Raw genomic sequence first — 119846 nt, 5'->3', positions numbered from 1 at the left:
AGTTTACATAAAAAAAAGCCCCTACTCTATGGAGGCCAGTCCTGGATGCTATCAGAGTTTAGGCTAACGTTAGCAGCTCCATGCTGTTCTTTATTGCATTCGGGGATACAGTTTGAAAATACTAACAAGTGTGTACTTTTTTCCATTTTTCCTTATTATACTTAGAACTAAGTAGCTTTATGCTGCAATACAAGAAAAAGACTGTTTCTTTATTTCCATGTCTTCTAAATGGATCATCAACTGGTGATGGTGATGACTTTTTGCTTGGGACCTGTTAGCTCCAGGCCACTGTAAGTATGGCCACCCACTAGAAATGAGAAGCCTGTTCAAGGAGCCATAGTTTCAAAAATTACAAAGACATTTGTGTGGTAAATCTGCTCCCGCTATCATTGTATATGGTATGCATATACTGTGCGTGAACGGAAAGCTTGACAGGCGTAGCAGTAGTAACTAAGGTGTCAGGGCTTAGCAAATGGCCAATTCCCAATGGAGCAGCTCATCGTGCATTTTGATGCAAGTGCCTACCAAGCAGGAACAGCGTTGTGTGCATGAGTGTGTGTGTTGAGGCAGGATAAGTTTGGGAGGTAAGGTTACACCATGGGAAAGGGAACAGAGGAGATAATGGTACCAGATAGTGAGGACTTCAGAAGAGGAGCTAAGAGCCTGTGCTTAGTGCTTTAATGGATGATTTGAAAGAACACTCATACTGTTTGGCTGGGAGCAGACCTCCCCAAAACTGTAAAACTGTTGTGATTGACAAGGTAGAGGTGAGGTCAGCTGTGTGTGTGTGTGTGTGTGTGTGTGTGTGTGTGTGTGTGTATTCAGAGCTCAAAATATCTCTACAAACAGACTTGCCAAGATTATTTCACAAAGGATGAAACATCCACAGAAAAACATTTATCTGTAAAGTATCTGTTTACTGTACGTAAAGATAGTATATGATTGCATGTATGGCTGCAGGACTCAAGTAGTCCTGATTCTTCCCTAGATGCATGATATTAGTCTTGATTATATGATGTACCATACAATCACATTTCATCTGTTTTATGTTAGAATCTTATAAAGATATTATCTTACATTAATGACTTTTAGCTATTCTGTAATTATTACTAGTTGCATATTAAATTATTAGACACACAGTGCTCTGAGGGACTTTAAAGTTTTACTTCCTGTTATTTTTGATATTTGATTGATTGTTTTAATTAGTGTCTGTGTGTGTGATGGTTGTTTTGTGTAACTGAGTCACACAATTTGTTCTCAGGCCTCTGTTGAAAAAAGAGATGTTGATCTTGTTGAGCTTGAATTGAGAAATATGATTTTTTTTTATGATTGCATAATTAACTGCACAGCCTTTAATTCATAATGTAGACTAAGATTCAGAATAATAATAATGTTCGAATTTTTGGATTTGAAGTAATACGTTTACTTATTTAGGGTTATTTAGGGTTGCACTTAATACTCTTACCGATGATAAAATGGTTATGTTTCAGCTCATAAACACTGTTGAGGAAAACGTTTAAATATATTGCTCAGAAAATCCACTGTTACTTGGGTCTCCCCCGGGGAACAGGAAGTGATGTGTTTTTGTTTCTGGCAGAGGCTACAGTGGTTTTGCTGGGAATCAATCAAAGAAGAGCTGCTTAGTTAGCATATTGCAACAATAGATAGCGCAAAAGAGAGGATTTACAGTGAACCCTCTGGAAAGTGCAGAGATGAGTAGAGCTGATGCAGAGCTCAATACCAAAGATGGCAACAAATTTGAAACAATGCAATCTCAGATTACCACTTAAATCAACAAGTCCTCACAGTGTGTGCATATGCATGCACAGTTTAATTATTATGTGTGTGGAGGACATCACATGTATACTCTAAAGACTATAATCACATTTTGATGCAAATTTCTCTTTAAAGTTGTCGGATCAACCGGAGAGCAGTTAGTGAATAGACATGGATGAATGGCGAGCCGGTTTAATAAGACAGACAGACTGACGCTGACAGACCCGTGGCGTCTTCAGGTTGTGACTCACAGACCAGGAACCCAGATTGAAGGGGGGAGAGGGTGTAAGGAGGGAGTCCTGGGGGAGGGAAAGAGAGGGACGAAGAGCGTAAGAGCCAAAGGAGGAGAAGCTATGGGGAATCCTTGTTTTATAGATCTGTGTTTGTAATGTCTGTGCTTGTCTACTGTGCTTAGGAAGAAAGAATTGAGTAAAATATCAAAAACCAGGAAAGAAGAGGTAAAGAAAATGAAAGGCAGGATGAAGGAGAACCAGACAAAGAGACTGTGGGAGCGAGGGCGGTAGAGATCAAGAGAAAGATGGAGGTAAGAAAGGAGGATAGGGTTTATGGTGATTCTCTGTTTGTGATGGCTGTCTGCTGTATGAAAACAGGGCCTCTTTAACTCCTCGCGGGTTAATGGAACTTTTATGAGTTTGTCCTGCAATCATGTAACCCCTGGCGTCTCCTTTCCTCCCTGTTTCTCTCTCTCTCTCTCTCTGTCTCTCTGTCCTCTCTCTGTGTCTTTTCTTTTTCCCCTATCGCAAGGCAGATCAGAGGTGAGCCGCTCCTGTGTTTCTGTAAACACTGCTCTCTCTGTGTACTGGGTTTATGAGGACAGGACCAGTTAGGAGGGGGTCTAAAATGGTGGATGACTCACTGGTCTGGCTTAGTTTACATTAGGTAAAGACTTGTTTAGGCAGTGGTTAGTATAGTCAGGTGGACAATATGGACAGCAGCAGTCTAATGGTCTTTTTTTTGTCCAACCATTGCCTTCGCCAGTGTGAGAAATAATTGGTCCAAAGTTCCAGAGAGTGGCAAAGGGTGTTTTAATTAAATAAAGAAAAAGTAGTAGCTCATTTGGTTTATTACAAGAACCACATTTGCAACCCCAGACACCAAGACTTCTCTGACACCACTCGCCTAAACCCCACAACTAAAAAACTCTCCCACCACTTGGATAAAAGTGGTTAGATGTCTGACAACACAAGGTGCATTAAGGATAGGGGAGGTGGGGGGTGTCTGTAGGTGTGGTGGATTGATGGAGATTGGCGCAGAAAGGCGATGGGAACCCGACCAGGTCTCCCCCATCATAAAGCATGGCTGAGGGATGAGCGGCTGCGGGCCAGACGCAACTTTTAATGCCCGGCCATGACTCACACTGACTGTCAGTAATGAGTTTTATTCACTTCCATCATTTGAGTGTCGATTGCGATCATGGGGCTATCTGAGAGGCATGATTGACGGGATTGAGTCAGGTGTGTGGGGTGGGAGAGTGGGATAAAGGAGGACATGAGGGAGCTGGACACTGATGCTGATGCTGATATGTACTTGCCTTTGGTGGCAAAAGTGTGCAGCAACCGGCTCCTAACCACAGACATAGCGATTCAAGGCTAATTTTACAAAGCAAAAAACGAACCTACAAGACTGACTTTACCCCTTATACCCACATCCTGCCATCTCCCTAAGATTCTTCTCTTAATTTCTTGTGCTCCATTTGCACTTCCGCTTTGAGTCACAAAATCCCAAAATAATAAGCCCACAACAAAAGTCATCACAGCCTTTTATTGTTACCTCAAACACCTTTTTTTATGGTTTAGCAGCTCCTGAAGCACATGGTCAAAGACAGGCAGTTTAAAGATGATTATCAATATTGATCCCAGTTATAGAGTGAGTGTGGGGTGATGTGAGGAGGAGGAGAAGGAGGATGTTGATAGGATCAATGAGCTTTAGAGGATCGAGAATGGATGGGTCCTTGTGTGTAGGCTCAGTGGTGGCGACAATGCCAGAGAGATTATACTACCCAGGCTCTACATCTCTCTCATCATCTCTCTACTTCTCCTCTATTTGCCAATAATCATTTTACATTTGAACACTATAATGAACATGCATGTGAAAACGTACGCATTAACAGTGTCTGTGAGGGTATGTGTGCAGGACAGATGCTGAGGTGACTTGAGATGAAATGAACCTTATTTTTCAGCCACTCGAAGGTATTGATTTGGAGGCAATAAGGAGGTAATCAGTTGGGCAGTTACATTAGGAAGACATGACATACACACACCTTCTCCTTTTTTATAGACCAAGAACATTAGTAGTAAATTACAGATGGTGCACACTCATGTACACACGCCAAACCACAGATACTTTATTTTTAAACTGGGAAATAATTAAAACCGGAGGAAACATGGCCTTAGAGACATTTGTTCTTTTAAGAATTGTACAAAAAAAAGACACCCCGAGGTGTTGAGGCTTCTCTGAATAGCTGAGGACGACTATTGGACTCTGGGCGTGGAGGTAAAGATCAGTCCCGATCGGTCATGCTTACCTGTGACAGTAACAGAGCTTTTTCTATTCTAATAAAGCCTGTCCTCGCTATATTTATCTGCTTAGCACAGTCCAGTGCTCTGGGGCCACTGTGACCTGCCTGCCCCTTCCTCTGTCTGTCTGTCCGTGTGTGTGTGTTGGAGAGAGACATAATGGTGACTTAGCACCTGGACACGTCAACGATATGTAGATTCAGCGATGGTGATACAGCATCTGAATTGGCAGTGAATGCAAATTTATTTGTGGCTCAGAGTTTGGGGAGATTCAGAGTGTGTGTATGTGTGTGTGTGTGTGTGTGTGTGTGTGTGTGTGTGTGTGTGTGTGTGTGTGTGTGTGAGAGCTGGCATACGTTGCACAGCATGAGAGAGAGAGAGAGATGAAGATTCAGCGGTGTGGGTGAGTGTCGGATTAGAGATGACAGCCAAGACCGAGGAATCCCATCATTCCACGTCCAGGGAGCGCTCCGTTCAGCCACTGTCACGGCCCTCTGGGGTGGGGCAGGAGGGAAGGGGTGCCAGTTACTCCCTGTCAGGGGGTCTTATGACCTGATGGATGTGACGCTACGGGACACAGGGAACACCCTGAATATTTCCTCTCACACACACACTGTCATCCAAGAACAGAGATGGGCTCCCTGACATCAGTGATGCAGGATGCACAGCTCGTTCAGCTGTCTAATCTTCTTATAGTGCCTTTTTGCTTTATCACATTCGTGTTTTATTGCATGTTCCCACACACAGACGGAACTGCAAAAATGCATAGATGAACACACTTTGCAGGATCCCACATGACAGCGCTGAGCAGCTCTCCACAACTATCATTGAACTGCAAACCCCCAAAGTTGCATCTTCTTTTAATAGAATAGCACAATAACTATCCATCAACTCAGCCGGCCAACCGTATCTCTCCCTCCTGACGCCCACAGCCAATCGCCTACCTCGATATTTGAGAGCTAATTTGTCACAGTCAGCAGCGTCCCTCCCATTTCTTCCTCTCCCTGAAGTGAGCGTTATTGTCACTCCAAGTCTCTGAGGATGGTTTTATCATTCCTGCTTAGTACAGCACTGGGACATAGGACACATACCCACATACACACATGTTCATGGGCATCTTTCCACCCACACCAACCGCTCTGCAAGCTATTTTATCAGCTTTTAATTTTACTCCTGTTTTCTCTCTATATATATTCCTTGCACACATACAGACAATGATGTGCTGTATGTGTGTGTGCTGTTTCCCTCCACTCTGCTCTAAACGAACCAATTATGGGTGTTTATGTAGCTTTAATGCGTGTAAGCGTCAGGAGAGAAACATTGCACCGCTCACCACCTAATCAATGAGGCCTTGCATGCTACACCACCCCTCGCTTCTCTCCTCTCACTCGTCCTCTATCACATCGCTCCTTCCTCCTCAGTCCCCCTCTTTTTCTCCCTCTCCCTCTCCCTGTGCCTCTCCCTTGTTCCTTCTCTGTTCAATTAGCAGGAGACAGGAGTGAGGTATCAGGTCAATTGGCCATGAAGAGAGCTTTAAACAGAGCAAGATGAGGCTATTACAGAGTTGCTATGCTCAGGACAACTCAAGGCTGGAGTTTGGTATATTTAGAGTCCTGAGATTTCAGATTAGCGTTTTAAATGGTGCTGCAGTGGTTCTAAACAACTTCTGAATCAGAAATATTGTGTAAGGGAAGCGTTGTAAACCTGTACTCCAGATAGATTCTGTTTGCTGGTGCCAACATTTTTACAGTCACATGTTTGTCGATCAATGAGCAACAATAATATATATAATATATATATATATATATATATATATTAATATGGGCACTGTATTTAACTTTGAGTCAACACCATTCTGATACTGTAAATATTCACAAGCGCAGCAAATCTGCAGCTAAAACTAGTCCCCAACAAACACCCAACTGACTTGTGTTTGAGTAATGTTTGTTGAAAACTACCGTGCCCAGCTGCTTTAGGAAAGTATTCAGCCTTATTTAGATTTACGTCCTGAGTAGCAATAAATGGGCTTGGAACGGAGAGCCATGGCCAGGCTGGGGAAGATGGAAAGTGTTGAGAATGGCACTGATTCAATTTTGGTTTTTATGTTTTTTCATGGGGCTTGTTGACAACAACAAAAAATATAGAAAAGTCTTTAAAATAAAAGGCATGTGAACTTAATGTTATAGTAGCCTAAAAACATCACACAATTTTGGAGTCAAAAAGGTGATTCCAGTCCCTCTAGCAAAAAAAAAACGTTGTCTTCACTCTATCCTGTAATTTAATGTAATTCAGTTTCATTGTTTATACCAGTTACTGTATCAACGGGTGAAGAAATAGCTGAGCATCAATCAAGATTATGGTTTGACCTTTAATTCATTTTGTTTTGCTCCTCTTTAAAGACAATACAATAACTGCTGAGTAACTGCAAGCTATCAAAAGTCCACCTACATCAATAAACGCTTGCTTTCTGGGGTCATTTCTTGCAGTTGGTCCAAATTATACTCACTAAAAATATCTTTTCAGCTTCTTCATCCGTGTCTTTATAACATTCTGTGCTTCTGTTATCATTTACATTAATTCTGTCATGGCCAGCCACTGACCCAGTTTTTATTGCCACAGCAGTCCCTGGCCTCATGTTACCTTACATCAAAATGATTCCAATAAGGTGTGTAGATTTTAAATTTGGGAAGAGCACTGGTATTGGATCAGCACTCTGTATCAACAGATACTCTGACTTGAGGTGTAGGACTCTGTATCGGAGTTGGATGTCAGTATCAGATGGGTGCATCAATAATATTCAGGCAGTCTTGCCGCATTGTCTTGGTGTGCACCTGAACTTCAGTGGCATTGTTTTCACCAGTCAAAAAACTGAAATCAAAGAGTTAACATTCCACAGTTTGATGAACCACACTAAGCATGCTTGGTGTCAACTCGACTCTGTGGTCTCCCTCATGGTCCTGTGGTGGATTCAGTTTATGAATTAGTTTGGACTCCAGATCTCATTTTTCATTTGAAACCATATTACCTCACAGAACCTCATACACCTTTCCAGAGGTTGTTGTAAAACAGAATGTGTTATTCCCCCCTGACTGCTGAGCCGGGCTCAGACTACCTTTACCCTGCTCTCACCCACCCCCACCCATTACAGGTCTGAAGCAGCACCGGCAGCCTCTGGAACCGGCCTTACAGCTACCTTCTCCACTGGCAGAGATGAATGTGGCTCAGCGGGAGCTGCACCCTCTTGGGTATTTAGGGCCCACCCTGGTGGGCCCGACGGGACTGCCGGGGCCGGAGCCCTGTTACCGACACCGGTGATTATTTACCGGGCCTGGGTCTCTGTGGGAACCGCGCGGTGATGGATTCTGACGGGGTTGATGATCACTCTTCCAATGAGAGTAATTAATATAATGAAGAGCTACTGAGCATGTGCAGTAGTATGTGATGAATAGAGTGCGCATGTTGTCGTTATTCACAGGTGACAGAGGGTGTGTGGGGGGTAATGTGAAGAGGGAAGTATAGTATAAAAGAGGAGGAAAGGGCAGTAAGAGAAAGCCGGGCAGAATAGGAAAGTATGAATGAATCAGTATAACGTTGGGTGATAGCAGGGATCTTCACGTCTTAGAAATCACAACCATGAACACTTCATGTCCAGCTTGGAGAAAGTAACAAAGGCAGGAAAAGTGAGTAAAAACAGGATAGCATGAAAAGACCAGCAGGGGCAGATTATATGGGGTCCTTTCTCCCTCAGATGTTTACTCATATTGTTGAGATGCAACCTTTGAACCAGGCAGTATCCCTGTGTTTCACAACAACTCACTACACCCCCATAGATATTCTAATGAGGACTTCATATTAGCTGCTGTTACGTGCCTCGCTGTCATTGTGACATGTTATGCGCTGACCCGCTGTCTGCAATAGAATTATCTTCACTAATGAACCTAAGCGGAGTCAATGACTCAGGATGGGGGAATGTTGTCTACAAAACAGGAAGAAGACTTGTGTGGGTGTTGTGCTGATGTGCAGACGCTGTGGGTGTGGATATGGGCTAGGACTAAATGGCCTGACTATTATTGGTGGGTTCATGTAAAAGATATCAAGGCCACATTACTACACAGTGAGACAGTGGCTCGTTACGCACTGCCGGGCGAGCTATTATACCTGCTAGATTCCAGCCACTAATTTAGCCACATGCCACTTAACATACGTTTGATATGAATCACGGGGTGCTTAGAGGAGCCTCGCCCCCCTCCCTGCGCTGTGACCCCACCGCTCTTACTTCCTTAAAAAGCGAGTCGTTAAACAGCCGAGGATCCACCAGCAGTTATAATGGGGAAATAATGAACGCTGTTGCCTCAGGTATTTATCACAGCAGCAACTCTCACAGCCGAGACTGTTTTATTTTCTAAATGGGGGGGGGGGGTTACCAGGTGGGCAATTAACTTCAAAGTCTGACACACCAGCAGAAATATGAAAGATACAAAACTTGATCATCTGTGTATAACATACATAAATTTAATTTCAAGACTAATTGAGCTCAGGTTTATGTGGGTTTCCCGATAGTAGTATCTATGATCAGGAGAAGGGTTGTTGATGCTTGAAAAAGTAATAATGCTATATATCTCTCAGCTCAGTGTTGTCAGACTAAACTATAGTTTGAATCCCATAAAACAAACACAAGTTTTGCATCAAACAGTGAACTCGTGCTGACACATCAGACTGGTGTTGTACCATGGTGTGGACACAGTTCAGTGTGGTGTGTCTGGTGTCCCGCCACTGGCTGCCTGACTGAGAGGGTGAGGCCCTCCAGCTCAGACCGGCTGGCTCGGGACTCTGTCGGTCCTTCGGTCGCTTGCGTCCCCTTCAGACGTCAGCGCAGACCGGTCTCACCAACGCTCCTTTACGGCCTTCTTTCATGTGTCCTTTAATGAGGAAACCGCCGGCTCAGCAGCCTGCTATTAAACACAGGCAAATGAAAACACCCAAATATGAATCAGCTACGCTGCCTAATTCTGCAGGCCAGGACAGAGGCGTAGCTCCTCTTTAGCGAGACCTCAGGAAGACCACAGCCTATTGTCTGCAAAGGCCAAGATGGTGTCAGAGGCTAAAGGATACCAAATCCTGCCTGACAAGTGACCCCAGCTTTTTCATGGGAAAAGTTGTGTGATATCAGCAGCTTCTTCATCTAAACCTAGAAGTACTTCTCTTTTACAATCAGATAAAGAGAATCTTCAAAGCACACAGCCGGGGCAAGTGCATACTTCCCAAAGAACAATAACAGAGTGAGTCACAAGCCCACGACACAACTCCTGCCACCAACGGCTCACCGCAGTCTGCTACAACTGTGGCTGCCACTTAGACGATAGCAGCTCCATAAAATGTCGCGAAGAAACACCAGCCCTCAGGAAAAAAAGACAGTAAAATAAAACAAAACCGCATTTGTTTTTTTCCTCTCATTTCATTGTAATGATGGAAATAAGGGCATCATTCTGAGATTAGTGCTGCTATTTCTCCCCAACTGACGTTAAGCGTTATATGAGCGCCTGCTGAAGAACTTTGGAGAAACAATGGAACAACTGAAGAGCAGGATGGCTGGATCATAGCAAACAACAAGTTAAATAAGACTGGTGTAACAACCTCTGAAACATGCAGCCAGAAGACAGTGGTGTGTACACACATGGCCAGACAGATACAGTTGAAAAACCAAAGGACTGCACAGTGTTTAGTGTTTTTGTCCATTCAAAACTTCAAGGACAGCAACCATGTAGAGTTCCTCTTACAGGATGGATGTAATGGGCACATTAGATAACAAATGTGAACTTTTCTATGTTTCTATGTCCAATAACAGTAGATGGCTTGTATGATCTCAAAAGTAAGAAAATAAGAAATGTCGGCAAGTGTAAGTGCTAAGTGTATGATTAAAAATCTGTTGGTCCACCGACTGACTGAAATATCTCAACAACTATTGGATAGATTGCAATGAAATGTGGTAGAGAGTACAGACATTCATGTCCCCCTCAGGATGAATTGTCATCATTTTGTTGTTCCTGTGACTTTTTATCAGCAAAATCTCAATTTGTTTGTTATCCAATGCTTATGTCTAAATACCTGCAAAACGTATGACATTCCCATTAGCCTTAGTTGTACTTTGTAAACTAAGATGGTGAATATGGTAAACATTATACCTGCTAAACATCAGCATGTTAGCATTGTCATTGTTAGCATTCAGCTCAAAGCATCGCAGTCCCTAATTACAGCCTCACAGAACCGCTAGCTAGTCTTGTTCCAATTTAATCGTGATTGGTCACAGACGTTACTTCTACAGAATATAGTGGGTGCACAAACATGTTTGGTATTTTAAGTATAATAGGACTATGAACAATTTGGGTGTCTGTGTTCTCATTAACAGGTAAGATGGCCACTGAGACACTCTCCCAAAACTAGTACTTAATTCAGTACTTGCTGAATGAATCACTACCAAATGATTTAGTTATTTCTAAGCTCTATTTTCACAATGTCAATAACTTCAATGCTAAGAGATAAATACATGAGCTATAATGAATTATACCCTGAATGACAAGTGCTACATCTTTAGCAACACGGGACAAACCAAACCAGACAAACACCAAATACACAGAACATCTTTTATTTCAGGTAGACGCTATTCATGAATTTTACTAAAAAAAAGTGACGGTTCATTTAGATTCCTCTTCAATACTACACAACAATATGAAATATACATTATGTACATTTGCTCAGAGCAGGGAGGAACCGTTCCTCGCTTACACTTTACACAGATGTTGTACAAGCTGAGAGAGACAAAGACAGAGAGAGAGAGAGAGAGAGGAGAATTATATGAGGATAGATAAACGGGCAAGGGAAAGTGCTAGACAGTGAGAACAACATTTTGTAGTGATCAGTATAAAATTTAAACAGTGTTGGTCACAAAATAATACTCCAGTGGCTCGATAAGCAGATGTAGACAGTAGAGAAGAGAGGTAAGTTCAAAGAGAGTCTGTAACCGTATCAAAATGGCCTGGCACATCGCACTGCGATGCACACAGTGCAAAAATAACCAGATATATATCACAGTATTTAAACAAGCAGAACTGGTTGATCCAGTGAGTGGCAACTTAAATGCTGTTAAATGTACCGAAGAAACGAAACTACTGTAACTAGTGTATTCACAAGGTAAAAAATAAACTGGATGAAATCAACAAATGAAAGTATGTGTGCTGACAGGATGATTCAGGTGATGCGTACGTGACTGAATGACACCAACTTCCTGCCAGAAACAGACAAATGTAACAAAACAAGTAAACTTTGAGCCCACAGGGTGGCTAGTTTTGGTTACCTTACATATATATATGCTGTGAATATGGGATTTTTCCAGTTACGGTAGAGAAAGGGTAACCTAAACTCTGCACTCTCTTGCAATGTCTCTTCAATCAAATTTCCAGCACTATGTGAATCCTTACTGTAGTGTGTATTTTTTCAGGTCAGAGTCATTTGGGTAACAGGCAAAAAGCACAAAAACAAACCTTAACTTTTAACAATCATGCAGTTATTACTTATCAATCATCCTGAAAAACCACATTTTATTTGCATTGTTACATATGAACCTGCACTGCCTCATCCTACCTCTCATTTTCCCCTCTGGCCTCTCAGCCTTAGACTGGCAAGGGAGTTGATTTGTCTCTAGATACTGATCTAAGGTCAGTTTTAGCATTTCCCCCCTTGCAGAGAGAGAGCCGTGAATTGGAAATATGATTCAGCTAATGCAATGAGGAGACATGTGTCGACATACAGTATGTTAATTGGATCGCAGAACTGTGCCTGAGGGCAAGGCCTTAGTCTCTCCTGAGCATAGTGGGATAAGGGGCACTGGGGTGTGTGGATGTGGTGTGTGTGTGTGTGTGTGTGTGTGTGTGTGTGTGTGTGTGTGTGTGTGTGTGTGTGTGTATGGTAACATCCCCCTCCATTCACTGTCCTTCCTCTTCGCGTAGGAATTGGAAGACGGATGAGAAGTCCTTGTTAGCGTAGCCGCGGGAGCACATGACTCTGTAGATCTGGTGGGCGAGGGAACCCAGAGGGATGGGTGTCTTAGTGTTGGTGGCAGTGTTCTGAGCCAAACCAAGATCCTAGAAACAGAAACAAAGGGAGAAAGAGACGCTGAGTGTCAGATAGGTGGAGTAAAATAATAATATCTTTTTGTTTATCTAATGGATGATATAAGTGACTGTAAGAAAGTAAGTGTTTATCCTAATTCTATCAGGTTTCTTGAGTTTGGTGTGTGTGATGGAATAGATAGATACCCAGGCCGACATATGCAGAGCACACATTGCAAGTGTATTAATAGACACCCAGATGCACTAGATAATACACAGACACAGACTGACCCATACAGAAGAGCTAATGCAGTGACAGTAAAATGAAGTGGCACACAGTAAGTCACAGATGGGATGGTGAAGAGGAGAGCAGGAGTATTACACAGAGACAAAAGAACAGTTAGAAGTGAGACAAAGCAAATTACAGGGTTGAGAGGGACAAAAAAAGAGACTAAAAGAAAAGAAAAAGAGGACTCCGAGTAGCTGAAACAATGATTCGATTATTCCATTAGTCAGTCAGCACACAATGGCAACAATTTAGATGAATGATTAGTCATTTAAGTCATCCTGGGAAAAATAGCAAACATTTGCTGCTTCCAGCTTCTCCAATGTGGGGATTTGCTGTTTTTCTATGTTTTATTTCATTGAATATTTTTAGATTTTGGAATGTTGGATGGACATTTTTCACTATTTTCTGACACTTGATTAACTAAACAGAAAGAAAAAAACTTGCTAATCAATTAAGCTAAAACAAGAAATCGAGAGATTACTCAATAATGAAAATAATTATTAGTTACTGCCCCAAGAGAGAGTTACAGGTTATCGTGAAGATAAAAACAAATGACACAGACAGGGAGCAGGTTGTACCTTGGCCATTAGTGTGGTTCCAAAGCCGCCCTGGTAGTTGTTGGCAGAGGGGACTCCCTCCATGACGCCAGGGACAGGATTGTACGTGTCACTGGACCAGCAACGACCTGAGGACATGTTGAGGATCTTTGCCAGCAGCTTGGGGTCCAAACCCAGTCTGGTAAAAAGGAGAAGACAGAGGTCAGTATCTCCGTCATGGGTCAATCATTTGTGTAAAACGGTCATAATGGGTACATAAACTCTGCATCATTCTGTGGTTGAGACCTGAGTCTTTAATATTAGCCACTGAAAGCCCCAAGAACTTTCTTGTCTTGTCTATTCCTTGATGAAAAGATGACTCAGTATGAGGTGGTGAGATAAAGGTGAAAATTACTGGTAGCGACAGAAAAGGAAAGAGGAATTATGTTAGAAGTAGTAAGGAAACAGGAAAGAAGGGACGGGAGGGACAGGAGCGCCGATTATGGAATTAATTTTCAAAACAGGGCGAAAGAGGAACATGGAAAAAGATGGGTGTGGGGCGGCTGGTGATTGTAGTGACCCCCATTGAACTTTATGCTAGGCTGTGACCATTCCTCAGTGTTAATGGCTGAAGGCTTTGTAATGCTGGCTAATGCAGTATTGATGTTTACCAGCACATCTATCCTTCATCATCCCTCTTTCATGAAAAAAAGAAAGTGGAGGAGGAGGAGGAGGAGAAGTGGTTAAGCAGCACAGGGGAGCCATAAACCTCCGCTGTCACGTATAGAAGTACGATCTTACTTCTGCTGCCCCATTTAGCAGCAACCCACTTTCAGATGCAAGAGGACAAATCTCCAGGCTATGATGAGAAGAAGCAGAAAGCAAAATGAGACAAAGAGAGCGCAGACAAGACACAAGCAGGGAGAGAAACAAAGTGCCAACCATTACAGTAGGGAGGGTGTAACTCTAGCGTCTGTGTCGGTCGTTCAATCTGCCTGTGTAGTGCAGCTTTTGTATATTAACGGTTTAAAGGCCAGTGTAAAGCTGACCACATCAAGCCCTGGCTGCCTCAGTTCACTGTTACTTACAGGCCTGTAACTCTATTCTGCTCTCAATATGACTATTAAACCATCATAGGTCCTTAAGGCCAGCAGCCTCCCTCCCTCCCTCCTTCCACCTGGCTCTCATTCTGCCATTACTACCACAGTTTTTATTAGCTGTCTACTAACTAATTAAGAAAGGGAATTGCATTTACACTCTCTCCATGATTCTCCCCCCTCCCTTACCCTTCGTCTCTTTTGTGTCTGTTCAGCCCTCTCGTGTTTTTTTTTTTAACAAACTGTTTTGGAAATGTGGCATAAGTGACGCTGCCTGCGTGCATGTGTGTGCGTAAACATGTGTTTTAGCTTGCAATTTTTTTTAATGGCAGTCTCTCTCATGATGGCTTTTTTAGTTTATGTCTGTAAAGCATCCCTCGCCGTCCTGCTTCTCCTCTCCTCCGCCTCCACTCGCTCTCCTCTTCCTCCCCCTCGTCTTCCCTGCTGACACCTCCCTGTCTGAGGACTCTGGGGGACATATGTTTGACATCGCGCACAAACCCCCCATCTCTGCGCATACACACTCTCTCTCTCTCTCTCTCTCACACACACACACACAAGCAGGCAGCCCCTCCCTGCGTTCTGGGTCAGCAGCTGAAAAGGTTACTGGCTGAGCTACAATAAAGCGCGTCCGAGCGCGCAGATCGTTTGTTATAGCGACCAGAGACGCTGACGGGGAGCTGTTGTCCTCTGTTAACGATAAATCAATGAAGTTCCCCTCCTGCTCCTATCACACACACATACACACGTAACCACTCACACACACACGGCCGTGGTTATTAGCTGACGCAGTGGTGTTGTTCCTCGCCTGTGGTAATTTGCGTGGAGAAGAGGACATGTCACGCTTTAACAAGATTGACATGGATAAACACACAAAGACACCAACAGTGAAACGAACGTGTTGCTGTGCGATGCCGCTGCAGATTAAAGAAATGTGAGAGTGAGAGGTATGGAGATGAAAAATAAGAAGGGAGGGTGTTTATGTGTTTATGAGTCGGGGAGCTCTGGCAGGTGGAGTTCATTTGCAGCACTGATATTAACTGTCTGTTTCATTGCGATTAGCTTCTCGTCCTCGCCTGATGCCACAGGAGAGGACGCCCAACCCGTTCCCCATTTATTATTACATTAAAGAGCTAACGAGCACATATACACACACAAGCATTTACTATCCCATTTATTGAGGCAACAAGCGCGTTTATCGCCCGACTTTAATCTTCATCGGAACATATGTTCGCAATTAATTTAAGGAGAAGAGATGCATGTCTGTGTTCATGTGTGTTGTGGCAAACCTGTTTCTGTCTCTCAACACAAATGGGTTGTGTCTTGTTATATCCTTTCGATTCTCCCCATAAAATGAATAAGGAGGAGCAAATACGTGTGTTCCTACTTGTGCATCAGTGACTGCATATTCTTATGCATGAATGAGCGCTGGTACACAGGCGTGCAAGGTGAGCCGTAAGCTGTAAAAGCCACATGTCCCTTCCTGGGCCAGTCACCCCTCTCCTCTTCTTCCTCACCTTTCATCTTCATCATTAAAATCACTGCTGCCTCTCCACGCTACTCTCTGCAGCTTCTCATCCCTCTTTTTCACTGACAGGATGGCTGCATGCAGAAATTACAGCAGGCAGAGAAGAAGGGATTAAAATAAAAAAATTAAATGAGGAGGTAAAGCAAACAGGGATGGGGAAGAAAAAAGACGAAAGAGAGGGAAAGAAAGGACAGCAGAAAGGCAGGGTGTGTGTGTGTGTGTGTGTGCTCATAATTGTCATGCGTGGCCATTCCTAGCACTAAGAGAACGTCACGCTCTGTTGGAGACGGCCCGAGCTTCCATCTGAGATCAACAAATTAGCTCTGCGAACAGAACTGTGTGTGTGAGTGTGTGTGTTTGTGTGTCTGTCTGCATGTACAGGTAAGGAGAAACACACACACACACACACACACACACACACACACACACACACACACACACACACACACACACACACACACACTTGAAGAAAAGGGCAGCTCTATCAGGCCCAAGTCCAGCATGATAAAATGTTATTGTCGTTTTCCTGTAAATTGCCCGTGAGCGCTCAGTCTCCTTTGTGTCGGACTGTGCTGTGTGTGTGTGTGTGTGTGTGTGTGTGTGTGTGTGTGTGTCTGTCTATCTATACACATACGCCTAAGAGAGCGTCCTCTCTGCATAAGAGGCTGGGCCGCAATGCAGCATGGGAGATTTACGGGTGTGGGCTCTCTCTAAACGATGACAGTCTTTGTCAAACCCTATAATAAAGCCCCAGAGATTGGCTAGTAAGAAGGGGGGGAAACATGGAATCACACACACACACACACACACACACACACACACACACACACACACACACACACACACACACACACACACACACACACACACACACACACACACACAATCGAGACTGAATATGGGTCAGTTTTGCAAAGATGTAAAAAATAATTCACATTCAATGTGAAGGGATGCAGTAGTTAGTATTCTTTTTTTTCATACATTATAATGACGTGCACAGTGAGTAGAAGCTGTTGTAGTTTGGTATAAAACTGCTGTCTTCAGTGTCTGTGGATGTAAATCTGTGTGTCTAAGTGTGTGTGCATCAGGGACAGTGTGGCAATGTGTAAATCTGTGTTGCTCCCTTAATGCCTCCATATTTCAGAGGCCTAGTAGGGGGATTTATGTGCGACTGCTCATGCCAATTTTCCTCCTCCGTCTCAGCACAGATAAATCAGCTGCACTAACACAGCTGCACTGTGAGAAGAGCAATTCACATACATGCACGCACACACACGCACACGCACGCGTGCACGCACACATGCACACACACACGCACACACACACACACACACAAAACTGGGGGCACACACCTTTTAAGTTGCAAAACCCATAAAAACACATAATAGTAACTCGGTGAACAGAGGAAACAGTCTATTATTGACAGGGGACATGTATAAATAGATAATAAATTCACACTTCTAAGGTGAAAAACGGATCTGATGGCTCAGGTAAATTAACTTCATGTGAGGAATAACTGATGTGTAGGCCTAGCGTAGGAAACCTATTTTCTTAACAACAACTTCCAGAAAAGGGAGATTCTGAAGGGGATCTGTACAATGACGAGACTTGTTTCACAATCATCCAGCATTTTCGTATTTTTTAAATCCTTGGGTGAGCCTGATATTTCAGGTCATAACAAAATGGTTTGGTTTAGCTCAGAAGACTTCATATCCCATCATTCTCAGCCTTCTGGCCAAAGAGGCTTTGTGCCAGGACGGAGCCTGATGAATGATGGGATTTCTAGGCAGTGTTCAGTGACAGGGTTGTGACAGGATGCTGGTGAGAGCTCAATCAGCAGATGTAAATCAGAGTCTGTGGCTCCACCCCCTCATCCATCTCTCTCCAGCAGAGGCGGCTCTGACTCGGGGCTGGGCTGACCCCTTTAGCACTTTCATAAACTACACACACACATGCACGCACACATTTTCAAAGCTGTATTGAAGTAGTAAATTACTGCCAGTTACGGCCATATCACTGGTATAGTAATTGCTTTTATAGTGACGGCTGTATCTGAGGGCTAGGTCAAAAGTGAATTCATGCGTGGCTAAAATGTGGAAGCCTCAAACTTGCCACCTTTAGCTCATGGTGCTTGTGCTTCTTATAACCAAACATCTGAAAACTTCAACATTTTGTTGACTCAGGAGGAAAAGTCAGCATCTCCAAAAGGAACCCTACTGGATCTACTGAATCCCTGGTTTTCACATGTAGTAGCCTCACAGGGTTACATCTGCATGTGAACAACATTGTGTTGTCCATTTAAAGGCTTAGTTTGTATAAGTTAGGTATATAAACTTTTAATAGCCCACTCACAAGTTTCCCTGTGTCAGAATGTAAATCTAGTGTTTCTTTAGGATAACAGGTAGATGGCAGCTAAGTAACAATACCTGATGCCAAGGTTCATGGTCTCTGCGGTCCCAATCATCCCGATAGCCAGCAGCATGTTGTTGCAGATCTTCGCTGCCTAGAGAGGGTTGGCCAGAAAGCGGAAAAGGCACTTTTTACTTTGTGTATATGAGGAGGTTTGCAAGACAACATATAATACAGAATATAAATACATTTAATGGTACATCAGACATAATCATAATCATGAGATGATCTAGCTTTGGACAGACTTGTGAATATACCTAAACAGTGGCTGTGTAGAAAGACATCTAACTGCATAGACGTTCCTGAATTCCTGATTTATTTATTTTCCAGTTTAACCATTAGCTATAGAAATATGTGGGTTTAATGGTCTGAAGAGAAAACGCTTTATTTTTTATGTGATTTGGACAAAATCCATTTCATGTTTTACATTTTTTAGTAAAATCTCAAATGTAGACTTGCAGTTAAAAAATACAAATACAAATAAGTGAGAAATATATTAACAACTCATCAGAAATGATTCTGGTGAGTTCCTCTGGATGGATGATTATAAAAAAACTTGAATTGTGTTTTTCTTTCAATTAAACTAATTATAGATGTGCATATGAGTAAGTGTATGTGTGGGTATTTAAGTCACTGAAATTAGTGAAATTTTGTCTATGTGAGTAAAGATGTTTAAAAAGTTAAAAAATGTAGGCATGCATGGGTCTTTACCTGTCCAGTGCCAACCTGTCCACAGTAGACAACATTGGCTCCCATGCAGGTGAGCAGCTCCTGCGCAGCGTTGTATTCCTCCTCCACTCCACCTACCATGAAGGTCAGCTTGGCCAGGCTGGCAGCCCCAACACCTACACACACAACACATGTTCAAACACAGTGTTGAGGTTAACTGAGGTGAAAACATACTGTACTTGATAGTTCGACATATCGATCCCAAGTCCGACCCAGACCTGCGGACCTGCAACACACTGCAAACTTTATGCAAGGTCAAATAGTGAGTAAAACTTTACAAAACTCATCATCATACTGTAACTGAACAGGTGCATCCAACTAAAATATATGGGTTTGCCATACAAAAGAACACAATACAACAACCACTTGACTGTTTCAACACTACCAACTGTGTCTAAAAGGTCAGCTGTGTACTTGTGTGTGTGTGTGTGTGTGTATGTGTGTGTTAGCCTCATAGTAGGACAGGCGTGTTAAGTAGCGATGCACCAGAGGGACAGAGGTATCTTTAAAAGCCGATTGTTGCCATCATCCACTGCACAACCCTCGTGGGAGCCCTTGCCTTTTGTCCTGTCACCCTTACTCTCTCTGTCTCACACACACACACATACACACCAACAGCTGCGCCTGAGGCCGGCCCCCTCGTGGGGGTATCAGTGACAGGCGTGAGGGGTAATTAACTTTACACTTTATCATGTTCAATTAGGTGTCCCTCCCCATGCCTGATGGCTTAAGGAGCGTGCCATGTTGTAGGAGGCAACCTCACCCCCCCCCCCCCCCACACACACACACTCCGCAGGATCCTTAAAGCAGAAATAACCCCTTTTCAGAGTGGGTTGGACCCAGCCGGCCTGAGTCTCCTCTGCAATGGCAGTGTCCATAAAAGGCTTCATTGAATGGCCCCGAACATAAATAGAATAAAATCTGGTAGACACATACTGTATACACACACTCACACAAGAGAAAACAAAATATAATGCTCAAAAATACTGTAGAAATAAAAAGGCTGTGATTATGTACACAAAATGATTTACTTTACGGTTCTCCGACAGAAGGAAAGAACACCCTAAAGAGAAATTTGAAGTGTCCTCTAACTCTAATGAAAGGCCTCTTAATAGTGAAAGCCTAATAATGTCAGTGTTAATAATTAAAAGGGAATTGCTGGGGACAAAACAACTGACTTCACATTATCAGACTTGACTACAAAGGAGAGGAGAGGTACTGTATACTTATATGATCCATAAACATAAATATACATTTCTTTCTCCCCTCCCCCTTCTTTAATTGGCTGTGCTGTTGTCAAGTGTATGATGATGCCACTACGCTGTAAGTGTGTGTGTTGTGTGTGTGTCAGTGTTGAGCTGTCAGCAGGTCATTAGGGCCACATAATGAAGCCCAAAGCCCACGCTGCGGCAGCTGCCTATGGACCACGGCAAACACACGCTCAACATAAGGCCGCCACACACACCAATCATACACACATATGGTCCACAGACCATAGACATGATAGATTTACTTCCTTTCTTGTTACTTTTTGTTGTCTTTATTTCATGTATATGTCTGACTTCATCTATTTGAGTTTAATATAATATAGTTTTTATTAGCTCGGATATTGTTGACATTGTACCGGCTGTTTGACCAAACAGCTTTAGTTATATATCATACAGCTATGTACTGTGTAATGTACAGTGCTGAAGTAGTCATAGAACTTTTCTTGACAATGTTATCATTATAATTTTGAAAAAAGAATAAAGAAATAATAACTCAAGTAGAGTTTTCTTTAATTAATTATAGTATCACTTCTTATTTTGTTTTACATTTTATTTACTAGTTTTCAAGCTTCAGGATGAGCTTCTCCCTCTCAGACAAATACAAATACACACACACACACACACACACACACACACATAGAAAGAGCAGTGTGACAACTGTGCTGGTTCATTAGTGGAGATCACTGTTCGCGGACGACTAAAGAGGAGATTATTGATAACACAGTCAAAGTGTTGATCAATATATCTCACTAAGGAGAGAAAGAAGGAGAGTGAGACAAAAGAGAGCAAGAGAGAGAGAGAGAGAGAGAGAGAGAGAGAGAGAGAGAGAGAGAGAGAGAGAGAAGTAGAGAGAGAGAGAAGTAGAGAGAGATGTAGTAGAGACGGCAGCAGAGAAGGAAAACGATCTTTCTCTTCCTACCTCCCAGCATCCCTCCCAACTCTCCCTCCCTCAAATTAACTAATCACCCATAATAAGCTCTTATGATCTGTAGTGGATTTCTATAGGCAGTGACACCGGGATGATGGAAGATCTTTGTTGGCGGAAGACTAACACATCATTAGCATAACAATGTGTGTGTGTTGGGGGTATCAGTGAGTCTGTTCATTGTGCATGGGAAAAAGTGAATTTGTGTTTGTGTGTGTGACGTGTAATTCTGTGATAGTGTCTATGTGTTGTGTATGTGTCTACCGCGCGTGCGTGCGTGCGTGTGTGTGTGTGTGTGAGGGGACATCCCGTTCTCGGACTGGTCCTGTCAGAGACGGATTAAAGAGGAATCCTAATGAGGCTTCCTGAGCGCCAGGTCCGCTGGCTCATCCATCCCAGCGGGAGTGACAGTCCTGGATCGTTAGCACTGCACAACTACACAACGCCCCCTGGGGGGGGGGGGGGGCAAGGTGTGTATGTGTGTGTGTGTAAGGGGTGGGGGGCACCTATGATATAAGATATAGGGGTGAGCGATAGAGAGGAAAGAGTAGAGGAGGGATGAAAATACTCAGAAGACATCCACTAGAGAAAAAGTTATATATATAATGCCATGCCAAGTACTACTTAATAAATTGAGCAAAATATAATTACACCAGAGTGCTACTGCCACGTCTTTCTGGAGATAAAAAAAACAGTAGATTCAGAATAAAGTGCCACTCTAATGTCTAGCAGGCGATCCTTTCTTGGGAAATAATTCCCTTGGGAAAGAACCACCTCTCTCCTCGGTCACTTTCTCTCATCCAGCTCCAGGGTACAAGTTTTGGTTGGCTGAGTAGTGGGCGCCCACCTCCTCACACCAAAATCACCCAACGCAAATATTCTTGCAGGCATGCAGAAGCTGGCTGGACTATTAATGAGCTACTCCGTGGCTTTTACTGCGTAGAGTGCAAGGGTTAGGAGGGGGAGAGGAGAATGAAAGTGGCTCCTACAGGATGTTGTATGGCATATGGAGAGGCACCACACAGTGTGTATATCTGTGCCTGTGAGTGTGTGTGCATATGTAGTTGTGTGTGGCCCTTGCAAGTCTGACACACATAGACATCTCCTTCATCTGATCTCCTATATTAACAAGATTTAAGTTAATAAGCAGGCAATGAAGTACTATTAGGACAGATGCTTAACAGCAGGCTTCGACAACAGGCATTAACCATGAACAGAGGAGGGTGAAGCTGGTTGTGTGAAGGCGAAGGAAGATCAGAGGAGCAACTCTGGTTTGGCCTGTTTGTAGTGAACACAAAGTTCATTAGCACTTCTTTCATTACACACAAAAGAATCCACCAAAGTGATTCATGACAGTCTTAAAACCTTTTAAACTTGGGCTCTTTTTGAAGTGGTGTGTATGTATAATGTAAGTGAGAATGTCTGTGTACATGTGAAGGCAGTATCTGTGTGTGTGTGTGTGTGTGTGTGTGTGTGTGTGTGTGTGTGTGTGTGTGTGTGTGTGTGTACCAGGGACAGGTGCAGATCCCAGAGCCGGCCGCCAATAAGACGTCAGTTAGAGCTTCTGAGGCTGTGTCTCGGAGTTACGAGCCGCATGTAAACCAGTAGGCACTTTTTATTGGTGGTGAGTTTAAATTAAACTACATTTGTGAATATGAGGCTACACAAACAACACACACACACACACACACACACACACACACACACACACACACACAAAAAAGGGATGTTCCTGGAGTTTGGTAATGAATGACGCATTTGACAGCACGCCACAACCCTGCTTTTATATGGAGTATACGGAAAAACACTTCGAGCAAAACAACACCTATAATATCATTAGAGCTCCTCCAAACACCTAATTTCCTAAAATGATAATGTAACTGCTTTCACTTTGAGAACGCCAGGAGAGATTTAGGGATATGCCAGATTTCATGTCACACCAAATGTAGTTGGTGTAAACAAACTCTGGCTTTGGCAATACACTTGACTGTTTGCAACTAAGTTTTTAACTATATGCACATGTAAGTTAAAAGTTTTGGCTCGGCTGCAGTCATCTATAATTCAGACTGAAAAGAGCCTTCACACTTAATAGTGTGAGTCAATGGGCGATGACTGCTTACAGTGTAAGCCAGTGGGGGTAGGATGTTTACAGGCCAGCAGCGCAGCCTCATGTGGTCTACCATTATAATTACACCCAAGGGCAGATCTTTTTCTCAAACAAATTAAAAACCCAAACAGGCCCTGTAAAAAGCATAACGGATATCGAGTAAATAAGTGAAACGGTACGAGGGTGTGCATTCACCAAAATTGCTCACACACGTAAAAAAAATCAGCACTTTCAACAGTTTATCTGCCAACTTTGCTAATGCTCCTATGTTATGTTAAAAACAGACTCTTTATCTGCTCCAGTTAACGAGCGCAGAGCCATGAGAACTGACTCCTGCACACAAATGCTCCATGAGAACCTCGAGTGAGTAGGCGACTGGAGAAAGTTCGGTTTTGTCAAAGAAAACAAAAACAAAGGAAGAGTTAATTCAGTTAAAGAGCGTTTCTTGTATATAAATGTGTCTACAGCCTTAAGGGTTTGGTCTGCAATGCCTGCCCAGTGACCACCAGGCCGGCCCTCATCATCACCATCATTATCATCATTATCATCATCAGTAACTGCTCTATTCTGTAGGGTAGAGGCTGGTCAATGGTAGGTGACAGAGGCTTGAGAGATCCACAATCAATCCTTTCCCTGGCCCGATGAGACTCATCCAGGATAGAGCAAGTTAATAATGATGCCCAATTAGGCTGTTAGCAGGCAGGGACACAAACACACACACACAAACATACACACTCACGTGGTCGAGGTGCACAAACTGTCCTTCATACAGACAGAACGCTAATTCGCTTTTAGGTGAGTGACATGCAGTGTGACATTTGGGCTACATTTGACGGACAGAGATTTTCTGTATGACTCATACACCAGCTGACTATTTGTCTGTACACACACACACATAGCAGATGCAATAGGGGCAGAGATGTGAGAGCCAGTCCCCAGCTGCTGTGGGTCTACCTCCATCTGGAGCATAGGCTAGAGCCCCCCGTCACCACCCCTCCATCATCGCCATCCCTGGTCACTTTACCGCCCTACACCCTCCCACCCTCTAGCCCTCCCCCTCATTCCCCCTCTATGTCACCAGGACCCGCTTGTTATGCTAATCTAATCTTTGGACCACTGACGCTCTCTAGTACTGGTAAGCCATCAACATGACAGACTGCAACAGCACCACCCCCTGCCCCTCCGACCTGATTCCTTAACTCAGTGTCAGAGAATCATCACTAACCTTCACTAAACGGCCTTCAGGCTCCCAGACTCGTCTTCTCAATTAATCCCATTCTCAGACTGGATTAAGTTGGCCTGAGTGCTCTCCTGCTCCTTTCCCTGACCAGGCGAATCAGTGTCCAGTTTTACAAAGAGTAGTTTGACTGGTCTTTGGATTTATGCAAATCTTAGGCATCCAAAATCACTCCCTATTTGCTAGTAAAATCCACTATATTTTCCTTCTAACATTTTATTTAAGACTACGAATTAACAGTATCAAACTTGTGCACTAATAGTGCCCTCAAAAATTCCTATGATGGAATGAAAAAGTATCCATAGCATGTACACTGCTTTTAGCTGAAGGTCCCACAATGAAATGCAGCGATTTTGATGGATAAATTACAGTCATGAGGCACAACACCTGTCAGTAACCTTCCAAAACCTCAATTTACTGCTCGCTATAGAGTAAACAAACATAAATGTTTGTTATGTAGGGAATAGTGAATGAGTGAGCAAGGGGGTGACTTTAAGAGAGACACAAAGGAAATACTAAAGCTGCGACGAGCTGATGAATTGATCGACAGAAAATTAATTGGCAACCATTTTGATAATCAATTAATTGTTTCAGTATTTTTTCAAGCAAAAATGATAAACATTTTTCTTCCAGCTTCTCAAATATTAGAATTTGCTGATTTTCTTCGTCTTCTGTGATAATTAATTGGACAGTTGGTTGGATCACCATTTTTTTACTATTTTCAGACTAAATGATAAATAAATAATTGACAATATAATCGTTAGATTAATCGATAATGAAAATGATCCTTAGTAGCAGCCCTACTGTAGTTAATACTTTGTGATTTTATTTTTGTATCGCAAGCAAGGAGACTTTTTAGGGACCACAATAATCCCTAGGAAAAACTTTCTTCCAGACATGCTATATAAAAATACTTATTATAATTTACGTCTGATAAGGGTTTTTCACAAAAAGGTAAATTACCTCGTTAATAAACTCCACATCTTAAACGTTTAGATCTAAGGTAATAGAGAAACTTGAGTGCAGTGTGAAAACAGCCTTCTAGTGTCAAACTCTGCACATACATCATTCTGCACAGTGAAGGTCAAACATCAAAGTGAAGTAACAATAATAACAAATTTCTGAGTGGTGGGGGACTTTAAACATCAGAATCCATGCTTTATCTAAGAAACAGTAGGTGGAAGACCTTGTGATGTGGTTGAAAGCTCCAGAAAAGGGCTTTTTTTTGTCAAACTCTAATTTCCAAGGTCAAGAACTATCCCTTTAATGCTTATCTCAAGTCTGATTATATGTTGTGTAAGCGATCATCAAGTTGATCTTTGCGGAAGAAGCCCCAGGTCCTGTGGGCCTGGAGGGAGAAATAGAGCCTATATCAGTCAGCTAAGGAGTGGATTGGCAGCGTTGACTGATGAACCAACTGGTGCCAGCCTTGGCTTGAACAAGCTCCTACATGCTGGAGGATGACGTTCAAACTGTCGGCAAATGACACACTGCAACACTAAGGCTTCAGTTTATGTGGTATGGATATGATTAGAGTGGGGTTGAGACTCAGCCTAAATAGGTAGTTAGCTGAGGATTATAAGAGCTCGCAAACAAGCAACATTAGCCCGAGTGCCCATGGTCCCACAACAGCTCAGCTCCCTCTTGCTTTCATTTGCACCGATAGCTGACTTTCCCAGCGCTGGGAAAAACACAATGAAAGGTTTTTTAGGGGCTTTTTAAAGCCATCGTCCGTTAGCAATGTGGCAGCCCACCATGGGCCCACAGACACAAACACAGGCATTCTGGGTAATTACTGCTAACGACCCCGTCGCTTGTTAGCCAGACCTCCTATTTTTGCCATTGCTGTGCCAACACCCTGAGCCTGTGACATCAGAGCGTGTTTTGTTGTGGGTCCACTTTGCATGCGGACACTTTTAATGACACCAGACAGTGGTAGAAGTGTGTGTGTGCAAGCAAATGTTAGCATGCCTGAAGAACCAGTGTCTAAGTTAATAACTGTGTCTATGCAGGAAAGTGTTTGCACAGAGATTACAACTCTGCATGGATATGTGTGTGTATGTGTGTCTACCAGGACACAGCTGGGTCATGCAGGGCTAAAGCCAAGACACTGGTCAATGTGCAAGAGTGAAAGCCAGCAGGATGCCCATGAGAAGAAAGTGAAAGGTTTTTTTTTGTTTTTGATTGCTCTTTTTAAAAAGGGTTATGACTCCGCTATTCAGATCCCACAGTTGGCTGCCAAACCTCGAGTGACGCACACAACATACACACACACACACATTTCTGTGTAAACTATGCCACCTCACACACACCGCACATGCACAAAAGGATTCAGTTTATATCAAAAGAAAAATCTAAATTAAAAATAAAAACAAATACAGAAACCACAAAAAGAACAGACTGTGTCTGCAAAAGTTTAAGAGTATGGGAGATCACAGCAAGTCTGTGCTGAGTGTATTCTTGTCCTCAGTGAGCAAAATACATTTTGATTGGACAATGCGTTCCTTTAAATCAATTCAATCAAGTGCATCCAAAATATATAATAAATTACATAAATAAAATATAATACAAATATAATGTTATTATATTATTATATTATTGAGTGTCTCTGGAGTCTGTTTTTAACTAAAAAGTATTTTGTATTTTACCTTTATGCTATAAAGTGTTTCATCTGTGGACATATTAATACGATAACTAATAATAGTACTATTGGTCATAGAGATGAGATGATGTCACCCATACTTTTCTCTCTCGCACACGCATACACAGACACCTCATGAGTAAGACAATGCCCTATTTGGGTAGGGTGCCATCTCCTGGCTGGAACATAGCATTTAACTTCATATCCCACCCAGGGACGTGGAAAGTGGGGTGAGGGGGTGAGGAAGGAGGGGATACAGGTCTCTGCTATTTCCCATGAAGTTGCCAAACGCTGAGACACTCTTTCATGACCTTTTTGTCTCTACAGGTTTAGCCTGGTTTATCAAGGTCACACCATCACCACCAACTTCCACTCCCTAGCTCAGAGTGGGGCTGAATGTCTCAGTGTGTGCACTTGAGGGCTACAACTAACCACTTCTTTTCTTGTCAATCAATCGGAAGATTCTTTTTTAGATTCAGATTAAATTTGATTTAGATTAATTGTTTTGTCTATAAAATGTTCCCAAAGCCCTAGGTGACATCTCTAAATTACTTGTTTTGTCCAACCAACAGCACAAACCCCAAAGATTTTCCATTTACAACACTATAAAACAGAGAAAATCCTTTCAGTGCAGAGGCTGGAGCAAGTGAATGCTTGGTATTTTGAGTAATTTTCTGCTGCTATTGTGCACTAAACAAGTTGTATGCACTTATGGATATGACTTATGGTGGTCTCAAGGTGACACTGGGTGGGCGCATGCAGCATGTGTGCATGTGTGTGTGAAAGAAGAGTGTCTGCAGAGCTAGTTGCAGGTAAATCATTGCTCATCTCAGGCTAGTAAAAGAGGCTTAGTTAAGAGACAGGAGAGGAAGAACCTTCACAGAGGACTGCACACACAAACTGTGCACTGTCTATAGTATGTAAACAGAGTGTGTTAAGGGAGAGTAACAGGCTTAAGGCTCTGATCTCGCTGACTGCAGTTGGTCTGTTCTGCAGACGCCAGCTGGTAAACATGCCAGTGTGGGCCAAGTCTGTGTTTGTATGGGATAGGGCGGGAGCATTGTACATGAATTGCAATAAAAAGCAAATAAAGAGTATGATTAGTCAGAGTTAGTAGTCAGATGGGCAAGAGTGTCAAGATGTAGCATACCTGAATGAAAAGAATTGAGTGTGTGTGTGTGAGAGAAAGAGAGAGAGATGGACAGTTTTACTGCGACGTCTCTCCTTCATGTCTTATCTCCTCTCCTCTCCTCTCCTCTCCTGCACTCCATGTGAGGGCAGTTTCTCTCCTCTTTATGACTCTTTATCTGACATGAAAGGAACTAACATGGGATACCCGCCATTACGGCTCCATCAACATGAGAAGCTCTGACACGGGATTCTCCACCGCGGCTCAGCCCATTAAGGACGACTGGTGATCCTGTGCTCTGTCAAGAAGCCGTCACGAGCAGACAGCACCAACATAATGAGGACTTAAAACCTTAACCTTGCCTTTAAGACCCCTGGTCAAAAGCAGCAATAAAACCTCAAGAGGGCACCTACTGGCTGGCCCGCTCAGTAATTACAACCCATGTCCTAGCACTAACCCAAAAGGTCCCATAGTTTAGATATACAAAAGAGTCTAAGACAGTTCAGAAGTAAGGCTGAGGGGTCATAGGCCTAACACTATGATTGGTATTCTCAAATGAACAAACTAGCAGTCTGATTCTGCTTTTGATTGTGCCACCTTCACCTACTCTCGATCCCTCTATATACTGTCTGATGGTCTTAAAAATGAAATAAAGCCTGTGACACCAATTGCAAAAATGCAATATGCTCTCTTCAAACACAGCTTGCATGAGCAACATCATCTTGCACTTTTGTTGATCTTTAGTGTTAGTGATTTTTAATATTTGCCATTATAACAAAGCAAAAAGAGCTAATTACAATAGTCAAGCTGCAACAACCACAAAATCAAACAAGCAGAGATGGACTTTGCAGATGTGAAGTGCTTGAAGACAAAGACAGCAAATCAAGAAGGTGCAACATTGCTTACTAATTCTTTGGGTGACACATTACCTCCTGACACTGGAGCATCCATGAACACGGCACCCATCTTCTCTGCAGCAGCTGCCATCTCTTTTGAGACAGCGGGGTCAATGGTGGAGGAGTCAATCAACAGTGTTCCCTTCTTCACCTTCCTAAAGAGAACAAGACAAAAAACACTTTATGTAGAGTGCATGAAATACGTTTTTGTTTGGCCAGGCCTCTCCGTTTGTACATTAAACACCTTGCAATTGTGCTGTTTCTTTTTAAAGAGGTAGGGTGGGGTTGTGTGAATGTCACAAAGGTCACAAATGGAGCCTGTGATAGTAACGTTTGCTTACTTGAGGATGCCATTTGGGCCTGTGTAGACTTCTATGACGTTGGGACTGGAAGGCAGCATTGTGATGATGCGGTCCGCTTTCTCCGCCACCTCTGCTGGAGAGTCTACTACCTGAATATGGAGTAATCATTGCATGAATAAATGAAATGTATTATAGCTGTTTATTTATATATTTATACATATTCTTATTTATATAATACAACCAGTTGGCCCAGATGCACATATTTACTTTACCATTCTAAAGAAACTGCAGTGAATTTCAATTAATTGGTGGTAAAAGCTTGAAAATACTTGTCAATAAGGAGTGTATAATTTTATGTGTCACATATATATGTGATGTGCTACTGACGTGAGTGTTACCTGGGCACCAGTGTCCTGCAGCTCCTTGCAAGACTCCGGAAAGACATCAGTGGCTATGACGGGATAACCGTTTTTTAACAGGTTTCTGGCCATGGGAGTGCCCATGTTTCCCAGACCAATAAACCCCACTGGTGTTTTTGAGGCCATTGATCGTGATGACACTGAGGGAGGATAACAAAGACACCATTAGAGGTGTGTGAGAAAAAAACAGGAGACATTTTGTTTAGCTGAAGTCCAAAGCAATACAGATACATTACAATCCTCAAGATCTTGACCAACAGTTCAGAGAGGCTATAGACACAATTTGTGCAATCACATAGTGTAATAACGTCATTTTTACTGACAGTGCAGTTTACCCAATAAAGGTAAAGCAAGGCAAGTTTATTTGTATAGCAGAGGAAGTTCAAAGGGGTTTACTTAAAATGAAGACTTTCCACCATGAGTAGTGCTATGAAAAACTAAAAACTGCAACTGCCAGAAGGACACGCTCTTATTAGAATCAATGACAACAGTGCAAATCTTAATGCTGTAACTCACAACCAGCTTTTGGGCAGTCTGGCCAGGCTGTTAAACACTGCTGGCTCAGCCAAGGTCCAGCCAGGTTAACGGATACTAAACAGAGTCAACCAACCAGACTACAACAACAGGATTAGGCCTGGCTGATGAAGTCCAAACAGAGAACCTTACCTTAAATTCAGACAACCCTTCAACATATAAAGTAGATACATTACAAACTACTTTGCTCACGTGTTACTTCCTTTGCATGGAATATGTTTTGTATTAATGACACGCTAATGTCTATTAAGATGAGTATCTACTATAATACTGTGATCTATTAAATAAAAACAACTTGGTGCTCTGTCTGTCATTATACCTATTTTTCCTAAATTGAGTTTCAAGTCATCCTTACAAAATATACACACCTTCCAAGAACTACAGCATATCTGATCTAATACTTCTTCCTTCAAAGTTGAAAAAAATTACACTGCTACTACCACAACTACTGACCACATGTTTCAGAAATGCAAGCAAGAGAAAAAAGAGCAGATCTTTTGAATAGTGGGAATGGGAATATTGTTCCCACAGTTAAGGCTGGTGATGACACATTTCAGTTGTCTAGAACACATTTGTTTTCCAATCTTCACTTTATTTTCTAGCCTGTTCTTTGCATGAACCAAATCTATATCTATTTTAGTACTCAGTAACAATATGGTGCAACAATATGGTTTATCGCACTGAATTGCACATGGTGACTTAAACTAAACAAATTAACCACTGTTTCATTCTGCAGTGTCAGATATCATAAACAAGAGTGGTATAACAAACTTTAAATGAAAGGCACGTTCTCAGACACTCCTTATTTTCGAATACATTTTTTTCTGCATGTTACACTGCTTCCTCAGGTTGTATACTGTGTGTAAAGTGTAAAACAAGTGTAAAACAGTATAATCACTTTAACTGGGACTGCAACTCGTATTTATTTCCATTACCAATTAGTATGTTGATTATTTTTTCCCATTAATCATTTCTACAATTTCTCCCAGCCCAAGGTGACTGTTCAGATATTGTGTTTTCTATTCTCTATTCTAAATTGTATTCAGTTTATATGAAATAAAACAGACAAAAGCAGAAAATCACATTTCATAAGCTGAAACCAGGAACATTTTTGCATTAAATTATTGATTAACTCTTTGTTAATTCTATTCAGATTAATAAATTAATTTATCGTTTCAGCACTAATTCTAATCTTAGCATGTGATATAAGCGTACCTATTCACCTCCACAGATTAATTTACTTTAATTCTAAGATTTGAAGTGTAAGGCTACCGGATGCATAAGTAGTCAGGTAATTTGTCCGTTTCTGCTCTAAAGTCGTTACTCAGTCCATTACTGCATACTTGGCTACTAGAGCTTTATCTATGTACCATCGATCTAAATAGCTATTTATTTTGATATAATAATAATATATCTGAATGTGTTCACAGAAGTATGACAACCCATTTGATGCAGTTGTTGGCAACTTCACAATGGACTTTGAAACTGGCTGTACAGGCCTGGGCCGTGTCTGCTTTGTACAGGCATTACAAGGGGGAAAGGGGAAGCACTGTATTGGGACTTTTAGAGGAAGGACCTTCACAGAAATGACTACTGTAGCCAAAGTGAACCATTACAATTCAATGCCAGGATACATTAAAGAAAGATATAATAATAGTTCACAGCACAACAGACTATTTAAACACCAGATAGTTACTTGCAGTAAAGAAAGGGCCAGTGTAACTATAACATCATGTCAGTGGTCCCTGGATTTCAAGTAGCATCTTAACTAGGATCATTCAAAGTTGCTGATTCAGAAAACAATGTTGTGCCTGGCATTGTAGGGTGGGCAGGGAGGAGTGGATAGAGCAGGCGTTGTGGCAGTGATGCAATAAGGTTACTCCATGAACGTGTGTAGATTACATTGCTGTATTAAGAATAGCAACACCTAGAGCAGACTAATATATTCAGAATGTTCATATACAGCTCTTACACAGAACCTACCACAGGTCTATAAAGACATCATTGTCAGATAAAGTTAGCTGTTACTGGCCATTGCTTCACATTTCACTATGCTCGTGTCCATTAACCACATTGTCCTGACATACTGCATGAATGAACACCACACAGCAGGACAACTCAGGGACATTGTGTCCAAACTGTAACACTGTAACTAGCACGGGCAGTGAGTATTCATACTTTCTTCAGAGTGCTAACAAGCTAGCTAACAGGCTGGAGCAGAGAATGTTCCGCTTGCCTTTTCCCCTGAACACGCACTCATAAACGGAGAAAAAGGGCACAAGGAAACTGACAACATAAGCGAATACGTTACCGAAGGCAAGGTCGACATGCTTATTCCACCTTAACAATAAATTACGCGACCCTCTAAACAACGCAGCCATGCTTCTTTCCCCTTGACCTCGGCGTACAGTGACAGCTGTCAAGCCAGGAAAGCCTAACTGAACTGTTATGACTGACTGCGATTTCCGCCAATCGCAGCCCTCGGTGAGTTTCCGCAGCCAATGGGAACGAGGCACAGGCGGGATATCCTGTGCTTTTTCCTAATACCCTTTAGCCGCTTTTGTGAGTACATTATTCACTCTAAATGAACAGAAACGTTAAATCAGTAAATTTAACAACAATAGAATGAGCTTTACAGTATATATTTTGCTTTGCAATATATGGCACATAGTTAGAGACTGCAGATGATCTCCATAGTTATCCTGTGGTGTTGTTTGCAGACAGAAGGGGTATAAATCTATGAAGCGAGGGGAGATAATTTGCAGACTGATTTAAGTAACTTAAGTATTTAATAGAGTTTTCTCCAGTCGTAGAGACATCTGCTTCCTCCCCCCTTATCATCCTCAGCATCCTTGGTACTGCTCAGCATCCCGGAAGTTCAGCATCATTTGCTCTTTCAGGAAGAGACGCATCATCGTCAGAGCTTTGACAACAACGGGGGCAGAGGCAAAAACATCGGCCTGTCCGGCAGAAATTCCATCTTTTTCGCAAGTGGAATTCATATGAAAAGGGTACTTTTTCAATTTCGAGCCAAATTAACGCCTGTAATCTTCGTGTCTTTTGTCAAGCTAGCTGACCGACTAGGATCATGTTTAGCTAGCCAGTGACTTGACACGACATGGCCTGTTCACAAGCTAATGTTAGCTGCCTAGCCATCGTAAATAAGATTATCCTCTGGCTAATGGAGGCAGTTTAATATGGCATAGCTGTAGCGTTACGTTAGCTGTTTCGTGAAACATTTACTAAGCGTTGGTCGCTGTGGCTCAGTGTAAAGGCGATGTTGTGTTAGCCTGTTAGCTGAATTGAGCATCAGTTATGTCTTAGTCACTTTCACGTTCGTTTATCTTACTGAGGAGTCCAGCGTTGGGTTACATGGAAATGTAGGGCAGGAGGGTGTGTTGTTTTAGCTTTATTCTCATCCAGGAAAAGATCAGTGGATGACAGTGATGCAAAGCGATTACATCACTTGCAAGCAGCCACACACACACACACCTGCTCTTCCTCTGCTCCTGACCACCTCCTCTTTTAACTGATGGCATTTGTTGTAACTATTTAAATGTTTTGGCTCGTATTTACTTTTATTATTTGTTTTTATTGTAAAGCACTTTGTGACTTTGTTTTTGAACGGTGCATATATAAATAAAGTTATATTATCATTAGAAGTTGGTGAATGAAGTTTCTTTTACTGAAAGGGGTACTCCAGCAATTCAGTTTTGCATTTTTGTGAAGTTGGGGGACGAATTTAAAAAAGAATGCATGTTGTCAGAGCCACAGAAGACGCATTAAACCACTGTTTTCACTGGCTGAGTAGGTCTTTCTCACCATGTCATAATTAGTCAATTGACTTTGACAAGTAAAATCATGGAGTTCCCTTTTAAGTAAAAGTACAATACCACACTATGAAAAATACACCATTAGAAGTAAAAGACTTGAAGTCAGAATTCTACATTTACTCTCACCTACTTTTATATCCCTTCACAAAGCTCATGAGTTATGGAAGATAAGTGCACCAGTTGCTTGGCTGACAGCACTATCTGAAAGGCTGAAGTTTGCTTTGTTCAGTAAACGTCACAGATTACAAGAAATATTGTAACATGATTGGCTGCAGGTTTTGATATGGACCTGTGACTATTTTAAGTCAATTTTATTTATACAGATCAAAATCAACAGAGTTGCCTCAGAGGGATTTACAATGTGCACAGCACGTAACACCCTCTATTGGTAAATCCTTGTTTTTAGATAGGAATATGGTAAATACCTCTGCCCATTGCATACATATATGCTTAGCTACACCTCTGCTTGGTCTTTTACTTAATCCATCTGGGAACCTGCTTTTTTACTGCATTTTTACTTTACTTCACTCTAATGTTTGTGATGCTCAACTTGTCTGTCCTCTGCTCTTTTTGTCTTTTACAGACAAATGAAGTGACCAACAGGACACAATGTCATCGTTCCAGGTGGTGGACTCATCGCCGGGCAGCAGCGTCAGCGTCATGGAAACGTCCAACTTTGCCCACGTCATCTTCCAGAATGTGGGGAAGAGTTTCCTGCCCCAGGCGCCCTTGGAGTGTCGCTACACCCTGACCCCTTATATCGCTCCCCACCCCAAAGACTGGGTGGGCATCTTCAAGGTACATCACACACACCCCACAGCTGCTTTTACTCTTACCATGCTTCAAAGACATCGTCAAGCATAATCAATTAAGGACCAGGCTTTTATTAATCTGAATCATTTATGTTACAAAGACGTATTTAGAGATCTCAGCCCATTACACAAGTGTTTGTTACATGGATTATGTGTTAGGGTTTTATTAATTGGCCATAGGTTTGCAGTTGGCACGTTAACACATACATCCGCCCTGACGCTAATGGTTCAGCTCTTCACTACATGCCTAAAACCTCACCACAAGCTTTGGTGTGGTTGCCCTGCTTGCAGAAAGAGGAAGAGTGTACATGGTGGGCTGGTTGCAGTAGGTCTTGCTGGGGGGGAAACATTTGGTGGTCTTTATGAACCACTCTGATTCTTATTAGGACCCCCCCACTTCACGTGTTCGTTCCCCTCTGTCTTTCCATCAGTCTTGTCTCTGCTTCCTGCTAACCAACCTCCGCTCCGCTCTTTTATCAAGGCCATCAAATCTCACACGTAATTAACAGGAAATGTGAACTAGGAAACTTAATGTCTCGTAAAGTCAAAAGACAAACATTTTATTGTTGTTTAAGAACTGACTTCAAATCCACCAGCTCAATTAAAAAGGAATAAAGACGCTGGGTTTATATGGAAAAAAGCCAATTGGAAAATGTAATTGTTGTAATCCACGCTAATGAAACCTGTTTGATGGTTGGTGCTTCATGTCAGGGAAAAAGCAAACCACACTTCTTTAATCCTTTTGACGTACATTTCTGTCTTTCTGAGATATTTATGTCTTTAATTCTGTCAAAAATCTTGGCAACAGATGTATACATATTGTTCAACTGATGATGAGCTGACGATTTATGTGCACTTTTGTAAATGATAATCATCCCCTTTGGTCATAATAGGAGAAGAACTTATGCAACCGTAGAAATGCTAATGAATCATTTGTTTTGGCTTGAAGTTTGACAGGTTGTTTTGGGACACTGATATAAAAATCAACAAGTTGGTGGATTATTAAAAATTATTGATTAGATTTGGCTTTTCCACTGAGCAACAATGATCAACATTGATGAAAATATTAGTCTTCTGTCACTTGAGCTGTTTTGCCCCCAAGAGAGATGACTCAGGGAGAGACCATCTTCCCGCTCGTACCTTTCACATCTATAGGCGTTACCTGCTTCAGAGAAGAGAGACTGAGTAATAAACCTGACTTGCTATGAAGATGACTCAGACTGCACAGGCAGACACTGTTCATTTCAGCTGTGCACAGACACCCCCTAGTGGCTGAAAGTGTCCATAGTACAATAATAAAGATCCTGTTATAACAAACTTACTCCTAGATGGTGGTGCAGTGCTCACATGCAGTGTATACACAATAAACAATAAATAAATAATAAATAGTAATATACTCTAATCAAGCTAGGCAAGTTTTCTTTCGTTTTCCAGCATGGTGACTCATTTTTCTGTACATCACTGATAAATTGCACTCACTTGTTTGCCTTTGTTTGTCCAGTGAAAGTTTGGTTTAGTTTAATTTAAGTTGTTTGACACACGCATACATACACACCTCCCTAAAAAGCCCCGTGGAGGTTTTTGGTTGTGGCATGTTTGTTGGGTCGGCAGGGAGAAACCCGTTGTATAAGTGTATAATTAACGTGTCATCGTGCTGTTCCCTCACACCTTGAATGAATGATTGATAGCTGCTTTGCCTGTGATTATTTTATAACATCACTCCCGTGTTGGAATGCCACACCATACCTAACCAAATGTCAGTCAACTTCACTCTACAATTAGCAAAATTATTTATGTCTGTTCTCTCCTAAGCAAACACACGTGAGCACACAAGCAAACCTGGCAGGAGTCCATCGCAGCCTAGCCTCTCACTGAGATACTGTTGGACGTGGAAAGAATGTTCTTGGCCCAGCTCTTCACGCTGACAATTACCATTTGTTTGGAATAGCATTATACTCAGTGTAATGGGTTGATAAGGCAGGCACTACAATTAGGTGTCATGCTACAGCAATATCAAACCTGAAATTTTGACAAACGTTTTGAGTAGCCCAGTTGATTTACTGTTGCCACTTCAAGCTTCCCAATGCTATGTCAGGTATTGGCCTACTCTTGTTTTTTCCTTTTTGTTCTTTTTTTGGATTTATTTCCTGGATTCATTGTTTTCTAACTTCAATTAATTTCATTGTTAATTTGATTGTTGTTTATTTAAATATTTAACTGCAGAAATGTTTTTTATGTGAACATTAATCTTTGAAAATTATGGCTCATTTAAAATTCAACAAAAGCAAGAAAACCCTCTCGGTGTTTTGGGCATCCTATAATTTCCAGTATAGCGTAGTCAACCAACTGTCTAAACTGTAATATTATGATTGCTATGTGGCAGCTGTCCAAAAGAGAGACTTTCTCTTGCGCCACTTTTTCTTCCATTTTTAAAAATGTAAACAAGCCCCGCAGTACTACAGGTGGTTGAGTTATCCACAGCTGAAGTGCAGTTATGTAATACCACAAACATGTGAGTTGAAACGAGGTGTGTGTGTATGTATGTGTGTGAGTGGCCCAGACGGGGAGAGTGTGCGGTTCTGCGTGTCAGCTTTACGAAGCAGGACCTAAGTTATGATGTTCTCATCATCGGTCACATGAAATCCATGGAATTACATCTCCCTTGCCATTGTGTGTAAAATGTTCACCTTTTCTTCCTTTGTTCTTACCCCCCCCCCTCATTTCCACGTGGGTCATTCTCTGCCGTTCTCATGAGTCTGCGCTTGTGTCTCTGTACACCCCTGTCCTCCCACCCCATTCTCACACCTTCACTGCCCCTCTTTTGTGTGAGCCCAAAAGGGGCAGGAACTGAGGGGAAGGAGAGAGGAGGAAGAGGATGTGTGTGAAGGAATGAGGGGGCACGTTTTTAAATGTTTCCATTCTTGCCTTGAACATTGGATCCTCCCGCTTTCTTTATTCAGTGTATTTTTGAAAATCTAATGATAAAATGTCATCTGGCTATTAACAATTTATGTTAATGTAACATAACATAACATCTTGCTCTACGCTGTCCAGTCAGGCACTATTTCTTGTGGTGGATCAACATTTTCCTTGTGGTTTACGTAATCAGGTGGGTTGGAACACAGCCAGAGATTACTACACCTTCCTTTGGTCTCCTATGCCTGAAAACTATGAACCAGGAAGTACTGTGCACAGGACTGTGGTGTTTCAAGGTACACATACTCTCTCTCTCTCTCTCTCTCTCTCTCTCTCTCTCACTCACTCACTCACTCACTCACTCACTCACACACACACACACACACACACACACACACACACACACACACACTATGTAAACCACTATACAGAGCCAGGGTATTCCAAAGTAACTCCTCCATTTTACGGTGCATATAAAAACCAGCACTTTTATTTAATAAGGGAACACAACCGCAAACGGCGGCCTGGGACCTGAGCACCTCTCAAACCACACACACACACAGGTTGAGGGCCTGCAAACTGGTTTTACTGGGCCTGGAACGGTCAGATATTACACAGTGAAAATATGCGAGTGTGCTGTGGTGTGTCAGTAGTCAGTAAAACTGGTTGGCTGCCGGATGTTCTGTACTTACTCCTCGGTCCCAGAGAACCTTGTCTAATGTGAATGATGTGCTCCAGTGAGATCTGGCAGTGTAGCTATGGGCTTTGAAACATTAGTATATATAAATGATGTGTCATCTATGGCAATATTGAATGTTTTTTTATCCATTTAAGTGTGCTACTTTTCTCCATTTTGAAGCAGAACAGTCATAGATGTAGAAATGTTTTGGCCAGGCTGACTTCAAATTCTACCTGATTAAATGAATATTAAATCAAATGTAAAACAAAAGGAGAATTTAACACAAAGTCACACTCTTATCTCTTTGTAGGTTATTATGTTCCTAAATCTGACGGAGAGTTCTACCAGTTTTGTTATGTCACACATGCTGGTGACATCAGAGGAGCCAGCACGCCATTCCAGTTCAGGGCAGCCACGCCCACAGAAGAGCTGCTGACTGTTACAGAGGATGACAGCAACTCAGACATACTGGTCGTCACCACCAAGACTGGCCTGCTAGAGGTACGCCACGCGAGATAGCCCCCATTAAAGGGTCCTATAGCAAGGTACTAGATCGCTACCAGATCCAGATGTTTTGTTCTGGACCAGATGGCTTACCTCACTGAGTGAGCCCTAGATATAACACACAAAATATCATACAACACAAATAGAATTATATATAAAACTCTATGAAAACAAAAGTGACTTGAACCACAAAATCTTCAACGAGCAGGCACCATTCTCACCATCTTTCTCTTTCCCCTTAACTCACCTCCTGCCTGGCAGCATGTGGAGGAGGCACAGCAGGAGCGCAGGGAGCTGCTGAAGGCCATGCGTCTCCTCCAGGAGGAGAAACAGCAGCTGCAGGAGGAGCAGAAACGACTGTCCAGGGAGAGGGAGCAGGAGAGGGACACGTGCTGCCTGCTGCGGACACATAACCAGGTTAGAGAGAGAGAGACGGCAGGAACTGATGCTCTGAGAGGGAAGTTATAACGCACATGAGTATAGAGTATAGTATAGGTGCATTTATATCATTCAATAAAGGTTGTTACTAATCAGGTATTTGTGCAACATTGAGATTAATAAGTGTAGTGGACTGTACATTTCTTTTAAACTCCACCACCTTTGTTTCCTTCATTTTAGCTGATTTACAAACAAAAAACATGGCAACATGTCTAACGAGTCTAACGAGAAAAAATACATTATTTCAATAATTCAGTAAATTTGGAAAAAATATACTTTGCAACTAACACAAAAAGGCTCTAACAACAACATTAAGACTTAAGGTGAGTTTCAGTGTGTGTGTATACATAAACAGACTCTATTTGCTCAAGTGTGTGTGGAGCCAGTTCCTCACCAGTGATCACAGGTCTGAAAACTTCAAAGGCCCAAATTTATGAATAATCAGTGTCCTCGTTTGAGAGACACACAAAGAGCCGCCGCGTGCATGTGTGTGTGTGTGTGCGTGTGTGCGCGCCAGTCTTTCTCTCCCTCTTTAACGACCTGACTCAGTGGGCCAGAACGGAATTGGGACGCAGTTTTTCTCGGGCATCTGGCGTCAGGGACGATGCCATCGCAACCACAGAGTGAACAAACATGACGTCAAACACACAAACACACATGCGCGCTCATTCGCACACACAAACTGCACCCCCTTCACTCTCGCATTCAGGTTCCACACCACAGGGCCCCTCTAATGTGCATTCACACGTGCACAAGCGTGCACGCACACACAAACACAAACACACTCATTATGCCACCCGCTTGCAAACCCTTTTAGTCTGTGTGTGGAATGAGAGGAGGGTAGTCCGCAAAACCGCCTGCCTGAGAAAAGAGCCCTGCCCAGCCTCAGGGACAAACACCACTCAGTCACGCGATTCAGTGGCCACTGCTTTCTCACTGTCTATTTTCTCCCCGTCTGTCTGCCTGGCCCCGTCTTTCTCTCTCCTTTCTCACTGTTTTCATTTCGGAAGTTGATTTATTGGCATTAAACAATCTGAATAATTTAGCTAAAGCAAGGTAAACAAAAATACATTTGTGAACAGTAATACATTTTTTAGACATTAACAAATATTTAAAGAGAAAATGGTAAACTTCTACCTCTATTTCTACTACTTTTACTTTTTTTGCCCTCACTCACTCACTCACCAGGATGAGTCAGATTTCATATTTTAGTATTTTATGAGCAGCTCATTTGATAAGCAGTAACTTGGCACACGGCCAAAAAACAGTCAACTCAAGGAAACTCAATTAAAGCGGGGGGGGGGGGGGGGGGCAGCAGGAGGGAGAGGTGACGCACTGAAACTTGCCAAGAGATTTGTGAGCTTGAATCTAGTCTCTTATCGCCCCCTAGTGCAGTTCTCCGGCCTAGGCTCAGAGTGAGAGCAGGCTGCTTTGAGTTAGTCCGCTGCTCTTTTTACGAAGGACAAAATCGCCATAAATTACGTGGTCATACACACACACACACACTGTTATTACCGTGCTGTTTTTCATTCAACAGGCATGTCCATCTGTAGATATACGACTTGTGTGAGTAGGTGTGTGTCTCTTTTGTAGAGCATTTACAGTAGGTGCGTTACGCCACACTGATGAAAATATCCTGAGTTTAACATGAAAACATAAGTACATATTTTGTGGCTGCTAATTTTACGACTACACTTTTTATAAGGTCTTTATGCACTGCTAAAGTGCTTCCCAAACGCCAGCCGTAAAAATCATACAGTAATCTACGCAGAGCCAAGCCCAGAGGGAGACGGAGACAGGCCTGAGAATGTATTGGTGTGTGCATGTGCACTCTGTCTCTTTTGGAGTGATGGCTGTACTCTGTGCTATCTGTCTGTCTCCATATGTCCTTGATTGTGTAGCTGTGTGTCTTTCTGTAGGTTTGTGGGTGTATGGGTGTGGGAGTGAGTATGTGTGTGCACACCTACAACTAGAAAGGAGGGTGTGTGCAGAGGTATGTTGTTCTGTCACAACCAATATTAGCTATGGGTGATTTAATGTCCTTGACTGCTGATTAGCAGCAAGTTCAAACAAGGCATTTCCTCAGCAGGCCCATCGTATGGAGAAAACAGACCTTATGTGATCTGCTGTGTGCCACCAGTAATTTGTATTAAGGAGTCCACTCATGCTCGACAGGTTATTCCTGCATGTATTCACCACATACTGTTAGTGTTTGTCCTACTTAGGCTACTGATCATTTCAATAACTTCAGTTGTTTTTGCGTAACTGGTGATTTGTGATTGATAAGATGAGACTTGACTGATCGCCAGAGGGGAAATTCATATGTTACAACTGCACTACAAACAGACTATAAAGGTAGGAAACAGAAAAAAGAACAATTTAAAACAAACAAAAAAACCCAGAAAGAAACAATATTTACAAGCTACATATAATATATGCATTACAATATCTTAGGCTATATACAAGAATTTCTGAATTTTTGAAAATATACATGCAAATATACGTGTGAAAAAATAATCAGTCCAGTTGTGCAAATCTAAAATGGTTTCAACAAACTGAAGATTTTTTTTTTTTATTATTACAGACCTCATATAACCTTATATCTACCATATGTAACCATATCTTATTGTCAGTTTTCTATTTTATATTTATGCTTCTTGACTTACAGGACTTGTTTTATCATTCTGTATCTACTTGCTATGTTTATTGTTATGCACCAATATACCAAATACCTTGTATGTATGTATAAACCTGGTTCTGATTCTGTGTACCTAATAGTGGCAACTGAGTATAGGTTCAAAAGATAAATACAATGTGCATGAAAACAAATACACAGCAGTGGGACATATACAATTACTATATAAAATGAAACATTACCATCTGTGATTAATCACGAGTATTGCACAAGCTCCTGACTGTCCAGCACTCTCTCTCTTCTGCCAAGTTCAGCCTGCTGATTCAGCTGCTGTGATTGGCTGTAGCTCCTGTCACTGTGATCCACAGCTGCCTCTCTGTCCCGTAGGAGCTGCTGCGCTCATCGCAGGGCCTGTCGGAGGAGAGGGAGGAGGTGAGGAGGAGGCTAACGGAGGCCACTGACCGGGTCCGCCAGCTGGAGGAGGACCTGCTGGGAGTCACCCAGAGAGGCCTGCAAAAGGAGACGGAGCTCGACCGGTGAGTGGAGAGTGCGAACACGTGACCGTCAATCATCCAAACTCATCCAAACTCATCCTTGACTGTTTAAATAACTGTGTTTGAGGAAGATTTCTTGCCTGCCTTCTGCTTCCTCAACATCTTCATCATTCCACTTGTCTACATTGGATCCATTACATCGACAAAATAATGCAATAATGCATATCAAAAATAATGATTAAATCGAATCAACACCTCCCTGACGCAGTAAAATGTAACTCTTAACAAGGGTGGTATTTATTCCACAGATACTGCAGTGCGTTGCATTAAATGCTTGTCTCTCCCTCTTTCTTCCTCAACCCCCTTAGATGATGGATGGGGTGGGGGTGACCATGCAACCTAGCCTTTTGGCAAAAACAGAGTTTGCTGACATTCAGTGGGTCGCGGTTAATAATTTGGGAATCTGTACACACAAATTACCTTTAGAAAGGTCTTCTTACTAAGCAATAGCATGAGGATTGGTTTGAAGCTGTACAAAAGTTAAGTTTTATGTCACAGTCTGCGTGACCGCCTGAAGAAGCTGACGGCCGAGAGAGACAGCCTGGAGAGCCAGCTGAAGAACGAGAAGGACGAAAGAGACCTATACAAGGTGGGAGAAAGCTCTTCATAGCTAAAAGGCATGGATAAATGAAAAGGTGCATTTTGACTAACAAAGCCTGCGAGATTCTGTCTTCATTCTGACCTTTGCATTTTTCTCTCTCTCTCTATGTAGAACCACCTACGCAGCACCGAGCTTGAGAACACTAAGCTGAGTGCAGAGCTGCAGATGCTGAAGGCGGTGGAGCTGAATCGGGAGGTGACCATTGCCCAGTTCCAGGAGGAGCTAGACAGGCTCAGGGCCTGCGTTGCCCAGCGGGACAGCCTGGAGAAAGAGCTGCTGGCACACAAGGCTGACAAGGTAGTAGTGGTTGTTTGAAATGTTACTGCCTGGATCCACAAAACTAACTAGATAGCCACAATATAAACACAAGTGATGAATTTTTTGTCTATTATCTTGTGTGTGAGCAACGACATGCAGTGCACGCATGTGTGGTAAATCAGTTAATCTATACATGTCATTTCCCTCTACATGTTTTTAGGCAGAGCTGTCCCGTGTGCGTGAGCACCTCCGTCAGGCAGAGGAGCAGCTTCAGGCGTGCAGGCAGCAGGCCTCCCTGCTCGCCTCGGAGCTCCGGGATTCAGCCAGCGCCCGTGACCACACGATGACCGAGCTGTACCGCGCCCGCTTGGAAGCCGACAAGCTCCGTGCCAGTCTAGCTGATGCTCAGGCCGAGTGCCAACGCATGGAGAGCCAGCTAGACCGCATGAGGAGCACTGCACAGAAGGAAGTGGTCAGTGTCCCACTTCCTTATTCTTTACCTCTGTATCACTTTCTGTGACTTCTATTCTGAAGCTAAAAGGTGTTTCCTTTTCAAATGTCCTCTTAATTTCCTTCTCTCTCAGGGTGTTGGAACAAGTGGGGAGATGACACCCAGCATGATGGTGGTGTCAGAGGCAGAGGCTGAGCTGCAGAGAGAGGTGGAGGAGCTGAAGCTGCGTCTTCACATGGCTGCTGAGCACTACAAGGAGAAGTACCGGGAGTGCCAGCGCCTCCGCAGGCAGGTGGCCAAACTGAACACAACTGAGTCACAGGGGGTGAGTACAGCAAAACTCACAGGAAGAAATATTACACGCAGGTTGATTTATGCCTCAACCAGCAGCAGTTACATTGTGTTGATACATTGTTGTTGTTGTGTTTATTTTTGCAGGAGCCAAAGAGAAATGCATCCACTGAGACAACACAGGAGCCACTGACCCCGAGTCCAGAGTCACCGACAGCAGGTACACACACACACACACATATATTCAAGTGCAAAACAATATATGCATGTTATTGTATTGTGAATTTCTCTTAATGAACCCTGAAACACTTAAACTAGTTTAAAAAACTGTTACATGGTGATATACATCGCATTTCCATTTTCTTGTTTGTACTGTACATGTCATCTACCCAAACATACACAGGTTGGTACCATGCCAACAGACATAGTTTTGTATGTCTGATGAAGTGCTTGAACTTGTTAATCTGCATCAATGTTCAAATATCAAACAGAGAAATTCATTGTAGACGAGGTACTCATCTGTTTGTTTTCTGTCTTTAAAAAAAATGAAAAGGTAGAAATACAAGATTTAACACTAACATCATCTTCAGTCGACAGTAATGCATTGCAATCTCATGACACACTGACCAGTAAGTGGTGTGACTCACTTTTACTTGACTTGACAAAACTTACTATGCAGTTACTATCACATACTATCATGCTCATCTTAAAACAACAAGTTGATGCAGATTCTCTGGACATTTTCCAAAACCTTTCTTGGAAGTGTTGGAAGTAAATAAGGGTAGATGAGCCTGAGCGACGGAGAGTGATTACCCCACAAATTTTACCTACAACACTATGAAAAATAGTTTTATGAAAAAAAAGAAAGGAAAGTATATTGAAACATCCATAATTAACATCTGTTTTAAATGTTAATACCTGAATCAGAGACTGTCCTGCTGACTTCCATGTTCTACTCTTACTTTGTGTTTAAGGGAATATTGCTCTTGCAGTCCTACAAGAAGCCGCTGAGATGACAATCACTGCAGAACTTCACAACAGGGAATCCACACATACTGATGCATACATCAGCACAGAGAAGGAGGAAAGGCAGAGAGAGAAAATGCCAAAGGAGAGGGCCGAGATGGAGGCTGAGGGAGAAGCAAACCAAGGAGAGGACGGAGAGAAAGAAGAGAAAGAAAAAGAGGAGAAGAAGGACAGCCTGCCGGAGGAGAGCCTGAGGATGACGAGCTGGGTGGAGGTGGAGAACGAGAGGCAGAGTGCCGAGAACAGCCAGGTGGAGATGCCAGGGAAGGCAGAGGAAGTGAGGTTTGCTGCAGAGGAGCAGGTGCTTGCGGAGGTGGAGAGGAGGAGCATGGGGGAGGCAGAGAAGGAACAGACTCGCTCGGTGGAGGAGGAGCTGGCGATGATGGAGGAGAAGTGGAGGGAGCAGTGTGCCATCAACGAGACACTCAAACAGCGGCTGGCCAACGAGGAGGAGCGATTCAGAGTAAGACACAAACATATACACCCTATATCTCAAAGCTCAGAGAGGTGTGAGGATGTTGGTTGAGATCCTCAGTGTGGCTAGAAATACGAGGGATCAATGCTGTACAAGCCCTTAATGCCCCCAATGCACACTCAGCAAAACATTTCCTTTGTAGATAAAGATTTAAACAACATGCGTGCTGCAGTGTAGTTTTGCAAATGTGAAAGAAAGCCACTCACACAAACCTGTTCTGTTTCTCATTATCCTCATTGCACACTCAGTAACTCCAGTTTTAGTGCATCAGATTGCTCTGTAATCTCTATAAAGTCAATTTTCCAGTGCATTTAATTTGGATATTTTCTATCAATGCATGTAGTTACATACACAAAGACATCCAGTCTTTTGAATTCATGTGTGATGTGTTGTAATCCAATAATGGATAAAGTTTGTTTTACTCTTTCTTAAAACAGGATATTTTGTGCATTCAACTAATCCTTTAACATATTTCTGACTCATTTTATTTAAAAGAACAGTAGCAGTCACTGTCAGCTCAGATGTTTTTCTCAAAGTGGTGGTGGTAAAATATGTGAACCCTAAATTCCCAAGAGGACATCTTCAAATATATTATGTCCAAACAACAAGATATGACATTTACAATCATATAAAACAGAGAAAAGCAGCAAATCCTCACATTTGACAGGCTGGAACCAGCGAATGTTTGGCATTTTTTTGCTCCATTTTTCTCAGTTAATTACTTAATTAATTATCAAAATAGATTAGAATAAAAAAAATAATTTTCTATTTGATTAATAGGGTGATTATTGCAGCACTGTACAATATATTCTAATAAAGCAGTCAAACTATGAGACAAATCTTTTAAGAAGCGTCTTGCCATAGCTGACTCCAGCAGAGAGGGTTAGTGGCAGCACTTGGATAGATGAGCCAGTTGTTGTTGCAGGACTCTTGTGTTGATTAGTTTATAAATGGCAACAATTACACTTAATCACAGCGTGCATTAACCAGAGTAACCGTGTTACTCCATGCATTACTTACATGGCCTCTGCATCTGTGCCGCACATGATCCGATGTGTGTGGTATGTGTATGTGTGTGTGTGTGTGTGTGTGTGTCTGCGAGTCAATACGAGTACTTGAGCTTGTTGCATTTTGCGTGCGAATGTCCGCCAAAGTACCTCCTGGCATTTAATCTCCATGAGTGAGTGTGTGTTTATCGGCGCTGTAAATAAGGCTCTCCCCTGTCTTCGATAGAGTCTCCTGTCTGAGGCGAGTGCCAGGGGCCCCGAGCCGCTCTTAATGGCCCCGGAGACTGACAAGAGAGGCAGCCGCAGAGCGCCATGCTTTACGGCTGTTTACATCAGCCACCCAGAGGATGGAGCGAGGGAGAGGAATAGACAGGGAGAGAGGAGAGGAGTTGGGTGGGGTGTGTGTGTGTGCTGCAGAATCCCTTCACCTGAACTTAACCCTCTAATGCTGCGCCGTAAATTTCTGGAAGAGGGGGAGAGCGAGAGGACAAAGGGAGATGAAAGAGAACGAGGGGGAAAGCAAAAGAAGCAAACAGAATTTAAGAGTGAAAAAAGTAGGATAGGCAGACAGACATGAAGCAGAAAGAGAAACCGCAGGAGAGGAGGGGATTCGGAACCTTTGTAATGGGATGAAATGAGAGGAGAGCAGGCAACTCACCATGTAAACTATCCCACAGGGTCAGTCCTGCTAGAAAGTAAGAGATTTACTACGATCTCCCGGGCTGCTCCAGTCCACAGTGCTCCTCCAGTCTGCCCTGGACATGGACCCTGTTTCTGTTAGCCTTGTGTTTTACAGTAAGCACAGTTGACGGCGCTCCAGATTAAATAAAACTCAACTGACCAAATATTATGTTCACTTGCTCGCCTGTGTGTATACCTACTGATGTCCCTCTTCGTCAGTCGACACAAACGGAGTGGAAATCCTAACTGAAAGCAGGGGAAGGGGAAAGAGGGGAAGAGTGAGTCTATAATAAGTTAGTTTAGTTAGTTAGACAATTAATTAATGATTAAATTAATTTTGATAATTGATTAATTGTAAAAGTAATTGTTCAAGCAAAAACATCCCCAAGCTCAATTGTGAGTATTTGCAGCATTTCTTTTATGTTTATGTCTTTCTTTCTTTATGTGATAGTAAATTAAATGTCTTTAGGTTCTGGACATTTGAAGAAGTTACTTTGGACTCTGCAAAATGTGTGATGGCATTTTTCGTAAAGGAGTAAAGGATTTATCAGTTAATCAGGAAAATAAGAGAGTAAGTTAGATGAATCAGTAATGAAAATAATTGTTAGTTGCAGCTCTAGCTATTTTATTATTCAACCTATGCATTATCTTGTCTATTATTTTGGAGCAGCAGGGAGCTACAGTAATTAGTTGTGTAGTTTTAATAGTCAAGCATTTGCTAGTCAAAAAGTACACTGTTAAGGACGGAGAGCAGAGACAAACTCATTGTGTCAGAATAAATGGAAACCTCATGTTTCTTCAGCAGAAAGGCAGAATAACTACTAAAACACTAGTGTTAATGCATAAGTTTAGTTTTATTTGGTTTAGAGTGACATGATTAGTTGAATAATCGTCGAGTCAATGGACAGAAAATGAATCAACAATATTGATATTGATTAATTGTAAGTCATTTATGAATCAAAAACACTAATAATCTCTGGTTCCAGTTTCTTTTGTGTGAGGATTTGGTTCTTTTCTCTGTTTTAAATCAGTGTAAAGTGAATATCTTTGCGTTTTGGATGTTGACATTTTGAGATTAATTCACTATTTCTTTCACAATTTTATAGACTAAACAAATACATTTTTCACAAACATGATTGATAGATGAATCGATAGTCAAAGTGAAGTTCGTTGCAGCTCTAGTTTGGTTTCACCCCATAATGTTCTCAAGACTCCAAGAAATCTGATTGGTTATTGAATGTCATTTGTTGTACAGATACAGTAATTCCACTGTGCTTTGTTATGAACTCTGCCCTGATGTTACTGTGTGTTTTATTTCCTCTTCCTTGTGTGCTTGTAGGTGCAGATGGCGGAGCGAGCCAGCGAGGTGACGGAGCTGAAACGCAACCTGGCCCAGGCCCTCAGAGACAAGGAGCAACTCCAGGAGGTGAAGCAGCACACTGTTTATATACATGGCTGGTTGCTTCCCATTACAACATTGTTACTTCTTAGCAGGTATCAGCTCTGTATAAATGAGCCATCACTGGATCGGTTCTTCAGAAATGTGCATCTCAGCATGTAGCTTCTGACAGTAGAAATGTAGTTAATGTAGGTTTTCAAATGAACTCCAAAGCAATATCATCACATTCAGTTTTGAGCGCTTTAGTGCAGTGTATGAAGCCATTCCTTCCCTTCTCCATACTCCCCACTAATTAATACATCTATACCTGCTTCTTTCGGCCATCGGTACAGTGCCATTAGACAGTGCAAATGCCACGCGACGTGTCTGTTTCACCTTCCCAACCCTGGTTTAAATGTTAAACCTGATAGCAGCGCACTAATGAAGTCATCAAGAGAGGAGGTCAGGGGGGAATAGCGAGAGGAAGGAGGGAGCTAGAAGAGGGAGAGGGCGAGTGCCTCTATCAGCAAAGGCAGAGCAGAGGGAGCCAGAGTCTGACACCCATTACAGTAATGAGTAGGGTACTAATGCTCTTGCTTCAGATATAATCACAAAGGGCAGAAACAATGTAGAAGGAAACTTAACTCTGAGCTGAGGATACCAACAGTGAAAATGTGCTATGGAAACATTGATTGAATTACTTTCCTCTCTCTTCAGACAGACAATGTTGGCTTGTGCTGATGGTGTTTACACATTTAGCATGTGCACACAACAAAGGCGTGAAAGGAAAACATATGAAAATACATTTGTTACAGCACACAGAGAGGGTAAAAACACAGCTAGTCATCGTACTGGAATACAGAAAATAATGAAAAATAGGAACTGTGACACTCAGTGCTGGATCTTCTCTCCCCTCCAGGAGCTGCAGCGCTGCGTGTCCAGGCAGAGGGAGCAGGAAGCTGGTGTTCAGGGTGCTGAGATGAGGCAGCCGATGGTACTGCGCTACCCCCTGCCATACCCTCAGGACCCCTCTCCTCCACCACTGGTGCCACAGAGGCCCGCTGAGTTGCAGTACGGCAATCCCTACTCCACTGACACCACAAGAGGTGGGAGGAATCAAAACTGTTCTCCTTAAGTCATATTTTACTGCTGCTCAGGACAGTAACAGTTACACCATGTTTTTCTAGACCGAGTGGATGTTGCGCTGTCTCCTGAGCACATGTCCCGTCCTCCACCTGAGGCCCCATCCTGCGCCCCTCCCTGTGCACCCCCAATCACACCCCCGAGTCCGGGCCCCGGGGTGCCAGGCTGGGACAGAGAGGTGGTCTGCATCCAGCCCACCCGCACTACGACCCCCCCTGAGAGCCTAGAGCATCCACCCGAGGAGCCACGAAATGTAAGTGCACACAAACTCACTGCTCAATTGAGGTTTCTTATGCGTAGATGAAAGAAATAAAATGAAACCAGTGTTAGTTAGACATGTTTCACTCAAAGATAGATTTCATGATGAAAACATTTTGAATTGCAGTACTGTGATTGATCACAGCACCAATTTGATGTCCAGATATCCTTTTAGCAGAACTTATTTACAGAACGTATTTTAAAGCAACATAAACGCCTGACAAACTAACAGTGATCCCAGCCTCTGCCTTCCTGCCCCCGCTTTATGTTTTCAGCATCCAAAGAATCTCTTTCACTGTAACCCCCCCCCCCCCTCTGTCTCCATCTCTGGAGTACTCCTCCTCGCTGAATGAAGGGAACAGTAGCTTGCCCTTAAAAGACAAAGCTTTGAACTAATTTGCATAAAGCTCTAATTAACGTCACTCCCTCAGAGCTCAAGAGAGACGACTATAACAAGGGCTTGGAGAGTAATTAGGGGAGATTTAGCAAAGGGACAGACCCAAGATCAGTTAGCGTCTGCTGGATTGTATCTTTGGTTGTTTGGGAGCAAACTGAATAGAGACAGCTGAGGAAGGTTTTGTGTGTGTTCTTTAAATAGAAACTAAGACAAAACTACACAACCTTTCAACCCATTTTCTCCTTTTTTAGTAAACATCTTTGAAGGGTGCGTTCGTGTGTGCATACAGCTCTACGAGTGATTAGATGACCATCATTTTCTAAGCTTTTGTGTTGTGTTTCACAGGCTGCTGATGGGGCTCAGCCGTCCTGTGATCATCAGTCCAGTAGACGTAGTGAAACCAGGAGCAGCTTCTGCTTTGACTCCAGGTAGTGTGCCTACCCACACACATCAAATATGACTGTAGAATAGACTTTTTAAAATCAAGCCGTTTCACTGAAAGACACACGATGAAGAAATTAGATTACCCATGCAAAGACTAGGGCAAGCAATAAAAACAGATAGCAGAGAGAGGTTAGGGAGGGATTTCTGTCAATCCCTGTGCCAGAGGTGAGCCAAACAACACCAATATGGAAAAATAATAATGAAAACCCCTCGCTGTTTGGCCAGACCTGTAGGGTAGCTAGCAGACTTCAGAGTAAAGAGGTGGTAGTTTTCATGGTCATGGGTTGAATCTAAATACATTACATTACTGTAAATACATACATTTAGGGATTTATGACTTCCAAACTCAGAGGATGACTTGAAGACATCATTATGTTTGCATGTTTTACCCCAGGAAGTTTTGTTCTCAGTTTGGGGAAAATGTGTTCATTTTCTTGTCGAATGTTACCGCTGAAGCCCCGTAAAAACTTGTCATCTTTACATTCATGTTTGTCTATGGAATAAACAAACAAGACACAACAGGGTTTTTTTGGGTGTGGGGGGGGGGGGGGGGTGACACAAATAATGTAACGGCAACAAAAGTTCTGGATCGACAGACAAAAACAAACAAAAACTGCAACAACTGCAACAGAGGGAAATTATATATACATACAATATATATACAAATATATGCACACAGTTTACTTTTAACTGAATATAACATACGGAGTAAGTCAGTGTACACATTCCCACCACATGATCCGAACCACACTGACGCGTCTCCTGTCACCTGTCCCCTGTCCTTTTCTTTCTCCAGGAGTGATGTTCACAAGCGCTGCCCGTTGTGTGAGGTGATCTTCCCGCCCCACTTTGAGCAGCGCAGCTTCGAGCAACACGTGGAGAGCCACTGGAAGGTCTGCCCCGTCTGCTCCGAGCAGTTCCCCCTCAACTGCCAGCAGCAGCTCTTCGAGAGGCACGTCCTCACGCACTTTGACGGCCACGTGCTCAACTTTGAGCAGATCGAGTGAAGGACACGGAGGGCAGAGCTAGAAATATTCTGACATACTGTATGGGTAAATGTGTGTTAGTTCATTTTGATCGGGGTTCGGTTAAGTTGTCTCGTTAATATACAATCATTAGCACTTTTTTGCAATCTTAACAAAGGTTAGAAAGAATGTAGTCCACTTCTGAGAGGGAGCAGAGTTTGTCCTTTGGCGGCTACTCCACCAAGGTGTTTGTTAAGTAGGGTAGCTTTCACCTTAATACACAGTGGGGAAAGGATCATTAACACTCGGGAATAGTGCCATGGTCCTTTTACTTTTTTATCATTTCTATGCTCATTTTTCTGCTTCAAGGGACTAAAGCACCATCAATAGTGCATGCATTTATTATGTGTTCAAAACTACAAACTTACAGCTGTTTAAGCTAATAGAGTGAATTGTAGCAGGAGCTTGAACCAGGGCTTTGGGAAAAGAAAAAACCTTTTAGTATGTTAACGTCCCTGAACATTCCTTTACGATGAGGAGGATTCACTTGTGATAAAGCAACCAAGACATCCTCATCTTTTAATTGTCCACATGACTCAAAGCTCGGAAAGGCAGAGGAGATAAGAAAATGTTGTTTTTTTTAAGTGTAAATGCAGAGCGAGGTCTGAATATGTGTGATAAGAGTCATCCGAGTGTGTATATTTCATTGAAGAACGGTGTGGTGGAGGATTTTCTTGACTTGAATGGGAAGTGATCTTTGATTCCTTTCAAACTAGAGTACTTCTGTACGTATGATAGTGTTTTGCAAAGAAAGACATCAGATGGTTTAAACAAAAACAGCACTACGTTTTCATGTATCTGCACTAAATAAGGCTTTATTCTGAATGTACTGTACATATGAAAATAAGTATAAGTTGTGGAGGGACCTGTGAATTACTGTCGTGACCCTGCCCTCCCCTCATTGTTACTTCCCTCATGTTTTAGTGGTGAAAGAATGACAGACCAATGATGTTTTACTTTGGTCAGTGGGCTGGTCTCTTTATTGGAGACACTGTAACATGCTTTAGGCAAATGGACTGCAGGACACTTTTATTGTTACGTACTTCCACGTTTTAAAGTTAGAACTGTGAAGAAAAAGTAATTGCTTTGTGTGCAGGTCCACATCATGAGTGAGTGTCATTTATATGTCTGTCTCCACAGGTCTCCATAGGTCTCCATACCACTGCTTGTCTATTTTCTGTCACAAAGTGACCCCTGACAGTGTCGTATTCAGGCTTTTTGCACATGCCCAGTAATCACAAGGCAAATGTGTGTGTGTGTATGTCATGTGTCCAATGCAGCCCATTTTCATGTGAGAATGTCAGGGCGGTGGTTTACATGTGTACTGCAAAGATCTTTATGAATAAAGTCAGCTTGTCTAAATGTTCAACTGTTAATGTCGTCGTTTATTTGGGATGAAGGGGAAGAAATAACATGACATCAGTCTGAGCTACAGAGCTTTTTACTTTATTTTGCAGTTTTTTTTCAGTCATTTCCTGTTTACATTTAAGCAGCTTCTCTTTTATATAGAAAGACAGTTTGACATCATTTACAAGTTACTCTGCTCAGAACCTGTTGTCCCCCCATACAAAAAGGAAACATTGGTCTCCACGTTGCATACGAAAATATAATTTAAAAGCACTTGACAACAGACACGTTACAATACATTCACTGTACACAGTATATTGAACCCCCCTCCCTCATCTCCTCCTTCTGCACACAGCCTCCGCTCCTCCTCTCCCATATGTGTAATACTGCAATTGGCCCCTGTGTAAAGCTGAAACTATTGCCATGGCGATGGCGGTGTCCGTGAAGCGGGGATGGTTTTACGAGTGTTTGACAGAGCTCCGACGGGAGACTCTCAGTCTCCGTCCATCCCTGCTCTGATCCCAGCCACGGAAACTCTTCCCCTACACTGAAAGGCAGGAATGAAGCTTTTCTATCACGCAAACCATTATCTCAGGGTTACTTTCAGGTCCACAGACGTACTTTGAAAATGATACCAAGATTTTAGAGATCTTAGTTCACTTACTGGTGGACATCTTTCAGGCCACATTTGTGCTTATTGGTTAGGTAGCACACTACTTAAAGGCATTGTAAGTACAGTACTGTTGCATGGTAATTACTACTACCAGAAAAAGGATATAAAAAAGAAATTAAGGGGTTAAATAAGTAAATAAGCTATGTTTATTTAACCCTCTAAATAAATTAGGGGGTTAAATAAACAAATACCAGAAGAAAAAAAAATCTGGTATCTGCCTTGTTCAGACAATGTGGAAAATGAAATGTTATCAAAAAGTCTATTTAGAAAAAGGTCTCTAGCCATGCTAACCCAGTGGTTTCCATGGCAACAGCAGCTTGGAGGACAGGAGGGTGTGTGCATATCAGAGGTCACTGTACCCATCAAACGAACAAAAGAGAAAAAGCTCATGCTCCGAGCCTTCAGCAGAATGAAAACGTTGTGCACGATGAGGGAAATTATGTCATGGATCAGTGTGTCTTGGCACGCGGCGCTGCACAGCACCGCTCTTGTTTTTCTAGAGGCAATGATATGAGTGATGAAATCCCAGTCAGGGGGCAACAAGTTGGCTGCCGCTACACTACATGACGCAACGCCGCTGGCCAGCCAGCCAGCCAGCCAATCCTGCTCCACAGGAGTCGAACCAGTGGCCGGGCACAGAGAACATGACAGATCTGAACACTGAAACACAGAATACAATAACACTCTACAGCCTGATGACTTGGATACTGCTGAAAAAACACACACATACGGTGCTCATACACATCACACACACACATACATACATACAGTACATACAATGAACTGGAATGCTCTTCTCTACAACACACATAAATGACAGGTTGTAGTTGGTAAACTCTTTCAAATACAAAGCCGCCCTCTCCTGTCACACACAGTTTCTCTTGTTACGACACAGAAAGCATGCGTGAAAACATTCCGTCGATGTACATCCACTCATCCGCACATTTTGAAGGCGCGGTGGAGAAGAAAATCATTGCCACACGTTTGGCGACCTCCAGGGTGAAACCATTACAACCCCCCGCCCCCCCCCCCCCCCCCCCCCCATCAGGCACATGGTATGGTCAATGTTTGGCAGTGGAGAGCTGTTGGCAACAATCATGGAAAAACAAAACAACAACAAAGATCTTGGCAACTGGAATACAGTATGATGCTTAACCTGCTTTCACGGCTAAGTCTCTGGAACGCAGCTCTGGCACTCTGAATGAGGAAACACTGAAGATATGAAATACATGGATGGCTTCCCGTGGGGATGAAGTGTTTAAGGTATGAATTACTGGCCTGGGCCGTGCTCCAATACGCTCAGCGTCCCTTCCTGATCAACAGTAAAACATTGCACACGATTCAGAGCGTGTTGTACTGTGTGTCGTACCGAAAAGGCGTATTAGCTCCTAATCTCTAGGATGTGGCGAGAGAAAACCTGACTCTCCGAACCTAAAGTCCGCCAGCTGTTTCACCTCAAACCTCTGAGGTGACAAAACTGGCCGTCTCAGCAAATAAGGAATAAAAGGAACACTTATCGATACGTAGAAAAAAAAAACTAAAAACACTGACAAAAATATATAAAATAAAGCTTGAAAGTTGAAGCTTAAAAATAAAGTGTAACTATTTATGTATATGCTCATGAATACTTTTATATATTTTTATGTACACATACATATCTGTCTATTGTTTATATATCAATATATCTATTTAAAGTATAACTTAACTCTCGCGCTTAAACCCCCAGAAGTTACTGTAAAGGCACAGATCTAAGCTCAGCCAACTCTCTGCAACTAACAGAAAGGGAGTGTATCAACGGCAGAACTTAGATCAGACCTAAAGTCAACTTCATCCCACTCGAAGACGAGCAGGAAAAAGGGGCAGGGCTTGGTTGCACTTCCTGTTTCACATCTTCTTTAACGTTTCCCCTCTCTTCTTTCATATTGTTTGTTTTTTTGTCTTTTCTTTCTGTTGTTTTTTACAGTTAGCACCTTATGTAAGTCAAACAATATCATAAAAAATAACGTGATAGCATATACGAATGTGCAAATTTACAACAATAAAAATACTACAAAGATACTTTTTTTCAAAAATACAAGTAATATAACATGGATAGAAAAGAATAATATAACACAAATAAACAAAAAGATGAAAACAACTTAAAGCATGCACTTGATCCTTTAGTGTGGGGGGTGGGTATAAAAGGGGCAGGTGAGGAAAGTCAGGACAGGGCTATGTTTGGGGTAGTTGAGTGGCGTGACCACGGGCTCTAGCCTTGAATTTTGCGCAGGATCTCAGTGGAGACGGGTGGGTGGAAGTTGATGGTGTGGTGCCTCAGGCCCTGCGAGGTCTTGTAGCTCTTGCCGCAGCGACACTTAAAGGGTTTCCTCACACGGATCTGTGTGCGGTGGCCATTCTTGGCGTGGTATTTGATACCGTTCACATTCTGAAGAGGCGGGGAAGAGGAGATACATTATGGAAGGGGAGAAGGGTTGCAGGGTACCCTTTTTACACACAAACCCCATGTTTGACACGCAGTATTGACCATGCAATACAACCAGTGTATGACCCTTTCATACTAGTAGTGCTGGTAGGCAGATTTTGTTACCTTTAGACAGAACCAGGGTTGCGGTTTTCCCCGTTTCCAGCCTTTACGCTAAATCAAGATTAGTTAATACAGATTAGGATCCCGAATCTGAACCTCAATTGAGTTTGGGAAATCCCAATTTGCTTTATTATTATTTGATAAATTATTTCAAAATGGTCACAATATGAAAAATAAATTCAACAAATCACAATAATGCTCAAGAACGTCAGAGATGAGAGGAGAAGAATTTATGATTTGCAGAGCTAGAAACCACCGACAACATTTTTTAATGTTTTATTTTTACCCTAATCCCATTAGCTTTTGCCGTGGGGTCCACTACTAAATTACTACTGATGACTGATACTACTGATTATAATCATTCTACAGCAGCTTTTAAAGTGAAGTTATTACAGAAAACCCTCTTCACCATTTTATATCAAAGCTGAACGATGTCAGACCTGCATCAAACCCTGGTCGGACACTGGGTGGAGAAGTCAGGTTGGATAACACACACACAAGAATAGACACTTCAATAGTCATAACCACAGGTTGAGTGAACTACATTACAAGAGGCACTGAGACAGTGAAGATGCTGCATAGAGGTGGTAATAGGGACCGAATCATTCTCCAAATGGAGGCGTATTGGATTCACTTCCTTGATACCTTCATTTCCAATGGGATGAATGAGGAGATTTCATTTGCTTGTTTCTCATGAGGTGAATATAATTAGTGTCGTGTTTCTTTGGTTTTTCATGTTTTAGTATCCTGCATCATGAGACTCCTGGAAAGGTTGCCGCTCCCCCTGTTGGGATGTACTTGTTGTGGTCACCTATAATTAACCCCACCTGTGTGTATTGATTGTGAAATTGCCAGAATAAACCCTGAAGAAGGGTGTCTTGCCCGAAGCGTCCGTGTGGTTTTTTCCTTATTTACTACATTAAGGATCCAGAACTCAGTCTTTAAGGTCTAATCGTGAGTTGAGCGCACTGTGTCTTACTTTTCATAACACATGAGGACCCATTCAGATCATCCACAAATGTGACTTTATCCCACGTCACTATTTTGGTCTGAAAAGGGTATAAGAGAGTAATGTTCCCACAATGTCCATTTGTCAAAGAGCAGGGACTGAAAGCTGAACAAGCTTTTTGTTAGCAGCTGTAATAAAATCTAACCAAAGCAAATATACCATGATATATTTATCACTGCTTCCAATCACGACATTCTGAATTTATAATGTGCTTTTTCAAACACTAAGTCCAGACATGTGATACTCAGACAAAAGCTTCAGTGTGGACTGGTATTCTAGCCTTACCTTGTATCTCTTCTTGCAGCCGGGAACTGGGCAGGCGAACGGCTTCTCCTCTCCCCCGTTCATGCACATGGAGCTGAGGATGGACTCAGAGCTGATGGCGCTTTCTGTGGTCCACGACTCATCGCTGTCCGACTCCTCGTAGTCTACCTCCTCCTCATCATACTCACTGCCTGGAGGCACAATGGAGTCACGCAGAACAAAAAAAACCTTAGTCAGCCCAGATGAAATATGGATGGGGACATACCGAAAAGGACATCATGCCTTGGGGATTTACCAAACAGAGATGATATGTGACTCTTTATTAATACTTTTCTCTATATTCTGCTCCTACTTTGATTCATTAGCAGCCCACATGTCACTGAAAGCTGCTCAGACAAAACAGCAGTGGTGTGCATGTGTATGAGAGTGTGCGTGTATGTGCTTCTGTGTGCGCCTGTGAGTCAAAAAACAGGGGTTGGCACTGAGAAAGAGATCATTAAGTGGGAGTGATCCCCATTGCTCAGCCTGGAAAAAGTGCCTTGCTAAGTGCAGAACATTTTCCACTCACATGCATGCACATACTCTCTCACACACACACACACACACACACACACACACACACACACACACACACACACACACACACACACACACACACACAGACATCCACATACCACATTACTGAAATGTTCAGGCACACACACACACACACATAAAGGCCCACTGACCCCCCACCATCTCACAGGAAATGCTGCACCTCAGCATGAGGAAATGGATGGCACCCTGGCACATGTCGAAAGAGGGCGTGTGCATGTGTGTGAGTGTGTGTGTGTGTGTGTGTGTGTGTGTGTAGCCATGCTGGTGTATAAGCCCAGACCTAACACTACGTTTGGAACCATTTGGGCTGGAATTGGACATCTGCTTCTGGGCTGTGCAACACACGGCCCCATGCGAACACACAGCGTGACAGCTGCTATGTAATTAGCAGAGTGTTGACTGGTCTGCTCACTGCTGGGGCCACCAAACCCAACACACAAACAACACACAAACAACACACACATGGCAGTAGACAGTGGTTGGGGTTTTAGCCTCTTCCACTTTCCAGCCTGGAAGCAGATTCATGATTCAAAAATGTTCGGACATATTTGTATTTAAAATTATCCAACTTATTACGAAATCTCTTTTTGGTTAAAAGTGAATCATTTACAGCTCAGTTGCAGTACAGATAAAAGGTGAGCTGGCTCGTGCTCTCTTGGCAGATATTTTGAAGTTCTGTTTTGAATTTTTCTACTCAGTCACCAGATATGAAATGAGCTGCATTCCATTCACATTACAAATATTTTCATTTGCTCATCAGTACGCTGTCTGAATTTGATGAATAGGCGCCTGATGGCGCAACTGCAACTGTAAGCTTTTTCTGTTGCCGCTTTCTGTTACCGCCAGTAGGGTTAATTTGCATTAGTCAGTTTCAACACCTCCAGTCACTCAACAAGTATAAGCAATCCGTCTTTCCGCGTCTCAAACACATATTTCACACACACACACACACACACACACACACACACACACACACACACACACACACACACACACACACCTGTCGTACCTGTGGGTGTGCTGCTGCGGAAGGAGGAGGAGGGGGTGATTGGGGGCGTGACGGGAGGCGTCAGGTTACCGCTGGTGTGGCGAGGAGGTGTGGCCGTGCTGTTCCTGGACACTCCGCCAGTGATGGACAGGGACAGTTTGGGCGTGGCCTTCTTCTTCATGGTCTCCTGCTCACGGCGCGCCGCATCCGTCATGAACCTGATGGCACGCAAAGGTGCGTCATAAGTAAATCCAATGACAAGGCAAAGTCCCTGAATCTAACATTTACCAACAAACCTCCCATCTGAGAAACACGTCAACTTGAGCACCTTATAAATGGAGGCAATGCTGGTGAACCAACTGAAATGCCAAACTAATTCATCCAAAAGTTTCCCTTTTATAATCATTTACAACTTCAAGGATAATCCCGGTTTAATACAAGTTGGACCATCGTTTCTGTGAGTTATGATAACACTATACTGACCACAGTAAATGTTCAGATCTTGGAAAACACGGACATTGCAACAAAGTCTGATGGGGCAATAAACAAGTAGTGAGATAATCCGGGAGGTCTGTAAACATGCCTCAAAGCCACATTATTTAGAGGTAAAACCAAAAGTGAGTGCACCTGAGAAGTCGATAATAATCACTAACAGCTACAGCAAGTGGAGTATTATATACTGTAGTATTCTTTCTATTCTGCTTTTGTTTGTGCATTCTAACTTTCTCTAGTGTGATTTGTTGCTATAACAGGAGCCTTTAAGGGTTTCATCTCATCTAATTATGCTTGTTCCGAACACTGGTGCTATGAGAGGGAGGTCTGAGGTTTGACAAGACATAATTGAGCTGCTGAATGAACTGCCCCTTTAAATATGCAGTCATCACAACATTGTACAGTAAATACGAATGACATTTACAACCTCGCCGCTTGAACAATTACCACAAAAAACAAACCTCACCCTCTCTTTCTCCCTCTGTTTTACCGTTATCTTTCCTAACGTTGGGTCTTGGGAGTGATTTAACGGGGCATTAAGTGGGACGTGACACGTCGGTTCACCACACAAAAACACACACATGCTGTAATCCTGAAACTGCGCCTTTGGCTGTGCCGTTCGCAGCGCAGGGAGTCGGGAGTGATTGTCTTGTGTGGTTTTCTGTGCTGGTCTGTGGATGAGTCACTGCTATGTCTATGGGAAGACATCAGTCATTTGAGCCTCTCTCCGCAAGCCACATGTACACACACACACACACACACATCTATAAACACAGACTCCCACTGGTGGAGCAATGCTGCCCTCTATAGATGGACACCTTTGGTGGTGTGTGAGTGAATGTGTGTGTACCTGTTGATGTAGCTTAGGGCCAGATAAGTGGGCTGCTGTTGCTCCTGCTTCTCCAGGACCCGTGGATCTGTGTCTGAGAAAGAGAGAGAGAGACATTCAGATTAATCACCGCTCTCTGTGGAGGGAAAATGTTGTGTGAATACTCTCAGTAAGGACCTGACTCATACATCTATTCTTCCTGCCAGACTGGCTGATAGATTGCTGGATGTTTCTCACACTGCGTTCTCTGTGTTAGTCCAAAATATGTAAGAGCCTGCAGATACATTTCGGATACTTTCATAAGCGGTGCATTATTACGCCAGCGCCAAGCTGTGATTTACTAGCAATGCCTTTCCCAAAGTGACCCAAGGCTGCTTAATCATCGCCAGAGTCTGAATGTGGCAAAGAAGAAATTTGTCCGAGAGTGAAAGAGCGACATGGAGGCTGTGATGAATGTACACAGTGTATTACTTGAAACACACACACACACACGCTTTTTCCAGTTGACTTGCTAAGTCAGTAACACTACAGTAGGCAACTTCCACTGCCTGAGGGAAGCAGTCTTAACTTCAAAGCCCCACTTCCCACCCCCTGGAAAACAGGAGCAAGTGTGCATGAAAACACTGCGGGTGGGTGCATCTGTGAAGTACCAGTGCCATCAAGCGTTCAACGGGGGAACATTCAGAGGGACCCAAACTAAAAAACTAGTGGGGTTTATGCCATGGCGTGCATGGCTATGTCTGTGTGAATGTGTGTGTGCATGAAGGCATAATTGCAGCTTTATATGTAATGGCTAGCAGATGTATCGCAATTCAGATCCAAGAACAGGATCATCTCTGCGCAACAATTAACAACACACTCCCGGACGCTCCTTCCAACTAATCCCAAGTGTGTGTGTGTTTGCGTGTTAGCCTTCTTAGCCCTTCGGTTTTCAGGCTTTCACACCTCATAATTAAAAAAGAATGCAGGCTTCCCACAGTGCAGGAGAACTCCAAGGAGACCAGCAAACAAGAAAACAACCTAGAAGAAAATGCATGCTGCTGCTGCTGTTGCTGCTGTGTAGACCATAGTCTGATACATGTGAGTGTATGTAAAAACAGTGAAAGGCTAGGTGAGGAAAAAAGATAGACACACACACACACAGGCTCACACACAAACATACAGATCTGAGGTGGTCCACAAAGGTGGTCTTTGACAGTCTTTTATAGCCGAGCCTTAATAATCCTACCTGCTGCTCAGATGTAGAGACCAGATCTCTCTGCACATGCACGAGCACACGCACACAGGAGCACATGCACACATCAACACTCCTCGACCTACATCACTGAGAAGGCTGAGTCACGAGACATGACAAGAGCCAGAAGCATCTGCATAAAACTGAGTTTTAATGTTTTTGTTGGTTGTCCAATTTTTTTCTCTGTCAATATATACTATATATATGGTGTTATATGGATGACTACTGAGGCATTTAAAGACAAGAAAACTGATAAAGTAAATGTGTATAATGTGACCACCTGACTGTAATGTAGCCCTTAAGCCTTTTGGCTATAAAATGTCAGAAAATAGTGAAAAATGCCTATCTTTTTCTATGAGCCCAAAATCGTCATATTGCTTGTTTCATCCAACCAACAGTTAGAAACCCAAAGATATTCATTTCCTTGCAAATGTTAAGCTTTTGTGCAAGAAGAAATGATTTAAAAAAACGAATCAATTATCAAAACAGTTGCTGATTAACATTCTGTTGATTGATAGAATGATCGTTTCAGCCCTATTTGCTACGTCTATAAAACATCAGTAAATAATTTAAAAAAATGAAGGCCAAAGCCCAAAGTGGCATCTTCAAATTGCTCGTATTCTCTGACTAACAGTCCATATTACAAAGATAATTAATTTACTATCATGTAACTCAGAGGAAAGCAAGAAATCCTCACAGTTGAGAAGCTGGAGCCACTGAGTGCTTGGCATTTTTCTTTGATAAGTCACTTCAACAATCGTTATCAAAACTGTTGTTGACAAATGTTCTGTAGAGAGACTGATTAAGCAATGTAATCATTATGTTACCAAGCTCTCACTTGTAAAATCTCTGCAATGATGAACCAGAAGTCCAACTTTTATATGGTAGGATATATTCAGAAGTACCATGAACAATGTAACAGTGGCAGTCAGCTGAAGGCAGCTAAATGCCATTTACGCAAATGTTTGTCAGGTATTAAAGAACAAGTACCAGGAGAAAAAATGCCAGAGTTAATAACTTGGGATGTACAAGGAGGCTCAGGGTTTTGCTTTAAGATGAGGTAAGTGTGTGCATGTGTGTGTAGAGAAGGGGGGAGGTGGGGTGTTGGTGGAAATGGAGTAAGCCAGGTGCAGAGAGAGAGCTGTAGTAAATGTTCACCGGCTTTACAACTTCCGCTCACCTAGCAGGACAGGAAGCTAACACACTGCTGATCCTGCTGCTGGAGCAGGAGGGGTCATGCACACACACACCCATTCAGACACAGACACACAGTAAGCTACGTGAATATCAATCTTCACTGAATGAATTAAAACATTTTACATTTACCCTACAAAGTGCACTGCCAGCAGCCTACTCTGTGTGTTTACCATCTGCGTGTGTGTGTGTGTGTGTGTGTGTGTGTGTGTGTGTGTGTGTGTCTGCATGTTGCTGTATGTTTGAGACATTTCAGTCTCGCGGGTCTATAAATATCTCCCTAATTAGCATTCCTGTCATTAAAAGTAGCAACCAATCAACAGCTGCACCACTCATTTCAACACAGACATCCATCCCTCACCGGCAGTACACTGCTGCCCCCTGCTGAATACACACGGTGTGCATGTGTCCACATGTATGTGCACGTGTGTATAGCTCTGAGTGTGTGTTGAAACCAGGCCAAGAATGCATGGCTTGTTTTGCAGACTGCTAATTAAGCCACAGAGAGCATTTTAACGTGTTTCTAGAGCAGCAGGCAACCGGATGGAGGGAGAGGAGAGGAGGAGGAGGAGCAGGGGGGATATGGGTGGGGGAAAAGGCAAACCTCTCTGTAATTACACTTCCCAGTGCTTGGTGGGGCGCACGGGCCCTGTGACTTCCGAAAGGCAAACTGTGTGACTGTGTGTATGTGGATGTATGTGCAGCGTCAAAAGAGAGTGTCTGCAGTTTCCAGTTTGGGATGCCAGTCCACTAATTGCCCCGCTACACCCTGACAGGTCATTTGGGAAGTATGGAGAACACACTCTCTCACATGCACAAGCACACGCCCCTTCCCGTGTCACACCTCTGAAAGTGGGATGGGAAACAATCTGGCAGCTAGGCCTGGGCTGTATGGTTTAAATCATTATCATGATATTACTACAGGTATTTGCTAATAGTGATTACAATATGGCAAATGTATGACAAGTTATATATAAATAAAGCTGAAACCATTAGTCGACTATAGATAATAGATAATATATCAGCAAATACTTTGATTATCAATTAATAATTTAAGTAATTTTTCAAGTAAAAACACTGAAGATTCCACCGTTTCAGCTCCTCAGTTATGTGGATTTGCTGTCAGACAAAGTGACATGACATTTTACAGACCAAACAATTGATTAATCAAGAAAATAATCATCAGATCAATAATCACGTGCTCCACTGTCATGCATTATATGAGACCAAACTCTCCTTATGTTAAAGGTAAAAATTTCAATTACTTTCATTATCGATTAATCTAAATTAATCTTTCTGTCTATGAAAAGTCTGAAAGTAGTGAAAAATACCAATCACAGTTTCCCAGAGTCAAAGGTGACAGCTTTAAGTGCCAAATCGTCCAAAACTCAAAGATATTCATTTCACCATCATGCAAAACGAAACAAAAAAAGCAGCTAATCCTCAGATCTAAGCAGTTGGAACCAGTGGAACTTTTGCATTTTGTCTTGATAAATTAGTTAAATAATTAAATAATACTCAAAGATTCATTTTCTGACAATCAACTCATCCATTAATTGACTAATCATTTCAGCTCTGAAGATCATATCACCACGAAATGACTTCACCTGGAAGTCATTAAACAATAATGTTCAATTATCGCTCAGCCCTACTGGCAACATCAAAGAAACTATTGCAAAGACAAATTCTGGTATTCACCCAAAATCCTCCTTAGCTGTGCAATTATGTCTTTGTTCAAAAACAAAGCAGCAGGGAAGGGGTTTTCCTGCCTGTTAATGACAGACTGGTAGAAACTGCTTCACCATATTGTTTTTGCATTTGTCTTCTCTTCGAGCCAGGGCAGATAAAGGAATACAGCCACACTTGGCCTGTGGGCTGAATGATGATGTCTTTAAAAGTTACTGAAGGTTAATTATCAGCATGCTTCAGCAGAGCCTACGTTATTACAACACAATGCTGACTCCTCGTGTCAAGTCACAGTTCAGCCTTTGATTCCAGCTGGAAAACCAAATACAAACGGAAAAAAAACAATCAAGCTAAATTCCGTCCAAACAAAGCTAAGATGTTTGGGATTTCCTTGAGCTCTCCTTTGTATCTTTCCTTTCTTAACCTTCTCTTTCAAATCTCTTCCCCACTTTTAATCTCTATCTGCCTCTTCCCCTCCCTCCCGGCTCCTCTTTGTTGAGGTAAGAGGCAGGTATGTGCTTGTGCAGGTGAGAACACAGCACAACGCTGCCGTTCACACAGGCGGACGAGCCTGACATCATTACATTCCTTAGACCTTACCTGGAGTCGCTGCACAAAGCCTTCGACAACAGCCAAACAGCACGATAAACACAGTTCACCTAAACCCATTTCCTGTTGCATTCAGCTGTAATCTAAACAGTATGGGTATGTTATTGGAAGGCTGCTATCCTTTCTTCTAGGATGAGGTCAGCACTGAAGACCCACATTAATACCCACTTCTCACGGAAAGGATTGCGACAGGCTCGTCTGGTCTGTTTGTCAGAGGAGGCGGGTGTCCAAATGAGACACAAGTTGAGATAACTGAGATACACACGGGACCAAACCAGAGGCTAAACAAAAACTAGTTGTTTTTATTCACTATGCGGCACATAAGGTGTCCTACCACAAGAGGGCAGCACAGTCTACGGTAACAATAATGTTTCTAGCACAGGCCTACACTGATTTCTGCACCCTGATCTGAGACCTACTGACTCACTTTTTACCGCTATTTACGTCTGATAGCACCAGGCTGTTGTCACCTCTGGATTATCAGATTTATTGTTAGTGCCTGCTTTATAACCTGTTTGCACACAGCAGGACAGACCACAATCACGGCAATCTGTTATCTACAAAAGCCTCAAACAGCTTATCTGACGTCTCACGCGAAGGAGCTCAGAGGTTCAAATTAGCTTATCTTTTGATTGATTGTTGATCACACACTGCTGCACCATTTCAAAATGAAAAGGGGATCTAAATGCCCCCCCTGCCATTCCTTTCCCCCACTCTCACCTCAATCCCCTCCATCTGTCACACTTATCCCTGTGGTAACTGATTCTCAGAGTGGTATTGATTAGACTGTGTGATCTTGACGTGGCTGATGACCAACAGAAGCGAGCACAGGGGCAACTCATTAATCCAAGTGATGTGACTGGTAAACCGCCATTCGCCTCAGCTGACGGTTGGGGTCAAAGGTCAAGCTAAGAGCCAGATGGGGAATATATCAGTGTCTGTGGGGTTTTGGCTGTGTGACTGAAAAGACAATATCTATTCTTGCATTTCTGTCAGTTTATATCCTTTCATTTGTTTAGTGGTTGGTTGTTTAATGTGGTCTACATAGCCACAGGTAAAAATAAAATGACCATTCACAGCATTGATTTTAACCCCTGTTTGGTTCGTTTTCAAGTGATCCATGGAGTATATGGTAGGATAAAGAGTGGTCCACAACACCACCACCAACACCGCTCCACTCTCCTCACCCACAAACACAGTCCCACAAAACTTAACCTCCATTTATTTTAAACATCAGCACACCAGTTCTGCCACACATCATGTGTGACACATCATGTCGGGTGTCCCCACCGCAGCTGGCTGCTCGGGAGCGCTCTTGGTGAGACAGCAGGTGTGCAATAACTCAGCCAATACACTGCCCCCAACCCCTTTAGAGACAGCCAGTTGCCATGGAGACTGGCTCAATGAAGCATCCATTCTACCCCCTCACCCCACCGCATCACTCGCTCCAAACAGCCTCCTGAGGATGGATACATGCCACTAATAATGATTAGCCCACAACTTTGTTACAGATTATTGAGTGTTTTGCTGGTTCACAACTCCCTAGATTCTTCTATAGTGTGATTCTCTACGGTGGATTATAGGCTAAGATACCTGATTTGCACTGTGCTTCAAGAAGTGTTAAATATTTAACAAGCATTACACTGCAGGGTACTAATTAGACTACATCTGAATGTTTTTCCCCGTTATATCAGGGCAATAGCAAACGCTCCCTCATTAAAAACTATGCAATGCTAATGGCTTTTACTTTAAGAGCAGCATTTCTGCAGGTACAGTTGGTTATATGTTCAATTAAAACACAATATACGTTATTATGTAACATATGAATTTAGTGTTTCTTGAGAGGCCACATGCATTGATGATGAAAAATATAAGTTAATAAATGTATCAATCACCACCAGCACAGACGACATACTTTTTGTAAAGCATTACTTGTGTCTTTCTTACTTAGAAATAAGTTAAATAACGCATTCATTTCATGCTATTCCAAACTATGGTGTTTACTCAGTAGCTATTTTTGTCTGTCTCATGTCAAATGGTGGCTGAACTGATTATCAGAGGGTTTACTGTGAGAATAAAATCTAATAAATGGTGCAACAAGTTGAAGCTTGTGCATGTGGAAGATAATCTAATAATAACATTTCATGTCTGCCACAACTTGGTTCTCCTGATAATCAATAGTAATTAAGTGACACCGACATTATCGGTAAGCATTGCAAAAAGGTGATGTCTCGATGCGTCGAGACACCTGAGGTGACAAAAGCGAGTTCAATACACAAACGGTGCGAGAGGAGCCCCGGCTGCTCCGCATCAGGCCTGGCAACGTAAACACACGGACTCCTCTGCAATGTTAGCCGTGAAACCGCTGCCTGGTCGGAATGCTAGTTACACCTATGAGACCTACGCGGCCCTCGTAGTCGAGTTACCGCTGCAAAAGGTAACTCTCGTGGCTAATGCAATATAAAACAAGCCGGTCACTCGTTTCACAGAAAAGCAGTGTTTCTCAAAATAATTAAAGTCCCGGGTTCTTGAATAAGTCGCACTCCGACGAGCCTCGACGAGAGCGAGCAGCGGGAATAGCGGAATGCAAAGCCGAGCCTATATGCGTTCTGCTAACTAGCTAGGACGCTAGCTAACACCAGCTAGCTGCCTAGCTCCGTCTCCCCCTCTGGCCCGACTCACCGATGTGATTGTCCTCGATGTGGACGATGAGCTCGGCGAGAGACTCGAACTGGAGACCGCAGCCCCCGAACCTGCAGGAATTAGAGAAGAAAGAAGCGGCGGCGATGCCCGTCATGTTTTCGGCGCTGGTGCATTCACCGGGTAGAGGGGGGTCCGGGAGCCGGGATGGTGTGCGAGGAGGTAGAGTCTTCAGGGTTCAGGGTGGGAGCGCCGCAGAGCGCGGAGCGGCGGAGCAGACACCGGGCGGCCAGACAGGGCAGCGGCGGACGCAGCTGGGAGGCAGGCGGGACGGTGGGGGTGGGGACGGAGGGAGGGCTGGCTGGTGGCAGCCTACGTCACGACCTGCCTACCTGTTGGGATCTGTAACCCCGAGGCTATGGCTGTGGAATTATTATTATTGATGACATCAAACCCATTTAAATAAGTCAAAGTGAATTCTTAGCACATTTGCATGCGTTATATACACTACAAAGAAATACACAGTCTATGCAAAAGACGGAGTGAACAAGAGTGTGTAGACCTATGCTATGAACATAATCTTCATTTAAAAAATGCATATATTTTTTCAGATATTGTCTTCTTGTTTGTATTGATCAAGCAGAGCTAGGGCAGTTCATTAACACATATTTGTTTTTAATAACACCCTGTGTTTTTTATGGTTTGGTTATATCTCACATCTAAAGTAATTGGAAATGCCACAATTAGATATCAGTAAATACAGAAATGTGTAGTGTTATATTTGATATTTGAAATGGTGTAGACATTGATTACCCATAGCAGGTAATATACTGTATATTTGTATTACATTGCACACAAAACATATTTCCATATCGCCTTTTAGAGTGTAACAGGATCAGAGTTTGCCAATTAGGCCTGCAAATATAGAAAAATATAGAAAGACTTTAGTCTCACACTGTACACTGAGAAATGAAGTGGTCATCCAAAAACATATGGAGGAGTAAATAAAAGTTATCATTAATTAATTTGATAAATTACATTCACTGTAAATGTCCAAATGAAATATGTAAGGAATATGAATCAGAACATTTGACAAATGTCTGTAACATTTTATTGAACTGTATATCACCTATGGCAGGTAATATACTGTACATTTGTCCTAACATTGATGCTTAACTTGTGCAGTGCACCACCCTGTAATAAAACACTAAATAAGAGTCCCATAAGGATCTTAGAGCTTGCCAATGAATAGGCCTGAGCAGTCATCTAGATACTGTGTGCAGGATAGAGGTCTGGGGGAGTCAGCAGTGGCAGCACCACAGTCCCAGAATAACAAATGGTTGTGAGCTGGACGTGTCAATCTGGCAATCTACATTTCTCTCTCTATATTCGTCATGGTAAATAGTTGTTGAATTACAATTTTTCCAAACATTCATTTTTAGTAATGTGCTTAGCTGAAATGTCTTCAGCTGTATTTTCCTAAACCACTTTGAATTGCTTATGTGTATGAAATGTGCAATATAAATACTTTCCTTGCCTTACTTTTTCGTTTTAATGGAATTGATCCAATTATTGCCATGTAACGGGCTGGAGGCAACATTTTACATGTTTAGAAAACATGCCAGTGCCAACAGACCTAAATGGAATTTTGGAAATCTAAAAATCAATCTTTGTTTATAGCTTTTTAAATTATTTGTTTATTATCCATCACCTGCAAAATCACCCAGAGATAACTCTAAATAAAGGGTTGCACAGGTAGGCGATCTGTGTGTGTGTATCAATATTTAAGTTATAGCAGATCCATAACCCAGCATCTATTACATCCATAAAGTTTACAGATTAATACCCAGTGATTACTCAGTGGTGAGGAGAGGCCTTTGTAATATGTGTATGTGTGTGTGTGGTTCACAGAGAGAGGAGAATGTCCTTAAATCACTGGGGCTAGCTAACCAGGGCCGGCTGGCCTGTGTTGGACCTGTTAATCGAGCGTTAAAATGGCCTGTCATAAACCATCGGCCAGTGACTTCAGCAAACAACCTTAAGACCTGGGGACACACTCGCTCTTTTTCTCACTGCCCTCTATCTACCCAACGACATGGAAAACACACAAAAACATAAAATAAACTCTGATTCACTGCTGAACTAACTGTTACAAACACACACACCACACAAACAACATGAAATCACCTGTGTTCACAGTCTCTCACACACGTACTGTATAGAAATTCAGTGACTTCATCAGCCTAAGACAGATGTTCTCTCTTACACACAAACACGTAGACACACACTCAACATAAACACATTACACACGTGGTGCATCACAACTGTGACAGTGACGCAGTTACCAACACCATTACGTAAATGAGAAGTGGTAGCATGTGTTGTGAAATGCGAGAGAGTAAGGGAGAGACACAGGGAGAGTTTATGGTGCATTACGTCATCTGATCTGAGGTCTGTGGGTGGCGCACAATGCAACAGTTTGGGATAGATTTCCAACTAGCTTGGATTTTTCTGATTATCAGCTCCTTGTCAAGGAAGACAAAACAATCCAACCAGTGTGATGACCAACACACAACTCCAGGGTACACGTGTGGACAAAACTAAATCATAACACACTCACACACACCAGTGCAGTGGTCTGCTCTTGAGTGGATCTGCATGTGAGGGCAGAGTTGGATGTAAATTTAACTCCAACCATTGCATTACATAATCAGATGACTGTAATACTGTAACTGTTGTATACTTGGATGCTGGTTAAAGTATCTGTTTCCAGTCGCACATTAGTCCCACATTACTCTGCAACTCACTAATAGAAATAGTCCCAAACCATTGTGTATCAAGTCAAAACTGTTTGTCAGCTGAGCCAGATGTGTGAGCTGCAGTGAGGATAATGCTACATGGGGATTGAGGTCAGTAAGTTTGTTTGACCTTTGACCTGAAACGCCATATTTTTTTACAGACAAGGTGACAGCAGGCTCTGCACTGGGAGCTCTCTAAAGCTCCCAGTCTGGCTGTTAAAAGCCATGCCGAGGTGAAGCTGCCAGATGTAATGGCTGGTATAGCCACTGAGTTATGGAGGTAGTTGTAATCTCAGTGGCATTGTCTGCTCCAGGGCACCAGCCAGAGACTTCCTGCCTGCCGTCATACACCTTTTAGTGTGACTGTGAAGTCTTGCTGTAAAACATCCCTTATCTTCACTGAAAACAAAACACAGTGATTCACATCCACACGGGGGAAGAGCTCAAAACACAGAGTGACATCATCACAACTTCCTGTTTCTTCTTGTTGCCCTGGCTACTAGCATTTGCATGTTTTAGGCGATTGGTGGATGATGAGTCAGTAGGGTTTGGTCCCATTTTGCACTTCAACCACAACAAAACCATATCCCTGTGTTCAGCTCCAGCCCGGCTGGAGCACCGGAAAGCCTGACCAAACATGGCAGAGATATTACTCCATGGCTTAGCTCAGTGGAGATGTAAATGACCAGAGCCCTCCTGTTTGTTTGTATGGCCAATGGGATTTCATGGCATCATATAAATAATTCTATCAAATTACATAACAGAGGGCATTTATTTATTTTCGGAAACAATAATTGAATTTAGTGTAACTTGACTGGAAACCATTTAAAAGGATACGGAATACTTAAAATCTCATCTCTTTCTCTCATCTCTATAAAAACCACCAAAACATACACCATAGTATAAAAGGCATTCTATTAAAACAAAACTCCTGTGTAAAATATGTGTCCCTTACACATGCTTGTGTCAGGACGGGGTGGGACTCTTTGCCCTGATCATGACTTATGACATCATATCAAACACACAATGGCTGCCAGTGTGAAGTGACTGTGGATGTATTGGTGGTGACAATAAACCCAGTCTATCACAATGTGCTACACTTCAGCACTATCAATGGCGCTCCACTGCTAAAACTTTTGAACTATGTCACATCAGCTTTATAATCCCCAATATGTTGTGATCATTGTAATAGAATATGTAGTCCTTTATGTGTATTAGTTATCTATGTCAATTCTGTTTGTCGCTTGATTGTTGGCTGTTTGACTTAAGATAAGCTATGTTATATCTTGTATGCTGATTGTGTGGTTTTCTGATTATCAGTGTTTTTTATTGTCAGGTCTTTCTTGAAAAAATAGATCTTGATGAGTCCTGATTAAATATCAATATTTTGGGGGGATTAAAACAGCGGGCAAATGGACCAATTCAATATTATTAATATATTAATGTATAATAATAATAATAATAAGAAGAAGAAGAAGAAGAAGAAGAATTGTACCAGTCTGGCTAGTCTTTTTGTCATATTCACATCATGTTTTCAGATTCATTTATCGGGATTAGTTCGGGACAAACGGTCTAACTTCTCCTCACCATAAGCCTGTTTATTATTCTTAATAACTGTTTTATTCTAAAATAAATAAAACTACAAAAAAAAAAAACTTGAACGCTACTGCTCATTTTGACGCATAGGCTCGATGCAGGCGCTGGGACGTCCCGTTTCAGACAGACACTCAAAGTGGGGAGAGGGGGGGGGGTTCATCCGCCCACCCGGTCTGCCCCGTGTCCCGTCACGTTGCTGTTGGTGTGTCGGACTTGGCTTGTCTGTCGGACCAGGTCCACCACCGTGTTGCTGTCCCGTCCGTCCCCCTACCGGCCAGTGTCGTAACTCCGCCCCCCCCCCCTCTCTCCGTACGGGACCGCAATGATTTAGAAGTTCAGGAATCCCACGTGACGTCACCGGGGGATGATGTAATGCTTCTGTAAATAGAACGTATTGTAATCCCGCTCCAGTCCAACGTGGTTCCTCTCTGGAGCGCCGCTTGTCCCTCTCTACTTGTAGGTAAGCCTCCGCAATTTACTTTCATTCACAAAACTTTAAACCCCGCAGCAAGCAAGCGCTCTCCTCACGCTGACCACAGTCTGCTGAATTTATCTTCATATATAAAAAATGTTTGACGCTAAAACTGGAAAGTTAACGGGGGCAGTTTTTGGCTAGCTGTCCCGGTGAAGTCTCATCACCAGGCGGACGGGTTGAGCGCGAGAGTCTATTTGGGGGGTGTGACAGCACTCTCCATACAGCTGTGGCGGGCTTGTTTATGAGTTGAACAGGTTGCTTTGCGGAGCGGTAGGAAAGGAGACACACCGGCATGGTCTTGAGACACTTACAGGCACTGACCGCCCGCCTGCCGGAGGATTTTGCTGGTCAGGACCGCTGCCTAATTTGAGTTGAACGGGCTCCAAACCGGCGCAACCGGTTCGATGTTGTTGACATTCATCCATCAAACATGGCAACTTTGAGAGGTAGTAAGTCGTTGTTGGCTCGTTTTTGTTACGCTGGACATCAGGATATTGTAGGTGACTCACAATCACAGGTGGTTTTAAAAGTTGTGTGTGTATTATGTCACTCACCGTCATTGCTGTGATGATCATAAGAGCAGTGGCAGAGGAGGAGGCGGGAAAAAAGTCTTGTAATTTAGCTGCCTCAGAGATATTAATTTTTTTTTTCAACACAGACCTTAATCCGCCTTGAATTGGCAACATGTTGTCTGGTCTGTTGTTGGATTTATGTATTAAGGATGACGTCATTCAGCGTTGATGTAACCACTCTGACAGAAGGTTTAGCTGAAAATGTGCTGAGTCTGCTCTTCTTGTGGAAGTGCTGCTGAAAGGAGCTCAGAGAGGTAAAAACTGTTGGTCATGATGATGGTCTTCAGATGTAATCTATCTATTTATCTCTGAGATAACATCATGTAATACCAAAGCTGCAAGAAACACTGTAAATTACAGGTACATAAAATAGTGTGAAACTATGAAACCGTCTGTCTTGTCCAACTGATTTTGTAAACAATCTTTATTTTATTATTTATGTATCTGTCTATCTGTCTATGGTTGTTGTGTTGTGTACACTTGCTAGCTCATTCTGTTTTGTAACACACACACACACACACACACACACACACACACACACACACCTATGAAGTCACCTCTACTTGCCAGGGGTTGGAAAATGGGGGCTGAGGCAGGTTCAAACCTGTCAGGCCTACAGTGCAGCCCTCCCTCTGCCGCCTCCCACCCTCATTCCTTCTCTCTTCCATTCATTGTGTCCTCCTCCCTCTCTCTCTCTCTCGCTGCCACTTGCCCTTTCCATTCCCCTCTCCATCACCCTAATGTCACTCCCCCCCCAACACACACACTTTCCATTTCTTATGGAAGCATGTACTTTTGCCCTCTCTCTCCTTGCTCCTCTCTTTAGCTCTCACTCTTTCCCATAACATCAGGACCCACTTTACTGTCTTCCCCAGCGCTTTCCGCTCACGCAAGCCCAAAGTTTCAGAGCGTGTGTGTACCTGTGAATAAGTGTCCGACGCACCTCTCATCTCCACCTTTAACATTTCTCGATCACCTCCTTGTCCTCTCTGAAGTTATCAGTACTGTAGGAGGATGAAAAGTCAAGGAAGGGTCACCCTATTGATCTCTGTGTCTTCTCCACGAGTGTGTGTGAATCTTGTTTGGTGACACAGCTCAGAGGAATGCCTGAGGTCAGGGAGTTAAAGGCTTCTTCCTTTGCTCTCAGTGGAAAATGAGAGGCCAGCGGCAGTAGCACTTCAAATAAGTCATAATTACCCCCCCCCCACACACCCCCACCCCCCTTATCACTGGCTTAATATCTCCACTGAAGAGCTGAGTGGGTCAAGCGTGGGTTAGCGCTGCATGTGGGTTTATCATTGTGCTCTATTGTGTGTTTGTGTTGATATTTTTACCCTATGATGACTTTATTTGTATGTTATGCAAGGCGAGCATGTATCCCTTCATCACACTGGTATTATTAACTGATGCCCTGGTGAAAGCTTAATTGTAGGCTGAAACAATTGCACTACACTTAGCACTTTGCTACATAATAACCATGAAAAGTAAAGATCATGATACTTTGAGACCTTGATGCCCTTCTTCTGGTGCTTACAGTACATGCTATTAGTAATGTGTAATGAGTAGTTAGGAATAACACAGATTGTTTGTATTATAGTACTTGTCCTAATAAAAATGACTACCTACAGTATACAGCCATGCTGTCAGAACCCAAGACAGTTGCTCTCCTGCTGGCACCGAAGGGATCATTTTCCTGGAGATAATGTAGTGTCTCAGGGTGAAACATCCATCATCTGTGTCACCTACCTCATTACACACTGCTTCCACAATAAAGATGTGATAATAGGAGGATAACTGTATCGTACAAGCTTAGTGTGTGATTTATCTGAGGGCATTGTCTCTGTGTAAATACAAATAGAGAACAGAGAACTACAGGCTTCCTGCTGAATGAAATCATCGTACGGTAACTGTGACATGAGATACCGCAGCTCCCTACATATGCTGTGAATAGGTTAATGTGTTGTTCTTGCTTCTTCTGTTTTCTAGGTGTGTGAATGACATGAATGACAAACAGGACAGGCCTTATGAGTGCGCCGCCCCAGGCTGCTCTCAGGTCAGTTGGATACAGTATGTGTGTGCTACACCTGCCCTGTGACAGCTGTAATAAAAAATTGGCTTTCAGGGAAATGTATGATTATCATTATTAAACTAGATTGTTAATCCTGACAGAATAAAATAGTTTATTGTAAGTGAAATAAAATGCTTTAAGATTGTGGAAAAGTCAGACATGATTATTAATTGTGGAAAGTATAACTGAACAATATGTAGGTACATGAGGTCAACTGCACAGCTTTGATCTGAGAGAGTGTATTCCCAGGCTGATAACAATAGGATTTCAAGATTTAAGATTTTATTTGTTACATGAAATGCAAGGTGGCATACTCACAAGGCTCTGCTAAAAAGGCTAATGTGCAATAAAGAATTATAACTATAAACAAGAGTAAAAAATAAGAATTAGAAAAAGAAATATAAAGGATTAAATTACAAATGTCTTTTCATTCATTTGTCATCTGGAGTGATCAATATTCTAAAATATTTAGCTGACTAAGACCGTTATGACTGATTAGTCAGCTATTAGAGGCGTCGACTGATTGAACTGAAAATCTCATCCCATGTGTCGTGTCGTACAGCCGCACGCATCTCTTCATGTCTTTCTCACTCTGTCGGTGTGCTGCAGCGCTTCCAGTTAGAGGAGCACCTCATCATCCACAGACACAAGCATGAGATGACCCTCAAGTTCACCTCCATCAAGACGGATACAGCTTTTACAGGTGAGTGAGCACAAAAGAACATATTGCCAATTCTCTGTCTTCTATCCCACATATTTCACTACTTAGACGTGCTACATGGCACTCCGGTCAGCTGTTGTCTGGCTGCATGTGTGTGTGTGTGTGTGTGTGTGTGTGGTGGCCCCTTTTCAGGTTCAGTGCTTGATGAAAAAATGATGACGCTACGTTATACAGCATGAAATCAGATAAGCTTGATACAGGCTTCCTTCCCTCAGATAGTCTGTGCTGTGAAACAGAGCTGCTCGTGTTGCAACGTGTACAGTATACTCCGTCAGATTAGACAGAACATACTGATAACGCCATCAGTGAAGACCCACTTTGATTTAAAAACAAAGGGAGCAGGTGTGCAGGGGTCAGCGCAAACCTTATTAAATATTTTACTCTTGATTTGGATATTGGGCAAAGTAAGGGGGACAGGAGTGTAGGTGGGTACAGGAGAGAATCTTGTGGGAGAATTGGGTAGATGTAACTATGTGCTTGTGGATAGGGGGACTTTAGTTAGTTACTGTGTGCACCATGGTTTGATGATAACAGTATTAGTTGGCTGATTAGCTGGACAAATATTTACCAATATCAGATGGACAGTCAGTGTCATTTATTACTACAACAGAGGCTTACTGTAAATATACCACAATAAAGCCAAAACATACCATTATTTTCATTACAGATTAATCTGCTTATATTCTTGATTAATGGAATATTTGTTTGGTCTATAAAATAGCGACAAAAAATGTAAATCACAGAGCTCAAGGTGACATCCTCAAATAGTTTAACAGTCCCAAACTCGAAAATATTAAGTTTACTACTATAAAATACAGAGAAAAGCGACAAATACTCACATTTGATGAGCTTGAACCAGAGAATGTTTTGCATTTTTGCTTGAAAAATGAATTTTGTAAATTCTTCATCTTCTTCCTCTTCTTACTGGTAGGCTTGCTTTTTCCCACAAGTGAATAGAAAAGCTCCTCCTGTTTAAGGAGCTGCTAACCCAAAGAGAATTTAATTACCATGGGATTTATTGAGGGGATTTTGTGCCCCATGATAGTCTACACGCTGCTTTAGATGCTTTTTGTAATTGCAAAAATAAGAATTAAGGAAAAAATGGCTTTCAAAAACCGTAGTCAAAGCCAAGTGTACACTGCATGCAGCAATGAAGTATTCATGCTGTGGTTCTTGCTCCACTGAGACATTAAATAAAAAAGGTTTACAGCTATTTAAATGAAAAACTAATTCTCTTGTTGAGACATGTTTTTGCTTCAATATACTAATCCAGTTGTACGTCACAGATTTGATTTTACAATGTTAATGATGGATGCAGGATAGCTGCATGACGAGTGGCGTCACTAGGACACAAGCAGTTTTTTCTATTGCACCACCATGATCCAGACTCATCAGTCAGAACACTGTCACGTGACACATCGTGACACGTCCGTAACCATAGAAACAGCTGTCTGTCTGGACGTAAACATGAGCATGACATCTAACCTCTCCAGACTCTCCCTCTGTGCCTCTCTCCCTCTCTCTGTCCTGCAGCCTGTCACGCCTCCTGCAGGAAATCTCATGTCAAAACAAAGAGCCCAACTGACCTTTGACCCCTGCATGTTTAGACGGCTCAGAGAGACAGACTGATGTTATCACAGAGAGAGACAGAGAGCACGCCTGAGAGGAGACTTGTTTCTCTTCTCTTAGCAGTTCAGCTTGGATGAGGGGCAGCGATACATGAATGTCCACTCATTTTTTTTTTTTAAACCTGTCACCCCTTGTTTGTGTGTGTATTTGTATGTAATGCTTCCAGACCAGACTCCGACACCAACCCGATTTTTGCAGAACTGTGAAGAGGTTGGTTTGTTCAAGGAGATAGAGGAAGAGTTTCTTCAAGCACAAGAAGAGGAAAAGAGCAAACAGGTAAATTCTACAGAAAAAAAGTAGAATTTCACATTTGTTCTCTGGCTGAGGTTAGACTAAAAGAAACCAAGAATCAAGACACAATGCTGACTAATGTGCCTTATTGCTGATAGGTGTTTGCTTGTGAGGTCTGTCAGGTTAGTGTTTGAGTGACACTTGAATGCGAGGGAGATAAAAGCAGTCAGACCCAATTAGACGACTGCAGATATCTGACCTGCTGCAAGGAAAGACACACCAGGCGATCACATTCTCCCCTGTAAATGAAACACCTAGACATCAAACACACGAGCGCATGCAGACACGCACACCTAAACAAATGTATGCATGCATGCACACGCACATCAAAATCACCTCAGATCACAAAAACACACTGAGTGAAAGCAGATACTGCCCTGCCAGTTCAAAGTGGTCCCAGCTGATCGTCGCTCCTACTTCTCCCCACAGACGCTTTCTCATAATGGGCCGTCCTGTATGAACCAGCAGCAGCAGCTCAAACCCCAGCTCCGGCTCCAGCACCCACCCCAACCTCAGCACCCACTTCCCCAGCCGCCGCTGCACCATCCCCAGACCCATCCCCTGCAGCATCCCCAGTCTCATGGCTCCATGATGGGCCCTAGCTGCAGCCTGGCTGCCCAGCAAGCTCTGTCCTCCTCCCAATCGGGATCGGTCATCACCCAGGCTCCTTCCACCCTCACACACTCAGGGTGAGTATGGTCATGCCTGCACACACACACACACACACACACACACACACAAACCTAAAGGCACCTGAATGCACACATACATTAATACTTATTCCTTTTAATGTTGCCTGTTCTCACTCTTTCTTCCTCTCCTTCACCCTGTCTCGCCCATCCTGTTTTTGGACGTATTATAACTCATTCTGTCTGGCACAGACTGGCATTTCCCCCTGCATAATTTATCACTGCACTAATGAACTGAGAGAAAGGAAGAAAAAAAATCAGACATCAAATTACTGAGAGAACAAAGTAATAGCAAAAGAGATGGAGAACCGCTGCACAACACCCACTCAAACCCACTGACACTACCCACCCTGCCACCCAAATACTGCCGCTGTTATGTCTGTTAAGATTCAGAGGCAGACTGGAGTCTCTCAGCGCCTGTGCAGCTTCCATGGCTCCCTGGTTATCACCCAGTTCAACAGACAGATTAGAGGAGTTCCTGTCTTTCATCTGACCAGCTCCCAGCAGCTGTTCTTTCTCTTCCTAACATTGCAACTTTGGATTCCACATAAACTGTGGGTTTAATTTAATGAAACATTTCAATTCAACAATTTGACTTGCAGCTTGCTGCTTGATGAGAAAATTTGTATTTTTTAAAAATTCTTTTTCTGGGAATTTTTGCCTTTAATTGATAGTGATAGACAGGAAAGGTGGGGGATGGAGAGGGGATGACATGCAGCAAAGGGCCGGGCTGGAATCAAACCCAGGCCGCTTCAATTCATCGCTGATTAAAATCCCCAATGACTTTAGGAATTGGAAATAGCATCTTTAACTGTAAAGATGAACACCACTGATTTAGTGTAGATTACATTTGCAACATTTATACATTCCACAGTTTTAACATACACATTTTCATCAGAAAAAATGTTTAGTAACTGCCAATGTCTGTGACAGAATTGTGATATATGACATATTAAATGCTTCATTATCTTTTTCTCAAATACTTATGCTTAAATTAACACTTGAACTTTACTCATTGCTTACAGTTAAACTGAAACTGAAACTTCTTTCAGCACTTCCATTTTCACTGCCTTTTCAGATTATTTCGCTAAGTGCAATTCGACTGCCACTTTGACTTCTTTCACTGTTTCAAATATTCAAACTGCAACTGTGAGCACACTTAATATTTTTACTTTTACTTTTATTGTTTTGTCTACTGGTCATAGTTATCACCTAATAAATGAAAATGAGCAGTTTCATTATTACATTTGGGGCACTTTGTTAAATGTTTATTGGACAATGTCTGTCTTTATTGGAGAGCAGACAGTAGAGACAGACAGGAAATAAGAGGAGAGAGGGATAAAGAATGACATGCAACAAAGGCCTCCAGCTGGACTCAGACCGAGGGACATTGTGAAAACATCATCAGGGCCTTAAATCCCCAGGTCAGCAGGACACCTCACATTTGTAGGACTGTTTTCAATACTTCTAAGGAGCCTAAGGAGGAATTTTAAACCCTTTCCCCAACCCCGACACCTAGTCTTACAAAAATAAAAGCCTTACTCTTACCACCCATCAACAGACCTGTAACTGACTTCTCCTTGCAACAACAGATTGTAGAGAAACAAAGCCTCTGTCACATCTCCGCCGTTCGTTAGATGAATCAAGGTACCAGAAGTAAGTCAATGACATAATAAGCTCCAAACATCTGTCCAGCACCAGACAGGACATGGCGGGACAGTGGGGAGAGAGCTGACAGTCAGTTATGGTACAGTAAATCAGTGCCAGCTGAATCCAGACAGCACGTTAGTCAGTGAAACCAGCTAAGTGTTGCTAAATGAACCATGGATCGGGTGTCTGACTGTTTCCCCTCGTGTTTACCACCGGTTTCCATGGCGACCTGGTCTCTGAGTGTCTGGCTGTTGGCCCGGTAGAACTGTTGTGGTTACGTTAGGAAACGCTGTTTTGGTTTGTCCGTACTTTGTTCTATGTTAAACGGGCCGCATACCCCAGATTCAGTTATGACATCATTGCCGATGACCTCAGCGCAGCCACGGAGGCCCACGCTGTCCGATTGGCTGAGAGCCAGAGTGGTTAGGTCAGCACATGGCACCCCGGGTCTCTACATCCCCCGCTGTGATCCCAGAGCTCCTCTCCTGCCTCTCAAGCTGTCACTTGTTTCCATATCTCTGTCTTCTTTCACTTTTGTCACCTCATCATAGTTTCCATTGTCATTGCTTCAACTTAAACCTCTGTTTTACACTTTTTTACATACAATAACATTTAGATTTTCTTGTCATTCAGTGGATGCTTTTGTCCAGATTTTAACCAAATTACAAAACAGCACATTCCCTCACTTATTTCTTGTGGTTTGGAGCTTTGCAGATAGTATTGGTTTTATGTTTTAAGGTTTCCACCTCTGAGATTTCATCCCGGGTTGCCAGATTTGACCAAAGAGAACCTCAAACCCTCCAAACCTTTCTCCAGTAGGGTGTGATGACATTTTGTTAGTCACAAATATACCTGCATCTAGACGACAGTAAACACTTAACCTCAGATCCTCCTTGTTTAATTCTGTGGCAGTATACGAGTTCAAGAAGAAAAATTAAGCATCCAGTCCTAAGACATGCCGTGGTATTCTGTTTAGGCAAGCCGAAAACCACCACAGTTACAATAATGGTAAATTATTTCCTTTTAAAATGATATCTTTTGTTACATTAAACAGATATAACAGACATGAACAGATGAAACTAATTGTACAAGTCTTTTATCACAGAGGTATGAATGAATAAGAATTTGAATTGGGAAAAAAAATTGCCAGACTTAACTGCCCAAAAAGTACTACAAATTATCTCAAACCACCCAAAACCATTTTTCCTCACCCAATCAAATAAAAAGTAGCCCACTTGGGAGGAAAACCACTCCATATCTGGCAACACTACCTCCACCTCAGTACAATGGAGCTGAATTGAATTAAGATTGTGGTGCTCACAGCACTGAAAAATGACATTGACTTGATGAACTGGAACAACTCTTTCCAGAAACAATGTCCCTATTATTCTGGATAATCCACAGAACAATAGTTTTCATAGGGACTATTTTTTGGCAGAAAGTCGTTCCAATGAAAACTGTTCACAGTGAGGTCTGTGGATTATCCAGAGTAACTGGGTCATTGTTTCTATAAAGACACATGGCTCAAAATTTATTTTGTCAATGTTTTGAGCACACCAAACAAAATTCCCAACACCTCCCTTGTTTTGGGGTGGAGGCAGAAATCTATGAGTAAGAATATCTCAAAACCTCTTAGGGTAAATCAGAAAATGTTGGGTGTATTTTGGGTGTATTAATCCTTTAAAGTGACAGATCAAGTCAGTTAGTTCTAGCAGATTTGAACCTGGTCCTTCTTCTATCACCCCTTTAATTTATGTCATCAATTTATCCATCCTTAATTTCCAAATTGACCTATTTTGATCATATCAATCTATCTCAGTCTCATCTGCCATTAAAACCCGGCTATAAATGTTTCAACTCGCACCTCTCGCTGAACCCAGATTAGTGAAACTGTAGCTGTGGATAGCTCTCTGGCATGACCGGCCCCTCTCTCTCCCTCTCTCTCTCTTTCTCTGTGGCTGACCACAGGCCAGTTCCCGGGCCGCTGTCCTCCCTCCTCCACATGCGGAACAGACACAGACAACCGCTGCCAGCCTCCTTACCTGGCACCCTTCCAGACCCCGCCATGCAAGGGGCATCTGCTCAGCACATGCCCGTAAGTATGGGAGACTGGTTACTCACACACATACATTATAATTTATAGATGCAGGTATAGTGGCCTAAGTGATCAAGATCCCAGAGTTAGAAATATTCATGGTTGACAGAAAAATTCACTTCAGTCTTGTATATGAATTAATCAGGAGTGTCAAACTCCAAATGGATGTGACCTTGTGGGGAGTTCTTTGTGCTTGAGGTTATGTATGTATGCTTTTTCTTGTCGTGGTTGAAAGGTTTTGTGTCAATTTTTCCCCCTTCTTCAGATAGAGAAGCAGATGTCGTGTGTAATGGGTATACCAGGTCCTGTACACAACCCCTCCTGTTCCTCGCCTCAGGTACTGACCAGTCAGTTTGAAGCACTGACTTACTTACTTCCTGTTTCTGTGGATTATTCCTTTCTCCTCGGCTAATAACGTTATGCTTTGTCAAAGACTGAATGTATGAGCGCAGCATATAGTACAATTTATGTTTCTGGACCACTTTTTGAAAACTGATACCAATGCCATTGCTTTTGTCAAGTCAATTGTTAGTTGAAGTAATAAATGAATAGTTTGACATTTTGGGAAATACACTTATTTGCAGAGATGTACATGGGAACATTTATAACAATCTCATATTTGTAAAGTGAGTATGAAGCTACCACCAGCAGCTGATTAGCTTAGCTTAGCATAAAGACTGAAAACAGGGGAAACAGCTAGCCTGGCTGTGTCCAGAGGTAACAAAACATGCCTACCAGCACCTCTAAAGCTCACTCATTTACATGTTATATTTAATTTGATGAATCCGTAGAAAAAGTGTAAAAATGCCAATTTGCCTGGGAGCAACAACTTCCTGGAATCTCTGCTGGCAGCCTGGCAACTGCTGAGAGCTGAGAAAAAGCATATAACACATATAACACATAAAACATAGCACATATAACATGTTAAACAGTGAGCGGTAGGTGCTGGTTGGTGCAGTTTGTTAGTTTTGGTATCACCCTTATTATCTAACTCTCTGCCAGAAAGCGAATAAGTGTATTTCCCAAAATGTCGAACTATTCCTTTAACTTTTAATGATTTCACAATTCCCATCTCTGCTCTAAAGTAAAAGCCACACTCTGCCTCACATTGTGCCTTTGGCTTACTCCTTTCTAATCAGGACAGACAGGAAACAGAGTGTAACTCTACACTTTAACAGATACACACACACACACACACACACACACACAGGTCCGCACCACAGGAAGTCACAATCTACATACTCTCCCTGGCTTTCTTGGGTTGTTTTATTTTCCTTGTGTCTACATGCTCTCTATCTCTCCCCTTGTAAATTTTACATTTCCTCTTTTTAGGGGCATGTAGTATGAATTGTTAAATATATGTGTGCTATCAAAAGCAACTTCAGAGGGAAAACTGTGAAATCGCCCTGCGTCCACACACACACACATACACACACACACACACACACACACACACACACTCACAGGTTATGACTTCATCTGCGGAGCTTGTATATAGAGTGGCAAATGAAAAGTGGTTTCAGGTTTCAGGGCTGCTCAGGTCGCAGGTTCAAATCTGAATCTCTCTTCATCTCTCGTTTGAACAAACACACACACATACACACAATTCTTCTCCAGACCAATTTTATTCTATGCCCTTGTAATTTAGTCTTGTCAGGTGTTGTGTTTTGCATTTCCAAGGTGTGAAACAAGACTCTGCTTCTGTAAAACCACAGAAGGAGTATTAACATGCTGCCGTTGTACAGTAACTCCACACTCAGCTAAAGTGGAAAAGTAAACGTTTAACAAGTGGATCAGTGTTTCATGTACAGTTTCGTGTCTTCATTCACTGATCCGTCCAGACAGAAATATCAACGTGGTGTGTCATCCAGGCCAAGGAGATCCATGATGTAATCACAGGCCCCAGTGTCAGGCTGTTTCTATGTAGTAAACAGAGCTGAAATACTCGTGTCCCGTCCTGTTCAGTGTGTGTGGCTGTGCGTGTGTGTTTGACTGGCAGCCTAACTGGCTGGTAAAGCTGGCACAGACAGCTCAGTAGCTCAGTGACCTCATCCCTTGGCACCCACTAAATATGCTCCCTTTTTTCGCCGTTGAATGGCTGAAGGGGGGGAAAAAATCTGCTTCTTCTCTTAAAGAAATATTGTGTAACAGGGAGCAGATAGCAATATTGCCAGGGAGGGGGGGGGTGATGTCATGCTTTAAACATGACCTCTCCCTCTCCACTGCTGAGTGTAGGAGAAAGGAGAGATGAGGTTTAATTTAGCTCTTACAGTCTGTTTAGTCAGATGATACGCGGGAATGATAAAGTGTGAATGTATCAAGCAGCAGACGGCAGCATTTATTGGAACACATTATCCCTCTTATCTACAGTTGTCTTCACGGTTGCGGGTGATTAGGAGAAATGGCAATGATGGACAGTCATGGAAGTGTGGGATTGTGGCTGAGAGCAGTTCTCTTTTTAATTTAAAGACATTCTGCTACGTAGAGGTAGGATACTGTGAGAACCGGCTTGTTTGACCTGAAGTGGCCTGTAGGTTAGGAGCTTATCTGCTGTTACTAATTTAGCTGGTGTTGGGGTCAAACACACCCCGCCCACTATGAGAGAGATGGAAAAATGTTTATGTATAATCACGGGCTCATCATATATAGTGTTTAACACCTATCAAGTCAAACGTGGTTGAATAACCCTGTAGGGAACATAGTGACAGCAACAGGCAGTATTGAAATGAAATATGTGTTTATTTTGTAATTTGTGTTTCATATCAAGATGCTTATGGAAAAAGGGTTTTGTGTTTGTGTTGAAATAAGTCATACGTATTAAGGTGCTGAATTTTACAACCTATTTTATAAAATACTAAAGCTGGCTGAAATATGTAACAGATCTCTGTACATTATTACCCAGGGAATTTGTAAAATGAGTTAGCTTTTTTCTCAGTTTACAGAATATATACAGAAATATAAGAGATATAAAAATAGATATTTCAAAATTGCAAAGCTAATAATTTGGAGAGTGAAAAAGCATCTTCATCCAGGCTATAAAGGTGTTGCCATATCCAACCTGCAAAAGTCCATTCTATACCTTGAAGGCCATTTTTACTTACCTTCTTTAATAATAGACACATGTTGGCCTCATAGACAGGAAGGAAGAATTTTTCCTTAATTCCATAATTACCGTCAGTGGAATTGGTGTTAAAATCTTAAGCGTCTTATGGAACTCAACCCCAAATCCACCTCGGCCCAGACGAATTGAAGTTGTCTTCAATTCACCGATACACAAGATTTTCAGTAATGTTTAGCTGGGGGCTTGCTTGGCCCTACATATCCCAGCATGCACTTGGCGATTTGAAAAAAACAGATGCAATCTTCCTGTCTTCTTATACCAGGTTCACCGGCCTTCGAGACATCCGAGAGCCGAATTTGGATGTAACATTCCTAGAGGCCATAACAAAGTCAGGGGGAATGTGCAGCTCAGATGAGAGGATGTGAAAAAATTATAATGAGAATGTCAATTACTGAGGCTCCTCTGTGTTTATCTTTCTTAAAGAAATGACATGCACAGCTCTTTGTCTCTGTGAGTTTAGAACTGGCTCGCCGCCTAAATAATGCTAAAAGGATCTTTTGTAAATAAAATAGTAGAAAATGTATACATTCAAATTTCAAATTCAAAGCTCCTTTAAGGTGTAAAAGGTTAACCTCTTGTAAATGGGCTCATACTTTAATCATACTGCACATCAGCTGTCACTATGGTGATTTGTAGCTGGTATTTAATGTTTTATATGACTTCAGATGCTTGTCAGACCTTTATATATCATTGGTCTTTTTATCTCCACTCAGAGATCCAAACAGACGCTGGGCCATCATTTCCAACAGCACCACCCAGGAATGATCGCCGTCAACAACCCCGTGACATCCATGGGTCACATGATGGAGATGATGTCACAGCGTCATCAGGCACCTCCACTTCAACACCACCACCATCATCCTCCTCTTCCTCATCATCATCATCATCATCCGCAGCTTCCAGCTCCACCTCCACCCCTCACCTACCAACAGCGATGTCATGCTCCGCCTGCACCTGCGCAGCATCTGGGAAGCTCCCACAGCCACCAGCTTCACCAGTCACCGCATGCTCAGGCTCACCAATCACCGCCTTCCCATCTGCACCAGGGCTCTCCTCCTGCTGCTCCCCTGTCTGTTCCAGCACAGGTACGATGCTTTATAGTTACTGATCAGCTCTGTGATGCTACAAGTAACACCTGACCTCTTATTCCTGCATTCCGGCACAGTGAGGTTACTTTTAAAATGTTTGTTTTTTGTTTCCAGTTATCACCAGTTGCACAGCAGATGCAGCCCTCCCAGTCATCCCACTCCCAGCATGCAGTGCAGGCAGGCAGTAGCTGCAGCGGTGGAGGAGGAGGCGGCAACCGTCGCAGGAGGACGGCAGACCATGACCCCGACGAGCGCAGGCAGAAGTTTCTGGAACGTAACCGGGCTGCAGCCACCCGCTGCCGACAGAAGAGGAAAGTATGGGTGTCGTCGCTGGAGAAGAAGGCGGAGGAGTTGACGCATACAAACCTGCAGCTACAGGTGGGACACGCTCTGACAAGCACACTCACAAACACAGTCTACACCTCAGGGATACTTAGTGTTTCTCTGTGTGTTTCCAGAACGAGGTGACGTCACTGAGGTCGGAGGTGGGTCAACTAAAGCAGATTCTTCTCACCCACAAGGACTGTCCTGTCACCGCCCGGCAGAGAGAGGCACAGGGGTACCCCAGTGAGTAAAACCCCCTATCCTGCACCCCCCCCCCTCTCACCAGCTTTTCCAGATGCCTGACACCAATCATCTCCATCCACCACTGAGGGTATAATTCAGATACCTTACACCTTGTACGTGCACATAAAGGAATACCCCATTTTGTCTTGACAAACCACCCCTCAGTGCACACAGAGACCTTAAACTGCATCTTACAGAGTGCAACTAAACAGCACTTAAAGAGTAAAAACTCTGCTTTTAACCCCACAGTCTCCAAATATTGGTACATGCACTTTTATTCCTATGGAGAGCCAATCAGGGGAAAGCACTGCACTCTTAACTCTCCATTTAAAGGAATCTATTTATCATTTTCATACTCATTTAATGAACCAGAGTTTGATGGTATTTGAAATACGCTGGAGTGCAATGCAACACTCTGGCATTAGCTGTTTAGCCCAGCTTGAAGCTAGCTTGGAACAAGAAGCAGACCATGCCCATCTTGCACTCCAGGCAGGCTAAAGTTATGTTCAACAATATTTGATCTGTGACCTAAAATGAAAGATATTGAAAAAAATACTGCACCTTGTGGCTTAAATGAAAGCAGCCGTTATGTTTTTTAAGTGTTGAGCTTCAGAGAACAAAGATGGATGCAATATTGGCATGTGTTATATTCGTATATTTCTATTGCTGTCTTTTTACCTGTATGTACAGTATTCATTTGTTAAAATAAAAGAGATATTTTCCTTTACTCTGAGCTGCAGTGGGTTTTCATTCATTTGCTCACAACCCCCCCCCCCCCCCAAATCCACACAGGATCAGTGACTTTGATTGACAGCTGTCTCTGTGTCCAGCTGCAGGGGTGAGCCCAGGAGGAAGTCCCACCCCTGTAGGTCCTGGGTCTCATCTGCAGGCCATCCAACACAACAGCATCTCCACCTCCTCGGCAGCTGCAGGCGACACAGGGCACGACCCCCAGCCTGGACGCTAGCCCTCACCATACAGAGGAGGGGGGGGTGGGACTGGATGGCTGAATCCTACCACACTGAATTATCTTTCTGTCATAATGTCACTAAAGTCTCACTCAGCTGTGGATCCATGTCTCTTTACTTTGTAGATGAAATCCTGAACTGGTGAATTTATAAATCCAAGTGAACACATTATTATCATCTTTTCTGGTTGGAGAGACCAGAACCACATGCTGATACATTTCCATAACAGGTGCAAAAATGACTTTTTCTGAAAGCCTTGTTAAATACTGTGATGATTAAATGGCAACTGGGTCCTGTGTTTATCCAGAAAACGTCTGTTTCTGTTCACAGCAATCCAGCCATTGCCTGCTACCCACTGACTATGCAGACACAATCATAACACATCTTTCCAATATCTTTTGCTCTTATATCTTGCACTAATTAAAAAAAAAAGAAACAAAGCCTATATTTTAGTTTTATATTTCTAACTGAGAATCTACGAGTGCACACCTTATGCCTTGTCTTTGATACAGAGGCAGCTTGTCAAAACTATGTATTTTTCTACAAATAATTCATACTAAGACAAAAAATGTTTGTTTTAAGATTTCAAATCAAACCCACGCCTTTCTTGGAAAGCCATTTAAAACATGATTGTACAGTATTTCCGTCAGATACTAAATAACTATAAACTGCACCTCATGTCTCAATCCCTGTCAGTTAATAAAAAACGCTTATTCTGGTATTTCCTCGTGTTTTTTTAAGATCCTTTAAAATGTAAAATCTGTCAGAATGTTTTGGACACAGTAATGAGATTATATATTTATCAGTTTGCTCCTGTACATACAGTACGGTCTAGTCTGCCATCTAGTGACTGGTTTTGTTAGTGGTAGTTGACCATAATAACCGGAGTGGTCAGTAAAGTAGATCATAGCCTGTTTTATGTTTGGCCAGCACAAAGGCATCAGTATTTCTTAATATATAATACACAAAGAAACATTTAAAATGGCCTTTTGTCTTTTATTTAAAAGTTTAATTTGTCTGACTATATTTACCATCCTTAAAGTGTCCCAAATTTAAGGACTTAATCTTGGCACCAGCTGTAAATAACCGACTCTTTAGTGCAGAGTATTGAGATGTTTTTATGTCTCCCTGACATCTTGACTCTCTGGTGATATGAAAATGTACATGTACATGTGTGTTTATGCATGTGTGTGTGATTTGGACTAAGTGTGGGAGGCACTCCACCCTGTCTACTCTGACAAAGGGACTGCTTAACTATTGCCAGACCTCATCTTAACACGCATGCAAAAGCCTGGATGAACACACACACATACACTTACTTCTCTAACATACTATTGCTATTATCCTCCCCAGCCTTATACACTGTTGAATATCAGTTACAGAGGAAAAAAATCTTTTGAATTGCTCCATATGTAGAATTACAAGAAATATATTATGTTAGAGCTATATAGCAAGTGACCTATTTTGTTAAAAAAGTGTCCTTAAACATGTAAAGTACCACTCACATGCCAAATGATGGTGTTTCTAAGCAGCCTGAGCTGCCTGGCTAAGGCATATGATGAGTACTACAACAACCAGGAGTTCAAGGGGTTACTGGAAGTAATCTTTGGGTATGAATATCTTTTATCAATGTATATATAGAGTACTCCTCATATAACCCCCCCTATCTCTAGAAATATAATCTTCTTGTGCTTTACATAATCTGGTTTACGTAAAAGAGATTTGAGAGCCACAGACACAGTAACATCTATCATAAAGGTAAATCATCCATAAACACTCAAACGACAAATCAATCACATTGTTGGGGATTTTACTTCTTCATGTAATGCAAAACTATATATAAAAGTATAAAACACGCTATATGTGATACAAAACAAGTGTTTTTTTTCCCTGCCAACCAGCAGCCATCATTACACACTGTACAAACATGAGACAATATGATGTCTGTGAACTCAATATTAGCACCATAGTTGAAATCAGTGATCAATCATTCATACGTGCGCACTTGCAATCACAACAAATCACACATTTAGAAACGCTCGCAGGTGCAAGGAAATGAAAGAGGAAAGGCGCAAAGCAGGAAGAGGAAGTCAGAGGGATTGGACTTCCTCTGGTGTCGGAAAAGGCACTGATGAGCTCAGCTGTTCTATTGTCACGTTAAAAGTTTTCTTGTGGTCAAATGAAGAACCAAAACACAAAATGGTGGGATAGTTGACCTGGTTTGTTCACAGCCACAAACACACCCGTGTTTTTAATGTGACACCGCAGTGCGTATTTTCTGTAACAAAGTCACATATCTTCCTGTTTTTTGGTTTATATGGCTCTAGTCAGAGAATCTCTGCATGTCACTGTCTCTGCGGACACTGCTGCTGTCCAGAAAGCGGTCACAAGGAAACTCAATGAGGTCCCCCTCCTCTAGTGGTGCAAGTCGTGCTGGGCGACTGCTTTGGTAGCTGGTGAAGTCAGTGGACACCGAGGCGGTCGCCACGGTAGGACGAAACGGTCGCCTGGTGGAGTACATGTGCCGCACGTGCACGGCCGACTTCCTCTTCTGCAACCTCCTCTTCAGGCTCCGCCCCAGCCAGACCCCGCCAATGACGAGAAGCAGCACGGCGTTCCCGGCCAGCGTGGCCACCGTCACCAGCTGGAGGTCAGAGGTCAGCAGGCCCCCGCGGCTGAACCCCTCAGGGAGAGTGACCAGCCCTGCGCAGTGATCCCGGGGTGCAACCTGACACACGGATCCTCCAACTACCCCCTCCACGCACACCACGTAGGTCACGTCTGAGCTGAGTTCTCGGAGGGTTACAGAGCGGGCTGTGCCACGAGTGTAAACATAGCGAGGGAAGCGGTCTGGAGTGCCAAACCGGTCAAACAGAATCCGGTAGTGGACTTCATCTAGCCGTAGCCCAGGTCCTGGTGTGTAGCGGTGATGATCCCTGGTGGTCCAGTAGACGGTGACGGCACTAGATGTCACTTGATCCACTGAAACGTTAGTGATGAAGTGGCGGTTGAACACACAAGGATCTGTGATTACAGGTAGCTCCTCCTCCTGATCTGACCTCAGAAGATCAAACTTTTCCCCCGGCTGGACCGTAGAGGTGGTGGTGAGCCCTTTGTTCAGTTCAGTGGTGTTCCTGTCCTGGTGCCCAGCCGGACTTGGTGTGGAAATAGCAGGTGGATCGGTTCTGGAAATGACATTTGACCTTCGTCTCCCTTTGGCACGTTTCCCAGCAGCCTCTGCAGCAGGTCGTGACCTTGGACTGAGCGACTCCTTCTTTGGTTTCTTTCTTTCCAGTGAGGAAGAGGGCTCTGCCACCTCTAGACCCCCTTGGTCTCCCTGGATTCCAACCTCCTCCTCTCTCTTCCTTTTCTCTCCCTCTTTCCTCATTATCACCCCATCCCTGACCCCCTGTCTCAAATCTACAACTTCAACTTCAACAACCTGTCCTTCTTCACCCCTCTCCTCCTGCTTTATTGCATCTGCCGTTGCTATCTCTTGTCCCTCCACCTTTACCAACACCCCCCCTCCCCGGCTCTCCTCAGGCCCAGCTTGGCTCTTACACAAGTGGGTCCAGTTCCCGAGGGGCTCCAGCTGGGAGCTGTTCACATAGTCCAGATATTTCCCCCTCAGAGTTGCTGGGTGATGACACTGCACAAAAACAGTCAACAGTTTGCCCTGAGAATGCGCAGCAGTCATCCATCTTTTCAGCTCCTCCAGGCGACAGTCGCACGTCCAGTTGTTGCCATGGAGATCCAGGTCGTAAAGCACGTTGTTGAGGGCAAAAATGTCTCCGGACAGGCTCGTGAGCCTGTTGTTCTTCAGCTTCAGCACCCTCAGATGTTTGAGTTGCGAAAAAGCTAAAGAGTCCACGTTGGAAATCCGGTTGCGACTGAAGTCCAGCTCCTCGATGCGCTCCAGGGAGTCGAGCAGACCGGCGGGGATTTCCTCCAGCTCGTTGCCGTCAATCAGAAGCTCTCTGAGGCTCGACAGCCCCTTCAGAGCCCCGCTGTCCAGGCGAGAGATTCTGTTGTTGCTGAGGGACAGTTTGGCCAGCCTTTTCAGATTTTGGAAGACGTGATTTCCGACGTGCTGGATTTCATTTTCAGACAGCAGCAACGTTGTCAAAGCTTTGAGTTGGGAAAAAGTGAGGGCATTGCGCACGGCTGACTGCTTGTTGTGGGCCAGGTTTAGGAAGCGCAGGTTGGTGAGTTTAGAGAAAGCGTTTCTGTGAATATGCTGCAGTTTGTTGGATTCCAGGTGGAGATAATGTAAACTGGTCAAACTCTTAAAAACAGAGTCCTGCAGAACTTCTATTGAGTTGCCGTCCAAACGCAGTTTAACAAGATTATCCAAGTTAACAAAGAGCTCCGGGGTGATTTTCTGAATGTCATTATTATTTCCATAGAGAATAGTTAATTTCTTCAGGGGCTGTAAAGTCCCAGCGGGTATGATCGATAAAAGATTATGTCCCAGGTACAGCTCTTCCAACGTGGAGAGCTTCTCAAATGCTTTTGGGTGAATGTTTCGTATTTGATTGTACTGTAAATTCAACCTCACGAGATTACTGTAGCGTGTGAAGTCGAAGGCGGAGATGTTACCGATGAAGTTACCCCCAAGGCTGAAGATCAGAGCCTCCTCGGGCACCCGCGCGGCGGGTTTGGGCACAGTGCGCAACCCACGGTTGGTGCACATGAGGTGCTGCGGGTGCTGACAGTCACAGCGGTCGGGACAAAATCCTGTCGCCGGTGAGGACGAGATAAACCCACTGAGCGACAGCAGGAAAAAGCATATCCCCGCCAGAAAATTGCCGGTATCCATCCCCACAGCGCGGCTGGCACAGCCAGAGACCGATGCGGCATTCGCTTTGTGTAGTTCAGGTGCAGTCGCCCCTCTCCTCTCTCACGCTGGAGATCGACTCGTCCATAATCCACTTGTTGCTCTGAAAAGTGGAGAGGAAAGTGCTGCACACATCAAGCACGCGGCTCCGCCACTTAGCAGCATCATCTATAGAGCAAATGAATCTGTGCAGTGCGCTCTGATGCTGTCTGAGGAAACGCTCACCTCCCATAAAGCCTCCATCCCCCCAAGTGGTCATCTGCTGCGAATTACAGAGTTCAGGCGCAGAGAGTGCTCACACACACACACACACACACACACACTGGAGTCGTCCCTCCCCCGCAACTCTGCGACCCTGCCAAAAACAGATGTGCACAAGTCTTGACGCACGAGATCCAGAGCTTTGCGCGTGCACGCAGGTAATCAAACACACACGAGTCTCTACAGTGGGAGAGGGAGGGAGACTGAGTTTGAGAAACCCTATGACCGAGTTTTCTGCGCGCCCCCGCAGCCACCGGGGGTCTGAGATCTGGATCGGATCCCTGGTATGGACAAAGCAGACAGGAAGATTTCCTTCCCACGGAATCCCAAGAGAACCCCGAAGTCTTGGATTCCCTTGTAGCAGGGTGCAGACAGAGCAAACCAGAGTCCCTCATAAAACAAGTTTAACAAAATGCTTAAATTCATATTCAGTTCATATTCATAGTCATTGGTTTTGATAAGCTATGAAAAATGAGAATTCATAAAACAGCTGCAGCAGAGTGAACAGCTTTGTGTTCTATGCCAGAGGACATTGCATACATAAACAGAGTAAGTAAAAGCTACAATCAACACATCAACAGCCCAGTCTGCATCAGTGGGAACACCATCATCATGCAGCTTAACTGCAATGTACCATTCTGTCATTAACGCTCCTTGTGTTGCCGGGGCCATAAGGAGCACAGATGGTTCACATTTTCAGAGGAGGAATTCAGGTCGTGAAGTGTGTGTTAAGACTGGCGAGGAGAGAGGTGCCAAATCTGAGTTAGAGATCTCCAACTTGAAAGTGGGGAAGTAAATGTGGCGCGAGTGGAGCATGTGAAGCTTTTGTGCAGAAGTTTGCAGAATGAAGAACGATTTTCTGCTGCGTACATGAAGGTTTATGTTCCAGTCCGGTCTGAAAAAGCATGCACTGTCACTGCCAGGACATCTGCACATTTATGGCACATGAGGTAGAGTGCTTACCCACAGACATACACACGGCCCAGATCAGAGGTTCCCAAGCTTACCTCCACAGCCCTATTACATGAGCTCAAGCACCCCTTTATCAACACCACCCGTCACGTTACCCATCATATTTAACTGGATGATATTTAGTACTTTTAATGGTATAGAAGTGGATATTGTTACAGTATTTTTCATACTATTGCATCGTCAATTTTTAGGTTTCAACTGTTTACTTTTAGCGGAGTATTTCAACTTCCTAACTAGCTTTCACACACTCTCAATTGCAACATCTTGATCTCTATGAACAGAGATTTGTCAACCATGGGAAGAATAAGCAGTTATAACTCACTCATGCACATAAAGTCACACACACACACACACACACACACACACACGTAACTTCTCTTGAGAAGCAAGTGATGCAATGGTTTCCAGAGCCGAGCTAATGGATGACTGTTGTAGCTCCTTGCGTTTTCCAGCACAGAGCAGAAGCCCTAAACACTCACTGATTGGCCTCATTCTCATGCATATCTGTTGGTAGACATCATAGTCAGACATTATAGCTCTGTGTGTGAGTGAGTGTCTCTGTGTGAGAGACGGAGAGAAATACAACCCTTGGGGAAGCCCCCTCTCTCTGGGAGGTCATTTCCTGTCTGGCCATTTCTCCATAGTATTTCTGCATCTCTGCTCCCCCCTCCTCTGTATCCCTGTCTTTCTAGTCTCTCTTTCCCTCTCTTGGAGGAACACACACACACTGAGAAAACACTCAGAGATATGGCCTCTGACACAGTGGGACCAGTCCAGTTTTATAGCAGTCGCCTGGTCTGTGTCAGAATTGACAGGAATAACACAAACGATTTCATCAGCATGGATTGGCTTTCACTGTAGCATCAGAAATAATTTGAGCTTGACTTGAATATAGTAACATTTGGAGGGGGATACGGAGGAATGATTCATTCCCAAGAGAGCTCAGTGTGTAAATGAGATGGACGGGTAGGATGAAAGATGGAAACAGGGTAAGAAACGATAAAACAATGTGAGGAAAGTGAGAGCAGGGGATCAGAGGAGAAGGAAAGTCAGTGCAATGTTAGACTGATGTAGACAGATTGTTGTGAGGGGAAAAGTGTTCTGGAGTTGACCCAGATTCACAGAGAAGTTGGCACAATAGGCAGCATTGAGGACCCCGTACAGAGCTGTCTGCCACTGTGCCTGCACACAATAAAGGCTGCAGACTGGTTTCACCAGCACATCCTTTCACCACCTCCCAGCGGGCCTCTCACTGTCCAATCAACCGGCCACATGACATTTCAGCAGTGAGAGAGTGTGTGTATGTGGGAGAGAAACCTAATTCCATCAGGGGGAGAGAGAGAGAGAGAGAGCGAGAGGGTTTGTATTTCTGTCTGCACCTGAGCGTGCCCTGTTTCATGGGACAGTGTGTGTGTGTGTGTGTGTGCGAAAATATGTCTGCCTGAAATAAAGAATATCCAGGTCAGTGTGCAGGTTTGTGTGTGTGTGTGTGTGTGTGTGTGTGTGTGTGTGTGTGTGTGTGCATGTAAATAAGCTGATGCTGCAGCGTATGTAGGTCGTCGAGGAGTGTTACATTTCTCCTGCAGTCTTCAGGTGTTGAAACAGTTTTTCTATGAATGAGGGAGAGAGACAGAGAGATTGTGTGGAGGGAGGAATAAACAGCCCAAGCAACAGTAAGAATCATTATACATGGTTTGTATTTCATTATCTGTATCCTCAGCAGAGGTGGAAAGTAACTAAATACATTTACTCAAGTACCTGAGTATTTACATTTTGTGACTTCTTATATTTTTACTCCACTATCTTTCAAAAGGAGATATTGTGCTCTCTTGTGCTCCTGAATAGGCCTCTTTCACAGCAGACATTTCCACATGTCATAATAAGAAAAGCACAGGTGTCCCAGCATGGACAATACCAGGGATGTGTCTGAAATCACTCCCTATTTACTATATAGTGCACTACATTTACTGTCCGCCATTTCACTTGAGTGTCCACATTATGTGAGTGTAAATGTATCCACGCTTATTAGCTTTCTTTATGAGAGTTAGATGAAAACATACCACACCCATATCTTTAAGGTAAATATGAAGTTACCGTCAGTGGCTGGCTAGCTTAGCTTAGCACAAAGACTGGAATCGGGGGAAGCAGTTAGTCTGGCTCTGTTCAAAGGTAACAAAATCGGCCTCTAAAACTCACTAATTAACACATTATCCCCAGGCTAGCTTTTTCCCCGTTTCTAGTCCTAACCGTATCCTGACTGTAGTTTCATATTTGCTGTACAGACATGAGAGTGGTATCGACCTTCCACAGCTTGTCTTCAGTCAAATAATGTTTAATCCCAATTTTCAATGAAATAAATACATTTAATAGTACCACACACTGCAACAAGGCTAAATGGAGGTAAATTGCTGCATCTTACCATGCTGTGACAGATAATGTATACAAGTAGGGATTTAGCACTAACACAAGCAGGACTGACAGCGTAAGGGACTAATGACCCTCCCGCAAAGTCACAAAGTTGCAGGAAGTTGTGCGTGTGGAAACATGTGCATCCTATTGTATCTCAGAATGCAGGGACCTCAGCGGCTCACTATACACTGTGGGTCTGACATGTTTCAGAGAGACAATCCGTATGGGACACGTCCTGGTAACACAACACTGCATGAAACTAGCACATATCTGGGACTTATCATAGTAATCAGTGTGAAGGATGGGTCATAATGAAGATGAACAGCAGCTTTGTTCCTCAGATTAGCTTTCCAACAGGGGCTTTAATCAATAGGAAATAGCTCAAACTAATAACAGATTGTCCTTGTGTGTGGCTCCATTTGTGCATGTGTGTGTGCGCGCACTTTTGCTTGTTTGGGATCATAAATGTGTCTTTGTGTGACATCTACTATTTGAAGCATTCCTTAGTTGCTTTAAAGAATCAATGTGCAGGGAAGGAAAGGAAGGAAAAGAGGCAATGAGGAGGTGGGATTGTGTGTGTGTGTGTGTGAGAGGAGAGTTTACATGAGCAGCAGCTGCTGGGATCATTAAGTGCTTCAGCTAGAGCCGGGAATCATAGATCTAGTCCATGCTCACATGCATTAACTGTGTGTGTATGTGTGTGTGTGTGTGTCTGTGTGTGTGTGTGTGTGTCTGTGTGTGCCTGTAGTCTATGTTTGTGAGCGGATGAGTGAGTGTGTTTATGCACTCAGAGGGAGATGGTGAAAGACTCTATCCCCTCTGTGCAACATGTGTGTGCAGCTCCATGAAGACACTCTGTGTGTTATACAGAAGAAGCAGCCACACATGAGGTGCACCTCAATGAATATAAATGATAGAAGAAGAGTGGAGGGAACACCTGGGCCCCATGCTTGTGACCCTCCACATTCCCACTGCTCCCCTGCTTAACTCCCCCAGTTGGCTCCCATCGAGGGAAGGAGGGCAACATGGAGGGAAAAAGAGAAGGAAACAGATAGCTCTCTTCTAATCATTGCTCTGCCCAAAAAATATCAATCTCATCCAAATCAGAGCAATAAAGCATGTCTCAAAGCACTGTCGACCAAACGGCTGATTGCAACAACACTAGCACATCATGCAATGTGGGAAACGCATTTGCTTCGGCATTCCTTTCTGCTTGGGGAGAGGTCCAGCCTCTCCTGACTGACCTCCTGGGGTCATGTTATGTCGAACGAGCCGGGGGGGGGGGGGGGAAGAGGGGTGGGGGGTGGGGTGGGGGGGTGGCAGAACATTCAGGGTTTCAGTCGACCCTGTGAGAGTTAAGAATGGAGGGAATCGAGCGGGGAAGAGGAGGAAGGGAGGTACTTGACATCTGGAAAAAATTAGAGCATGCTATTGCCCTGTTGAAAGGGTGGAGAGAGTGGAAAGGGAGATAAGAGGGAGGAATAAGGAGGGTAGTGTAAAGGATGGAGTGTGTGTGTGTGTGTGTGTGTGTGTGTGTGTGTGTATTGGGAGGGCAACCCTTTGATCTACCGAGTTTGATAGAAACTGTCTGCATGCACATAATCAGCCTCAATCACATAATGGCACAAAGAGAAGATCTTAAGATCACCGAGCTGCACAGCAGAAAACACTCAGGAACTCAAACACCCCGAAAACTGTGATAGGCTGCACGAGCACACTAGAACATGAAAGCAAGCAGAAAAAAACACTCATATGCACATGAAGTCACTCAAGCTAACACAACGCAAACAAGAGTACAAAAAATGTGGGCTTTATGAGTCATTAAAACAAAGTCGCCAGTCAGTAATTTGGAGAGCTGAGACATCTGAACTGCAGCTGTCGGCTCTGAGTCCCCACGCTGCACCGCTTCTGTGCAACATCGCCCTCTGCAGACATGGAACATTATAGCATGAGGAGGCAACTACAGTCTTACTGCAAGAAAGTGCTGATCCCCTCTGAAAAACTTCATTTTCGCTTGCCTCCTCCTTCACAGAGAGGTCAGAGTAAAGCTGGATTACCAACCGGGCAAAGTGGGCAACTTCCCTCAGGGCCCAAAGACTCCAGGTTGATCCTGTGACAATTAGCTTGGGGTCATTTAATTAAATGCAAATATATGCACCACTACATCACAAAATAAACTGAAATGATAGGGCCCTTAAGGAAAAAATCTATGTTATTATCTAATCTTGAGGCCCCAAGTTAGGTTATGTAGAGCACATAACCCCCATAAAACCATAAAGTGTAATTTTCATACTTTGTTTTTTGTAGAGTAAACAAAAAAAGATATATGTTAATCAGTGACCTTTAGAGTTGCAGGTAGTTTGCATCTTTCATCAAACAATCTGGATTAAACAGCTGTTTCCTGTCTTTTGTGCTAAATTAACCTGTAGCTTCAAATTTACCGTGCGCACTTGCTGTGCTTGGAGTACATGGTGCATTTCACTAAATAAAATTGTGCTTAATCAAGTTAAAACGAGTTACTGATCACTAACTAATACATCCACAATACACACAGAGTGGGAGAAACGGAGGATTAGTAGGGACCACACCTCGGCCCCCAAAGGAGTTAATACGGCCCAGGATCAGAGGTCATGTTCAGCTTTAGAACGGGGACCCTGTCAGTGTCTTGCTCAAGGGCACTTCAACTTCTAAGACAGAGGTGCTCCAGTTGAAGGGTGTTGTCGTCAATTTCTTCTTCATTCCCCAGATGTAGGCGATGACTTGATGATGGAAGGAGACTCCGCTGATACTGACTTTTCACATAATATTCTTTATTTGCATCAAAGATCAGGATCAACAGGCATGCGCATCTTAACCTGGACAGCACCCGTAGCCGAATCAGTACTGCTGCCTCGAACACTGTTTAAACTCGTCTTTTATACATTTAGGCATACATAGGGTCCTACTATAACTCATGAATCTATAAACTTATATTTCCCTAGGGTCCCTCAGTACCCCAAACCCTATGATATACAAGTTATTTGGACAGCAGTCTAGGGGTCAAGGAAAAGAGACCTCTATCGCATAACTCCCACATTCCAAGGGAGACACCCAAACAATAATGAATCTTATCAGTATGGGGCCCCAACATCTGCTAGTTATTTACCTGGAACATTGCATACGTGACAACTTTGTACTGTATATCATTTTATGAAAAGATTACTTTTATGATTAGTAGCAAATAATACACATCAGTGTTAACACTTAACGTCAAATTGCACAGTGCATGGAGCTAAGCAAATTACTTTCTTATGCAGTTAAAACAGCATTAGGCCCCCCTGTGATTCATGTCCTCTTTGTTAAACATAAGTCCACATTAACTCACTGGCAACCAACAGCGTTTCAGTTTCCTGCATGAATACTGGCTGCTCAGTGTGCAGTAACCATACCTAACCTATAGATGACACTGTCATACATAAACTGCTCGTGCGGTATGTGTGTATGTCTGTGTGTGTGTGTGTATACTGTAAGTGACAGAAAGGTGATAGGGGATATAAATAGCTATACTGGCATACACAGACTTACAAGTGTCATGTATCAGCTTCCATTACAATATCTTATTCATGACTGTCTCACTGTCTCTTCCTTATCAGTGTGAGATTGAGATTGAGAATGAGATTTAGATCGTGCTATTAGTAGAAAATGTTAGAAAGTCATAATCACGGTATGTGTGATGCTGGATGCTGTGTGTGTGTGTGTGTGTGTGTGTGTGTGTGTGTAGACAGGTGTGGTTCAGAGTGTCTCTGGTCAGGTATGTCAGGGTGTGTTGCCTTGGGGCTACAATTGCACACTGCTTAGGTAAATACAAGGGAATCCGCCTGGGTTTGACAATGAAAAGATCTGAGATACAAACACTGATAAAAGTCTTTTCTTCCTGCGTGTTCTACTTCCAGCATCACACCTCTGCATGTCAGCAGTAATAAACACCCATTTTCTCCCAGTCAGTCCTAACATTCCTTTAAACTCCAAACACTGCCATTAGTTTTGTCGGTTCTAAGTTTCAGGACACACCCAGCTCTAACTCTCCCTTTCAAAGACATTTTTCCCCCTATTTTATGTTTTCCCTTCTCTCTGTTGCCATAGAAATAAGCCTAGGCAGGAAGTGAAAGCCTCATGCCCATGCAAAAGAGGAAATTTGCTTTGTTGGGTAAACAAATCCAAGGCATGAAGGTGGTTCAGAGAGCTACAAGGACAATAGGACAAAAGGACAGCTTTCTCTGAAGACGGCATGTGAAGAGCATGGCTTAATCAGAGAAAGACGGACATTAAGTAGAAACACGATTCACCCACTCACTAATTCCGTCTGGCTGCAATCACACAACTTTTCTCACTTACTCATGGTTACAGCAAACAGTCAGCACTTGTGGGAAAAGCCATCTTTTGCAACCAGAATGTCTGAAGCAAAGCACCAAACAATCTGTCACTTGACCAGACGGATTATTGAGACATACTGCCTCTCCACACCTACCGGCTTTTATTTATGAGCAAACTGTTTCCTACAATCCACAACAGGTAATAGTATTGAAGGAATTCATAGTAGAGGCGAAACAATTTGTTTATTAACCAATTAGTTGATTGACAGAAAAATTATTTTGATAATTGATTAATCGTTTCAGTCATTTTTCAAGCAATGATACCAAATTTCCCTTAGTTCCAGCTAACAATTAGCAGCTTTTCTTTATCTCTAATAACAATAAACTCAATATCTTTAGGTTTTGGAGAGTTGCTCAGACCAAAAGAGCAATTTAATGACATCACTTGGGCTTTAGGGCATTTTTCACTTTTTAACGATGAATCAATAAAATGATCGGCACATTACTCAATAATGAAAATAATTGTTAGTTGCAGGCCTATTTCTAGGGCTGGAAGATTGTTACATGATGGAGTACGACTTTATCTGGTCCCTGAGGCCGCCTAATTAGTTATTTATAGGCTATGTAGTACACATTAAGTGTTGAGGTCAGAGATTTAGATAAAAATGGCTTTGTTGTTTTTGGTGGTTGTGACTTCAGTTTAGAAATCAAGCAGCATATAGTTAGCTTTGACTACAAGGCAGAATTAATGTAGAAGCTAACAAGCTTGTAGCCTAAGTGATGTGAAAATAAATGTCACCTTTACTGAAACCAAACATCAGAGTGAGAGTAAAAAAACAGAAACACTCAATGATGCATTAACACACAGCAGCACATGTATTGACGTGCCTTTACGTCATTTTAACAGCTGGAGCTCACCTGACACTCCATTGTCTGACGCTGAACACTCACCTTGATTGTATTTTCCTGTCTTTGACATGTTTTGCCTACGTCACTCCATGGTCCGTTCAAAAAACGTTTCCGCCCAGCCCCTGTTTCCCGCCCCTCTCTTGTGTCCTCGGTTGCGATTGGCTCAGTAGGGCGTCGGTCACTCCTGCCTACCAAGCAAGCCCCTCCTCCTCCACGAAGCTCGGGCATTGAAGCGAGGAGCAGTAGCCCAAAGCCAGGTACTGTATCTCTCTACTGTTAGGATAGGATGGTGTAGCTGTCGCCACAGAACCGTAAGCATTTCCTTTCATTAATACTCACAACTCGTGGGAAATTATGTCTGTGTTTGTGCTGTTGTTTTCTAGCTTCCGTTTGAATGAAGCGGCAGAGTTGACAGCGCTCCTGTCGTGCTTGTAGCTGACCGTTTTCTGCGCTGAAGTGAAATATCGCTTTCGATAGAATTATTAATGGTCTTCCTCGTGACATTTGGTGCCGAGTCGGTGCGTGAAAGCCTGCATCTAGCTAGTTTGATGTGATCGAGGCTGTGTGAGGGCAGGGTTTACGACCACATGGGATATATTGGACATTTTGTCTGCGCTGACAAGTTTGAATTGCTGTGTTGGCTGTTGGCAACGGGAACTGAGCAGGGCTGCGAGTGTAAACGGGACACCTGTGGTTTCTCCCCGCGGAGTTTGTCCCCAGTAATGAATTTAATTTAGCCAATCCGCATAGGTTTCTGCTGACATAATCCTCACCATAAGCAGACTGTTATTCTTTTATTTATTCAGTGTGTTTATATTAAATAGTGAGGATGTAGTCTCGTCTGATTTGATGGGAGACATTCATTCAAAGTTGCTGTCTGTTAAGTTACAGTATGGCAGGGTTTTGTATTTAAGATATTGTAAGACTGTATTACTAAAAATAATGGTTGGTTGCATCCCTACACACCATTTAATTCATGAAACTGATCATCAGCCGTTCAGCGCTTTCTCTCCAGGCTTTTGTGGCGCTTGAGCGACTTTGTGTTCATTATACTGTAAATCAATACTTGGCCTTGTCACCTCTTAGACCAGACAGGATCATTTTATGCATGAGTGGTGATGGAATCACTATCACTGTGCCATTCACAGATTGCCTGCGGACACGCATTGCCAGCCCTGCACTCAAGCTGGTGTAAACAAAACTGCAGTTGTTAACATATCTAAACTGAGTGAGGCTAAGGTCAGAATATATATGCAACTATTTTGATAATCGACTGATAATTGTGGAAGTACTTTTAAGCAAAAATACCAAAAATCCTCCTTAGTTCCAGCTTCCTCAATGTCAGGATTTGCTGCTATTCACTGTTGTACATCATTTTAAACTAAAAAAGCCAGAGATATGCTTGTGGACTGTTGGAGATGACACAGATTGCTCTGGGCATTTCTGGGACATTTTATAGACAAAATGATCAATTAATCGAGAAAATAATGGATCATTAGTCAATAATCATCAGTTGCAGCCCCAGGCAGAATAGTAGGACTAAGAGGCTGCAACAACCTGGGTTCAAATCCATGTGTTGGCATGTAATCTGCCTTGTTGGAGTGCCCTTGAACAAGACACTGAGACCGAATCCCTACCGACTTCAGCTGGCGCTGTTCCAGGCTGGTCGCCCTGAACTCTCATGATCTCAAGCCCAACAGAGGATTGCGCCACAGGAATCAATGAAGTCCATCAGTCAGCTGATTACAGCTCACCCAAAATGTTTATCCCCGCTGCAACATTTCTGGACGTAAAAATCCAGCGTGGCTGATGTGACTCACTGAGTTATCTCTGTGTCACTCTCTCCTTTACACAACACCCACTTAAAAGCTGGTAAATACAGAGCACTCCTGCCTTGACTAATACACCAAGTGGCCACTCTGAGAATAGCCCGCCTGTGATCTCTTGTGGTTTTATAAGGTTATGGGATGGTGTGCCCTACTTCCAGCCAAGCCGGCTGGCCGGCACCGACACTCATGTGAAATCATGTTTCTGCGGTTTACAGCACAGGTTCTATAAATAGCCCCATGTTTTATGCACTAAGATTTCCCATATAGAACAAACAAACTGAACATATTCTTGCCTTGGCTTGGTTTTTTTTGTATCCATAGCAACCTCTGATTGAGCAGTAACACAAAGAGTCCCTTGTCTCAGTGAGAAAGAGACAGAAAGACATCTTTTGTGATGTGGCTTTTCAAAAATACATCGGTCAAGAATCTATGGGCATGCTGGTCCTCACGCTTGTTCTCTTACTGTCTCTGTTTGAGTGCACATGAAAATGACTGACTGCTGAATGGCATATTGGGGCTGCTTTTTACCTCTTTGATCGCTTGCTGATGCCCACATTAGTTTTCCTCTGCCTGCATACAGAAAACACAGGCGCTGTATTACTTTCAGATGAAAAATATTGTTACAAACACTCAGACATCATGTCAGAGGTTAAAGCTAAGTGCTACTGCCACCAACCAATCCAAAACCATATGCTGCCACACATCCGTTTCTCTAGTTTGCTATGAAATTTGGGTGTTGATGTATCAAGTAGCCAGATGTGAGTCTATTTTAAAGCATCTTATGCTCTCGTTTTGATAATCAGCGGATCATGCACAGCTTTAACTCTATAATTCTGTGAAGAAGCTTTACCGGAAGATTCTGATGCTTCACTGGAGGTAGAGTCACAGATGGGCCATCTGCGAGGACCTTTTTGCCATCTCAGTCAGCCAGTAATGGGCAGTATATACAACTATGTGGACTGTTGGGTTTATGGCAGTCCTGCTGTTGCAAGAATGTGTATAGGCAGAAAGCAGATGGACTGGCTGCTAAGTCAATGTCTGTGTGTTTGTCATGCCAGGACTGGAAACTCCAGCCTGACAATTCCTCAGGCTTCAGCCTCGTTGTCTTGAGATCCTGTCATGGAAACTGGTGAACAACAGACGAGGCTTTCCTTAATGAAAGCCGCAGGGCTTTCTGTAAATGCACAATATGTGGAGCCTGTAGCCATGCTCAACTCTAAAAGGATGTGGCCTTAATGACCTGTTGAATTATTGTTGTTTGAGTTCTAGCTGAATGATGCCCTTTAAAAGCAGCATTCCTGAAAATTTGATTTGAAAAAGTGATTTCCTGCCTGCGCACAAAGTCTGACATGTGAAAGCTTTGAGAGAACATCAGGGGTTAGTGTGGTGGCCATTTTAGGAGGCTAAGCACTTCTCACATCTCTGCTTTTGTCTCCTGACATTAAGCAGGTCGGTGCTCACTCTAGAAACTGGTTTGAAGTCCTTAAAACATGACGTTTAGGGGAAATACCAGTTCTTATTGTAAGGTAATTGTTGGTACTTTTTCCTTCAGTGCAGTGAAAGAGAAAATGCTAGAGGGAAAGAAAATTAGATTCGTTTACTATGCATGAGTGTATATACTTATACAAAATGTCACCTTTTGGTCTCCCATGCAGACACACTACATCTGCTTTATCTCTTCCTCCCTCCCATCAGCTGATCTCTTGAATGCTGACACATGTTAAAATAGAAAGAAAAACACACAAAGTAGTCACCTCCTTCACCTTTATACCTCTTATTCCCTTCATCTGGGCCTTGTGACTCTGTGGCATTGGCCCTTGCGGCGACAGTGACCCCTTTCCATCTTAAGAGATCATTTACAAGGTGTTGTGCCATTAATGATTGACTGCCATTACGTAAGACTGAAGGTCTGACTTCTAGTCTTACAGTGCAGGAGGCTCAGTGGTGTACAATACTACAGTAATCACTCAGTCGAGGTAAGTAGGGCACTCTGTGGGATGTTTGGGGACTGACATCTCACAGCTTCATTTACAGATTTCACAGTTCGTCCAAGGCAGATAGTATTCTAGACTAATACACAGCTGTGGCTCAAGCTTTTAAGCGAGTAAAGTGAGGAAGTGTCACGAGGTAGTGACATCGTGACACTTCACTATGCAAAATCTGTGCAGAGATTCTGTGGCAATTTTTGAGGTTTTTGCTCAAAGGAAGTGTTTTGTTGCAAACTTTGCCGCTGAGTTGTGTGAAAGGGAAAAGGCTGAGGAATGGAAGGCAGGGCTGAGTGTGTTATGTAAAGTGGTGCTTGATGCTTCTGCCTTTACTCACCACCTATTGTGTTTACAATCGTGATTGTATCATGCGAAGAATTCAGTCAGAGCTGGAAATTTACCGTTGAGGCCCTGAGCTCCTACACTGCATGCCAATACATAATGTTTTATGGTTGCATGCACTTTTGTTGTTTAAAGTCTAAACCACATACAGATGTATTTACACAGATGTAAATAAATAAATTCTTGAACTTGATTTATATCCATAAAGCTTGCAGCTAAAGACGCCAGGCATGTCACAGCCTGAAAAGTGTGAACACAACAGCTTGATGAGCTAATTCGAGCTCCCCAACTTTATTATTTGAAGCCTACATGTTGTCTGTCCTTTTAGTCTGTGCTCCAGACCTGTGAAGTAAGTGAGACGTCCCCATGTTTCAGTCTGCTTTTAGCCGAGTGTTGACTGTAGCTAGTTGTGTGTTATGGTGTGTCGGGGGTATCGAAGCACGGAGCACATTCTTTCCTGTTGATGACTCATGTCCTGGGCATGGTGCTGACTGTAAGCGAGGCCTTGGGGAACTACAGAATACACAAGCACACACTCAAACCACCAGACTGTTTGCAGAGGATGTAGTTAGCAGCGCACTTAAAATCCAAGAGTTTCTCCAAATTTGCATGTGAGCGAGCGCACACAAAGCACACAGGCTTTCCCCTCACTGTGCTAATCCACCAGACATGTACAGTACACGTCCACGCAAACACACCCGAGTTTACTCTTTGACAGTATCAGCGTACAAAGGGAGTGGCATTAAAACTTGCATAGAGGTATAACATACACAGCCAGGTTGGGGCATGTCATTTGTGGCAAGGAGAGGAATGAATGTTACATCACAGTGGGAATGTGGTGTTCCCTGTTCACCTCATACAACCATAAACATGTATAGTACATCTCTGTAATTATTTAGAGACGCAAAACTCTTCAAATGTGTAAAGCAAAACAAACTCATTTTGTTAGTTTTTGTTGCAGTTTGTTTGGAATCATAGCAGAATTTTGACTATTTAACTAACCTCTAACAATTGACTACAAAAATAAGACAATTCTAGTTTAGCAGTGTCTCTCTGATAATGTAATGTTTGAAAGAAAATATCAAAATTTAAAGGAAGAAGAGGCTGGGGAAGCGGAGGAAGTTAAGAGCTGAAAGCAGCCAGTGGTGAAGCAGCGAGGATCCAGTTCTCAGTTTTGCAGTATGCAGATGGAGTGAGCACTAAATGTTTTGCACATATATATGATTTCAAGATATAAGGAACATGTGACTATAAAACACCTGTACCTGCCTAGATTACTGAACCTTCTGATTATGGGCTTATTTTTGTTATCCTTTTTAGTGGAATGTCTACGTGGTATGCCTCTGGAGTCATGACTTTTAATTTATTATCTTGTTTGTATAATGGTCTTCATATTATATGATATATATATATGATATATTTCCGTTTTCCCGCAGCTCACGTGCTTGTTTACAGGTGGACCATCATCATAAATGCTGACTTTGAAACATTTATTTGAGTTTATGTGTGTACTTGGCTCAAATTTATCACAACAATCCACACAAAGCCATCAGTCAGAACACATCTGAATTCACATGGTGCAAGTTGAACTCTGAACTGTGTGTGTGTGTGTGTCTGAGCTCATATTAAAGGCTTATTGGCCTCTTGTGTCTTTTCTTTCTGGATATTAGTGTCTAGCTTCCTTTAAAACAAAGCTACTTTGGACTTAGGGGATTTCATATCCTCAATTAGGCTGTTCACAGTTACAGACACACAGTGAGTAAGTGATTCCTCTCCTGTTTTTATCTGTCTGGTCCTGCGCACTGCTACTAAGCGCAACCTTTGTGCTGCTCTGACATCCGTTCGTTTCAACCTTTCTCCGCAGTGCTGACTGTTGTGGCGTGGCCTTCAAAGGTCAGAGTGATGCTCCTGGCCGCTCTGCTGTGATCTCTGTTGCTGCGGTTTCCACAGAAACAAGACAACGGTGGGCAGAAAGCAGTCAAGTCGCAAAAAGATGACGTCGACGTCGCCCACTCACAGTGACAGCAGCGGCTCCTCCAAGCATGACAGTAACCAGGTGTGTGTGTGTGTGTGTGTGTGTGTGTGCGCATGCGTGTGCGTACTTGTCTAGATCAAACAGTTAAAATTGATTCCATTAGTAAGGGTTGTTCTCCATGAGCAAACAGTGCTTTAGAAAATTACACTATTTAAACTAACCCTAACCCTGAAAAGTGCTGTAAGCACAATAACACTGTTGTTACAATAACCAGTATTGTAGTCAGAACAGTATTGCGCTTAAAAGGTACCTGTGATGACGACGATGTGTGTACTGTTTACATGTTAGACATGTTATACCTTCAAAGGAAAGAAATTCACTTGTCCGTCTAACTCATGCAGTATTGCTCCTGTGTGTCCCTCCAGGACAGCTGGGAGATTGTGGAGGGGCTCAGGGGGGTTCCTGCCAGCATGCAGGAGCCTGACAGACAGGAGGGCTTCCTGCTCAAGAGGAGGAAGTGGCCCATGAAGGGGTGGCATAAGGTGAGCACCTTGCCAGCCCTTTTAAAGCCCCAGACAGCAACAGCATTGTAACACTTCTTATTATAGAACACTGCTGCTGCCTTTTCTTGACCCAAAGACCTATTTTCACTCTGAACTCGATTGCTTTTGATACGAGGGCTGTCAGATAGCGAGCCACAGGGGTTTGCTCATATTTTCAGGTTGTAAAGGCTTTATTTGCATTTGTGATCATAATATTCTGCACTGTATTCATTCTAAAAGGCCTAATATCCATTTAGGTAAAGACATACTGCAGTTATGCATTTCAAGAGCAATAGTGTTAGTTGTAATTTCTTTCCTGATGATACCAGGATAGAACCAGCAAGGCTTTTAGACTTCCCTAAAAGTCTAACTAGAGTTCTGACCTGCTGTCTTTTAATACCTCAAGCTATTTCCACATTTCCTCCTCTTCACCATAATATCCTCTCTGTTTCCTTCTTTCCATTCTTTGTATTCCCAGCTGATTACACTGTAACCCTGACTCATCTTCCTCCCCCTCTTCTCCCTGTGAGTGTGCTCGTGCATACCTGGAAAGTTCTGCCTTGCAACATGATTAAATTGCCACTTTGATAGGCATTCAAGTACAGTCAAAGTGCTTTATCATTGTATTCTTTTTTTATTGTAAAGCTTAAGTGAGCAAGGTGTGCTCGTAAGCTGTTCCATACTGCTGATCACTTGTTTCACTGCTGCTGTTGTGTAATGTGAATGGCAGGGTCAAGGGAAAGCTGTGTTATTGTATGCATACCTTTTTTTATTGTGTGTTAAACTGTTGTGTGACCAAAGAGTGCAATGAACCTATTACTCAAGGGTGGCGAGAACTAAAAACAGAGTAATTCTTGTGAATTAATATTGATTGAGTCTGATTTCTTCCCACTTAGAGATACTTTGTGCTGGAGAAAGGCATCTTGAAGTATTCAAAGCGTGGACCTGATGTAGGTATTACCTCAAGGGCGCCATCTGTCTCTCATTGTTGCATGTAGACACACACAGACACATGCTAACAAAGTGTTTTTGCTCACAGCTGAAGAAGGGGAAGCTTCATGGCTGCATTGATGTTGGCCTCTCTGTCATGTCAATCAAGAAGAAAGCCATGTGCATCGACCTGGACACGGAGGATAACATCTATCACTTAAAGGTAATTCCTGACACATGCATTAACAATCTCAGTTTTGTTGAATTCAACATGAGTCAGATGCATCAACACCTACATGCTTTCTGTTTGGTACAAAGACACTCGCAGCAGCTTTCTCCAATTCCCTGCCCCTAACTTGACTTTATGCCACCCAGGTGAAGTCTCCCGAGCTGTTTGAGGAGTGGGTGTCGAAGCTGCGTCATCACCGCGTGTTTCGGCAGAATGAGATTGCCATGTATCCCCATGAGAGGCACCTCTTCCACCCCCGCGCCTCGTCCTCCCCCTCCCTCAATGACTCCCTTAGAAAAGTAAGTTGTTCCAGTGCTTGTTCATAGGAAACACTTTCCTTGGATCTTTGTTGTGCCCTTTAAATTTGACGCAGTGAGGTTGCATATGCCTCATCCTCCCTCATCTGTCGCTCTGTCTCTAAAACAGAGGGCTACCCTCACTAAGCAGGCGTCAGTCCACCAGGTCAAGTTCAGTTCTTGGCTCCATTCCTCGGAGGACATGGACAAGTGCTGTAAAGGTTGGTTGTTGTTTTGTCTATTTCTCTCTCTGCTTACTAATTGTCTCCTGGCGTCTTTGTCGCCCTGCCTTGTCACTGCACCTTTCATCTAATAATAATCTCTTCCACTCAGACTTGGAGGAATGTGAATCATACCTGCTTGAACTCAACCTGCTGCTGAAGAGCATGGAAGTCCTCCACCGCACATACTCAGCCCCAGCCATTAGTGCACTACAAGTAAGCACAGGAACACCGATTAAATTAGCCACGATGCAAAATGTATTGTATTAAAGCTACTTGCAGTAATATTCAATGAAAATGCCACAGGCGTCTACTTATGACATCCCCAAAAAAGAGAAGAGGCCAAGGAGATGGCGATCCAAAAACAACGGCAAAGAAACTAAAGCCACACTACAGGTACATGTGCAGCTTGTCTTTTTTCTGCTGATAATTATTTTAAAAATTAGTTTGCAATCGTTCAACAGTGGGAATGACAGGAAAACAATGGCTTAAAGCATGTTTCTCTGTTTTTGTCCTCCAGGTCCCAAGCTGTATCTCCTCCCAATCCCCTCGTCTACACGCCTCCAACCCCAATCTCTCCACCACTGAGTCAAACACCCAGGAGGCCTGTCCCGAATCCCCAGACTCGCCTACAGACGTGTCCCGTCTACAGGAGGACTTCTGCAGGCTGGCCAACAACAGTGAGTCCCTGCCTGAGTGTCTGCTTCAGGGGATGCATTTACTGTAGATAGAAAAAGATGTTTTTTTGCTTCTATATGGTAAGATAGTTTCCATGACAACTCTGTACCTGTTGTCTCCCTCTTTTTTTCTGTTTTGGCATTTGCTTCTCTCCAGTCCACGCCACACTGAAATCAGCTTTTAGTTCCTTGGTAACCGAAAGAGACAGAGTGAGGCACACCATCGACATGCAGGCCCCACAACCAGCGCAGGTCATGGGCTTGAAGACCACCTATGCCTCAGTGAGTATCTATGTGACTCAGAAACCATGGTTCTGCATGATTCCACCACCCTATCACCACAGGTCCACTTTCACTCAACTGACTTCTTCTTATCATCAGGAATGTCCAGGTGGCTCCCACTCCTTGGTCCACCAGGCATCCAATGAGAGCAAAGCATCGATCCCAGAGTCGATGTCAGAGTTTTTTGATGCTCAGGAGTACCTCCTCTCCTCTTCCTCCTCTGAGAATGAGGTGAGACGCTATCTGCTACCTTATCCGCATCCTCATCTCTTCGTGTAAAGTCAAATGCATTCGTCTGTTAATGGACTAATTGTTTTGTCTAATATAAATGTATATCACAGTTTCCCAGAGTAAAAGGTCACGTCTGCAAATTACTAGTTTTGTCCGAATGACAGTCCAAAACCCAAAGATATTTCATTAATTTTTGCTTTATAAATGACTAACAGTAACGTTAAAACAATACTGTTGATGGTAATCAATTGATTGACTATTTGTTTCAACACTATAGTAATCAGTCAACTCAAAGTCAAGTCTAATAAAGGGTTAGCTGTGCAGGAAAAGTAATCTGTCTTATTACTCCTAGAATTGGGTGTGGCCCCAACACAGCCAGTCTTAACAAAACTAATACCTGCAAGTCACAACAAACACAAATACACTGAGTGCATTTTTAATTTTCTGTTCTGATGACTGAAGACTTTTGGGTTGGTGTGTTTTTGTCCTTTTGATTCTGCTGTTCTGGTCGCTCGTTGACCTTTCACCATTGATTTTCTGTCTCCAGGTGTCTGACGATGACTCGTACATCAGTGATGTCAGTGACAGTGTCTCCATGGATACCTACAGCGAGGGAGGCAGCGAGAGACACAACTCTGGTACATGATACAGTAACAAGTTGTGCGTCTGTGTATATGTATGTGTGAGGACATATCAACTCCCTCAACAGAGAGAAAAGAGACCTTATTCTGTCAAACGAGAGGCAGGACTTGACTGTGACTAAGCCTCCGTGTGCTTTTGTGTGTTTTTCAGAATGTCAGCATCAAGTAAATGATAAATGTCTGCAATCTTAGAAATTACTTACTTGCTTTGAGAATGGGTTGAACATGAAAACGGCCAACTTCCAGACGTGTTTACAGTATTTGACAAAGCATCTGTGTATAGGCATCATTAATTCACTGCTGCAGATGGTGTTAGTTTTATATTTTCGCTGCATAAACCATACCAGGTAGCGCAAAACAGACAAATTGCAATCAGCTGGAATGATCAGAGCTTGTGCAGAGAAAGTTAAATGGAAATGTCAAGCTATTGGTTGTTTAATCCCCTCAGTATTTGTCCAAATCTAGATTTTTCAGACTATGTGTGAAATGGGTTTTTGAAGGCTTATGCCAGTATGATGAATATTTTTTAGATTGAAGCTGATTAAAAAGCCAACAACTTTGTTTATTTGTATATTGTATACTTAAATTGGACCATTTTCATTCCAAAAATATCCAAAAAACACACATTCAGTCAAACAGTTTCACAGTTTCTCCTAGAATTCCCTTATTTGCTGTCAGGAAAAGTCTCTCAAACAGCATTTAGACGATGATGGGACCACAATGCTCCACAAACAGGTCTGCTGCAGCTTGTTTAAACTGGGTGGAACAAGTTTCAATGCTTCACCTCTGAAACTACAACATATCCTCATTTCCATCAAATCAGCAACCACCTCTCTGACATATGCTCTGTCTCACTTGTCACTATTCTTTAAAATACCTTCCTGTCTCACCGCTCTTCTCTCCACATTACTCCCGTGTAGTTAGCAGCGTGGTGACCCTGGCTCGTCGGCGCTCCACGCTGCCCTCTCCCAGCCCCACCAGCAGCGTGAGTCTGTGGAACATCCTGAGGAACAACATCGGTAAGGACCTGTCCAAGGTGGCCATGCCAGTACAGCTCAATGAGCCAGTCAACACCCTGCAGAAGCTGTGTGAGGAGCTGGAGTACAGTGAGCTGCTGGACACCGCTAACCAGACCCATGACCCTTTCCAGCGCATGGTGAGAGGAAAGAAAATACACTTGATAATATTGCATATACAAACCTGCAAGAGCTAGATACACTTACACACATGCACAAAATAGTCTCACATGAACATAATACAAAAAAGACAATTGGAAGTTACATGCTAATAGTAAGTGAATTTATTTATTAATGTTTCTGATGTGCATATCTTAACTAACGTGCACAGAGATGAACAGATGAAAAGATGAGCATCAACGTAGCTGTAGCAAAGTATAGATAGGAAATGTGTTTTGAGCTCAGCACTTGGAAATGCTACTCTGATATTATATAAATATATAATAAAGCTGTTAGAAGCTTTATTATATATTTATTAATATTTCATTTTTGTATAGTCAAATAGACCCAGAGTAGTTACAAAGACACAAAAGTCTCGTGCCATCAGTCTCATACCTCTAATACTGCATCCAGTAATAATTATACTTACTTGTACACAAACACACATTTACCTGCAACTAAAAAAGGTGTCATGTATGAACACACACTGTGTTTACTATTGTGGGGACACACAGTCATGCTCACCACCTCATGTAGACAAACATGCCAAAGTACACACATGTAACAAATGGAGTTCACCCTCTCTTGATTTCCTTTGCAGGTGTATGTTGCTACATTTGCGATATCAGCATACGCATCCACTTACCATCGAGCAGGAAGTAAACCCTTTAACCCTGTCCTGGGAGAGACGTACGAGTGTGACCGGCCGGATAAAAGCTTCCGATTCATAGCTGAACAGGTAGAGGTCACATGGTTTACAGCACACACGTGATTCACTGCATGGGAATTCACAGGATAGGCTACTTTTCAGTTGACTTCTTTAAACCCCAAAAATATACAGCATTTTGAATGTAATATAAAGCGATCATGTTTGAGACTGACTGATTTTCTTGCAAATTATAGGTGTTGCACATTGCGTCTCTATGTAATTTAGTTATTAAGTTAAATGTGCTATATTTAGTACTTTTAAGCATGGATATGTATTTGTCAAATTAACTGTCGCACCTTGGTGAAGTTGTCTCATGTCAGAGGTATCAATGAAGACCTTGTGCACTGGAAGAACAGCGCCCTCTTCCTGCTCTATGCTTTAAAGCAATTCACTTTAAAGACTTGACACACAAAATCCAATCTAACAGCCAACAATGTAAAGCAGAGAAGTCGTGCACTGACCTGCCATTCTTCTCTGTGGTGGTCTTGTTAGTTTACAGTTATTATACTGATCTCTCAAAATAAATGTAGGTATTACCTACCCCACCTTTTGTCTTTGACTGATTCATGATACAACGTCCTGAGCTACAGTGTCTACTGTGGTAAAGCTTTTGATAAAGTGCCTTTATCTCATCTTGTATCTCTTCTCTCCATTTCCCAGGTGAGTCATCACCCACCTGTGTCAGCATGTCACTCTGATTCAAGGAACTTTTCCTTTTGGCAAGGTGAGCAGGAGAGAGCATGTTCCGAATAAATGTCCCATTTTCTCTCTTTGTCTGGGTTTGTTTGCAGATTGCGTCACTGCCGCCACACCTTTATTCCTGAGTGACTTTCTGTAGGTTATATTTTAGGTGAAAATGGTGTTGTGGAATATTGAGTAACTTCATTTGACCTCATGTGGCCTTGGTGATCACTCTGTAACTTTCCATTGCATAATTCAGTGCTTGACTTCTAGATATTATTACAAATCACTGTGCAGTTTATACAAATCTGACGGTCATTTGTAAACACAGCCATTGATAGTCAAACTAACTGTAGACTTGTTTGCATTTCTCTCTGTGCACATGAATAAAGAAGCTGGTTTATAAAATTACACTTGTTTACTGAAGAGACCAGATTTAAATTAAGATAATGTAGCAATTTTCATTTTGTGATCTTTTTTTTTTAGATGTCCGATGGAAAAATAAATTCTGGGGCAAATCCATGGAAATCGTTCCCATGGGAACCACCCATGTCACACTACCCGCGTGAGTCTTTACTTTTACTTATTGTGTGTGGGTGTGTGTTTGCATGTGCATGGGTGTTTACACTCTTATATGTTTAATGTCCACGTCCACGAGTGTCCACGTCATTGTGCACAGTATAAGCTATATACTAATACTATACCCCTATATACTAGGAGTGAAACAACATGCATTTTTCTGACATCTGAAATATAGCATGTGTGTGATTTCTCCAGGTTCGGGGACCACTACGAATGGAACAAAGTGACGTCCTGCATCCATAACATCCTGAGTGGCCAGCGCTGGATCGAACACTATGGAGAGATGGCTATTAAAAATACCAACAGTGACGCCTGCCAGTGTAAAGTCACATTTGTCAAGGTTAGGACAGGAACAGCTCTTCAGTTCCTGTGGGATGTGACTTGCAACTTCCCGAGGATTCTTGCATACTGCTATTGTAGTGATGAACTGTACCTAATTGCACATAACAAACTCTTGTTTCTTTCTTGTTAGTATTGTATAGGTTTGTAACATGAACCTCTGTCAGACTTTTGTAATCATCACAGTTGCCTGGCTTTTATCACCTGATTTAAGCTTTGTCATCCTCTGAACAGATTCTTAACATTTGTTCCTTTGTGAAAAGATTACTGCAGTTTTCTTCCATGCAGTGCCGCCTACTCAAATAAACATGCTCACTTCAGTGTGCTGTACGATCAACACTATCAAGGCAAACAGCACCATCTTCTGGACAAAGATAGGAACAGAATTAGGAACATGAACATGGAAAATAAGGCCGCATGAATCCAATCCTTTTAAACACTGTCATAGATCATACAGTATTTCTTGCATGCGTGTTAAAGGTGATACTTAGGATGTCTGTTCTCATTTTGTGTGATATATTTCTTCATCTAACTCATACAATTTACCTCTTTTTAAAATAATTTGAATAGGCAAGATCGTGGAGCTCGACAGTGAACGAGATAGAGGGCGTGGTAACAGACTCAAATGGCAAAACCGTACACTCCTTTTTTGGAAAATGGCATGAGTCCGTTTTTCAAGGAGACCCACCTTCTGCCACCTGTATCTGGAGAGCAAGTGAGTGATTGGTCCCTGGAAATGTCAGCGATTAAGTTTTTACTCCAGGGCACTTCAATCAAACGACAAAACTGAGCTTGACATGACATGACAGATGTTACTTTGTGTTTGCTGGTGTGTGTGTGTATAGACTCCATGCCAGTGGACCAAGAGCAGTACTATGGCTTCACCCAGTTTGCAGTGGAGTTAAATGAGCTGGACTCCACCCTGAGACCTCTGCTGCCCCCCACAGACACACGCTTCAGGCCGGACCAGAGGTTGGCACTCTTTGTCTGTCTGTACTGTTGAACTCTGTTATTCTGTCCACAGACATCCTCCACATCATAGTTTGCAGAAACTAATTATGCTTGTTACTGTTGAACCATATATTCTGGTCTAATGACACATACAGATGACCTTGTCATCTATATAGATTTGAAGCTGCCAAATCAGACCATTTGGCCCAAAACATTTTTTACAAACATGATTTTGTGGGCAAAGTCTGCTGAAGCCCGTGTGGTGTGAAGCAGTAAATAGTCTGAAGTCTGAAATATGAGCGTAACCACGGCAACGGACTATGGGAGTTTAAGTCCAGGGGAATGAAGTCTCTCTTGTAGAGATTTTATTTTAGTCAGATTTTGAACACCTTTGTTCAACTAATAAACTCTTACATGTGTTAGGTTGGATGAATAACACTCGTATCAAAGTTCCAAAAAGAGGCTGTTAATGTTTTTAGTAACACCAATGCTTTTCCCACTATTGCAAGTCAAAATGAAAAATTCCTATTAGCAGCTTCTGTAGCAAACTGATACAGCAGCTGTGTTATAATTTTATATACCGTGGTATGTTATTAGGTGGTGTGTTACCTCTGATGCCCAGTTTTGTCCTGCAGCAGTGTGCAGACTCCCTGTCAGAAACCAGAGCAGACGTTTAGGCTGAACTGGTCTTGTCAGGCAACACTGGCCAACAGTTCTCTGAGGATCACTCAAATACGACGAAGTATTGAAGTACTGAAGTACTGAAGTATTAAGTAGGAACATTTAGTAGCTATGTTGGGACAGGAACATAAAGTCAGCTGCATGTAACTACCAGAGCTAACGTGTACCCAGAGGAAGGTAAAGCCAAAGTTTCCCTGTCTGTGTGGGGAAACAGTGGGATGAATGGCAGTGGCACTCAAGTAGGACCATATTTCTCCTGTCTCACTCTCTTTGTCTTCTTTGTCCAGGCTGTTGGAGGAGGGGAACATAGAAGGAGCCGAGGAGCAGAAACAGAGGATAGAGCAGCTCCAGAGGGAGAGGAGGAAAGTGCTGCAGGACAACAACATGACACACCAGCCACGCTTTTTCAAGTATGCTGCTCTTTTTTTGTTTATGTGCCTACGTGCCTATGCATAAGCCTATGCGCTATCACTCCAGTTAATTTTCAAGATATATCAACCATAAAAACAGATTTCATTTGTGTTGTGTCGACAGGAAGTCTAACGATGACACGTGGGTGAGCAACAACACGTACTGGGAGCTGCGCAGAGACCCTGGCTTCAGTAAAATAGACTTCCCTGTGTTGTGGTGACCTCTGGATTTAACCAAACCTCTCCACAACAACTTATCATAGAGAGGGAAGAATGAAACTGTACTGAGACCAGCATCCAAGTGTCCTGACCTGGTTAACATGAATCACTCCATGTCATGGTAACCTAAACCTATATGGACTTCCTGCTTCCTCTTTGAGGACTGAGCAGAGCCTGTAGAACTCCTGTTGGTTTTGTTTCTGTTGTTTATTGCGTTTCTTCTGTCATTATCAAAACTTATCATTATCATATTATTATGTCCTGTTGCATCTCAGCATTTACCAAAGTGCCTTTTATTGCAGTGCCTCACTCAGTCAGCTGCTGTAGCAGTTATGCAAAAACACTTTTATTCAGAGACTCGTTTGGATGATATGTGGACTTCACTGGAGAGAGAAGGATCAGGGTTGGAAGTGAACTTGTTGAAAAAGGTCAAAACCTGCATCAACTGTATTCCTCCATCCAGTCAGCATCATGACCCAAGGACTTGTCATTACTTAAACCTGTGGCGGATCAGAGGTTAAAATTATAGAAGATGGACGTCAGCCTTTTTTGCTGCCTTGTTATAATCAGTCATGACTGTCATAGGACTGTGGATGTTTATCAATGAGGAAAACAGCAATAATACTCCATGTTCAAAGACGATAATAAACTGTACAATGGATGGACAAGTTATGCTGTGTCACACTTTGTTTTTGTATGTGTAAGGGATAAGCCACAATTTAGTTTCCCTTAGGACACTCAAAGCTTTAACAATTGACAATTGACATTACATACATTATTGCTTCCTGCTTTTTGCAGTGCAGACACTTGGCTACTTGCTCTCTGCTTTGCTTATATTCTTTGCTGATATCCATGTTTCTTTCTACTAAATGTTATGGACAGCCGATCCTGGATACTTTAAATCACTGGGACCTTAATTTATGAAAGACACAGAAGGCTACCACCATTAAAAAAAATCATCGCTTTTATCACCCGGTACTTTTATTTAATTATTTTTATTGCCTTTTTTTTAAGATTGATTGGGGGCAATTCACCTGAGCTCCACACAGAAAGACCCCAGCCAGTAGGTTGAGGCCTGGCATGCAGCTGTTAATGGTGGAAAGTGCTGAGCCACTGAGGTGTAGGGATTCCTTCTCCTGCCTGTCCTTGTTCTTCTTCCTCAGTCCGAGGAAGTGGCGGACTCTTTTCCAGACTGACCGCCTCTTTTTTTTTTTTTGGAACCATGGGTGCAATACTGGGGTCCTCCTGGGTTCTGCTGGAGGTTGAGGTGAAGGAAAGTGGACGAGCTTGAACTGTTCCAGTGTTTCCATAATTCCCTCAGAATTAGTTTTAACTGAATGGAGCTTGCATCCATCTGCTACCTCCTTGCCTGTTCAGATTAATAGCAAAATAGTCAGGATTACTCAAATTTCCACTTGTTTACTGTAATCGCATC

General features: G+C 42.8%; 6 protein-coding genes across 6 annotated transcripts; 3 read left to right on the top strand and 3 right to left on the bottom strand.

Moving 5' to 3' along the window:
• Nucleotides 1-10940: 10940 nt before the first annotated feature.
• hibadha (3-hydroxyisobutyrate dehydrogenase a) lies at nucleotides 10941-32851 on the bottom strand. The gene is made up of 8 exons (XM_070921358.1): nucleotides 32776-32851; nucleotides 29910-30070; nucleotides 29551-29660; nucleotides 29243-29364; nucleotides 18989-19122; nucleotides 18295-18371; nucleotides 13286-13442; nucleotides 10941-12451 (listed from the first exon to the last, which is right to left on the bottom strand). Exons 1-8 carry the CDS (start codon nucleotides 32843-32845, stop codon nucleotides 12293-12295), a joined length of 990 nt encoding a protein of 329 aa, XP_070777459.1. The 5' UTR covers nucleotides 32846-32851; the 3' UTR covers nucleotides 10941-12292.
• A 548-nt stretch (nucleotides 32852-33399) lies between these two features.
• tax1bp1a (Tax1 (human T-cell leukemia virus type I) binding protein 1a) lies at nucleotides 33400-52310 on the top strand. Its single transcript, XM_070921357.1, has 17 exons — nucleotides 33400-33475; nucleotides 34881-35095; nucleotides 38219-38321; nucleotides 39015-39205; nucleotides 39470-39625; nucleotides 42669-42817; nucleotides 43334-43424; nucleotides 43548-43733; nucleotides 43915-44166; nucleotides 44279-44470; nucleotides 44584-44656; nucleotides 45411-45925; nucleotides 48965-49051; nucleotides 49923-50109; nucleotides 50191-50399; nucleotides 51147-51229; nucleotides 52042-52310. The coding sequence occupies exons 2-17, from the start codon at nucleotides 34907-34909 to the stop codon at nucleotides 52250-52252; spliced, it is 2874 nt and encodes a 957-aa protein (XP_070777458.1). The 5' UTR covers nucleotides 33400-33475; nucleotides 34881-34906; the 3' UTR covers nucleotides 52253-52310.
• Nucleotides 52311-56442: 4132 nt separating this feature from the next.
• Nucleotides 56443-68653, bottom strand: jazf1a (JAZF zinc finger 1a). Its single transcript, XM_070922242.1, has 5 exons — nucleotides 68459-68653; nucleotides 61075-61147; nucleotides 59754-59950; nucleotides 58169-58338; nucleotides 56443-56715 (listed from the first exon to the last, which is right to left on the bottom strand). The coding sequence occupies exons 1-5, from the start codon at nucleotides 68571-68573 to the stop codon at nucleotides 56539-56541; spliced, it is 732 nt and encodes a 243-aa protein (XP_070778343.1). The 5' UTR covers nucleotides 68574-68653; the 3' UTR covers nucleotides 56443-56538.
• Nucleotides 68654-75856: 7203 nt separating this feature from the next.
• LOC139299079 (cyclic AMP-responsive element-binding protein 5-like) lies at nucleotides 75857-88743 on the top strand. Its single transcript, XM_070921967.1, has 10 exons — nucleotides 75857-75910; nucleotides 76535-76628; nucleotides 78442-78551; nucleotides 78996-79255; nucleotides 82874-83000; nucleotides 83266-83337; nucleotides 86835-87206; nucleotides 87324-87587; nucleotides 87668-87776; nucleotides 88607-88743. Exons 1-10 carry the CDS (start codon nucleotides 75857-75859, stop codon nucleotides 88741-88743), a joined length of 1599 nt encoding a protein of 532 aa, XP_070778068.1.
• A 2324-nt stretch (nucleotides 88744-91067) lies between these two features.
• On the bottom strand, nucleotides 91068-93563 carry tril (TLR4 interactor with leucine-rich repeats). Its single transcript, XM_070922330.1, has one exon. It carries the CDS (start codon nucleotides 93561-93563, stop codon nucleotides 91068-91070), a length of 2496 nt encoding a protein of 831 aa, XP_070778431.1.
• Nucleotides 93564-102736: 9173 nt separating this feature from the next.
• Nucleotides 102737-119083, top strand: LOC139298700 (oxysterol-binding protein-related protein 3-like). Its single transcript, XM_070921418.1, has 22 exons — nucleotides 102737-102795; nucleotides 108505-108696; nucleotides 109041-109157; nucleotides 110054-110107; nucleotides 110197-110310; nucleotides 110463-110615; nucleotides 110743-110833; nucleotides 110946-111049; nucleotides 111140-111229; nucleotides 111354-111513; nucleotides 111668-111792; nucleotides 111892-112023; nucleotides 112571-112661; nucleotides 113585-113820; nucleotides 114441-114578; nucleotides 115209-115272; nucleotides 115716-115794; nucleotides 116007-116151; nucleotides 116721-116865; nucleotides 116996-117122; nucleotides 118070-118192; nucleotides 118317-119083. Exons 2-22 carry the CDS (start codon nucleotides 108634-108636, stop codon nucleotides 118411-118413), a joined length of 2448 nt encoding a protein of 815 aa, XP_070777519.1. The 5' UTR covers nucleotides 102737-102795; nucleotides 108505-108633; the 3' UTR covers nucleotides 118414-119083.
• Nucleotides 119084-119846: the final 763 nt, after the last annotated feature.

Source organism: Enoplosus armatus, chromosome 16, assembly GCF_043641665.1.
Source record: "Enoplosus armatus isolate fEnoArm2 chromosome 16, fEnoArm2.hap1, whole genome shotgun sequence".
NCBI lineage: Eukaryota > Metazoa > Chordata > Actinopteri > Centrarchiformes > Enoplosidae > Enoplosus > Enoplosus armatus.
The sequence above is the reverse complement of the archived record's forward strand: the minus strand, read 5'-3'. Positions and strand labels throughout refer to the sequence as shown.

Coding starts and splice junctions, on each gene's coding strand:
- LOC139298700 (XM_070921418.1), top strand. CDS start 108,634: ATGACGTCGACGTCGCCCACTCACAGTGACAGCAGCGGCTCCTCCAAG. Junction 112,024..112,570: donor CTTCCTCCTCTGAGAATGAG/GTGAGACGCTAT, acceptor TTCTGTCTCCAG/GTGTCTGACGATGACTCGTA. Junction 113,821..114,440: donor ATGACCCTTTCCAGCGCATG/GTGAGAGGAAAG, acceptor TTTCCTTTGCAG/GTGTATGTTGCTACATTTGC.
- LOC139299079 (XM_070921967.1), top strand. CDS start 75,857: ATGAATGACAAACAGGACAGGCCTTATGAGTGCGCCGCCCCAGGCTGC. Junction 79,256..82,873: donor TCCACCCTCACACACTCAGG/GTGAGTATGGTC, acceptor GGCTGACCACAG/GCCAGTTCCCGGGCCGCTGT. Junction 87,207..87,323: donor CCCTGTCTGTTCCAGCACAG/GTACGATGCTTT, acceptor TTTTGTTTCCAG/TTATCACCAGTTGCACAGCA.
- tax1bp1a (XM_070921357.1), top strand. CDS start 34,907: ATGTCATCGTTCCAGGTGGTGGACTCATCGCCGGGCAGCAGCGTCAGC. Junction 39,626..42,668: donor TGCTGCGGACACATAACCAG/GTTAGAGAGAGA, acceptor TCTGTCCCGTAG/GAGCTGCTGCGCTCATCGCA. Junction 50,110..50,190: donor CTCCACTGACACCACAAGAG/GTGGGAGGAATC, acceptor ATGTTTTTCTAG/ACCGAGTGGATGTTGCGCTG.
- hibadha (XM_070921358.1), bottom strand. CDS start 32,845: ATGGCTGCGTTGTTTAGAGGGTCGCGTAATTTATTGTTAAGGTGGAAT. Junction 18,372..18,988: donor GACAGGTTGGCACTGGACAG/GTAAAGACCCAT, acceptor AACCCTCTCTAG/GCAGCGAAGATCTGCAACAA. Junction 12,452..13,285: donor GAACCACACTAATGGCCAAG/GTACAACCTGCT, acceptor TTCTGTTTCTAG/GATCTTGGTTTGGCTCAGAA.
- tril (XM_070922330.1), bottom strand. CDS start 93,563: ATGGATACCGGCAATTTTCTGGCGGGGATATGCTTTTTCCTGCTGTCG.
- jazf1a (XM_070922242.1), bottom strand. CDS start 68,573: ATGACGGGCATCGCCGCCGCTTCTTTCTTCTCTAATTCCTGCAGGTTC. Junction 61,148..68,458: donor CATCGAGGACAATCACATCG/GTGAGTCGGGCC, acceptor TCTCTTTCTCAG/ACACAGATCCACGGGTCCTG. Junction 58,339..59,753: donor CCGCAGCAGCACACCCACAG/GTACGACAGGTG, acceptor TTGTGCCTCCAG/GCAGTGAGTATGATGAGGAG.